The 123963-nt window shown below is 30.1% G+C and overlaps 3 protein-coding genes and 1 long non-coding RNA gene across 6 annotated transcripts in view; 3 read left to right on the top strand and 1 right to left on the bottom strand.

Annotated features, from left to right (window-relative positions):
• LOC142328376 (uncharacterized) overlaps positions 1–7692 on the bottom strand; it is a 24734-nt gene extending 17042 nt beyond the window's left edge. The window contains exons 1-2 of the mRNA XM_075372083.1: positions 7687–7692; positions 5695–5823 (exon numbers count right to left, since the gene is read on the bottom strand). Coding sequence (XP_075228198.1) covers positions 5695–5823; positions 7687–7692 — 135 coding nt within the window. The remainder of the gene's footprint in view (positions 1–5694; positions 5824–7686) is intronic.
• A 33626-nt stretch (positions 7693–41318) lies between these two features.
• LOC142327497 (uncharacterized) lies at positions 41319–57236 on the top strand. 3 transcript variants are annotated; one of them, XM_075370619.1, is made up of 7 exons: positions 41319–41487; positions 49817–50020; positions 51160–51264; positions 51442–51667; positions 53324–53538; positions 56280–56435; positions 57098–57236. In XM_075370619.1, exons 2-6 carry the CDS (start codon positions 49907–49909, stop codon positions 56349–56351), a joined length of 732 nt encoding a protein of 243 aa, XP_075226734.1. In that variant the 5' UTR covers positions 41319–41487; positions 49817–49906; the 3' UTR covers positions 56352–56435; positions 57098–57236. The 3 variants fall into 3 exon arrangements, with proteins under 3 accessions (XP_075226734.1, XP_075226735.1, XP_075226733.1); XM_075370620.1 differs by lacking the exon at positions 41319–41487 and adding an exon at positions 46987–47177; XM_075370618.1 differs by lacking the exon at positions 41319–41487 and adding an exon at positions 46987–47167.
• A 5168-nt stretch (positions 57237–62404) lies between these two features.
• Positions 62405–97713, top strand: LOC142327498 (uncharacterized). Its single transcript, XR_012757001.1, has 7 exons — positions 62405–62603; positions 65637–65815; positions 69983–70234; positions 83167–83323; positions 84517–84669; positions 92088–92249; positions 97462–97713. It is a non-coding gene; the product is annotated as an uncharacterized LOC142327498 (long non-coding RNA).
• Positions 97714–104744: 7031 nt separating this feature from the next.
• LOC142328377 (uncharacterized) lies at positions 104745–109109 on the top strand. Its single transcript, XM_075372085.1, has 4 exons — positions 104745–104899; positions 106451–106589; positions 107742–107921; positions 108876–109109. Exons 2-4 carry the CDS (start codon positions 106533–106535, stop codon positions 109107–109109), a joined length of 471 nt encoding a protein of 156 aa, XP_075228200.1. The 5' UTR covers positions 104745–104899; positions 106451–106532.
• Positions 109110–123963: the final 14854 nt, after the last annotated feature.

Here is a 123963-nt window from a genome sequence, read left to right on the forward strand (position 1 = left end):
AAAAGTATATGTTGTAAATTGGAATTCCTAGATTTAACTAATACTTGATACATTTTAGCTATATCAGAAGATGAATTCTGAATCTGAGCAAAATGGAAATTAATCCTGTTGAACTACATGTCCGATTAATAGAGCATCATTGAGGGATAAACCGTTAATGGTTTTTGCTGAATCGTCAAAGACAACTCGAATTTTAGTAGTTAAACTTGATGATTTAAATACTGGATGGTGAGGTGAATAATAGACATTCTATTTGTTAATTAACAAATCATTGGAATTAAGAAATGGCATGTGACCTACTTCTATATATTCTTGAATGAAAGAGGAGTAGTCCTTGTTAAGGTTGGCATTGTTAATTAGTTTTCTTTCTAATGATACAAATATTTTTTTGGCATTAACGAAATAATCACCCAATTGAATGTTACTATTTTTGTGCGGTAACAACACCACAAATTTGCCCTGATTGTTTCTTGTAGTACTGGTTTGAAAATGTTTTTCACATGTCAAGGTTTCATTACTTGAAGCATCAGTATTAATTTCTTCAAGTTTCCAAATATTCTTGAGTAAAGTAGACTGATGTTTATGAGATACGTATAAGAAAGGATGCAACATTATTGTTGCCTTCAATGATATTAGGATGGTGACCACTATATATACTACTTTAGTTTCATGTGTAATGGCATATCATAAATTACGAATAAATTTCCCAGGAAGGATAAGACTCAAATAGAACTGAGCTCAAATCAGTACAGCAATATTATTTGCTGTATTGAATTTGAGATCTGCTAAAAATATATTACGAGGAAGATTACGATTATACACGTCAAATGTGGTTGATGTAAGGCATTCACGTATATCAGGAAAAACAGCACTTGAATGAAAACTTTTTATAACTTTTCAGTGTAATAAAAGTGTTAACACTGTATTTGGATTGGAATAATGAATTATTTATGTCTGAAATGGATAGATTATTTTTATTAAGTTTAAGACCTAATTTGCGGGCAAAATTAAATGCACAAAAATTAGCTTGTTAACCAGAATCTACATGAATATGTATTACCATGTATATCAGTAATATTACATAAAGCTGTTGACAAAATTATATTTTTATTTGAATGATTTTTAAACTAACAATAGGTTAATTTACCTTCAGGCTTATTGCCATCTACCTTAAAATAATTCGTTTATTTAATAAGAATGACTGTATTGTTTCTTACCACATATCTTAAAATAACTCTTTAATAAATTAAGAAAACAATTATTTGCCAAAAAGGTTTAACAATCAATGGACAAATTAAAAAATTACTTACATTGAAATAAGCAATGATTTGAATTACAAAATTAACATCGATAAAAATTAGATTTTGTATAATAACTAACATAATGTCCTTTAAATTATCAGGATTTAAATTAAACCTTTTGGTTATGGATCTGGTTGTATTTTTATGATATTGTTTCCTTGGTTTTTTTCTGTATTCATTTAAGTGTTTGAATTGATATTTTCTAAAAGTTGTCTGAAATTAAAGAGATTCAATTAAGTCTGTAGAGGTGGGAAAACTTTCATTTGACAAACTTTCTTTCTACAATCTCGAGGTGTTATAACCCAATCTCGATGTTAGAAATTTGACTACTATAAATAAGTTCATATACATCAATAGGAAGTTTCATTGCTTTAAGCAAGTTCACACTAGAGGAAATTTCATTAATAAATTTGGACAAAGTATCTACAGATTCTCTCTTTAAAGAATCTTTTCTTAAAATGCATTCAGTATTGTGAAAAAAAATTATATATTAATTATCAAATTGTACCTTTAATAATTCTAGAACAAGATAATTTTCAATTGTTACTGGGAGATCTTTAATAGATAGCTAAAGCTTCATTATTCAAAGAAGAAATAACATTAAAAAATTACACTATCTTAGTTAAATAAATCATCTCTAATATGTATTAAATTAATAAATATATTAAAATAATGCTGTCATTCTAACACATTACCTTTAAATATGGTTGTATTTATAGGTCTTAATTGAGTTTGTTTAAATATTGTATTTGGATTAATTTCTTTATTAGATGATTTCATTTTATTACTATTAGTATCATTTATTAAATGTTGTAATATGCATTCTGTAACGCACAAGTCTTGTTCGATCTATTCACAATCTAAAAATAAATCATCAAATTCCATTTCGATTTTTGATTGAATGATGTTAAATCTGTCTTGTAAATCAAGATTTCTTAACATAATTTGCAAGTCAATTCTATCATCTGTATTGTGTGAGGGATCAAATTTATTGTAAAGTTGCGAATTCTCATTATAGAGGCCTTTACCGAACTTCTTTGTCTTGTTAATTGTTCCAATTCCATAATGCTATTAAATAACTTAATTTGGTTTCTGGAAGACCAAACACTGATTCTTCAAATTTTTCTGAAAAAATCCGCGGCCAGAGGACGAATAAAAAATGTATGTTGAAGTTTGGTGATTCTTTAAAATAAATTAAGCCATTATGTAGTTGCATCTATTAATTGTTTTTTATTATAAACTGTAATTGTCATTCATATATATATAACTTTATTAAACTTGAAATACTTAAAGTATAATAACGATGTTACATCAATTATCTGTAATTAGTCCATGTTGAGTCCTCGGAGGTGGTCTGACGACAGAGCATGACCTACTTATATGGTAGTACAACGCCATGAATCTGTCAGGAGCTGTGTGAACTGCATGGAGCCGCTGAATCGTCAGGAGTTGAGTGCATCTGAACGATGTGGTATATTTGACCAGAGCTGTGCAAGTCCAGTTGTAGCAAAGTACAGCCAAACAAAGCTATCTGAGAGATCTTTAAATTTTATAAGTCCTGTTTTAAATGAAAATGAATGTTTTTATCAATAGTGAATTTTAAATTACACGAATAAAACCCAATACAATGACAGAACAATAAACAGGAAAGTGTTGAGAACCATTCATGTTGAAATATAACTGCCGAATCCTTTCATTATTTTATATCCACTGATGGACTGTGATGATGAACCAACATTCTTGAATTTTTTCTGCAAGTTTGCTTACATCCTGACTTTAAAATTAAATTAAATTATAAAGTATTCATTGATGATGCTTTATAATTAAACAATAAAACAGAACATTATGGTATGTTTTGTACTTCATTCTGTTTGCCCGAACTGGTTTTGCATATAGCATATTAACCTCACATATACCTTTATATAAAATTCTCATTGTTTGGAAATTTCATCCCCCAATCAGGATGGACCATGTTGAAAAAGGTATCACACGCCTTCTTTGAGACACTGAAAGTGCGCCTTGAACCTGAAATTTTCATCAAGGTGCACTTCTAAATACTTTTACAATGAAACATACCGAATAGGATAGCTTGCCATAAAAGCATGAACTCGCTGAGTTACAGCCAAATGGCCTTTAATCAGCATCATCTCAGGGCTAAATACCATTTTGCGCTAAACACTCTACACCTTTAGTATATACACGCTTGCATTGCCCAGAATTTAACCTCATTCCACAAATCTCCTTTGACCAGCAGAAGCCTATCATCTACATAAGTGATTACACACCATCCGCTGGGCAACCTCAACTGGCATAAGAGGATCAAAGTCCACAACCCAAAGCAGAGGGCCCAGCACACTGCCTTAGGGGCACCCCTTGGACAGCATCTTGTTCACCTCAGTGCCAGTATCATATGAAGCACTACATATCGATTACTAAAGTAACTTTGTAGCCCCCCTATCTCTTCAAGAGTACACACCCAATGATGCAACTGATACAAGGCTGAGGGCCACAAAGTTGTTAAATGCCCTAGTTGAAGTTGGAGCTGGTACCAATATCCATGACTTTCAAGTCTGCCTCAGTTCCCTTTCCTGGACAGAAATTGTGTTGGTCCTCCATCAGAAGTTTGTGTGAGGTCAATATTTCATTAATCCATAAATACAGCACCTTCACTAACACCTTTCCAAGCACTGACAGAAACATTAGAGGCGTGTATGATGAAGTCACAGTGGGATCCTTGCCATCCCCTTTAAATAAGAGGTTAATCAGACCCATCTTCCAGCAAAGCAGGAAATAACTCGTAAAGAATAACCTATTAAAAACTTAAACTCTTGTGAGAACACCATTGCTGACACCTAACGAACAAACAAGCAGTTCCATGGTGATCCCATCATATCCAGGAGTCTTTATGTCTTGCAAATAACCTGCTGCACCTCAGCCTTGGTAATCTCTAAAATGTAATGTCACCGCTGTCCAATATACAGATATTTTTGGAGGCATTTTCAAAGAATTTATGCGGAGCCAATCTGAAAGTATTAAAATGCTGGCCAATACGTGTATACATACATCTTCCACGAATCAATAGGGTTTTTTCTGTATTTTTTGGACTAAGTTTTATATATGGGAGTGGTCTTATTCAAACCGCTCATTCTGTTCTCTCAAATATAATAAAGCTTCACAATTAGCCAACACAATTGGAAACATTGTTCGACAAACTGATTGTTGTTTCATAGACATATACTTTGTTACAAGCACTACATTATTATTTGTGCACTTCTGATTAACATGTACTTTCACTAATGATGTCAAATTTATAATGATCTTATGATAAATATATCACTACAATATATATTATAATGTTATTTTTCAGGAAAATGTTGGGTTAGATAAGTTATTTTATAATAAATTACACCTTGCAAAAAAACTATAAATTATAATTATTTTTTTTAATTTTATACGAATTTATTATCTATGAAATATTACAAAAGCCATTAAAAATATAAACGTTTTATTTTTTTGAATGTGTATGTTTCAATTTTTCTGACAAGTGAACAATAAAGCAACTCTACCATGGCCCAATAAGATGAGGATGATCTGTAATCTTTTACACTCAGACCTACCATTCCCGTGACGTATGGTTAATTGAACCCCTACCACCAAAGCAAATTATTAGTATGCACGGTTTAGTTTTTAAATCCATATAGAAGCAACTAACTTTTACTAGGTTTTAACCTGAGACTACTAGACTTCGAAAATCAGCTGTTAGACAACTGATTTACGAGTTACCCACTAGACCAGCTTGGTGGGATAAATATATACATATACACACTCGAGTAAAGAAATAAACTATATGTAATCCAAAATTTATTATGTAATAATAATGAAAAGTTAACAGTAGGGCACCAATTTTCCAGATGTCCAACTACAATGCTTAAATTCAGACTAGGTAATTTAAAAAAAAATTAAAACATTACTTGAAAAATTTTAAGACAATTCAAATAAATATTTTCCTTAAAAGGACTTTTTTTATCAATCTTTATTTCACTGGATTTTTTAACTGACTTTTTGTAATTCATTTATGCAAAAGCAACATGTATATTTAGGCCTTTGTTAAACAAATTATAAAAGAAAATTTCTACACACTGCTTTTTTAGTACCACTTTAGTTTTTTCTTACACTGAACATAATTCAAAATTTTATTTTAATATTACTGAAATACATTTATTTTTCTTTATACTTTTTCCGTAGCGTGTTACCTATAAAATATTAGAATGATATGTACAGTACGTATAATAACCGTTTTTTAAATTACCCTTTCCAATTATCCAGCTTTGGCCTTGCTAAGGTCCATCTGGGTAATTGGTGTTCCATTGAATACAAAATCTAATATACTTACCCTTTCATTTTCAACTTTTAAATTTTCTGATTTAACCAAATTGGTCTCTTCAATTGCTAAAGGATCTTTTTCAATATCACCATTAATAACATTTAGCGGTTCCTCTTTCAGTTGTACTAAATCTACTTCCTGTAATAAAAAACAAAATATGAATGCTATAAAGTAAATATGTTCATGATTATTTGTATAATTTATAAAATAAAAGTATCTCTAATTCGCTCATCATACACATTAAAAGTGCAGCCACAGTTACATTATTATTAGGCAAGTGTAATGTGCAAGGTTTTGTGTGGGAAAACAAGTAAAACATTACCTAATATATTTACCACACACGTCATTCCATGTTAAATCAACAAGGCACACGACTTGAGCTACTGGTTCTTTCATAAAACTTTGTATGAATTAACTGTTGATAGAGTTTTGAGAAAATGCTGAATTTCAGATCTCTCATAAACTGTTTTGTTTTTACAGATCTTCACAGTTCCTGGAAAATGGCAAATTTTGACTTGTGGTAGTAATGAATTTCAGAAAAACCAGTCTTTAATTTATTACTATATATATACATGCTATTTGACATTATATTATAAAGCAGTTGAGAAAATTTGAAATGGGGACTGCTTTGGGAGCAGGAGATAAAAACAAAATATGTCAATGTTTTAGCAAAATTTACTTTTTTAAAAATTAGTAATTAGTTTTTATAACAAGACTGCAATAAATGTTAATTAAGACAAAATGATGTTGAAAATCATTTCACTTTATACTTAATAGTGAAATTAAGTTAATAACTGTATGTAAAACAATAAATCTCAAACATCTTTAAGTGATCATAAAAACACAAGTATAAAACATAATTATGTATAAAATATAATTCTCAAGACTTATCTCTTCTAATAGAAGAGATACAATAATATAAATAATAACTGTATGACTAATAATTAAAATATAATAAAGCACATCTTTAAATAATTACAGTTATGGCATTTGTGATTTGTACATTTTGACAGTCTTAAAATCTTGAACAATATACAAAAAGTAAGGCAAATCAATAAGAATTTCAAATTAAGGTTTTATAAATTCTTAAATTAACAGTTTCATTCCAGTAGCTATTATTTATTTTAAATAAATATTTTAATTTATATTAATTTTAATAATAGTCTCATAAAATATATCAACAGCACTTATGTATTTATTAATGCTAATGTACTGTTTTTTTCTGATTAGTCTCTGGAATGTAAAGTATTACTTCAGAGGATGATATGTATGAATGTAAATGAGGTTTAGTCTTGTACAATCTCAGGTCAACCGTTCCTAAGATGTGTGGTTATAATTGAAACTCAACCGCAAAAGGAAAACACCATTATTAATGATCTAGTATTCAAATCTGTATAAAAGAAAGTTCTAAGGTTCAAATCCTAGTAAAGGCAGTACAGATGTACAGAGATGTACTTTTATACAGATTTGAATACTACTAGATCATGGATATTGGTGTTGGGTTACAATTAACTGCCTATCTCAGGAATGGTCGACCTGAGACTCTACAAGACTACACTCCATTTATACTCATATATTTCATCCTCTGAAGAAATATCTTGCAGCGATTCCAGAGGCTAATCAGAAAAAGAGAGAATGGTAACGTACTAATTAATCTTTCAAAGTAATGCTTCTAATTAATTAAATTTTTTGTGATTTAATAAATGTAATCTGATATTTTCATTGGCTTTTAATTATTGCTACTTAAAAATTATACCAAGAACATTAGTATCAAGTTAAATTTTAAAAGTGTGTTTATTTGGTTATTTGAAATACCTTATTATTTCTCTGTCAGTTTTTAATTTGCCCGAGTAATTACCTTTTCAGATAATGTTTATCTATGTCTAGAACAGTTTTCGGATTAACTTCTGTTAGTACTTCCTGTCGAGGTAATATTAGAATATCACTGTGTGCTGGAAAAACATAAGAAGGAGATGGACCTTGAAAGTGAGGAAAACTTACTTCCATTTCTTCTGTCGATTCTTTTCTAGATATTACACAAGCTAACCACCAAGCACCATTATAATGCACGAGACAAAACCTTTTATATCACAAATTTAAGGAAAACAAACTTCTCTTTCGTGCAAAACTTTAAGTTGTTCATATTCTTCATTTCTGGAAATAATTTTTGTTTTAAAATATCCTTAACTGACTGGTAAAAAAGCATGCAACTTCTGAATATCTGAGATTGCCATTGTTTTGCTAAATACCTTTCTTCTTCCAGATACTTTTCATTTAAAACAAATATGAAATTCATATTTTTAATATTTGACCAAGCCTAATCATAAAGCTGAGTGACTGTTGTTACCTGATCTTGCTATGGGCGTTATAAACTTGCTTTTGATTAGACTATCACCAAAACCAACAAATGCACTTTTTTATGTGATGTGGCAAAGGAGTCCACTCCGCCTCTGCACCAAAGTCATCCTCATCGTACATTAAATTCACAAAATTTTTACGATTTTTATATCGTGCTGCTGAGCCATCTGAGAAGTAAATTAGTTTATTCACAATATAATACTTTTCTTTTAAAAACTGAATTAGTTTTTTTCTGAATAAGGTGACCTGATATTCAACATACTTAAGGCAGTCAAGACATAACAACAAAATTATATTTTAAAGTGTCTGCAAATTCTTGGCTTTTAAAATAAATAGCGAAAGGACGAATTGTAGGCTGTTGATTGTTCCAGTGATACCCTTGGGCTTCATCTTGTAGTACAAATGAATGATTTTCAGTAAAGTCACATAGTGCGAAAAGATTCCAGGTTCAATTACAGTTTTTACACTTTTTAAGAAGTTTGACTGCTGAGAAGGAACGAATGAATGGCAAAAGAGAATCGATAATTTTTCAATTAACATCTGAATAAAATTTTCTGTGTTCTTCTCTACTGTTTCTACATACACACATACATACACAACCCAATTTTAATACCTGTATGAGTTTCATTACTGTTGATATATCTCTTTCAGATTAGCCAGTACTAGTTTTTGTTGAACATGAATGTTTCTATAAGGTGATTTGATTGTAACTCAGTCTTTTTTGCCTGGCTTTACACAACTTACATCCGATTTGAAATATATTTTGATCCATATACTTTCCAGGTTTAGAGTTCGATAATGACAAAATCCCTTGTTCATTAATTAGTTGTTTTGCCTGTTGTATCATGAAATTTGTTGTTGCTGGGAATTCATCTTGCACTTTTTTGAAGCTCCAACTTCGTGTAAGAATTGTGATTTTAAGACTTCTATCTGTTATACAATTAAATTTTTCTTTTAACTCTTCAAAGATTTCGATATCAGGTTCAACTTGAGATGAAGTTTCAGAGTTTTTTGTAGCTGCATTAAATATTTTTTCCAAAATTGACGACTCAATTTTTGCAAACTTTTTGGGAGGATTTGTTTTCTCTTGCAATTTTTTAGATTTTACAGGGGTTTCCCCAATACTCACTACTCTCAATGCGCCTGTCTAATGCATACATCATAAAGGACTTCTTCACTATCATCTGCTGCTGCTTCTTCTTCTTCTGAAGCTTTAATACTGAGGCAAGTTTTTTCTGACACTTATCACCAATCTACCAATTTCTAAAGCTTTCTAAACTTGGATTTTTTTCTGTCATCCATGTTAAAACTTTTCTTAAATTTTTAGTAACATTATAATGACTTGTTTCTTGAAATGGATTAATTTAATATTGTAATAAGTTGCCACGCTTCAAAAGATACCTAACTTTAAAAAAAAAAGACCTTAATTAACCACACAACACTTAGCGATCAATAAATGAACACTGAATATTTTGACTTCACGGCAGGTACATCTATACAGTGTTCATGCTTTCTTACATGATGTTATTCCACAAATAAATTATAAAAATAAATAAAATATTTTAGGTCATATTTAATATTGTTTACGTAAAAAAAATGGAGAAAGATTATGACTTAACTGATGATGTACATTTTCTTAACAGTACATTTTCTTTTATAATTTGTATTGATTGCACTGACTCATTGCATTATATCATTACCATTTTTTTGAGTTGAGGTATACTATTTCTTATTACTAGAAAAAAACAAATGAGCAACATATTACCTCATTATTTTCAGTTTCTTTTTGCAAGACGTTTTATTTGATTTTGCAAGTTCAGACAACAAAAATTTAAATATTTAACACCTAAAAACCCCAAAAAAGATTTTTTTTTTTGCTAAAACATTGATACGCATTTTTTTCTCCTAATCCCAATGGTTAATCCTGGTTTCAAATCTGCACAGCTATTTTATAATATAATAATGAATAAAATCAAAGATATGAACCACCCACCCTTATGCTGAGAGGAAAAAAAGGAAATATGGCCCACACCAATAAAGAAAATGCTGAAATTTTGGCAGAAACCTTCAATAGACTCCTCAACTGTGACGACCCCCCAGAGCTTTTTGAGATTGACACTGAAACTCCAGTTAAAACTTCACCAGTAAATATCAACCCGCCAACAATTCAAGAAGTTCTCACAGCCTTAAATGAAATAAAAAACTACAAAAAAAGCGGAGAAGACCAGCTTTTCGCAGAACTCTAGAAACACTCATCAGTTTATTCAGTCAAAACTTCCCTACATCTATGCCTCGTGAAAATATGGAACGAAGAACAACTTCCAGAACACTGGACCACAGCCCTCATCCATCCATTACATTACGAGGTTGCCCGGAGCAAATAATATCCCTAAAACTTATGAAGGACTTATATAAAAGACGGAAAAAACAACTAATAATCACCTTCGTCGACTTTAAAAGGGCCTATGATTGTATACACCGACCATCCATGCTGAATATTCTGAGATACCTGGGCCTTCACCCTAAACTCGTAAACATGATAAAATTAACTTTAACCGATACCCAGTCCAGAGTGAAATTCAGAGGTGAACTCTCTCAACCCTTCTACATAAAAACTGGATTGAGGCAAGGAGACGGCCTCTCACCACTCCTTTTTAACTGCGCCCTCGAATTTGTCATGAGAAAATGGTATGAAATAAATCCCAAAAATATAAAAATGGGTACTAAGAAAAACTCCATCGCACTAAATTGCCTAGGATTTGCAGATGACCTCGCTCTTTTAGCAAATAATATTCAAGAAGCCAAAACACAAATCATGAGCCTTCAAAACCTAGCACAAAAGATAGGGCTTCATATTTCTTTAGAAAAAACTGAACTAATGGCCATAGATCCTCTGGTAATAGAGCACATTACGGTAAACAATCAGAAAATTAAAATAGTAAAACAATTTAAATATCTAGGGGAAATAATAACTTATAATTTAAATGAAAAAGTGACATGGCAAAACAGGACAAATAAAATGATTAAATCCCAAAAATTAACTTGGTCAACATATAACAAAAAATGCCTTTCGAATAAAACAAAACTTAAACATTATAAAACTGTAGTACAGCCAGAAGTCACGTACGGAAGCGAGACCCTTTTCAAAATCACTCAGAAAAACCGAATTGAAAAAATTCTGAAAATAGAGAGGAGAATTGTCAGAACGTGTATCAATAAAAAACACCAAAAAGAAGGCCGATGGTGGATTGTGCCAAATGAGGTGGTGTATCGAGAAATAGAGCCTGTTACTGATACTATGCGGAAAAAAAGAATCTCTTTCTTCGGTCATCTCATAAGGACACCGCAAACAAGACTGTCAAGAAATATCATTGAATAGCTCTGGTTCCAAAAGCTAGAAGTAGGATGGATCAAAGAAATTAGAGAAGATATGAAAGAATTGGGATTTCCCTGACCGACCTACAGAATAAAACTGGAAAAATTACAAAGCTAAAAGCATTAGATTTAAACAAAAGACAAAATACAACGAAGAGGGTGTTTACGGATGAAGAAAAGAAAGCAAGATCTGAACGGATGAAGAAATACTGGGCAGCTCGAAAGAGTAAAATAACACGCTTTTCTCAGAAAAGATCCAACTAAATTTGACTTAAGTGGTCCCATGTTGGCCGTAAAAGCATAATAATATAATATCAATATATAACATTTATGATCGTAATATAAATCACATTAATAAGTTACAATAATAAAGTATAATATCAATCAAAATTATTATTTTAATAATATTCTCAATTAGTAACATGTGAAGTATTTTTTTTTTATCTTAAATAAATATTAAATTATCAGGCACTGGCAGCAAACACAACTTACGCACAGGTTTTTGAAGCTGACTATTAATAGTCTTTAAATGGACGACTCGAACTAATTGGTCAGGACCTGGATAAACTTTAATGATAATTCTGAATTTCCATTGCATCAGTGAACAGTTCTCCTTTGAGATTAATACTAAGTCTCCGATAGACAGAATAGACGAAGGGAAATGCAATTTATTTCTCTGTTGTAGATAATGAACACAATCCATAGACCATCATTTTCAGGTAGATTGGAAGAATTTCCGGAGTAAATGCCAACGATGTAGGCGGTTAATTTTAATTTCTTTATGATTGGGTTCAGGTAAAGACATAAGTGGACAACCGATAAGAAATGTCCAGGCGATATTGGTTATGGGTTCCTATGCTCTGTAGAAATGCTAAAAATGGGACGAGAATTAAGACAAAATTCAACCAGAGTTAAAACCGTACACAATTCTTCAATGCTCAAGATCGTTTGTTCTACTGCACGACGTAGATTATATTTTACACTTTCAATTGTGCTCTCCCATAAGCCACCAAAATTGTGGGGAATAAGGTGGAATAAATGACCGTGATGAATGTTTGGCTTAAAAGGCTTGAATGTTTGATTTTAGATTTTCTGAATTTAAAAATTTAAATAAACCATACAAAATATTCTCGGCCGAATGGAAGTTGGAACCATCATCTGAAAATATTTGGGTAGGAATACCTTTGTGAAATAAATCTCTTGAGCGTTGCTATGAATGACTGTGTAGTCAAATCCGAGACTAATTCTAAACTAACTGCCTTAGTACTGAGACATATAAAAACTGCGATATAAGAGTTTCTTAAGGCTTTGAACAGCTGCCAGCCATGACGAATCATAAGTGGACCTCCTTAGTGTATAGACAGAGAATCGACGAGAACGTACTATTCTAAAGGGGGTAAACTGATGTAGTTGCATTTGAGTTTTCATGTGAAAACGAAAACAATTCAAACATTTATTAACGACTGATGAAATGCTTGTTTTAGCATTTAAGACCCAATATTTCTGGCATAATGAATGATGCGTCAATCGTGTACCAAATTGTAAAAGAGATAAATGCTCAGCAGTAATAAATAATTTAGTTATATTTGCTTTTGAGTGTACGATAATAGGATGTTTCAACAGAATCAGTTTAATAAATTTTCCAAACCTTTTCAAGTATAGTTCAATGATCTAAGGTATTATTGCTTGTATAAAGGAATGTAACAGTATTCTTATGTTTAATGTTAGATCTAGAATAGTAACTAACATTATGTAGTTTATGAATCTTGCTAACGTTTGAAGTAGGATGTTTGCGATAAGATTTAAATGCATTGTTGTACTTTAACATTCGCATTTCCAATACTGAATTCCATAATTTGGCAGTATTATAATCTAGTCTTGTTGTTAGAAACTGAATTACAATGAATTCAAATATGTAAACTGGAAGTTGCATTCCTTCAAGCGAGTTGACAAATGAAGAAATGTCATTAATGAATTTAGATGGAAGATCTGATTCTCTTTTCAAAAAAAATTATTTTTTAAAATGCAATCCGCATTAAAATATTCGATGATAGATTTAGTATCAAACTGTATTATCAATAAATCTAATGCGATTTTATAATTTTCATCAATTATTGGAAGATTTTTAATAATGGCTATGGTTTTGTCTCTTACTGATGAATGTAAATAATGTAATTTTTGAATATTTATTAAATCTTGCTGAATGTGGATTTAATCATTAAATATATTAAAAAAGTGAGGCCATTCAAGAATATCACCTTTAAACAATGGAAAATTGATAAGATGCTATTGTAATTGTTTAACAACTGTGTCTACAGAATGTTCTTGATTATTTAATCTATGCTGACTATTTATCTGCGAATAATCCAATTCCTGTAATAGAGTCCTTAATTGATTTTCTTTGACATAGTTTTGTTCTTTATCCATAATGATTACCATAACTAATATGGCCAAAAACCAAGTAAAACTAAATTACACAAATATTTTATAGGTTATGGTGTTATGTAAATTACGAACTCAGTTTCAATGTAGTGAAGAAAACTCCAAAATAATATTTTCGTTCATTCATAATTTAATTATTATTGAAGATCACCATTGGAAATTGAATTTTCCAATCATAAGAAAGAATGCAACAAATTAATGAGTTCTATCTTCAGGAAACTGTGTATTACACACAGTATCCAGTCTGTGTGGAATATACAGTAATTAAGACTATATCAGACAGTTACTCTACCAGTTTTACAAAATTAAAAACAAAAGTTATCGTAATCTTTTTTTCCTAAAATGATCAACAATTTTGTAGAAAAAATCAAATTGGCGAGTTACAAATTAAACATTTTTAAGTATATAAAATGGATTACTTGTAAAATGCATACTATTTTTATTGGTAATTCCAACATAAATATTCCTTTATAGTTTGATAATGATTTTGTTCTTTATTAAATATTTTATAAATTAAAAAATTAGAGTTTTTATGAATAAAAAAAAAACATCAACGAAAAAGAGGTTGTTAGACTAACAAAAATGTATCGCTGCCTCTCTTCTTTAGAAGTATTGTCAGGTCAAATTAAGGTGATGAATTTTTTAGTAGTGTCTTTGTAAATAAAAAAATGGAAATAAATAATTTTTGTATTATATTCTACAATTTAATTAAAAAGTTATGGATGAACTTGACATATTTTAATAAATTATTTTTCTAGGTTAGAAGGGCAATATCATTTTATGAACTACAAATATGGCTCGGTAATTGAAAAAAGCAAAACTAGAAATTAATTTAATATATCACCGCATCGATGGCACAGGCGTACTTGTCTGTTATATCGAAGTCCGAGGTTTGATTCTGGACTTCCTGACTGATGACTTGCGACTAGATTTTAAATCATCTAAAATAATTGTTTTTACACATTAACCGTACCGTATTTTGCTTACCCCACGAGTACAGTACGTTTAGATTGTGCGATAACTTTATTTCCTTGGTTAATTATGGATTGGCCGATTAACCTAAATTTGATAACCATGTAATTTGTTTCATTTCTGTTTGTTTATTTTTGGGATACTACTTCGCTGGTATTATAAATAGAAAACAATATTAGAAATGCTTGGATATGATATTAAAAAATGATATGATATTAAAAAAAATATGATATTAAAAAATGATATGATATAAATGGATATAATATTTTGTAAAAATAGGACAGTGCAAATTGTATTCTAAAATCCATTACATAAGTATGGATACACCAGGAAAACAAAAAGAACACTTATTTTAAATTATATTAAAATAATATAAAAAACATCTTACCTCAACCAAAAATGAAAGTCACCTATCTAAAACAATGTGTAAGAAATAATAATTGTTGGTAATAAATCAAGAGTGACCGCAGACGCAAGGATCAAAATTGAATAGCGTACAGCAGCGCCATCTTTTTCTAACAATCCCGGACTGACCGTTACATTTCACAATCCTCATTCTGTCACACGTAATTTTTCTGTCGCCCCCCCACCCCTGCAGATGACGTAGCGTCTAGACAAAACAACAAACTCTTCAACTGTCACAGAAAATAAATTATGAAAAAGTATTTCCTACACTGCACGCTTCTCACTTCTCATAACAACCGACCGACACCGAAAGTTGAATATTAATTTTTTTTCCGATTAATTTTTTTTCAGGCTCATATTCATTTTTTTTTAATAATTATACAAAATAATAATTGAAACCAAATTTTCGCTTAAACCTTCGTACACGTTAACAAAGGAACGTAACCAACGAAACCCAAACGGTAATGATAAGCTTTTCAGTTATTTCGTTTTACCTAATATTCAATTTACGGATATAATTTACATTCGCAATATTTATAACTGCACTTGGACATAAAAAAAAAAAAAAATAGTGAAAGTCCGTTTATAATTTTTTCTTTTTTACTAAATACTCCTATTATTTGTAATATAAAAACAACAGTTTAAAATACATAATAGTGTAATTAAAAATAAAAATCATATGTCGACAGATTAGTGTCATAGAAAGTAGCGTGCTTGCTTGCTACACCAAAGGTGTCGGGTTCGATTCTCTGTCAGGGGATCTGAACACAATTTTACAACTTAGATCATATCGTATTTAGTAACTAATCAGCAAAGAAAAGAGAGAAAAAAAAACAGGAACATCTGTTTAATGTAGGTAATAAAAAGCAGACTACTGTATTTCACAACACAGCCCGGCCCGTCTACAATACAAATACGCGGGCGAACACAAACACGCTAACATACATTTAGTATGAATTTAATTCAAAAATTATATTTAGAGGACACAAAGTAATTTATAGTTATAATTTTTCGCGTCTCATTTCATTTTTATAATCGATTTTGTCACCTCGGTAACGCGGTAGAGACTGACTTTCTTTTCTTTTTCCTGTTTAGCCTCCGGTAACTACCGTTTAGATAATACTTCAGAGGATGAATGAGGATGATATGTATGAGTGTGAATGAAGTGTAGTCTTGTACATTCTCAGTTCGACCATTCCTGAGATGTGTGGTTAATTGAAACCCAACCACCAAAGAACACCGGTATCCACGATCTAGTATTCAAGTCCGTGTAAAAATATCTGGCTTTACTAGGACTCGAACGGTAGAGACTGACTGATATACTGAAAGTCACGGATTTGATTCTCGATTTGGACACCGGATCACAGTTTGTTTAGCCAGGTTTCACATTTAAAAAATAAGAGTAAACTGAGAGTCTCGGGTTCAGTTCTCGGTTTAGAATTAGTATTTTCTCAATAATTACATACGTATAATGCTTATGAGAAAACGTAAAGTTGCATTTTTTAAAAATATTTTTAAATTGTTTAATTATTTTTTTAATTTACTAAAAATCACATCCTATAAAATTTCACACTTTTCACTTTCTATCGCGTGTGTTTTTTTATTTCGATTCTTTTAAATTTATAAGTTAATGTTATTACTACTTTAGCTCGCATCAACTAATCACCTTGCCGGTCGCCGAGGTAGAGTAGTAATGTTTACTCTCTTATCCGAAAGGTCCGGGTTCGTATCCCGGTCAGTCCTGAAATTTTAATTTACTTCAAAATTTCAGTTCCATACTTCCATACGCAACCTCCAACCTAATATTGTGAATATTTAACAATAATAAATTATCGAATTTAAATAGCATTATCGTTTCTGCGAGCAGAACAAGAACTCGTCGAGCTGAAGACGAAATTAATTAAAAATTTCGTTAATTAATTTCCGGTTCTTATATCGTTACAAATTTTTAACCGTTCTTTGTTCAAAAATAAATTTTGGAATTATTTTTAAAGAAGTTTAAATTTTTTGTATTAAATTTATATTTAATTTTTACGGTTTGATTACAGTTAGTGCATTAGTCCATATGTGTAATACTTGTCTGAGTTTTGTGCATTAAAAAAATAATCATTAATTAAAGATTCGATTATAAAAATGTTATTAATTGCACGCATAATCCTTATAAAAAAATTAATTATTAAATTTAGACGTTACATCAAAAATATTGATCTAATGAAAGTCGGGGGGGGGGGGGGGTCGATTCTCGATTTTAAAAATACTTATTTAGGTATCACCTATTAAAAAAAGAATGACAAGTTGAAAGTCGCGATTTCGATTCTCGGTTTCAGCACAAAATTACGTACTTAATGTTAATAAATATTAAAAAACGTTAACAATATACTTGAACACTCAGAACACAGTTTTATATTATTTAACAGTATCGTTCAAAAGTACTGTGCATAAAATTAAAAAAAAAAAAAAGAAGTAAAATAAAAAGGCCGGAGGGTGTGAGAAAGTAATGAACTGAACGGCTTTATTTTATTCAGTATTCAGTCGTTAGTTATGAATTTTGTTAAAATGCGCTTTACGCACATGGGCGTGTACGGGACGGCAGCTGCAGTTTAACCTTGGACACAGCTGTTGTTTGATAGAGAAGGTTAATAACCTCTCATAGCAACAGGATTGTAGACAGCACGTAGCCGAGTTATCTCGCACTAAATTAAACTAATATTTTTAACCGGTTCTTTTTTTTATTAATTTATTTTACTCGAATATACAAAGTATCTACATTTTTTCTTTTCGTCAGGGCCAACCGTTACGTATTACTTCACAGGATGAGATGAAATGATAATTTTGTCGCGTGTGAAAATGCCATGCCTGACCGGGATTCGTACCCGGGACCTCAGGATAAAAGGCCAAGACATTACCATTCACGCCACGGATGCCGCAAACGTTACTTACTACTCACATTTTTTTTACATTATTTTTTTTTCACGTTTGAATTTTGATAAAAATGTAAGATAATGCCAAGCGTAAACGGAAATCGAACCCAGAATTATTTACTGTACAAAAGGAAGGAATTCAGATGAAATGTCACCCTCAATGTTTTAACAATATATATGAGTAAGAGTTATATAAAAATAATGTGTGTGTGTGCGCGCGCGCGCGCGCCCTCCATTATTCTTTAATTACGCAACAGCCTCAAAATTTAACAAAATATTTTTTGTACAACGCGGTTCCATTCTTTTGATTTCATCGACCCAAAAGTGTAAGGAAGATTATTTTTTTACAGAAATTTTACTGCATTAGAAACTGTCAGGTCAATTGAGGCGGTTAACAGTCAACAGATAATACGTTTTACAATGGCAACAGGACGCAATTTTCTGTTTATTTTTTTAGTACTACCATTCCGGTTGACAAAAAATGTACATTTCACTTTACTTTATCAGATTAAATGTATCACGTAACCGACTTATATCCAAAAGGTTCTGGATACGAATCCCGTTAATTTTTTACGTACGAAAATATTTATCTACCACACTGTCATATTAAAAAAAAACAAAAAAAAAACAAGAATTTTAAGTTTGGTCATTGAGCCTGTAGTGGTTAAACGAAGAAATAAGCATCGACTTATATAATATAAAAATAGAAATGTGTTAAACAGCGCCATGTACGGAATCCAGTCAGTTTTCCCTTTCTTATTGGACGTGAATACATTCGCATAAGAAACTATATCGAGTTGCATTCTTTCTTTACTGTCTATCCGAACTCGAGATACTAATTTTTATATAAAAATAACAAAATGGCCGACAGGGGGAGAAAGAAGGAAAAATCGTAATTTTTTCAAAGGATATTTTTTGTTTACGAAAATGTATAGCCAGCCCACCATCTTAGAAACACTATCTATATATATATATATATATATATATATATATATATATATATATAAAATAAAAAACTTTTGAGCTGACGATGGTTTCAGGGTCTGGAGAATGTGAAATGCGAAAATATGTCGAAATTTTCCGGAATTCTAATCATATATCCATTACAATAAGTAGCTTCCTTATAAAATCTACTTAAAACATTAGATTGTCCAAAAATATAATGATAAAATTATTTTGTAATTTGGGGGGTTTTACCCATTTACAACCCCTTAAAATTGGATAATTCATTCGGTTAAAAATCATTTCGAATGGACTTACATGCAAGTGGAGATTCATTTTCATTTTCAAGTTGAATAACACTGTGTGGCCAAATATGAAGCACAAGTGATCCCATACGTTACCGTACGTAATGCGTAGTGTTTTACCTCCTGATCTGGGGTGAAACTGTGACTGGGTATATCATTGATACACATGGTCTGGTGAAAAAAAAATTGTTAATCTATTGTGGGCTACTGCAATAACACTGCCATATATGCCTGGCGCTGAAAGTGTTAAATATAATTTCATCCTGATTTTATAAAATTAGGCCAAATATTTAAAAGCTTGGGGCGGTTCAATTCATTTGTATTTAAAGGAAATACCGTGTCTTTTTTGTTTCATGTAATTATTATTGCTTCATCAATCTCTTCGAATACACACTCTACCTCATCATCATCATGGGCGCTTGTAGGCATATAGACGTTAACAATCGTTGTCGGTTTAGGTTTTGATTTTATCCTTATTACAATGATTCTATCGCTATGAGTTTTGAAATACTCCACTCTCCTCTCTATCTTCTTGTTCATCACGAAACCTACTCCTGCCTGCCCATTATTTGACGCTGAGTTAATTACTCTAAAATCACCTGACCAAAAGTCGCCTTCCTCTTCCCACCGAACCTCACTAATTCCTACTATATCCACATTTGTCCTACCCATTTCCCTTTTTAAATTTTCTAGCCTACCAACCTTTTTCAAGCTTCTAACATTCCACGCTCCGACTCGTAGAATGTTATTTTTTAATTTTTGGTGACCCCTTCCTTAGTAGTCCCCACCCGGAGATCCGAACGGGGGACTATTTTACCTCCGGAATATTTTACCAAGGAAGGCGTCTCCATTATTGCTATGTGAAAATGCAGAGAGCCACATTTTCTTGGAAAAAAAGAAGCAGCTGTAGTTTTCCATTGCTTTCAGCTGCGCAATACTCAGAGGACTGAGTGATGTTGATACGGGCGTTTAAGTCGTCCTGACTCACGCCCCTAACAACTACTGAAAGAGCTGCTGCCCTCTTTCAGGAATCATTCCTTAGTCTGGTTCTCAACAGATACCTCTCCGATATGGTTGCACCTTCGGTCCAGCTACTCTGTATCCCTGAGCACTCAAGCCCCCTCACCGACGGCAAGGTCTCATGATTCATAGAGGAGGAAGAAGAGATTGATGAAGCAATTAAACACGTAAAAGGAGATGAAAATTTAATAATAGTTGGAGATTGAAATGCAAGCATTGGAAAAGGCAAGGAAGGAAATATAGTGGGTGAATACGGGCTGGGCAAAAGGAATGAAAGAGGGGACCGACTTATAGAATTTTGCACGAAGTATAATTTAGTAATTGCCAACACCCAATTTAAAAATCATAATAGAAGAATATACACTTGGAAAAAGCCAGGCGATACTGCAAGGTATCAGATAGATTATATCATGGTTAAGCAAAGATTTAGAAATCAACTCGTTGACTGCAAAACTTACCCTGGAGCAGACATTGATAGCGACCATAATTTGGTGATAATGAAATGCAGATTGGGGTTTAAAAACCTGAAGAAAAGGTGTCAGATGAATCGGTGGAATTTAGAGAAGCTTGAGGAAGAGGAGGTAGGTTTTTGAGGAGGACATCGCAAGAGGTCTGAGTAAAAAAGATAAGGTAGAAAATGTAGAAGAAGAATGGGAGAATGTTAAAAAGGAAATTCTTAAATCAGCAGAAGCAAACTTAGGCGGAATAAAGAGAACTGGTAGAAAACCTTGGGTTTCAGACGATATTTTGCAGCTGATGGATGAACGTAGAAAATATAAGAATGCTAGCGATGAAGAAAGTAAAAGGAACTATCGGCAATTAAGAAATGCTATAAACAGGAAGTGCAAACTGGCGAAAGAAGAGTGGATTAAAGAAAAGTGTTCAGAAGGAGTATATCTCTCCTGTCTGCCCTTACGGCGGGCAGACATCTAACCCTTAATAGAGTTATATCGCGCTCAGACTAGTAAATCCCAATCTATTTTCTACTGACTGAGATAGCTCTGGGACGCAACGCCCTAGAGCAATCCATCCAACCACATTTCCTTAATTCAAACCAGGTTAAATTGAGGTGAATTAAGTAAATGACAAAGTGTAAGCCCAAAAATCGCCTCCAACGTACTCTCCTAAACAGAGGACGCCCACCTAAATAAAGGATTTCAGCCTACTCTAGGCTGAAATGGAGTGCGTCATGGAAGATAAGCTGATTAGCACATCGTTCCATCGGGCCCCTACCGACTGGATCGGAACGCAATCCAAACGAATAAATGCCAACCATTATTAATAACCGCCAGTCCATTAGAATCACCCAGCAGCAAAGGACGTAAGTCCGTATACTGCGAAAAGTAGGAGGGTATTGCACCCTCCGACATCCTTGCGTTCCGTTCCAGCTGTTGCCGCCCTGGACGTGGAACGTAGGTGTTGTGTTCCGGACGTGGGGATTATTTACCTTAGGGCATCATTGTTATAAATGCGTAATTAATGACAAATTAGTAAGGGTATTTGGTAGTTTATTTTGTTCTTTCTAATTTCATATCGATTTATAATACCTAAAGAGGAAGTAAAAAAAATATTTTTTTAAAAAAACATTCTTACTTTGACTTTTACTTTCGCATTTATACGGAAGGGAAAGTATGGTGATCGGTTAAAATTGTGCATATCCGGTTTTCACCGAATCCTAACGAATTGACCCCTAAGGACCTCAGAAATCCGAAAAATGGCATCGAAATTTCCACGACAAAATGTGCGTACGTATGTATGTATGTATGTTTGTTGGCGTGTAAATCGCCTTAAATCTGCAGAAATACTTGACCAATTTTCACAAAATTAGAGCTATAATACTTTTATGGTAGAGGCACTGACGCTATTAAATTTTCAATTCAAAAGTCAGGGGGTGGGGGATACATAGGGAAAAATGAAATCGTTTCTAGATTTACGTAATTAAGGTTACATTTTTTTTTAATAATTTTGTGAATGTTAATAAACTTTTATATAAAAAAAAAGATGTTTTACTAAATTTATATGGCCAAACCTAAAAATGGTTTTAATTTTGAAGAGTTACAGAAGGCACGGATGATTTTTGTTGCAGTTTGTTTTTTTAATAATTTTTTGAATAGTAATAAAGTAAACACATTTATAAAACAATTCTTTTCAAAATTTCACCCCCACTCCTAAAAATAGAAATAATTTTGAAACGTTGTAGAAGGCAGTACAGTGGGTCTTTATCGTTGCGGTTTTTTCTATTAGCATCTCGTTGGGTCCACAAATTTGTTCCCCTACCAAAGCGGGGTCTTAACCTAGTCCCTCCTTACACACCGCACATCCCACTCAGCGGCCGTACTACAGCTTTAGTCATCTGCTGAGGGGTAGAATTAAGTAAATGATCAATGAAAATGAATAAATGGTAGAATTAATTAATTAAATAAATGAATCCGTCCATAAACTTTTGCTTCTTTACAAAGTGTTATACAAGATCTAAGGGTGAATTGCTTTCTTAGAAAAGCTAAGCCTCCTATTTCTGTTCCTAATCAGTCGATCGATCAGACGGTTGCAATTTTTAAGAAAGCAGTATTCTAATGAGGACTAAATTACTTGTACTAAATAAAAATATAAATATATAATTTATTAGACCAAACCTGAGAAATAATATCAGCAGAAGCGACTGCATCGGCAAAGCCGATTAACAATTTGCTCTTTGAGATCTCTTAACATCAAATTAATGCCATGAGGTACACTGTTCATCAATTCAACATTAACTCAAGTCCTAAAATAATAATAACACTAATCAAAATTTCTACGGTATAAATTTGATAATTTCAAAATTACAAAACCCAGGATACAAATAAAACAAAATAATTTTGATTGCACCGGATTCACTTACAAATAAAATACTATTAATGACAATAAATTAAATTTTTTACGATAATAAATCGGAGCGGAATAGTTAAGAGCTCTTGTAAAAGGTATAAAGACAAATTATTTTCTCTTAATGGAAAACTTGCACAAATAAGCGGACATTCATCCCAGGACAAAAAATATTATTTAAGTCTTTCATACATATCAATAAATATATAGATAGTAATATCCATCGATAGTAAAATTCCAATATATTTCATATTTAATCATTTCAAAATCGCTCAAAAATGTTAATTTTCTTTATACATACTACAACCGATGGAGATAATAGAACACCATGAGAGTACCGTAATATACTAGCTAGAAAATCTGAAATTTTGAAGTTAGCTGTAGAAAGAATGTTTGTGTGAAATCTTCGGTGTTAAAGGAAGGCGCCGGGATCGCGATTCCGCGAATCGGTTAATTTTTTAGTTGAAGGTTGTAAGTTACGGTAGGCGGTCGTGGTTGGAAGAGGCCAGAAGACCAAAATTGATGAACCAACTGCCGCCTTAATGAAGTACTTTGGTTAGGTTTAATTATTCTAAATCTTTTGTTTTACCGGTTCAATTAAATAAATAATAGTCTTTATTATTTTATATTGCAAATTTATTTTCTTATAATATCTGAACTTTTAGTAACATTATATATACCGATATTGTATTAAGAAACGTTGAATCACTGACGATTGGCAGAAGACTGACTATTCTAGCGGGGAGACCCAGCGTAAAGTAAAGCTTCGCTTTCAGCGTCGAGGGAGCCGAGTGCAGCCGTCCGAAGGACTTTTAAAATTTAAAAGGCCTTCTTTAATTAAAATCTAAAGTTCCTCATTAATAATAAAATTTAAAGAACGTGAAATGAAACCTGGGTAGCAGGTTGTATAAATACACTAATGGAAATGTCTGTCGATGCGTTTACATCGGTGGCATCCTGACAGAGACCAAACCGATGACTGTGTCTTGTTATGACTGGGTCTAAAAGACATCTAGGACTCTAGAATAGCCTATCAGAGCTAGGAACGGAGAGAGTGGTGTGGCGACCTGAATCGTCAAAAGATCTTCCCCTACGGGATTCAGGATGTCTGTAACTTTATTTATCGATTTAAAGTTTAATTATAAATGAACTAAGCCTACATTCAACGAATTATCTGCATCTGAGTTAACCGTTCATCGCTTTTTGATATTATTTAAACTCCCTTTAACAGAATTCTTCTGGATCGCCTTGAAGTAGAAAGATTATTTTCTCCATATTATTTGTACATTTACAAACTCACTGTATGCCAGAACTATATAACCGTAAAAGAAAATAGAAATACAAAACACCAATCGACACGTGGATAATACTCAACAATTTATTACAATATACGTTTATTTACCGAAAATATTTGAAAACTTGAATATTTGAAAAAATATTTGAATATTTGAAAAAAGTAATGTTATGATATATTTCTAAACTACAGGTAAACATTTTTTTTCTTAAAATATTTTAATATATTTTCTCATATTTTATTTTTTTTTTCTTTTTCTGTTCAGCCTCCTTAACCACCGTAAGGTATTACTTCAGAGGATGAATGAGGATGAAATGTGTGAATGTAAATGAAGTTTAGTCTTGTACATTCTCCGGTCGACTGTTTCTGAGAAGTGCGGTTAATTGAAATCCTACCATCAAAGAACACCGGTATCCACTATCTAGTATTCAAATCCGTATAAAAGTAACTGCCTTTACTAGAATTTGAACCTTAGAACTCACGACTTTGAAATCAGCTGATTTGCGATGACGACTTCACCCCTAGACCAACCCGGTGGATTACCGTTAATATATTGGAAGCAGAAAAAATAAAGTTATAAAGAAATGCATTTTTCATCGACGTAACAGGATAGGTAAATAAATATTTATCCACATCTGTTTATGGAATATTCTATCACCTTGAAATTACAATCGCAACTCTTCAGTTCATAGAAGCTTCTGTGCGTCCGCGCGCGCGTATGTGAAAAATTTATATATGATAAATTCATTTATCTAACGGTCGAAAGTAACCTGACGCGACACGAGTTAAAAAAGTCGCTCTGAATAAAACGCAGCCAACTTAAGAAAAATAATTTCTACAAGAAAACATAACAGGTTTACAAGGAAAAGTAAAGACTGGAATAAATGGCTTCCCTTTCACTTATTTACGGAACTGAATATACGATTGTATATCAACATACGAAGCCCACCAAAATGTAGATAATATTCAGCACTGTAAGAGCTTCATATAGTGAATATTATTACTCTCAGAGAAAGCAATTCTGACCGTTAGTATCCGAGGTATTTCAGATAACAGTAAATTTATGTGGCCGTTGTAAAACAAGATATCCCGTATTAATGCACTCTCTCTCTCGCCACTACATCATTCTCTCTCGCAGTGATTTTATTAATCCGACTCTCAATTACACAGTTCCGCGTTTTATTTATTGTAAAATACGCGTAGTTTTATTGTAAAATTCAATTGTTATCTGAATGAATTATTAATAATAGCTAAAAAAAAGTCCTTCATTGGAAATCGGAACAAGTAAATCTATTCAAAATAAATATATTTTGTGATTAACATCTATCAAACTCTCGATTATTCGTATCTGCATTTTCAAAAACTTAGCTAGTAATTCAAAATGTATAATTATAGGTAGTATATTATCCGCTAAATCCGATGGTAGATAAAGAGTTTTGAAACTAGCACCGCGCCTAATCATCTTTCTCAGACTCCATTACTGAAGCAAATACACTTCTTGCGATTGAATTGTTGCGAGTATCATTGAGAAGGTATAAAATTTATTTACGGATTCGACAATACATGTTCTACTGTTCTACCACTGAGCTACCTCCATCACTTCTCTCTATGTGCATATATATATATATATATATTTAAAATAAAATATATATTTTAATTCAAAACTTTTCGAATTGAAGAGAAAAGCGCTACTACTATCCCGCCATGAAATGTGTGTGTGTGTATTAAGACAAAAATAAAAGAATTTGTTAATTAATTTAGATGGGTCAATTGAGTATTTGTTTTAGTAGCGAAAGACAATAACAATTTTTTTGATGCACAGTCTGGCAACGTCTTGTTGCTAACTACGGTTGCTATCCAAGTCAACTTTCCCTTCCTCTCTTCACTACATACAAGCGTTCAAGGTTAGACAGTTTACCACTATTGCATCCCTTAAAGCAGTGTTATGTATATTACTATATTTTATAAAATAATTAAACCGAACCAAAAATATAAAATTAATTTGCAAACACTACAAACGCTTTCATAACTTGTTATTGGAATAATCTTGTTATTTTAAATCGCATTAAAACACTTAATTATTATAGGGATTTTAATTATACAATTCTTTACTATTAACAGAGCACTTGGGCTCCTTCCGAACACGCTTGCAATTAGCACAAGTCAGACCGTCTGACTTTTGCTGACCCTTGCCACCACAATGAGCACAGACAGCAGGATAACTACAGAACTTAGCCCTGTGACCTCACTTGCAGCACTTGAAGCACCACTGGACATCTAAAAACTTTGGAACGGTCTGGTTGAACCAGAATTCAAACCTAGAACCATTTTAATAAAAACTATCGATGATACCGCTAAGCCACAGACGTTTGCATTGTGCAGCGCTGTACTACAGATTTATTTTAAAACAGAAACAGTGAAATGATTTTTAAAAGGTGATATTGCGATCAAATTAGATGAACTTTTTATATTTCTAAAAATTTGTTTGATTAAAGTAATTTTTCGTATCGCCTATGTATTAGGGCACCTTTAAGTAAACAAAGGTTTAAATGGCCAGACCCGTTCAAGTTACACGGGTTTTGAATATTTTTATGAACATTACTATTCAATTTTTTAGTTTTTTCTATTATTTATTAAATTGTATCTACTATTATTACATTTTTTTGTTTATTTTATTATTATATAATGAATGACAAAAATTTACACAGTTTCATCTCTTGGTTTTCTTACAGTTTAGTTTCCTATTTAATAAAATTTTCAGATTTACTGGCGTTGGGTCTTTCTAAACTACTAATGAAGAATGATTTTTCCATAGAGACTGAAATGTATAGAATTCACAAAATACATGGAATCCTTTATTTCAGAAAGCCAAGCCAAGTCAAATTTTATTTTTGTGAAATCTCACTATCCCCCAACAATCTGTAGACTTGATACTGTAGCTTGACAGCTGCTCTTACTCGGTCTTGGGCTGATAGTTTTTTTAACAATTTCATTGTTACAACACCAACGGCTAACTCTTTTGATATTCAGAACCGATTAAAAGTTGTTGTTGAACCTGAGTCCTGCAACACCATAGATCAAGTTAAAGGTTATTATTAAACTAGTCGGTTAGATAAGGTAGTCGGTTTGATGACCATATAGTTAGATTTAGATGTAAACAGGAACCGAATTAGCCCCGTGCCTCTCACTTTGAAAAGAATGAAACAATGTAAACAAACATCTCCCTTTCAGATATTAATATATGTACAATAGGCGGGATTCAAAAATTTTAAATTGCTCAATTATAACAAGAACAGATGCAAAGTTCTTCTATCTGCACCGATCGAATCTTATAGTCTGAAAAGTCATTCTCAAAAAATTGGCACCGATTAAACTTTACTGCATAGAATCAAATAAAAAGAATAAGTTTTGTTGATCTCACCGTTTCAAAAAGTAACCTGAAAAAGACACTTTCAAAATAAGAGAAATGATGGTAGGTACTCTTATTAACAACTATTCAAACCCAACAAGCAAACAACCAAAACATAAACTATCAGCTTTTAGAAGTTTGATCCGCAAACTAAATAATACAATAATGTTACCTGAAGACATCACAGTATAACAAAACATGAACAGATATCATAGCATACTCATATCATCACACTCCTACACAAAATAAATAAAAACAAAAAATATATTACATTAACATTATGTAAAAAAACTCAGAGAAAGTAACTCACAAAAAAATATTACCTTCAAATGAACAAAAACAAAATAAATCATTACATACCGAACATATTATACTCCAAGAACAGTTAAACTTAATTGTTCTGAACACGTATGTTCTAAATCAATCAAATAGAAAACAGTTTGAAAGAAATTCGATGAACACAAAAGTTCTCCTAATAAGATAAGTTAATATTTCTCAACCGTCTTATAGAAACATATATATGCAGATTAATAACAAGTTTAATATTTTAAACGTACATGAAAAAGGACCATATCTTAACAACTGGAACATTATGATACATATAAACACAGAAAAACTATGTAAAATTTACAGACATAGTTCAAATGCAACATACTTTTCAACTGCATTCTAAATTTGTCTACCTAATTAAAAAAACAAACTGTTTACAATAACGCTAGCTGACACCAGAGATGAAAACAGCATCACCAGTTGCAAAGGCAATTGAAAATGTTTTGAAGTAATTCATACCTGGAACAGAAATATAAGACTTGGCACACATGCTCTGGACAAAGCCTTAATTAAGCAAACCAAATCTGGCTAACCTATCTCAAAAAGCACCACTCTCAACTACCTGAATACTTCTAACATCAGGAAAATTTACATGCGTGTAAAGGCCTTTGAGCGATTCAGTCGACCTGATCTGCCGTAAATGGAAACCCTGGTCATCTATTTCTTTCATGTGCCTAGAGATAACTGCCTGCAAGGATACCGATGGGCTTAATTCTAGAAATAATAAGGACCACCTCTGGAGAGACATTCCTACAGGCATTCATCACAGATAACAATAGGAGACGCTGGGTTCTTAACAGAACATTTGCATCTCATTCGATGAGCTCAGACAGGTGCAGCATACATCATTATAGCTTCTAATACAACAACATTATATAGAACGCACATGGTTCTGAATTTAAGCACCTGATCAGGGTAACTACTCTCCAAACACCGAAGAAGGCAGAATAAGCCTTTTTGGCAGCATATTCAAGGCGCTCCTTGAATCGAAGATTCTCATCAAGGATAATAAGTAGATACTTCTGCAGCAGGACATACCTAATTCGTTGACCTGTCATTTACACATGAAGTCGTCATGAAGCAGCTAGTCTGCTCTTGAGCAACATTATCGTTGTTTTCTCTGAGGTAAACACCATCTTATGTTGCAAACACCATAAATGGAGTATCTTGCAAGCCTGGGCGGTTCTGAATTCGATCTCATTCCTCTTTAACCGGCAAACTCCCACCATCGGTATACGCGATGATACGGCATCCACCGGGTAACCTTAACCGCATCAAAGAATCGAATTCAACAACCCAGATCAGGGCTCCTAAAACACTACCCTGCGGACAACCTTCATTTTTTTGCCTGCTTCTGAGATGCCGTCTCGAAGATGCCTATATAACACTCATTCTCCGTACAATCACATTTCTGGAGCGGGATTGTAAAACGCTTAACACTTTTTTGTAATAACATAACATTTAAGTAAATCAACGGTTGCAAAGATATTAACAATTAAAAGGTTTACGTGGTCGTCATCTTGGAATGGAAAGAGAGGTCAGGTTCAATGTCTTGTAGAAGAAAATTTCTAGGTTAGTCAAGTAGTACACAAAATTTCAGCTCAATACCATTAATGCATTCCTAAAAATAGATTTTAAAGGAATTTTTATCATACAAATAATTAAGCATAATTAAAGATTAATAACCAAATATCAATTAAAAGAGATTTTCTTGAAATAGCGCTACAACCGTTTATTTTTAAACAAACAGTCTTTAAATAGTAATTTTATCAAACATGGCCCATCGGTATGACTATACAATAAATAATTAAAACATAAAAACCGCTTACCAACAATCTTTTAATGTGTCGCAGCACTTTTGGAAACAAATTCCATCTTCGGGAAATATAAATATTTTTATTAATAAAACTTTGTTGTCACGAGTAGAATTTTTATGCAGTGTGTAAAATATAGAAAGGTAGTAGTCATGTGTTAAAATTGCGTCGACTTAATTTCTTGTCATAATGAGTGTCTCCACCGTTATGGTAAAACGGGAGAGAAACGATACGGTCAACTCACTCTATAGTTATTGTTTGTATAATATATCATTTTCAAATCTTGTTTGTTCATTTATTAATTTATCATTATTAAGATATATATGCACGGGTCCTCTCCTTAGCATAAGAGTCAGGGTGAGGACCTCCACATCCGGGTGTGGGTCGACAGTAGTGCTGCTGAACGGATAACCAAGGATACTTCTGCAAAGGTCAAGGACACCACTACGGCTCTGACAGGGAGGGGCGGTAGGAGGGTACACATCCTCATTAAGGATGTGGATGCACTCACCACTCAGGATGAATTCATTACGGAGGAGTCAGTGTCGATCAAAGTTATGTCCATGCGACCGGCCTATGGTGCCAAAGCAGTTGGTCACTGTGGCTGTGCCACCCATCCTTGCTGATAAATACACATATCCGTATCTGACGGGTGGCTTGTAGGGTTATGAGACGTTCATCTGATAACCTTTGTTTTTACTGCTGGAAGCCAGGCCACAGGGCCGATTCGTTGTACCGGGCCGGATCATATTGGCCACTGTTTCACCTGAGGCCGGTCATCTACAGAAGGACTGCCGATGATTGTATCCTTCCTGTCAGTTGCACGGTCATACACCTGCGAGTAGGGGATGCAAGGTTATTTCTAAGGCGAAACAATTCGTCTGTTCAAGTAAGCTAACACGATTCTGTTTAAAGACAAACATTTAAAGGGGTCATGTTTATATCACATGTCATGTTTGATTACTTGTCATAAGTAAAATTGTGTAAAAGCGACTGAAATATCAAGATTTAAAAATATAAATACGCCGTACATGAAGAATTATCACTGAAATTTTGCCGATTGTGTTCAGGACATTAAGTAAATAAAGAAATCTTTTATTTCTCATTAATACATAAAACGTTGTATAGATCGCATCAAGAATGAATAAATATGATACTTAACGCGCGATAAAAGGAACTGATGATGATGATTGAAAGTAAAATCTTGATCAAAGCAATCATAAAATACATAATTATTAAATCAAAAACAGATTTGATTAAAATTCATCTTAATTATTAAATATATTAACACATGAAATAATATTTAAGATAAAATACTACTAAATATTCTTGTTTTATTGTATTCTATCGAGTTCTGTGAAAACAGTTCTATTGTCTAGTTTGATACAGGGAGATACTGTTCTAAGAAACTACTGAAAAATCAAAGAAAATGAATAGCTTAACAAAGTTACTAGCGGATTATAAAAATAATAGAAAATCAAGACGGTAGAATTTAACGGAAACTGCCAGTCTGAAAAATGGATAAAAGAGAGAGAAGAGTGGGTGAGTAAATAAATAAAAAATTATGACCAAAGTAAACCCACCGGGTTGGTCTAGTGGTTAACGCTTCTTCCCAAATCAGCTGATTTGGAAGTCGAGAGTTACAGCGTTCAAGTTCTAGTAAAGCCAGTTATTTTTACACGGATTTGAATACTAGATCGTGGATACCGGTGTTCTTTGGTGGTTGGGTTTCAATTAACCACACATCTCAGGAACGGTCGAACTGAGAATGTACAAGACTACACTTCATTTACACTCATACATATCATCCTCATTCATCCTCTGAAGAATTATCTAAACGGTAGTTACCGGAGGCTAAACAGGAAAAAAAAGAAAGTATGACCAAAGTAATGTTCTGGACATGGCTACTATAAAATGTTTACAGCATGAAGTGAATTACATCCAACATTTTAACTTTATCATTAAAAATTTAATTACTTAAAATCATAGAAATGAAATGTTCCCCGAAACATTCCACGTGTTATGTAATCATCAGGTTGTGTGGGATAAGCTTCAGATAATTATCAATATTCTGTAATTGCACGGGCGTTTAGAATTAACATAGATTAACTGTCCTTTGATGATGCAGAAAATATACAAAAGAATATGATATTAATATAAATTAAATTCTTATAAAAAATAGTAGTGCCAGATAAGGACAAGGGCCAAGATGAACTGCCCCCCTTAATTAAAAAGTTACAAATGATTAACTTAATACCATCAATAAACAAATAAAAATTAATGTACCCTTATAAAAATAACTTAAATATAATTAAAAATATTATATTTTTATAAAAAATTTAAACAAATAAATTTAAAAAAAACATTTTTTTAAAGTATCTATATTTGATTTTATATCTTTTTAAACTAAAATAAAAACATAATTTTTATTAATATATTAATACAATGCAATGTTTACTTTTAAATAATAACTATTCATTTTGTTCTAATAAAATGCTTAACATTTTGTGAAAAACACGAAATATGATAAAAATTGACATGGTCGTCATTAACATTAATACAATGAAATACTAAAATAAATGATATAATCCGCCATTAATACGATGAAATATTTTATTTTTATACAATGTTGTTAAAAAGTTTTATAAAAAATATTATTGTTGACTTCACAATCCGATTTTCGTATATAAATTTGTCATTAATAAATACAAAACGTCGAAGAGAAGGAAAAGCAAAGAGGAGATCGAAATTTTTCCACAGCACACTTTTTCTTCACTTTTACACGTAGAATCCGTAACGTATACCAGCCTACCATTTTACATACAATATATATATGTTGTGCGCCAGTTTACGATCGAAAATCCTCTAGAGTGTCTTAACATCACTTCCAAGTACAAAATAAAATTCATTTCGCGACAGATATTCTACGAATAATTTTAAACAAAAATAAATTTAATTAATTAAACATTTTTTATATTTTTTTTATTCGAATTTTTCCTATGTCGCGGGGAGTCCCGACGGGTTAAATCCTACAGGACAATTTATAGAGGGGTAGTCAACTGCCACGGCATCCCGGATGTGCTGCTTAACAGCGGTTCCGGTTGTCCCGGGGGTGTTTAAATAGAATAAGGAAGAAAAAAGGAAATTTTGATATTGTGAAGCCGTTCTTTTTCATTTATATTTATGTTTTATTTAATTTTTAAATTTTAATATCGAGGCCCTTTACACCCTATAAGTATTTTCAATGTTTGTGTTTAAATGTTCTGTCTTATTTATTTTGGTGTTTTCAAATAAAATGTAAGGGCCCTTTACATCCTTACATAGGATGAACCTGGTGGTAATTTAATCCCTATTTTAAAGAGTGTGTCGATGTCCATATAACAAAAACAAAAAAATAATAATAATATCCTTGACAAAAGGTTATATTAATATTATTTTACAATTTAATAATAAACATAAAACGGGTATAATTTTATAATTAAAATAATAAGGTTCAAACTTCACGATACATTTAAAAAGGAATAACGAATATAAGGGCAAATTTAAAAATAATTAAAGATGTCAATTAAGCGAGTAACAGAATCTATAACGAATAAAATATTAGAAAAAATAATTTTGTCGTATAAACACTACTAATTAAAATCGTTCTGTCTAGCTTAAAATACAATTTAATATTACAATACAATCATAATATTTAATTAAACAAAATCTGTGAAAATTTTAACTTTTTTTTTACAGATATTACATGTTAATCACTTCAAAACTGACATTATTATGAATTAAAATTACATAAAATTATAGAGTAAGAAATAACTTATAACTGCGACATCAATATGTAGAAGTATTTCATTATAAATAAAAATAAGCTACATTAATTTATAATTTATACCTACAAGACGGCTGTCGACAACTATAGAAGTATTTCATTGTTGCCGGTGACTTATAAAATCCCGCTCTTAAGATCGATAAATTTATAGAAATTTAACGGTTTAGGCTTAAAATATCCAGGCGAGTACAACTGTGCGATTTCACTACGACATGAAAATTACGCAGCCTACCCTGCATTAAGTTATAAAAATTGAGATAGGCAAAGAAAATAGTAATGATTTATTTGTTTTGACCTATTATCAAAACAGTGTGCTATACATAAATCCACAGGAGAATAAAAACAAACATCATTACGTCATAATTCAAGCTTGAAAAATTATAGTTTTCAGCCGTTAATTCTGTAATTCGTTTAAGATAGGCATACATTTACGAATGTTTTGTGCGCTGTAAGAATTGCCAAAGTCTCCAAAAAAAAAACCGATAAAAAGTTAAGATCAATAAAAACACATTTCCTGATGAAAGAAAGTCCTATTTGAAACGTTTTAAATCGTCTATTTAAATTAACTGGTGTGGATGTCAGCGTCTGAATAGTTGAACATCCGGAAACATTCGACATCCCAATGTAGCTAACATTTAATAGATTTCTAGTACTTCTAGTAACGAAAAAATACAACACACATATCCATTTGTTACAAACATGATCTAACAAACAATCTCTCTGTTCAGTTGATTAAATATTTAAAATATTACCTTAATATTTATTAGTGTAGATAAGTATACAAAATCGGTTTCGGGGCACATTAACTACTTCATAATTTCAATTAAAACAGAAAGCCGGTATAGCAGTAGCTTTGTTTATAACCGATATCGTATTTTACCAACGTTACAGTTAATTATTAAAATAATAAAAACAAAATGACACGTACAACGTAATTTTACACGCGTATTTACGTAACATTCCCCACATATCGACACAAGTAACAATTTAATATCTATAACTACCGTTTAAAAACAAAACCACACACAAAATTTATAAACATGTATCTTCCAGCAATAGAAGCAGCGTGTTTTTTTAAATTTCTAACCAAAACAACGCACGCTGCTCTTACTAACAATGTATAATGGAGGGAACGGTTTAGCATACAGGCTGCACGATGCACAAATACACTTGCGCACGCGCATCAAGTTGACTGTCATTGTCACTTCTTGATCGGTTGTTTAACCTGTAAACAAATCTATTAATGTCGATCGAGAAAAATCTTTTATACAAAACATCGATTTACATTATTACTTTAAAACGAACGTTTTTTTATAAACATGATATCTTTTCTACGACCGATTAACTCAGGGAATAATTAAATAATTTTACGAATTATTCTACGTATTTCTGTTTAAGTAAATACGATTAAAAGAGATATAAGGAGTTAATTTCACTCTTATAAATATTATACACCGTTTCTTTTTTTCTTCAGAATTATTACTGATTTAATAATTCTGCTAATTTATTGTAATTCAAATTTTTCATTACTACGAAATTAGTAAAATAGTTAACATCAGTGTTTGTTAATTAATTCTTATAGGACGTTGGTATATTTTTTCCTAATCTATAATTGAATATTTTTTATTAAAATAGGAATGCAAGATACATTTTTATTGCTAAATCTAACCTTTATTTAAAATAAAGTTAATTAACTTTTTTTCTTTAAATTATTTTCTATTAGCATAATAAGTCACTTAGTTTTGAAAATAATGCATTACATACTGGGCTCGTTCTTACTGAACTGTGAATTTAAGAGACAAAATAAATAAAAATTGCAGTTAAACGTTAAATTTACTCGATATATAAACATAAACGATTTTTAAAATCGTTATATTCATCTTAACTGTGTAAAATCCATTTTGACCAAAACACCAAAATATTTAAAAAATTTAATTGTAAAAAAAAACTATAAAAATATTCAAAGTCGATAAATTAAAAACTTTAGTTAAAAAATTTAGCGACGTAATTCAGATTCTTTTGTTACTTTATTTTAAATATATAAACTGATTTCAACGATTAAACTCTTTAGCAAATAAAACAAAAACAAATATTAATTTTAAAATAAATTATTTATCTTTAACGATGAACAGTTCTTTACATTCTCTCTCTTACAGACACGAACAGTGGCATGTACAACAAGCCTTTCTGTTACATAGTTTTTTATATACTTGTCCTTGAATTGGTTACATACAATAGCGTTTGCGTCTTTGTTTTAACTACTGTAAGTTTTAACTGAATTTTTTTTTTTTAGCACAAACGACAGTGTAATTATAAAAAGAGTTTATATATATCTTACAGTTCTATACTTGTTCATCAATAATTTTATGTATATACAAAACTCTTGACTGAACAAATACAAAAAAAATTTCAATAAAAAATCCTTTTTTCACGCTTACTAAAGAATATAGACAAGACAAACGGTTAACATGCAAAATAATAATAATAAACCGATTTAAAAAGGAAATTTTTAAAATTTTGAAAAGATGAGGCATTTTGTAAATATTTTACCGTATAAAAAATCTGATGTTGACACCAGATAACTTCCTTGTACGCCTATTTAATTACATATACACATTTTTTTTTTAAATGAAAAGTACATAAAATTATATTTCATTAACAAATTATATTTTTTTATTGTTATTATGGAATTATTATTTAATGTAATTTTTTTAGAATCAGAGGTTAATAATTATTAATAAATCAATAAATTTAAATAAAAAAAAAAAATATTTGGCTATAACTTTGGAACCGATGAAAACAAGTGTACCCTACTTATAATATATCGTTGAAAAGGAGGGGTGCAAAACTAGATATTACAAAAATCCTAAATCTTAAATTTCAACATCCTACAGGGGAATTGTTTTCGAGTTATCCTTTTCGACTAGGATTAAAGAACACATCAACTGTATAAAGGACACAAAGAACGATCTAATTTTCCCACACATATTTTGGAACCGAATCCTAATTATAACCCAAATAATTTTATTAATATTTTCGAGTACTCTAATAATCTTTATAAAACCAATATTTTAGAAAATTTTCATTTGTGCTGTAAGTCGTCACACCTATTAAAAAATACCGAAAACGGTTTTTTCGATATATATCTGAAGGAATATTTGGAAGCCCCAATCTAGTGAATACGTATCTCGTTTAACATTGTCGGAAATGGGGAAAATTTGCAAGGAATGATCAAATATATATTTTTTTAATTTTCTTAGTACTTTCAATGCTGATTTTCAACAAAAAAATGTAGAAACTTGTTTTTAAATATTTAAATGAAAATTACATTCATCAAAAGCAAAGTTGATATCTTCATTTGTTACCGACAAATTAAATATATATATATATATATATATATATATATATATATATATATATATATATATATATATATATTAAGTTTCATTGTTACTCCGTTTTAACTCTTTATATTCGGAATGTTTAAAAAATTCATTTTATTGAAATGGAACACCGCAAGAAGAACATATACTCATTTTTGCTGGACGTTGACGAATCAGTCGATCATTCAGGACATGTTCTTTTATACAAACCGGGTGATATTTAAGTTCGGGAACAGTTTTTTGCTGCGTATCTGAGAAGTATCTGGAAACTGAAAGAAATAATAGCCGATTTACTTTATAAATCTGTAACAAATTTTTAAATTTCAAAACCGTTTAAATATTTTCAAATTTTGTTGTATTAAGTAATTTAGAACTGAAAACATTTAACAAAATTTTAAAATTAAGTATTGCGATAATTAAAGTAAATAATACCTCGGTTGTCCTAACCGTTTAATTTGTAGTAGTATTGCAAATTAGGTTATTTTTTATTATAACTATTGAGAAGGCTGTTTTTACTAGGGTTTGGGCCATAATTCCAACTGTTTAAAGTTTGTCATCAAATGTAATTCTGAACGGTATACGTAACAAAAAAGTTACTACGGGGGTTTTAACTAGTTTTACTTCTATCGCGAATTCAACTTTCATTGCTCATAAATAAAAAAACGAAGGCATTGATGAGAAATCGTTTTCGCCATTGTTTTTTCCGTAAAACATTGCATTGCAATCGTGTATCATTTCCTAATTAAAAAAAAATATTTACTAATATTGTTATATATTCGGAACTTCACCGGTATATGTCGATAAACACCGATAAGCTGTGGCGGGGTTCGAAACGATAACTAGAAATTAAAATTAAAAAAAAAACCGATACCAATCTCTAAGGTTAATAGATTACGAGAAATCCTGGTAAAAAAATTAAGTACTAAAAAAAAGGAATAATCTACACTCACTTCGCTCGCTAACCTGGTTTAATTAACGTTAAAAATAATTATTGCGATTACAAACGGTTGATTTGTATGTATATAATGCACTTATGAAATCTAGTCTTGAATTTGGAACCGAACATCGGGCAGACGCTTATAAATCTCACTTAAATGTGGAAATAGCACAAAAAAGAATAATTAGAATTATTGATTTCAAAAGCAGTTTCAACCCATCTCTTGAGGTTTCCGATAAACTGAATATTTTACCCGTAAAGAATCTATACATAGAAAAATTATCAAGAGTATTTTTCAATAGTTGTAAAAATCATAAAATAGACAATGTGTACAATACAAAAAGGATGGATGCAGAAAACTCACAAATCCCGGCTGTTTTTAAAAACCGTTTCGAAAATCATTTGTCTATATTTAGGACCTAAAATTTATAACATGTTAGACAAGAGTATAAAGCCTGTAACTATTGAAAATATCTTCATTAAAGAGTTGAAGAAATGGGTTGTCATTATTCAGGACACTACTTTTATGTTTTCTAAATTACAATGAATAAAATTAATGTACAGTGAATAAAATTAAACACGTTAAAATTTTCAAGGTTTTGTACAACTGTTGAAAAATCGAACCACACTCCGCCTTTCATGAATTGATTAATAATATGAACTAGACTCGATGCGACAAATTTTAGATTAATTGTACTTAGATTAGGCTATATTTGTTTCGCATCAAAGCGATGCGATACTGTGCCTATTAATAAAGAATAAAAATGAAAAATCAGAACAAAACTTTTGGCTAAATTTTTGTCGAAAAAGTTAATAAGTCTGACCATCTAACATAAAACCGACCGCTTTGATCTGCAGAACATAATGAAGGTTTCAAGAAAAGTGAGAAAATATTTGTAAAGTATTTCATACTAAACAACAAAGGCAATTTATCTTTCTAAAATAGATAGCTAATTTATTAATCACCAAATGTAGACACAGGCAAAAGGTTTTGTTATTAACAGAAATCTAAACTAAAAAACAGAACTTCAATAGAATATTGAAACCCGAAATAATTAAGCAGAGCACATTTAAAAATAAATAATACGTAAATAAAACGTTTAGTCTACAAAAGATTCAGCAAAACCCCTGCTTTAGTGTATCGAAACTTACTTGAAAGCAAATTATTTTAGTTACATATTTTTATAAAGTAATCTGTACTTAATTTTAATTAAAATAACAAGAATAAAAATATATTTGACTAACCTAAAAATAATGATTTTTGCCAAAACAAAATGTTTAGTTTATTAAATTCCCATAAGTTAACCAATAATCACATTATTTGTGTACCATTTTTCTTATTACAAAATATTATTATTTGAAGGAACTTACCTAGTTTACACGTAGAATTATTTTCTAAACGGTTGTCTAGATTCACGTAAAATACAAATAATCAAAATTTGATACGATTTTTAAAACATTACAGAAAATTTTTAAAACACTTACAGAAGAGAAATAAAACATTATTTACTGTATGACAACGTTATTCGTTAACAACACTTTTAATAGATTAATAAATTACCAGAAATAAAATGTAAGCTAATATTATTATTATGTAAGATTTGTTTATTTTTTCTACATCGCTGAATATAATGGAAACAGCTAATAATATAAACAAATATAGTTTTTCATCACCGTAACACACATTTTGACACACGCAGTTTGATGAATTTCGACACGAACCAATAGAACGAGAGTCAAACGAGGGGAGAGAGTCTCTGCACTCTCCCCCTCTCATAATATACGGAGAATCTTAATAGGAAGCTTATATAAGAAATAATTCTAACATTAGGTATTGACAGGGGCAATGTTGCCAATTAACCTGATTTTTACTTCCGCCTTGTACCCTTGCCAGCCAACTTTGGCATCATATTATTCACTGCGTTGCGTTTTTCACTTATAACACATTTACATACAATAAACCTACCTAGCTATAACCGGTAAGATGAAAAAAAAAATTTTTAATTTTTACTGTAAAATTTTTTAATTTATTTTTTTAATTTTATTAACGAATTTTATTAGTGTTAAAACTAAAAAAATCATACTTAATAACTTTTTTATTTTAATTTTTACGTTTAATACAGTTAGTAAAATAATCACTGATTTTAAACATCCGACCTCTCGGTTAACCGAGAGGTCGGATGTTTACAGATTACATACAGATTACTGTTTATTAAAACGTCGATTATTCGGACCTCCATATCTCAAACATTATGTGACTTAAAAGCGGTGACAAATCTGAGAGAAAAATAATTATTAAAATGCTGAAAAAAATCGCGTTGAACGAAGACTCAGATTTGAACTTATTAAAAAAATTTACATTAGAAAAATTGAACTTTGTAGCGACCAAATTTACTTATTAGAGTCTAAATTTACTTATTTTTTTATAAGGATTATGCGTGCAATTAGTAACATCTCTATTGTTATTGACCTTATTTGTATTATAGATGTGCTGGGCTGTACTGTGAAATACGGTGGTCGACTTGATGAGGTAAATTTGGAAATAACTGTTTTATATCATAATCCCCTTATGTACTATTCATTAATATTTTTTTTATCATCTGTATTAAAACAAATGATCCTATTGTGTTTTTCTGATTAGTTACTAAAGTTACGGTCTAAGTGCAATTATAAAGTATGCGTGAGTAAATTATATTAGGTAAATTGAATATTAGTTAAAAAAAATAATTGAAAACCTTACTACCGTTTGGTTCCTTGGTTACGTTCCTTTGTTAACGTTTATATATGCACTAAAACGTATATATACGTTTTAAAATTTGGTTTCAATTATTTGCTATAATTATAAGTTATCAAATGTTTAAAAAAAATTAATATTAAATTAATATAACTGTAGATGTCGGTCGATCGCTTGTTATGCGAGATGAAACAGTGCAGCGTAGGTTTAGTGCACATTTTAGACGGTGTGCTATTTTCATAATTTTGCTATGACGGTTGAAGAATTTTTTTTTATCGCGAAGCTACGGTTGTTGCAGTGAAGGGGGAGACAGAGAAGTTACGTATGTGACGGTATGGAATCCAGCGGTCATCTCGGGTTGATTGCCAGTTCAGTTTGGATCCTCATGTCTGTGTTCACTCATCTTTAACTACTATTATTATTATATTTATACATTGCTTATTTTAAACATATGACCCTCGTTGTTGATCGAGGTAAGAATTTCTTATATATATTATTTTAATGTAGTTTAAAATAAATGTCATTATTTTTGTTTACCTGTTGTATCCAAACTTATCACGTAATGAATTTTAAAATACAATTTGCACTCTCTTATTTTTACAAAATAAATTAACTATTTCGTATAGCCAAACATTTCTAACATTGTTTTATAATACCGGCGAAATAATATCCCAAAAATAAACAAACAGAAACAAATTACGCGACTGGTTATAAATTTTAGGTTTTATAATTTTAGATAATTTTAACACCTTCCATACACAGACAAGTACGCCTTTGCCATCGATGAGGTGATATAAAATAATGCTTTTCTAACCTAGAAAAGTAATTTATTAAAAAAATGTCAAGTTCATGCTACTACAACGTTTTAATTAATCTGATCAGTAGACTACAATTTTTTTTAGATATTTTAATTTATTTTTTTATTTACAGAGATACTACTAAAAATAGCACAAATCAACCTTAATCAGACCAGACTGTTTATGTAACCTGACACAATACTTTAAAGGTAGAGAGGCAGCTAGTAAATAAATTTGTATATTTTATTAGTAATCCATGGCTAAATTCATTTTAGGCTAAATTTAGAGCTTGTACTGGATTAATTACACCTAACTGAGATATTACACCAAAATAGGTTAGTTATTCAAACATATTTTAGTCTTCTGACCCCAGATATTGAAGGTTGTACAATTCAATACTTAATTCATAATTAATACCAGGGAAAGGATATTGGAAATACTGCAGCAATTACAATTATTCAATTTATTAAATTGTTTCAATTTATTTTAATTCAATTATTAAATTTATTCATATTTAATTAATATCTTTATTATTATCAAAAACAATTGCTATACAAAGAGGGTACTTTCATTAACTTATTAATTGTGGAATAATTGAAGATTGATACTGTATAATTTAACATTTCTTCAGCTATCTAAAATTGTTTAAACCAGGTAGTGAACACAATCATGTTTTTGGTCTTTTAAGGTGGTTGAAACAACTTTTATCAAATTCTTTGGTTTCAACATATGTCTTCTACTCATTAACAATAAACAACAGAAATTAAATTTACAAATACCTTTTTATGATGAAATATTATTTTTGAGTTATAATATATTTACAATATAACAAATATTAATGTAAGGTTTTTATTGAATTTACCATTTTGTTTCATTGAATCATTTTCAACCGGTTATGAAGAATGATCGAAACATCAAAGAAAATAATATCATCAATATTGGTCTGCTTATTTATTTAGATAACAATAAAGAAAAAAACATTCTTTGGAAATAAAATATGGGCAAAGAACAGTTAATAATGAATTAAGTTTATAAGGTCAACGATTAAGTATAACCCTGTTCTACTATTCATTTATACACCAGTATGCCAAATAATTTATTAAAAGTTGAACATCATTTATTTTATGGGTTACAGAGCGATGACCTAACAACAAATATTTTAATGCATATAAGAGTTTGGTACTTAAATGTATTAACACCCCCGCAGCTACAGCTGCTGTTTAGGTTATGTTAACTTCATGTACTGACAAATCGTACATATATCAAAATAACCTAACAAAATATAACCTACGCTCGCTAACCTCTTATAATTAACATTAAATATGCATAATATATACTTTTTTTTTGTCTTCAGTCATTTGACTGATTTGATGCAGCTCTCCAAGATTCCCTACCTAGTGCTAGTCGTTTCATTTCAGTATACCCTCTATATCCTACATCCCTAACAATTTCTTTTACATATTCCAAACGTGGCCTGCCTACACAATTTTTCCCTTCTACCTGTCCTTCCAATATTAAAGCGACTATTCCAGGATGCCTTAGTATGTGGCCTATAAGTCTGTCTCTTCGTTTAACTTTATTTTTCCAAATGCTTCTTTCTTCATCTATTTGCCGCAATACATCTTCATTTGTCACTTTATCCACCCATATGATTTTTAACATTCTCCTATAGCACCGCTATATATTCCAGTCTACGTTATCGAATGCCTTTTCTAGGTCTATAAATGCCAAGTATGTTGGTTTGTTTTTCTTTAATCTTCCTTCTACTATTAATCTGAGGCCTAAAATTGCTTCCCTTGTCCCTATACTTTTCCTGAAACCAAATTGGTCTTCTAATACTTCCTCCACTCTCCTCTCAATTCTTCTGTATAGAATTCTAGTTAAGATTTTTGATGCATGACTAGTTAAACTAATTGTTCTGTATTCTTCACATTTATCTGCCCCTGCTTTCTTTGGTATCATTAGTATAACACTTTTTTTGAAGTCTGATGGAAATTCCCCTTTTTCATAAATATTACACACCAGTTTGTATAATCTATCAATCGCTTCCTCACCTGCACTGCACAGTAATTCTACAGGTATTCCGTCTATTCCAGGAGCCTTTCTGCCATTTAAATCTTTTAATGCTCTCTTAAATTCAGATCTCAGTATTGTTTCTCCCATTTCACCTTCCTCAACTTCCTCTTCTTCCTCTATAACACCATTTTCTAATTCATTTCCTTCGTATAACTCTTCAATATATTCCACCCATCTATCGACTTTACCTTTCGTATTATATATTGGTGTACCATCTTTGTTTAACACATTATTAGATTTTAATTTATGTACCCCAAAATTTTCCTTAACTTTCCTGTATGCTCCGTCTATTTTACCAATGTTCATTTCTCTTTCCACTTCTGAACACTTTTCTTTAATCCACTCTTCTTTCGCCAGTTTGCACTTCCTGTTTATAGCATTTCTTAATTGCCGATAGTTCCTTTTACTTTCTTCATCATTAGCATTCTTATATTTTCTACGTTCATCCATCAGCTGCAAAATATCGTCTGAAACCCAAGGTTTTCTACCAGTTCTCTTTATTCCGCCTAAGTTTGCTTCTGCTGATTTAAGAATTTCCTTTTTAACATTCTCCCATTCTTCTTCTACATTTTCTACCTTATCTTTTTTACTAAGACCTCTTGCGATGTCCTCCTCAAAAACCTACCTCCTCTTCCTCAAGCTTCTCTAAATTCCACCGATTCATCTGACACCTTTTCTTCAGGTTTTTAAACCCCAATCTACATTTCATTATCACCAAATTATGGTCGCTATCAATGTCTGCTCCAGGGTAAGTTTTGCAATCAACGAGTTGATTTCTAAATCTTTGCTTAACCATGATATAATCTATCTGATACCTTGCAGTATCGCCTGGATTTTTCCAATTGTATATTCTTCTATTATGATTTTTAAATTGGGTGTTGGCAATTACTAAATTATACTTCGTGCAAAACTCTATAAGTCGGTCCCCTTTTTCATTCCTTTTGCCCAGCCCGTATTCACCCACTATATTTCCTTCCTTGCCTTTTCCAATGCTTGCATTCCAATCTCCAACTCTCTCATTCCTTTTCAATTACTTCAGAAATTCATGCAATCTATTTGCATGTAATATTTCTGTTGGAAATTTAGTGTTGATCATCAACATGAATACTTAACCTTGCGTTGGAATCAACACATAGATCCACATTGTGCAAGTTATCCACAACGTAGCAGTGTTGATGATTTAAATTCTATTAATGGTCAGCTCTGAAGATCTATGCCTAAATTGTTTGTTGCCAGTTTCTGACAATTAATTGAATATTAAAAGTACTTCATGTGTAACAAAATATTAAAATAATTTTGTCAATTGATAATATACTTTATCATTGTGACTTAATTATTGTATTGTATGAATATTGTTTAAATTGTGATAAATGTTACATATTCATTATTAATGTAATATTTTGTATATTTATTACTCATATGCTCTTCTGGCATTCTACTCTAGACTAATTATTATATTAGGCTTACATGTACATTATAGTACTACACGCACATATGCTGACACATATAGCATGCACATGTATAAACACATACACACACACACACACATATATACATACACAGATATTGTGTGTATGTTAAATGTGTTAAGTCGCTAAAGGTGCAATAAGTCATCATTTTTACCTTCTATCCAATGGCACCATGGTTATTCAGACCATTGGACAAGTCTTCTGCATCATGAACACATTCAAAGAAATCCTAGTTGTATAGACAAGTACAAGTGCGCAAGTACATTTATATTTCCATATTATTATAACATTTAATTTTAATGTTGTAAAAAATGTAGCATGATTTTTTCGTCGGGCAGTATGTTCAGACTCAAGTATCAATTCTTAATTATAAAAATGTCTGCCTTCTTACTAAATTTGTATATTCAGCTAGCCTATTTTATTAGCTGATATTTTATATATTAATGCATCATTATCAAAATTTAGAGCTCTTACTCCCAACATACACACTCATTAACATATCTTTTTCAACAATGTAATATAAAATTTAAATGTTAATGTGTGATAATCGTAACTTGTTTTATTTACTACGAAATATGAACTGGCAAAGTTCTTTTTTTGTAGATTAATTACACCTGAGGTATTACACTGAAGCGGTTAGTTATTCGAACCGTATTTTGAAGTAAATAAGACTGTCTGATGTAGGCTTAATTTATTGTACATTCCGCACAGACTGGAGACTGTAACAGATCGTTTCCTGAAGAAGAGCTCGTTAATTTATTGCGTTCTTTTTTATGATTGAGATTTATGTAAACCGTCTGCGACATAGATGGAACTAATAATTTAATTGCAATGTAAGCGTAGTAAATTACTGATTATAAAAATAAACAGTAAAAAAATTAATATACTTGAAAAATATTGTATTTATAAATTTAAACAAAAGTGTGATATGATTAATCAACATAATCGTTTTTGAAGATGTAATTAAAGATATAGTGGGTTGAAGCAGTTTGCAAGTGTGGTAAGATATTGGGCAATGGGGCATTGTTATGAAGTTTGTGGTCAAGTAGTGTTTGTTTTTTTAAGCTTTTATTTCGTTTGTTATTGTTATTGGTTGATTTAAATCTAGAATTATGTGTACCTCTTGATGGTACGAGATCCCGCGTCGAATAATTCTATTAGTTTTTCTTTTAACGAGTTTCTGAAGTTCTTTGATATAAATAAGATAGTGTTCAAGGCAATTATAACAATATTATTTTATGAACGATTTTCTAGACGTCCAGTCATACGGATGTTGGCATTTTTCAAACAATATAAATCTCCTCTATATAATGTTATTATCATTATTCCTAAATATTTTATATGATTATTTGGGTTGTATTATCTGTTTTTTTTTTTGTTTTTTTATATATATATAATTCGGCAGCCTTTTTATTAAGCCCATCCAATATTTAAAAAAAAAAGTATTATATTAACTTTTAAAAACTAATAAATAGATTGACATAATAAACCATGTAAAAAATTTTTTATCCAATTAACACTTTAACAGAGCTACTGATCTGTAAGACCAGAGGTCTTATTTTTGCAGTAGTGGCAATCCTGTTTTGCTAAGATTGCCGCTTGGCGCAGTAGTTTCACAACCATCATAACCTTACCTAAGAATTTTTAGTTGTGATTAGTCGTTTATCAGTTACACATCGATTGTTAAAACTATACCAGCCTCCCATACCCGCTAGCTTCATTGAAGATTCAAAATCTCCATACAAAGAGAAATGAGAGCGATTCCAGACAACATGGTGGAAGCAACGATGCAAAATCTGAAAGATAAGAAAGTATGTAGAGGTCAGTAGAGAATATTTGTCTGATATGTTATTTAAAGATTGAAGTATTACCAATAAGCAGCATCATATTTGATCTAATTATCAGGTTCCTGTGTATTAGCTGTTTACAGTAAATGTAACTTTTGCTTAGTATTACAAAGCGTATGTTATTGGTGTAGGTAAATATTTGTATAGGATATTGAACTAAATATACTACGCCGATATGTTTTTTAAATGCAAAGTTTTTATTGTAGCTGATAATTGCTGTGAGCTTTTGGTGTTTGACATTAGGCTGTAGTTTATACAGTTGCAGAGTATACGTGATTCACTCCCCTACTTGAAAGTGAACAATTATCAAAATGCAAATGAAAATTTATGTTTTCTAGTTTTTTAATTAATATGATTTTGATTTTATAGAAAATTACATTTCTCAGTTCTTGTTAAATTTTCAGTTACTAGAGATTGAGGAGATAACTAATTTATTTTTTCATAAACCTGCTATGACAAAAATAATTCTGAAATTTATTTGATTGTCTGTACAAAATTTTAAATGATATAGGACATATTTGAACATAGAGGAATTTTATACAGTGTTCCAATTGTCAAATTGAGGTTTGTCTTAATTCTTGGCCAATTTTTGCTATTTCCACTGACCATAGAGACCACTAGCTCTCCAGGACACCAGGTTCATTGGGACATTTTCTTACTGGATGTAAAGTAAATTAGTTCTTAAAAAGATGTTAAAAGTAAATTTAAATTCTGTTGAATTTCAATTCACAGTAACATAAAACTGTGAATCTACATATCACTATGTACATAATAATAATTATTAACCTAAACAATATGAAAGTTTACTAATACTACAAATATCTTAACAAATAAAATTAACTAAATCTATTGTTAATTATACATAAAAAAATATACAAGTTGTTTTTTAAATCGCAATACTTCTTACCTTTTGTAATTGCAAACAAAACCAATTTTTATAATAATATTATAAAATGTTTTTAATAATGTACTTCAAAATATTTGTAGGCATTTTTATGGTTATTTTCAGTGACTGGTAATTTTGTTTTTTCCGTAGCAGTAGCATCAGTTGATATTGCTGTAAGAAGTGTGAGTTTTTTTTTTTAAATTAAGCAGATTTGATGAACACCTAAGTTCTCCTAACAAAAGAGTTAGCATTTGCCAACCATCTTGTATATACAAGTCACAAATTCACTATCTTTGACACCAGCTTTGATATTCTACACATATACAAATAAAACATTTTGCACAGTTCTGTACAAAAAGACTGAGTTTTTGTTTCCAGTGTTATTTTAGCAGTCAGAAATATACTGATTTTCGATTCAGAATGCATTACATATGTTCGATTAACGAGTAAACCCTATACAGAAGCATCAAGATTCAACTCACACTGTCTTACTGCATAAGCACGTATGAAAATACAGCACATAACAGTAATATACTTAAATAAAGAGACACAATTTAAATTCAACGCACTTGCATATGTGTCTGTCTACCTTGTTAATAAAAATTATCACCAGTCACAACAGTTGATACTGCAGTGAGAGTAGCATCACTGATCACTAGAGAAAGTCACAAAAACATAAATAAGTTTTAAAAAAATATGTTTGTTTGTCAATGCAAAAACACAGTTTTTTTGTTCTATTAAAATTTTGGTGATGTTGATGTGAAGTAGTTGAAAATTATGATTCTGTTTTTATTGTTTTATAAAATTGAAATTTTATTGTTTATTTTAATTTTATTTATATTAATATTAATTTTGTAATTAATATTATTAAGTTAATATTAATTTTTTCACAATATTTTTGAGTAGATGATTAGTTTCTTAGATTGCTTTTAGCTTTTAATCAAATTGTACTAATAGTTATGCCATGAAAAATCAACTCTGCTACAGTTTTCTTTTTAGTAAAAGAATTATTACAGCAAATTTAATATCTTCAAGTTCTTGGATAAAGTGAACATTATTCTTCTTTAATTGAAATTGAATTAAGTAATTTAAGATGTTGAACTACTCATTTCAGAATAATTAGACATCTTTCAAGTTTTATTACAAAAAATTTGCCTTCTTAGAGTGTAATCCCCATTAGTGTAATATAGCTTGTACTTTAGTGCTATGAATCTAAATCCTAATGCAAATGAAATGTTAGATATGTAATTGTATTGTGGGAACCAAATTAATACAGTTAGTTTCAAATAATGTAAAAATTGTGAAAATGAAAATTTGTTTATTTTTCCAGTAAAAATTTATAAATAATTTTCTCATAACATTACAGTTATGTAACAAAGTACAATAATTATGTGTGCAGTATTTGAATTTGAGAAAAATAATTTCAGTGCTTCAGTACTGATATAAAATAGATTGAGACTGGGATAGATTGATGAAGTTGGGTTGAACAGTATAAAAAATTGTCATTGAATAAAAGCTTTCTTTTTTGTACTGATACTAAAGTGAATTAAGATTTTATTGTGGTGTTGCTTTGAGTGTAATTTATGTCTGTTTTTATCTGATATTTCATGTTAGGCTTTCATATTTTTGTCATTTTATTGTCAAAATGACAAATATGATGAAGGTTTTCTTGATGTTTTTTTTATGAATTGAATAATTTACTTTGTATTTTAAATATTACTTTTTAGTTGGAGGATGATAGTGAACAAGATGTTACTTCACGGCCTGTCAGTATCGCAACAAACGTTTCAATTGAATTAGGTGGATATCAAGTTGCAATGGAAGAAGTATTAACGTGGTTATTAGAAGCTGAAGACAAACTTAGTTCAGAACATTCCTTACCACAAAATTTTTCTCTTGAAGATGTTAAAGATCAATTTCATTCCCATGAGGTTAGTTGATTTAGTAGTTAATTTTTATAATAGTATTAAAAAAGTGCTCTGTTGTCTTAAATGTCTAGCTACTTTGTTTTATTTTCTTGAAAATTAATTTTGACTTACTTTTTTTACTGGAAACTTTTTCCCTTGAAAATGAGTTTATTGATATCTACTTGTTAAAATTTTTTAATGTTTATGAATGATTCAAAAGAAAACATATATTAAAACGCCTTGATAGTACGCACGGTTCACTGTTTCACTTTGAGAGAAGAATTCAGAATGTACAATTCCATTAAAATCTAAATACAGAGACCATCAGTTTGACATTAGATCGATACTGACATGCTTTCTAGGGTGTGGTGATCCTTTGTCAATCCATTATGATTGAACTTTTGTCTCGATGTCGTAGCCATAAACACACCTTTCGTCTCCCATTATGTTCCTTTGCATGATTGTTCCATCATCATTGGCTTCTTCAAGAAGCAGCCAACAAACATCCACTCAATGTTCTTTCTGCCGTTTGGTCGGCAATTTGCACGCACCAGATTGTTGATTTTTTGAAACGAGCTTCTCTATAAGCTGTTTCAAAAGTTGAAACATTTCTGAGAAATTTTTTCCCAGTTTCTTGCAAAATTTTATGTTGTATCATTGCTCCTCAAAATCACACATTACAAAAATTGCTATTAACGCTTAAACATGTTGCGCTCAAATAACAATAACATGAAAACTAAACTAGATATCAACAATCCAAGAATATGCGATTACAGAGAAGGTTATGTGGTACATAATGCTGCTAACCACATCCCACTAAATATCTCCATTGATGCGCTATTAAAAATTTTTTCTGAATAGATCTTGTACATTCAGTGGTATGAATTGTGGATTTTGATTCAAACCTGAGATCTTGAACAACTGGAGAACTTTTTGATTGAGAATTATTAGCTACTCACTATCTTGAACAACTGGAGAACTTTTTGATTGAGAATTATTAGCTACTCACTATTTTTAACTACTAATAACAATGTTGGCAGTTTGTTATTTGAGTACTTTATCATTTGTACACAAGCAGTAAGTTTGTTGAGGTTGATAAAAAAGTTTTAGAAAAAAATTTCCATTGAACAGTATGTAGTGTAATTGTTTTATTATTTTTTCAGATAAAAAATTCTGGCTTTGAAATAAGTTTAACACCTTGTATTGGAGATAGTTCTAACAATGTTACTGGTGTTCCTGCTTGGGAAATTAATTCAGCAAGTCAAGAGGTAATCATAAATAAATATTTATCCAGATTAGTACATGATTATAAAAATGATATAAATCAGATGTTATGGAAATAGTAATCGATATTATTTAAAAATGTGTTTCCACTTTACTTATATTTGTATTTTTTGCATTTAAATCTATGTTATTTATGAATATTACATATTCTTTTATTTTAGGGTCATGGTAAAAGAAGATGTGTTGAAAAACAGGTTGAATTGGATGCAGGTTTAAGTGATTTAGAATCATGGTTAGAACATAATGAAAAGCTTATTCAGGAAACAAATGATCCACAAGATGTTGTCGTTTTACTGGAAGAAGCAAGAACTGACTGGAATGAACATAAACCCCATTTAGAATCAGTTTTAACATTGGGTAAACATTGTATTCAAGAGATAATTACTGGTCAGTATCTGATTAGTAAAATTTATAGTTTTATTTAAATTATTATTATTTACTTAATACTTGTAAGACAGATATCCCTCTGTAGTTAATAACATCTCGCTTATAATCTTTCTTGTAGAGTGAATGTATTAGAGCCACTTTCCAGTCTTCTGGGATCTTTTCTGTTTTCTCTTTATACTTGAAAAATTTGATAGAAATCTTTAGAGTTGTTTAGCATTTCCACAAGATGAGATTTTTCGAAAGCTTTTATACCTTGCTGTTTCTTTTCTTTGTTATTTGTACTGTTTATGATATTATTTTTTCCAGAAGATTTCCATTTTTTGAATGTTTCTCTAATGTAGCTTCATATTTTTCATTCTACCAATCTTTCTTTTTGATCTTTGCTAAACTAAAAGTTTTTAAGCAGTAATATTTATTTCTGTAGAATTTTTATTTCTTCTTGTAACTTTTCTATTGCATGGTTAGTCACAGTAATCCTATCTACATTATATCTTGCTAAGTTTTTGTAATTTTAGAAGGTAAATATATAATTTTAATTTTAGAAAAGCAATGATCAGAATTGAACTCTATTTATTATTTTAACATTCATAATCTCTTTAATATTTCTGTTGGAAATAGCTGCATGATCCAGCTGAAGTTCTTCTAAGTTAGGATTTGAAGTTCAATTTTAGCTTTCCATGGATGTGTTCTAAAGAATTTTGATATTATATTAAGCTGAAAAGATTTATAGAGATTAATAAACCTTGTAGCACTTTTGTTGGTTTTATTATGTCCTGGATATTCACCAAACTATATTTCTAAAATTTCTTTCTTTGCCTATTTGTGCAATGAAATCACTCGAGTGTTTTAATATTTAACTTCAGAAATTGAAACATTTCTTCTAAAAATCCAGAATTCTTCTACTTTTGATGGATTTTTTCTGTTTTCTTCATTTATGGGAGTGTGATGATTGATGAGGGTGTAATTTTTGTTTTTACATTTAATTGTAAGAAGAGAGCCTTTTAGAATTGAATTTGAATTCTAGTAAATTATCTAGTATTCTTGTTTATACAAAATGTGATGCCTAATAGTGGCATACTTTTCATAATTTTGATTGCAAATTTACCCTTAAAAGTTCTATAATTTTTCATAATCTAAAAACCTGGTTTCTGCTAAAATTTGGATCTCATTTCTGTCTAAAAATATTTCCACTTCTTTTTTATTTTCCAACTTTTAATAAGGAATTGGCATTTCCTGTACCAAAGAAGTATTTCTTTTTAAGCTTTAACCTTGGATGATTCTAAGGATGCTCTGACTCATCCTAATTGCAGATGTTGGAACACCCTACGTTCCAATGCATTACATGAAACAATGGTGGATTCCTTGAGTTACCACCTGGGGTAGTGGTTTTTTTTAATGCGCTTTCTATTTTGCAACTGAAATTGAAAGTTGTGAGAGGTAGGATTACAAGTTAAGATCAGATAGTTCAAAATTCTCCATGTTCGGTTTGGTTAGAAACTAGGTATAACCTATCCAGCAGCACCATGTGGAGGCAATCTGTCATCATTTGCCCTTATCAGAATCTATGAATAGGGCCTGCGCTAAATAATTTTCCCAGAATTGGAGATATCACTTAATTTTAATATATATATATATATATATATTCTTTTTTTACAGACGGCGGCTCTCCTGTTTTAGAAGAAAAAAAATTAAGTACTATAGAGAAAAGGTTTATTGAAATAGGTGAACAATTAGATAAAGAGTTATATTATGCTAAAAGGGCAATTGAAGTAAAACATCTCAATAAGGAACTAACCAGTTTAGATTTGTTATATTCTGGATTTAATAAATGGTTTACCAGCAGCCAGAATCATTCTCATGAACAATGTCGTGTAAGATATTTTATTTATTTTTTTGAATGTTAATATTAATTAGAAAGAAAAATTTTGAATTAGCTTTTTAATAAAAGATGTATTTGTATATGGTTTCGATATAACAGCATATGTTTTGATTTCATGTCAGTTAATAGTGTTAGTAAGGCTTAATGCAGATATGTAACTGCTGTAAATGACAAATGTGTAAGTATAAAGTTTGTAGCTTATTATAGTAAGTTTATTATATGACAGTTTTTTCATCAATTTTGTTATAAATTGGATTATGAGAAAGAGTTTATCAAATGCTATAATTGAACTTCTTGGGTAAGAATCAAAGGACTTCTGATCATGCAAAAAGATTAATGCCCTTATTATTTGATTAGTTGAAATTGATAGCAATTTCAACTTTCTTGAAATTGCTATCTGAATGACTTGACAATCTTTACAAACTGTTATTAAGAGTCAATAATTTACAATGAGCAAAAAGTAAATGAATGTCAAATACATCATGAGCACTGTATAAAAAAACACCCTTCTTATTTTCTGAATGTATGATATTTAGTTATACATGATACATTCTGTCCTTTTTGAGGCTCAGGTCATTTTTGAGATGACATTTTATAATCTGCAATTACATACACTATATATATATATATATATATATATATGCTTATATGCTATAGAGGAAGAGGGTTTTTGTTTGCTCAGGATAAATAAAAAAATTACTCCATGGAATTTTTACCCACATTTCTTGGCATAACTGAGAAGATTTTTAGTTATATTTCATCTCGAAAAAAGAAAATATATATATTGTTGTAATGGAGATTTGCTAGTTGAAGTACAAAATTTAATGACTTGAATTAATTAACTGTGAACTATGAGTCTCTATCACTGTGTGAGCTGGGTTTGAACGGAATGATTCAAATGAATAATATTATTCATAAATAATAATATATTATATAATAATAATATTATTCAAAAATAATAGAATTAAATTTACATTAAATAAAATATTAAGTAAATTAAAAAAGATTTCTGTTTAACAATAAACAGAACAGGGGGCTTCCCTTGGGGACTGCGTGTGAGGCTAGAGAGGTGAGGTATGCAAGCACCTCGTGTGAGGCTAGGCTAATCATCACTATCAACTGGTAACAAACTGGGTGCCCCTGGAGCACTGTTTTGGGAAGTGTAATGGGTTGTTCTTATAATATCTCTGCAAACAATTGCCTGATTTTCAAAATTCAGCAAGTATCATGTACACTGTTGATCTAACAGACCTTGAATTTTTTGTTGTTCAAAGATGTGCATACTTTAGTTACCATAGTTACTGTTATTCAATCTTTTTTAATTGTTTCATTTTCAAGTTTCTATAAAGCCTGAATACTATAATCATTATATATCAGTAATAATTCTCACAACCATGAGGATAACGTACAATGCAGGGATCCAGGGGGCGGAGCCCTCTGGGTAGATGGGAATGGCGAAAGTAAGCTGTGTGGGTGTCCAGGGTGCTGGTCCCCATGGCAAAGAAAATAAAGGAAAAATACTTTAATCATTTTTTCAGTCATTACAAAGTGTTACATCATCTGACTTCTCTTAAAAATGTATTACAGTAAGTATGTTTCTAAATTTGTCAAATTATTCCTTGGTTTTAAGGTAAATTTTCTATAAATATCTCATTTTTTAAAGATTTTATTTCTTTGATCTACAACTTGCTATAAAATGCTGATTTATTTAAATATACTGTCCACATTTAAATGCTTAGTTTTGGAAAATGCAAGAAAATGCAAAAATTATTTAATGAAAATTATTTTAAACTTTATTTAAAAATTCCCTCTTTCATATTGCATTGTTTTATTTTGCTTTTGACTAACAAAAATATTATTATTATATTTATTAAAACTGAAGTAACAAGTAAACGTTTGTTTACATTTTTCTAAGGTCTTGGTGAATATCAGGTTTTAAGTATAGCTGGGTTAATTTGTTACAAAAATGTGAAAAATTGAGTTAATCTTAATAGTTTCTGAAATTGGTTAGAAGAATGTTTAACGCAGAACTCATACAAAATGGTATTTAACGTTACATGCATTACTGGTAAAACTGCACAAAGCAAACTTTAAAGATAGCTTTTTATACACATACACATGTGGGCACTTCTTGAGAAAGTAAAATATATTTTTTTCTATGTAGATGGAATACATACATAAATTTACTCCACACCTTTAAAACATTTTTCATTATTACTTAATCCTTTTTATCTTTACGAATGTAGTCAGGAGTGAATGTATTATAGTATTTTTGTTAAATTTTGAGTGTAACTATGGTTATGAATTTCAGTTTTAAATTGTTTTATGAATTTAGTCATTAGGTTTTATTACCATGATAATATCTATCAAAGGTAGCTTAGATGTACTGAAAAGTAAGTCTTTTTATAGATTTTTCAAATTCTGTATTCTTTTTCTCAGTTTATTTGCTTCAATTTGTATTTCATGATAACTAAATTTTGATAATTTTCAATGTTAATATAAATTATTTTATGATTCATAATTTGGTTTTACAAACTGTTTAATCATTTGTCTTATGGTTTATTTACTTCAGTGTATGAATTTAAACCATATGTATAATTTTTTAATAAAGATTATAATGAAATTTTTTATAAAATTTTAAGATAAATGTGTTTGTTTATTTATGTAAATTTGTTTAACAAATTTGACTAGATTAATTTTGACTATCCATTTATCTCTTTCATTTTTTTTTAGGTGAAAGTTAAGTCAATGAAATCACACGAAGAAAGTTCTAAAATTAAGTCAGCATGCAAAACAGTTTTCTGAACTTCCTGATGCTACCCAAGATGAAAAAATTATGGAATCTGATATAAATGCATTCTTGGCTAAATGGACTGGATTAATGGATAAGTTAGTATTTTGCTCTTATCTAGTTGACTTTATTTTTGTTTTTATTGATATGAAGTTGCAGCATAAATTTGTTAAATATTCATTTTGTCATTTTCAATGTTGCAATGAAAAATAGTTTTCTGAATGTAAAGAATAATTGCTATTACTTAAAAGTTGACTAAGTTTTTCATAATGAAGATCTTTAATAACCATTGTTTCGAATTAAAAACCTTGAAATTTGAGGAAAAAATTATGACGTTAGAAACTTTGAATTGTGAAAAATATTTTTGTTAATTTTTCCATTAAATCATATGTGATGAGAGAAGACCAAATGTAAGACTTTTCTTTATTCATAATTCTCATTTTACTAATCTTGTGTAAACTTTCACAGTTATACTTCATTCCTTTGCATAGCAATCTGCCTTTGCATATCTGTTGATCAATTTTATTATTTTGTGTTTTTTTTTATAAAGAAAAAAAATTAAGACTGGAAGTCCCTGTTGACTTAAAAATTTTATTGATTCAATACAAATGAAATCAGTTTCACAGAGGACTTAAAAAATTAGTTAATAGATGTAAGAAAACAACTTCATAGTGCAGCTTAGTTATGTTCATCAACTATAAATACACAGTTTGGTCTTGGTGAGTATGAGTTATACTGATTTTCTATTTGTATGTTTCAGAATACTCTCTTTGCAGGCAGAATTAAGTAGTGAAAAATGCCTTTTGAGTAAATATTTAGAGAAGAAAAATGAATTAATGAAGTGGATTCACGGTGTAGAAGGTGAACTTTTATCAGAACATGTAGTGCTTGCTCCATTGAATTTAATGCAGCAACAGCTAACTAAGTTCAAAGTAAGTGAATTTCTATATAATAAAGTGTGAAAAGGGGGTTGTAATGTGATAGATGTAAAGAAGCTGCTTGAGGCTAATTATTGGTGTTGGGCTGACTTAATTGTTTGCTGTTATTGTTGCACTATATCCAATGCTGTTAATATTACTGCTGGGAAATGTTTCAGTGTGTCAATATTGGTTCTGTCACCAAATGGCAATTCAGTTTTAGCTGAAAATATTAATTGTTAGTAAATGGCAATATTTCTTTGTGCCCATTTTAGTAATTAACATTTAGTTATCAATGTTTGCCCATGAGTATTTATATAGAATTATACATTTCCCTGATTTTTTTTTTATCAGCTTGTAGTTAAATTCATCAGGTATATTCTCATTTATATTATAGCTATTCATAATCATTATCTGTTGTACTGCCTGTCAGCAGGTCTCTTTTGCCACTGCTGTCTCCATCCCATTTCTGTTCCAAGCCTTCTCCTTTGTCCCCTTGTAGTTTCTAAGCTTCACTTCATCTGTTAGTTTCATCCTTCTTCTTCCTTGCTTCATTTCTCTTTCTACTGATCCTTCCAATGCAGTTGCTCTTCTTCATTACTTCCTCATTCCTCATTTTATCCATCCATCTTACCTTCTCCATATCCATTTCTGAAAAATCTCAATCCAGAATTTTTCCTCACCATCCGTGCTTCATTTCATGCAACAGACCACTCCATACATAACAATTGACTAACCTTTTCCTCATACATAACAATTGACTAACCTCTTCCTCGTACATAACAATTGACTAACCTCTTCCTTAATTTTATGCCCAGACTTTAAATATATAGTAATTCCTCTTCTTACTGCTATTCTTCCTTTCATTCTTATTGCGCTCTTCCAATCCTCTGTCACTGTAGGCTCCAAATATTTGTAATTGTTTACTTTTTCTATTCTTTCTTCAGTTCCTTAACACTAAATTTTTAATATTTTTTAATATTCATTTTTATCCTTCTTCCAGTGCTGTTAATAATCTTTGTTTGTGCCATCAGCTAGAATTATCATAGCATCAGCAAACTGTGTTTAATTTATTTTTCTTTATCTTCTTCTAATGTATTCCTTATCATATCTTCAGTGTCAGGGAGAGTCATCTAGATCCATCCAGTAAGTTTTATTCTTACTTAAGTTCATAAAGCAGTTTATGTTAGTTATTTTTTATACAGCAGTTACTTTTATACAGATTTGAATATTGGATAGTGAATACTGGTGTTCTTTTGTGGTTGGGTTTCAATTTACCACATACCTCAGGAATGGTCTACCTCAGACCGTACAAGACTACTCTTCATTCATATTCATACATATCATCCTCATTCATCCTCTGAAGTAATACCTTACGGTGGTTCTGGAGGCTAAACAGAAAAAGAAAGAAAATCTTTATCTCTTTCCTCTTCAAAATATTTTCAAATATTTTGTATTTTGTTTTTATTTGCACGTGAGATATTGATATTATTGTTAACCTTGTATGTTATTTTAGATATATTCTCAATAAATATGATTTAAATGATATGCAATCATGCATTTTTTTAATTCAGGAATTAGAAAAATCTATTGAAGAAATGAAACCAAACTTCAATCATGTCAATACTGCTGGGCAACAGTTATTAGAGTCATCTCCAAATGAACACCTGCGGGAAGAGTTACAAGATCTCAATACCCGCTGGAGTGATATTCCAGTTATTTTAGAAGAACGATGAACAAAACTTCAGTCAGGTATTTTAAATTTATATAGTATAGATTGTACAATTTGTATACGTATTTCTGTTATTTTCTGTTCTAGATTAAATTTTTAACATTATTATAATCCAAATCTTTCGATTTAATTACACAATTTTTATGTAAAAACAGTTTCTGTATTAGAGGAGCTGCTAATATATGTGTAAAATAAGGTGTTCACTTCAAAACGTAGAATGCAAAGTGCCTAAGGAAACCAAGTTGTTCTCAGTCCCTAACTTTTTTATTGTTTATTAATGACCTGCCTGAAAATCTTGAGCGATTCCATTTTAACCATAACCATTTTCAGAAATGACACAGTTGTATTTATCTGAAGATAATTTTTTTTAAAATAATTAAAATTGTATGATAGCAGGTCAAAAAATTATTCACTGGATTAGTTGCAACCATCTAATTTTAAATATAGATAAATCCGTTGCATTGGCTTCTCAAATAGATGTAACATTTCTGATCATGTGGATACAATTTCCATTTATGATAACAGTTGTATTTCTGTTGCCCCATACAAAGTGAAAGCAACTGGTTTGCAGATGGCAAAATATTCTTTTGTCCTATCCATCAATCATCAGTAAAGATCACTGATTTCTTCAAAATGTTCTAGAAATTAAAGAAAAAGCTGAAGTAAATAAAAAGAATTGTGTAGTGGTTCTTATAAATAGTGCTGTTCTTGTTTGTAAATAAAAAAGAGGTTTTAAATCTATTAAAAAGGATAAAATACGACTGCAAAAAAAACAGGATGTCCTGCCAGTGCAGATCATTATACAACAGTTTAATGTAGAATTGTGGAGTCCCTAAAATTTTGGACCATTCCCATTAGATCCGTGAAGGCTTTATATCAGTATGACTGAGGCCAATTACTACACATCACAGGGTGAATGTTTTGAATAACATTATTAGGTTCAACTCCATTTTGAAGTAAGCAGCCACAGATAAAAACATTTTTCTGAGCTTTATCTGACTTTACAGTTGAGAGGGAATAAAACAGATTTTTACATTCAGTATAATTTATTTTTTCAAATTTTTTATATTTGTTTACTTATATATATATATATAGCTCATGACATTCCTAATAACGTAAGGATTCCAACACAGGGTCATACATCTAAATCGTTCTCTCATTTTGGTTAACATACATCCTAACATTCCATACATCCTGTATGAAAAACATTCATACATACATCCTAAATGTATTACATTCCTTTTTGGGCATTCATCTAAAAAAGGATGACAAAAACTGTTTGCAGAGTAATATTTATATAATTCTCTTCTTTTTTTTAAATTTATATAAAATATACTTTGACACAAGATAGTACTTACTGCACAATTACGGTTATCAATGAAGGTGAAAACAGTTTCAGGTACTATTGAATAAAATATTATTAACCAAAAAACACTATTAAATGCAAATTTGAGCATTGTTATTCAGAAAACTAATGGTTTTGTTTATTTATTCTATTATTTTTTAAATGAGATATAATTAAATATTACACTATGTTTTAATACAGTTATGTAAATATTTCCTTGGTAAAAATCTGATTATTGTGTTCAATTGTTTATTTCTTAATTTAAATAAATAAATTTTAATATAAATTCATTTTTGCTTTATCACTTCTGTTTAAATTCATGGTATCAATAATCAATATTTTTTTTTTTAGTTCATATATAATTTTTAGCATTTCTTTCCACTCATATATATACAAGGCACAGTTCAAAAGTAAGAGTTGATCAGTAACAAAATCAGAACAGTTGATAAAAAGAAAGTTTATTAATAGTTTTAAATAACTTATATATTTACTTTATTTACTACATAATCATAATTTCGTTTCAAACATTTTTGATGTCGTGTGAAACAAGCTTCTTCAAATCCACTGCAGAAAATTCTGCCACTTGGGATTGTAAACCACTTTTTCATTGAGATTTTCAACTCTTCACTTTCCTCGAATCATTGAGACTCAAGCTAGTTTTTGAGATGTAGGAAGAGATGGTAGTCAGTGGGTATGAGATCAAAAATCTCCCATCCGAATTTTGGAATTGTTTCTGTTTTGCATGTGGACGTATGTTAGTGTGAAAAACAGTTCTTGATCCCAGCATTGCTTGTTGTCGGTTTTGAATGGCACAGTTTAGGTAAACCCTGTTGTGCACATAGTTTACAATAGAGTGTCATTCTATTTACAATAGAGTGTCATTCACTATTCTCAACAATGTTGTCTTTGAAACTTTTGGAAATTCTAGAGAAAGATTGCTTAATTGCAAAGCAATGATTTTCTCTCACTTTTTCATTCACATGTTCAAAGAGATTTTCAGTATGAACGCTAGGCTTACGGTCTTCAATACAGCTTCAATTATCACTTCTCTGTTCATCGTGAACATTTGAACAGTCTTCCTTAAACAAAATAGTTATTTTATAATTCATTGCCTCCTACTTCTGAACTGTGCCTCGTATCTTAAAATCCTGTATAAAATCTTAACATTTAACTTAAAATATTTTTTTTTAGATATAGAAAAGTTAAATAATCTAATACATGAAAGACAGGATTTGGAAACATGGCTAAAAAATACTGAAGAATATTTACTTGTGGATAAGTCTTCAGTTGGAGATTTAAACTCATTACGAAATGAAATTACACAACTGGATGTAAGTATATTGTTCATCGAAAATGTATTTTGTTTTATATTGAAATTATTAGTTTATTGGTGTAAATATTTAAACATTTGTTGCAGTTATCTTTATTATGGGTGCTGCAACTAGGCTGAGGCAGTGAGCACAGTGCTTGCATGTTATTTAAAAATAACTCTAAAAAGAATGGAAAGAAGTATTGCAGAGATTTGCCTACCCTGGAACTTTTAAACTTAATCATTTGTGTGTTTACATTTAGTTAAAATTACTTACAAATAATGCAGAATATGTGTTAGATTATTCTTTTACTTTTACTAGAATTTTATGAAATTTAAAGAAAGCAAGTATGAAATAAAGAAGCAGATGTCCTATGGTTACTCAGATGATATCTGGGTAGTTCATGATTCTACATTCTCCCGTGACACCATAGATGACTCATGCAGTGGCTCACACATTTCCCATAGTACCTATTCAGGGAAGAAAAATTTAAAGATATTAAAAGAAGGATGATGTAGGAATAAGGCAATCAACCACAGAAGAGATGAGGAGTTGTATAATTTTGACTAGATCATCTCGTTATTAAATTTTTAAGTTCTTTATAATCGTATAATTTTTGGGTAAATAATACTGCAGGTGATCAATAAGTAATTAATATTATATATTTTTAATTTTTGATAAATTAATTATATAATTTAGTAAACATTATATAATAAAATAATATTCAATTAATAATATTGCAGGCTTTGTTAGCATAGGGAAATTCATTAGAACCTAGAGTTAAAAATATAGAAAATTTAACTCAGGAATTACTTCATTCTAGTCAGCAGATTGACAGTAACTTTTCTAAACAACTCCAAGATAAAGTAGCTAATATACAGCTAACTTGGAAGAATATTGTACAAAATGGTATACCTGAACGCAAAACAAAATTATTGCAATTAATCGATAAGACTCAAAAGGTAAATTCGTATTTTTATCAATCACACTTTATTAATGTCACCTAATAATTTTTTTAAACTTTTTTTAAATTTAAGTTTTCTGTTATATGTAGGTTACATATGCTAATTGATTGAAATACCACATTTTTTGTTTGAATTTGTTTTATTCTCTAATCTGTTGACCAAACAGTTATTGGCATTGGTTTGGTCATTTTGATCACTCTTCTATTATTATTTCTTTTAATTTCAAAGATGATCTGGCATAATGTCCAAAAAAAAAAATAAAAATGGATACTCAACCCAAAATGTTATTGCCAGTTTAAATCTGCCAGTCAATGTTTTATAATACTTAATAAAAATTGTAAGATAAAGGTATTGCTATTAGAACACTGTTACTTCAAACATCATTTAGCTATTGTGAATTACCATTACTTGCTACAATCATTTCATTATTAAACTACTATTATGTTACTGATGATGGGTACAAAAGTAATTCAAAACATTACATTATGAATAAATGTTATTATCATTATTATTAAATTGATAATTTTGTGTAATTTTCAGCTGGTTCAAATGAGCCCTACTTGTTACAAATATAAGAAGTAGAATTTGTTGAGTTTTTGTAAGTCTTATATATCTGCTGAGATTATAGTAACTAATCTTAATTTGAATGATGCAATTTTGGTTATAATAATTTATGCTAAGAAAAAACAGGTAGCTATTTTGGCTGTTATATATTAATTTAAAAAAAAATATTTTTAATTCTGTATTTTTAATTAATTTGTTATATAGTAACATTAACAACTAAAAAAAAAAAAAACAATGATGAATTAAGTTTAATATTATATATACCTCATTTTATTTAACACAATAATGATTTTGAGAGTACCTCACTGTCAGCTGTTTTTAACTTAATAATAATAGTCTTTTGCCCAAAGGCAGGTTTTCACATGGCCGTCCTACATTCTGCTCGATTCTATATCATCTGTTTCATTTTATAGTAACTTTTCCCTTTTATATTGTCTACCAGCTTCATTCGTTTCTGACCTTTTGCTTTCCTCCCCGTTACAAATCCCTCCAATGCCATCACCAACAGGCAGTCACGCCTCAGCCAATGTCCCAACCAACTGCATTTTCTCTTTTTATTATTTCAATAATCGCCCTCTCTTCTCCCACTCTATGAAGCACCTCCTCATTCCGAACTCTCTCCATCCAGCTGATCTTTTCCATTCTCCTCCAAACCCACATTTGAAAGGCCTCCAAATTCATGCCTTAATAATCATATTTCTGGTCTTTTATCTGCTTCATAAATCCTTCCACATATCGTTTCCATGTACCTAGAACCTTGTTCTTCCCATCAACCATCTCCCCGTCTTATGTTGCTATTTCTATTCTAGTTTTACTTTTTCCCTTTTTAAATATCAGTTCCATAATTGCTCTATACATCTCTTCAAACTTCCCTACCCTCTCCAATTTCTCAATATTTTCACACCTTTCCATCAACCATGCTTGCCGCACTCTTTCCATCTCTTTTTATTCATTATTTAGTTTCTTGTACATCTTCTTACCATCTTCTGTTCTGATATTCTTCCACTTTTCTCTCTCATCCATTTTATCCAGCATCACCTCAGTAACCCATTCTTTCTTTATCCTCCTAGTCTGCTTTTTACCCACAGCATCTTTGGTGGCGTTAGTTAGATCCTCCTTCATATATATCCATCTTGTGTTTGTGTATCCATCTTGGGTCTGTATCCTCTTCTCTTCTCTCTCTATTTACCAAATAATTCTCCTTTAGGCTTTCCTTCTTGTCTCCATCTTTCAGTACCTCCCTATTTAACCTTTGTTAAGTACCTTTCTTTTTCCCTTGTTCACTTTCTTCATCCTCATCTGTAACTCTCCCATCACAAGATTATGATTCGAATCTATATCTACACCTGGATATGCATATGAATTTTTTAATTAATTCCTATACCGGTTTTCTATCACAAAGTAATCTATCTGGTACTTCTCTCCATTTATTCTTGATGTCCATGTGTATCAGCATTTCTTATAGCATATTACCAGTTACTAAAGAGTTTTCCTTAGAGAAATCCACCAGTCTTGTCCCTCTTGCATTTCTTATATCCAACCAAAAGTCTCCCACAACATTTCCCTCTGATCTTTCCCCTACCACCGCATTCCAATCTCCCATCACTATAATGCAAGCTCCTCTCCTTTCCCCATCTTATCAGTTCCTGAATCTTATTATAGCTTGTATTATTTGCCCTTTAGTCTCAACACCAATATTCATCGACATATCTTACTCATCTACACAGCCTCTCATCTGTGGGCTCAGCAATTCCCACTCCATATTTACCACTGCTTTCTCTGTCTGAATAAAAAATGTTGTACCCTCCACTCTGTAACTCCTCCCCCCTTCCTTCCCATCTCACCTCACTTACAGCCAGCACATCCAACCTATTCTTTTCCATTTCTCTTTTTGCATTCTCTAGCTTTCCTGCTTTAAGTAACGTCAAAACATTTCACATTCCAATTCTAATTTTATTTGCATGTGACCTTGTTGTTTCGCCCTCCCTGGAGAACCGATTGAGGGGAAGCTTTAACTCCGGATTCTTTAACATTGAGGACCATCATGTGTGTTCCTGGGGAATAGTATAAGGTGGTAGTTACCCGTTGCTGTTCACCTAGGAGTATGGTTGCCCAACCATATTAGTAGGCAACCCCTAACATGAGGAACACGCCTTTTGCAGCCGCCCCTAACCTGGAGAACACACTGCCAGAGCAAATAGTAATCACTGGAAACCCTCACTATGTTTAGTCCATGGACCAACATGGTTTACCAGGGTGGCTGGCTACACCCATTTAGCCTTTTTGGAGCCAAAAGTGAGAATTGTGTGTATGTATATATATATATTTTTTTTTTAAAGCATAAGCAGCTGATGTTTAAATGACATAAGAAATATAAACTCACTCATTTATTCTGTTTTAGTGTTTAATATTAGTTATTTTATGTCTTCTTTCTTTGACAGTTAAATTAATTTAATGTTTTTTTAGGTTTTAGAAGATTTACCACAGTTTGAAGAATGGCTGTTAAATCTTGAGAAAAATAATTCACCAATTGAAATAAATACTCCATCTTCAGCTGAATTATAATCAGTTAAAAACAAAATTTCAAATGCTTAAAGAATCAGTTGATCAGATGAGTGATAAATTACGTAGTCTTAATCGAATAGGTATGTGTAATGGTTTTTGTGAAAAATTTAATATACTGAATATGTTTGATGCCATCTTATATAAAAATTGCTTTCTCTATCAAAGTATTGATGAGTACAAGGTAGGAACAAAAAATTTCTTAAACCATTTTGGGATATTGTTCTTAACTGGTTTGTCACTTGTCATCATATTATCGGCGTTCTTTTATCTTTTCCTTTTCAGAGAATTTTCTAAACAAGGAAACAAGTAAAGATCAACTGGTCTCAAATCAGGAGAGTGTGGTGAATGCTTGAGTTGTTACATGGTGTCTTGCAGTAGATATTCTTTGACAAGCATAAGTTGATATACGGATAAATGCATTTTCTTTCCAAATTATCCAATTTTTCATTTCCCATTTTTCAGATGCTACCTTCTTTCTGGAACCCATAAATGACGATGTAACTTTTCCCCTTTGCTCCTGTTCAAATGAAATTCTTTTTCCACTCTTTAATAATTGATTATTTATATACTTTATTTATAATATTTATTTATATACTATTTACAAAATGGATGATTGTTAAACGGACCTGTTAGCTTGTTAAAGGGTTCATATTTTAGCCCCTTTCTGGATTTTCCCATTATTATATTTTCTACAATTTCTTCTTAATTACCAAGAATCTGTTACTCAGATCCGTTATACCGGTCTTGTTACAATACTTTATAATGTGCAAAGATGACTGTAGTAAATTAACATGCAACAGATATTTTTAAGATATTTTTAACATGCAACTGATAATAAAGCAATTTTTTTTTTGAAATATTACATTATTGTAATCAGTGGCTTTTAACTAGATACAGTTTATTGCCTTGCCCTAAACCTGGAACACTTGTATAGGTAATAATGATAATTAATATCCAATGTTTTTTTTCTAGTAAGCCTGATTGCATGTTGTACATCAATTATTCAGGCTTATTTATTTATGTTTTACCACTTGTAGCTCAAGAAATGGACTGGCTTGATAAACTGGAAAAACGTCTTAGCTTATTTGGAGCTAAGCTGTCTCTTATGTCTGTTAATCCATTGTTCCTTCTTTTTGAGAACTAAAAAAAAAACCTGGAAAGACCACTCTGTTTAATACAGAGCCACAGATCTAAAACAGTTTATAAAGATTACACTGTTTTGCTTAAACTAACAGTAGTATCATATTTAATCCAAAAGTTAATGGGAACAGATTAAAAGTTGCAGCCCAGAATGAGACATTAAACTATGCAAATTAACCATAGTAAAGGTTAAGTGTGATGGTTCTGTAAAACCTGATACTAAAAAAACATCATTCGGGAAATATTGGAAATAAAATAAGGAAAAAAATGTCTGTGCTCAACTGTTTACTGCAAACCATAAACTGTTTACTGCAAATCAGGAAAGTTAAACAGTTTTCAGTACAGTTCTTATTACATTGTGTTGACATTTATTATTAAAGTAATTGGCACTTGAAAAATAAATTAATTGAAAATGAACAAAAAATCTAATATGATGTATTGTATAGATTATGTTTTTTATTGGTGTGAACATTCTACTCATTCTGGGAATTCACATATATGTAAAATTTTATTTATGCTATTTTACGGTATATGTTTTGTGAATTCCTTTTTATTTGTAATGTTTTGAATTACATAAAATTAATAAATAGGTATTTCTTCATTTATTTAAGTCTCATTAATACAATTTATATGTAATCATAAATTGGTTAAGTATGGTTAGGATAATGAATTATAAAATATCTAATTTATATATTAGGAAAAACTAATGCTGTTGGTTTAAAATGGAAGAATTAGTAAATCTTATTTTCTCCATCCCCCAAAAAATTTAACATTTTTTGTTAAGAATTATATAGCATGCATTTTTAAATATATTTCCGTGTTAAATTTAGTTTTTATATAAATTAAACAGTTTAAAGTTATCATATATCTTTTTTCAATTAAAAAAAATTTTTTCATTTATTTTTTGTAAACTTTTGTGCATGTATTTTGGATATTTGACTGCATAATCTTTAATCATGACTTGATAAAATATATCACTTGATTTTTTTTTGTTCTTAATATTTTTATGTTTCAAATTCAATTGTAAAACAATTTTAAGTTTGTGGCCTGCTGTTTCTAGTAATTTTTTATAATCAGCCAGTTTTTTGTTTTATTTTTTAAAAATATTTGCATATTTTCTATATTTAAACAATTTCATATCCAGTGATGTATTGTTTTAATGATTTTCACTAGGCTAATACTGATAACCTGATGATTTCTTATAAAACCTGCTGTAAATCATCAAAGTTGAAAACCATGGATGCAGTTTACTTGCATGTTATTGTAATTTATTTGCTGCTGGTAGTCATAGCAGTCAATATTACTTGAAAAATAGTTTCCTTGCAATATGATTAAGGGTCTAATTTGTTCTGATGATTATTGTAAATCTTGGTGTGTTGCTCAAATTTCTGTTGAAGAGCTTCTGGAAGCTTGAAAAGAAGAAACATCAAATAAGTCAAGTCTAAATTATTATTTTGTTATTTATTTGTATCACTTACTTTAGTTCTGTGACAGCAACAATAGCTCAACCCACTATTTATACTAATCACCTGTATTGCACAGCTATATAGAATAATAATGTACTTTTAAGTATGGCAGTGTGGCACCCATGTAAGAAGTTGATAGTTCAAGGTCTGACTGAACCAGTTACATTTTAATGTTTGTGACTTTTCAGTACTGTCCCTAGCCACCCATCTTGGCCTCTAGATCCATAGTAATATATGATTTTGGTTTTACAGTTACATCTTAATATTTAAAAAGATCAATTTTGTAAAACATAAGAAATATGTTTCTTTATTAAGTTGTAGATTATATTAAAAAGAAATCAAATAATAACAAAGTGAAATCTACATGGGCTGTGTGGACTACACATATTGTCTTATTCAAAATTTAGAACAATTTATTGGGAATTGGTCATCTGATAGGTGTAATAAAATGGATTCAACATTACATTAGCAATTTATTTTTTACCTATCATTTCTTCTAGGACAAAGCATACTAATAAAATATATGCAAAATGAATATATGATAAAACTGACTGAATATTTAACATATACATATGCTCTTAATCTAACTGCATTGAAATTATCACAAGATAATCCCCAACACTGTAAATCTCTAATAGAGAAATTAATCAGTTTTTAGTAAAAAAAAAGAAATTTCTTAACTTATTAATAAAAATGTTAATATATATAATAATTTCTATTTTAATAAACTAACCTGTAAAAAATTAAAATATTTTAAATTAAAATTGCCGTGTATAATTTAACTGTTTTATAATGATAAATACAGAATCTAAAATTTGATACACCAACATGTATAGAATTTATGCACGGATTGTTTTTAAGTTAAAACTTATTTGACTTCTTTAAAAAAATCAATACTTTTTTGGAAAAATCTGAATGAAGGAAAAACATTTAGGCAATAAGAAATTAATGGCATAATGTTAAAAAAAAATGTTATATTAAAATGGTAAATTTTATTTTCATATCCTTAAATTTTGTGTATGAATTTATTATAATTTCATTATCGTTTGGTTTTACAGCACTCATTTTCCACTTTATGCAAAGGCTGGCCAGCTAATAACTAATTCACCAGTTTCATTGTTTTTCATGCACTGTGTTTGTTTCTCAGGCCATTTACTTTAATATCTGTCTTTTTGCATAAAATTCAGTAGCCACTGATTTACGTGGAGAGAGCATTGTATTATTACTAGGAACACATCAATATATGGACATGGGAAAATACATAATTATGGTCTACTTACTGCTTGATTTCTTTTTTCACTTATATTCAGTTACTAAAGATCCTTTAATTAGATATATATATATATATATACATATTTTATTCTTACTTTAGGTTAATTCGCACTGAGAAATGAACCAAGGGGAAGTACTTGTATTTAAAGAAACCATGTTCCAAACATGACTATTCTAATTAGATAGTAGTGGTTAAAGTAACAAAATGTGGCCTATATAATGCTTCTAAAAATAAAAAAATTCTGAATTTTTTTAAAAAACTTATGTGTTTTTTCTAATCATTTATTAAAAAAATGTTACTTGTATAATCTATGTGTACAATAATATTTTTTGTTGTATTAAAATCTTTTTAATATTTAATTTACTCAGGATGATGATGTTCATGTGGGAAGTGATGATAAAAGAAAAAGGAAAGAAATTAAATTAGGTAAAGAGAATGTTAGAGAAGAATTAATCGATATAGAAGAAGAAAAGGAAGATAGTGATTCATTACATTTACCGCTGGATAAGGAAATAGAAGAATACAATGAAGCTGCTGAGGAAATGTTACAAAGAATGGATGTTATGTTAGAATCTGTACGAGCTGTAAATAATAAAAGTGATACTGGCAAAAGACTTGAGGTACATTTCCTCTTTTACCTTTTTCTGTAGACTATGATCTTAGATTTAAATGTTCATTGTTTAGTCAAAGAAGGCTATATAAATCAAACCACAATGCAAAGGAATTTATTAAGTTGCTGCTTTACATTATCTTTTCCAGCACTTCTTAATGCTGTTATGAACCTATTACGGTTATGGCATTTAATACTCATAAGAATGAAAGAAAAATTTTTCATTATAAGTAATAAATACAATTGGCAAATATGTAATCATAATTTATCCTAATTTTTACGTGTAAAAATGGAATTTTAAATATAACTTTTTAGAGGTGTATTATTTCTTTTACAGAAATCAAAACACAGGTTCATTACATTACAAAATTGTATTATGTTGAAAAAATTTTCTATAACATGTTAGGTCTTTAAAAATAGTAGTTTTTGTATAAATGTAGGTCCTCAAGTCTCGAATCAGCAAATATGAATGATGTAGCTGTATCTATTAAATGTGCTTTTATATATAAAAAAAAATCCATTCAATTTACTTAAAGTATAATGTACTTTATTTTTTGTACCTGACTGGATTTGATTAGTCTAATAATAATGAAATATCACGTTAGATTTATTATTTGCTCATACAGAATTTGTTATAAATAATAAAATATAACGAAAATGATATAAAATACTCTTAATTTACGAGGAAATTTCTTTTCTTAATGTTGGTTCACCCATGTTGTTCATGGCCACACTAGTAATGTACACAGTGCATTGTTTAAATATTGAGCAGTTATTTTTTTCTATATTTGATTATACGTTTTAAAAAATTATATTTAATGCAATCTTTATTTATAAATCATAATGTAAGAATTGTTGGGCCAATCCAAATCTTTTTTTTTGAATCAATGATCTTATTGAACTATTGGATGGTTTTCAGTGTAGATTTATCTGGATAACTTTTCATTTTTCAAACAGTAAAGCTGTTTTTCAAAGACCATATCATATTTTACTCCAAAACTTTTCATCTAATGATATTTTAGTTATTAAATTGGGTTCTGGAAGATATATTATTTCTGCATAAGTGATAGAGAAAATACCAAACTTTATTCTGATATTTCATTTATCAAAATTGGTTAAGCTGTACTCATGATAACAAATAGAAAATTTTACAATATGATTTTTCATAGCCTATTGATTGATCTTTTTTCATTATAATTGCTAATTGCTAAGAATATTCAGTTCATTATTTTAAAAATATTCTAAATATTTTGTATATTGTTATAAAAATTTTAAATTAAAAATAATTTATTTATTAATTAATAATAATTTAATTATTTATTTTAATTTAATTTTTAATTTCAGTACTGAAGAAGCAGTAAGAAACTGGAAATATTGTGGTAAATCATAATTTTATTTAAGCGGCTACATAAATTGCTAACTGTTGTAGAGGAGTCGCTTAATTAATGCTAGTCACATCTACTAGATCTCAACAGTAAACCCCATTTTTAAATACTCTAAGTTGAATTTCTATATGGTGGAGTAAATTAATGCCCTCTTCTATTACTTCTTTTTGTCATTTTGTTTATTTGTGGTCATACAAATATCCTATTTCTTATAAAATGTGTTGACTAGAAAATTTTTTGAAGAAATATTTGTCATTGGAAACATTTGTCAATTTTTTTTTATAATTATTTTGTTTTTTGCAACTTTTTTAGTTCAAAAATATTTCTTTGTAGAGTCGGGAAATTTCACTTTTATTGAGAGAAATTTTCCTTTGTTTATTTCAAGTGTAAACTCTGTAAAGGGGTTTGTAAAGGTTTTTAAAGACAGAGTTTACACTTGAAATAACTTTTACCTTTAAATCTAAAAATACGGTTAGTTTGCGTACATGTAATATAGCAACTTACATTACATGTAATGTACTTTTTTAGTTTTCTCAAAACTATATTTTTACACAATTGACCGATTTTCTCAATAACAAATAAAGATTCTTACCTGGTGTTTTTGGCTGTAAATTATGCAGAAAGACACAAGGGGTTGTTGAAAAAAAAAGTTATAATTTTTTTTTTCAATGAGTGAAAAACGTGATTTAAAAATTTTGTTTAAGAGTTCACTTAAGTTCAATACAAAATGATCAAGGTCTACTATTCACGTAACATTAGAATACAACACTATTCAAAAATAGTCTAATATTGTTTGAACGGGACAAGTAGTTGGAAAAAATCTTATTATCTGAATCTTATTTTTAGGTAGATTTCATAAGTAAGCTACCTATTGTAATGGGTAAAAGTTCAAAAAGTGTATATATATATATATATATATATATATATATATATATATATATATTAGCAAAACCAATTCTTTTGTTATTGTATTTGTCCTCTTGTATTAATTACACCAAAGACAATAATATAAAAAATATTTACCACTGACAGTACAGAATTCAATAATGCCTCTTACCTTATGCGTACTGTTTTTTCATAATAGCGCTTTCAAGGGTTCCCCTCATCATCAGTTAAATGTTTTCTTTTAAACAATCGCACATTAAATTCAGAATAAAATTGTAAACGTGTAAAAATATGTAATCATGTTAAATATTATAAAATTAAAAAAAAAATTGAGTACAGTACTGTATGTGTGGCTAGCTGCATAACAATTTTTTTTTAATTTTATAACTGATGATGAGGGAAAATCCTTGAAAGCACTATTACAAAAAAACAATAAGCATAAGGTAAGAAGCATTATTGAATTCTGTACTGTTGGTGGTAAACTGTTTATACTTTTGTCTTTAGCATATCTATATATCTATGTATTTCACTTTCTTGTGAACATGGGCAAAATCAGACCATGGAGGTGGAAATTGGCAGGGCTTTTTAAAAAAAAAAACCAATATTGCATAACTTTCTTATTAAGTAAAATATCAAATTCATTTCCTCCTACTGCTCTTTGGATAAGGGCCTAAAACTTATCTAAGTAGTTTTTTATAATGTGTTTACTGGTTTAAGATATATAAATTTTTATCCTTCATTTCCTGGTTTTCCACGGCAGTTATAAAAATATGTTCACATAAAATAATATAGGGTTAAATTAAATTTTATTTTAAAAACTTTATTAATTTATTTAAAATATTATTGGCTTTTGGCCAGTACAAATTTTTTTAAAATTTAATATAATAAAGATTCTTTCAAATTCTGTTTTACGATGAAAATTTACATTAAAATTCTTAATTTTTTAAGTTTGAATCGGTATCTGTAGACAGAACGTAAGTATACCTTGTATTTATTACAGTGGATGTAATTATTTATTTATAATAGAGACTGAAAGATGTATTCTTTTTTTAAATTCACTTCTTGGCAAGCGATCCAAATTATTGAAAATTTTTAAATTGTAATTTTCTAAGGCGTTATTTAAGATTAAAGAATTCTATGGCTTTAAGATGTTTAAAGAATATCGATTTGCACTACGCCTAGAACGAAAATCTGTTTAAGGTTTAAAGTTATTTTTTTAGTAATTTTGTTACCATTTTAGTCTGTATTCTTATTTCAATAAGAATATATTTAACAGCAGAAATTTTTTACTAAAACATATCTGTAGTTCAAATTTGATATCGATGATGAGGGACATTATATTTAAAACTGTACACTAATTTTTTTGTGGTGGATATGTACAGTTGTACATCTTATTTAAAGTATTTTTACAACGTAAATGCATTGACATTTATATATCTTAAATTTAATTTTACTTTTTGTTTTGTAAATTATTTATTATCAGTTGTTATCTTACATTATCAGTATGAAAGAAAGTATCAGTATCTTACATTATCAGTTTCATTTTCAGTTGTTTTACATTTTACATTATTTTTTTAGTAATTATTTTTGTTTATAAAGTAAATTTATACTGTTTTGTATTGTCAATATTAGTGTATTCAATATGAACTTATACTTTGTTATCGATATGAATTTATTATGACTTATTTCATTAATAATAAGAATGTGTGACTGTTACATTAACTAAATATAAGTATATACAGGGTGACTCAGGAGGATAGGGCAACACTTTGACAACTCATTCTAGAGGCTAAAAATAAGAAAAAAGTTCATATAAACATAGGTCTGAAAACCTTCGTTAGCGAGTTATACAGGGTGAAAGATTTCGCTGAGTTTCAGTTCCTCCGGGTAAATTAAGGTTTTCTGAAATTCTGGGAAGGTCAATCTAGGGGCAAAATCAATTGTTTCTTATGGTTTTTGAGCTGGGAAATCAAAAAACATAGGTCTCAGAACTGTATTTCTTTTAGTTTCTAAGGTATCCGCCTAGGTAAAACGCATAAAATAGGGTCAAAAACACATTTTTACGTTTGACGTACAATAACGTTGTTAAATTGGCAATAAATCATACATTTTTTAAACATAAATTGTAGAGAATTTAATTATAAGAAGATTGATGTAAATAATGTCAACCTTGCTGTGTGCCATATCCATGGCGTAAACGATTTATTTAAGCGAAATCATTTATAATAATTTTAAATATGAAAAATTTTGTATGGATTTTTTAGTTACCTTTTTTTTTTAATCCCGTACAGAAAGTTACATTTATGGAAAACATTTTAACGAATCTATGCAGATAGATTTGCATGGAACAGAAAAATCTGGAGATTGACCAAATTGCCAACTGTTTTTTAAGTACTAAAAGTAATAATATTAACATGGAGTGGATTAAGGCTATTTCATTAATAATTTTTCCATATAAAAACTTAATTTGTGACTGCAGGCTCTTCCTCAAAGAGTCAAATACTGTATCATTTTTATTTTTGCAAGTCGCTTAATAAAATATTAATGAACAAGAAGTTTGTTAAATAAAGAATGTTTGCTCAGGAAATGGAAACTGAGAGTTTTGAACTTCAAGATCCACAATGGTATGACAGAAAGACATACACCAACAATGTATAAAGAACCTCAAATACCTTTATCAGGCATGATGGGTAAAGTTGTATGTACTAAATATAAATGTAATATAATATAATATAAATGTTGTTATAATGATACTGCAAACTATTAATCACTGTCTGCACAATTCAATGGTTATAAAAGAGGTAACGAAACTCTGTATGTATGTAGTTGTAAATTCTATTAAATAAAATAAATTATTACACAAACTTTATGCAAATCTATCATTTATTCCATTGGGTGAATTATTCTATTATTATTATTATTATTATTATTTACTATGAACTAAATTCATTTGATAAATTTAACTGACTTTTGTCCTGTCAATAAAGTATATTTTACGATTCTTCTCAATAGTAGTGGACTGTATAAAGTAATTTGTAAATCTATGCCTGTTGTGTGTATGACCTTACACTAATAGTAGTAGTTAAATGAAAGAAAAAATTTATTGGCTGTTATCTTAAAAATCCAAACTGAAAAAGGTACTATACTACAAAAATAAAAATCAACTTTAGGTAATGAATTAAATTTCATATTGTGCGTATTTAAAATAAAATAAACGTGCTAATAATGACAATTTAATGGAAAAGAGTTTTAAACAATAGTGAAACTCTATACACAACAAACTCATAATTTAAGTACCTACAAAAGGCTTTGTAAATCCTACAATGTTGGCAGTCAATGTATGAAGCGATTAAGCTATTTACTGTGACAGTAAACAACAAAAAAAAAATACAGGCTTTCTCTTTCTGATAAGGTAGTTACTGAAGTAATCTGTGAGGGCGTTGAATGTTGGTGTAATCTGAGATACAAAAGAGTGAGTGTTTCTTGACACTGGTTAAATTTTTATCGGCTTTTGCTGTCGTATATGATATTTATAAAAGTAATCTGTGAGGGCGTTAGATGTTTGGTGTAATCTTAGATACGGAAGAGTGAACGTTTCATGTCATTGATTAAATTTTTATCGGCTTTACCCCTATGATAAGAGTTATAGAAAAAATCTGTGTGGGCGTTGAATGTTTGGTGTAATCTGAGGTACGGATGAGTGAATTTTTCTTGTCATTGGTTAAATTCTTATTGGATTTCTCTTTCTTATAATGTAGTTATTGAAGTAATCTGTGGGGGCGTTGAATGTTAGATTTAATCTGAGATACGGAAGAGTGAACGTTTCTCTTCATTGGTTAAATATTTATCGGCTTTCTCTTTGTGATAAGATAGTTATAACCTGTTACGGACTTATATTTCAAATCATAATTGTTTTATTACATTATCAAATATATTCTGTTAACAGTATAAAAAGTGTTTTGAACATATAAGAACTGCAAACCTAATCAATACAGGTTGGAGATTTGATGCCAAGTCACTTGCTGTGTTCTGAAATTCTATCTGCATCTCTACTATTTTAAGTTATATCTTTGCAAATATCAATTGATGCTTGAAAATAGAAATATTTTTGAAAATATATACTGTCAGAAAGTGTAAAAAAAATGTAATGTAAAATTACTCTACAAGGTGAAAACCTTCCTAAAAAAATTAAGAAGTTAAAAAAAATTCTTTGTTACATTTGTTTTAGACATTTTTTATTGTATATTTTAAGAGATTTATATTTAAGAATTTTATTTTTTTTTGATTGATGAATTAATTAATTTAATTCTATTACGACAATTTTAGAGATTTTGCTTTATTTTTAATACTCGTGAAAAATTTGTTTTTTCGTTGGAATTAATCTATTCCTGGATTGTCCTTTTTGTAACCTAAATGTTTTGTTTCTACCACATTAAGTTTCAATGTTTTCCTCCATTCTTTTACGACTACCTAGAACACAATTAAAATCGATCAGAGTCAACGTCTTGTTATATTATGCCCTTTTTTGATTTTAATTGTACCGACAATTCCAAATAATTTTAACTGTAGAAAAGGCATTGGAAATTTTTTTCCCCAGCAGAATAATATACCTTTTTAAAATGTAAAAATTTAATTGTATAATTGTTATATGTCACCATTCTAACTAAGATTACTATTTTTGTACAAGCTACTTGTTCTGCCAAGGTCTTCCCTTTCTATACAACTCAAATATATTCTCCAAATTGTTTATTGATGTCTTCTTCTCTTCTATTCTATTTTCTACCACTTTTATAAGATTATAAAGGTTACTGAAAGAAGAGAACTTCCTCTGCGATTATATTAACTTCTATTTTGTCTTCCTTTTTTATGTAAAGTATGAATAACCACAGGATTGGCAAGTAGACTGCCATTCCTGTGGGATTCTTTCGAAAAAAATGAAAGAAAAAGGTTCTAACAGTATAGCTTTTCTTCGGGTGTTTGCAATTTTAATAGTTCTCAAAAAATAATTTGCTAAAATTTTACGATCGCAAGTTTATATAATTGTTATATAAAAATATTTTTTCTTAATTTTTTAGAAAATAATTTTCTTGGTGAAATAGAGTATGTTATTGTAATAATAAAAAGTGCAATCGATTCAGTTTTAGAAATATGTTTATAGTATTATAAATTGTTTTTTATGTGTTGTTAATAAATCATATTTTGTTCCCGATGTAAAAAATTTCAGAATAATTGTAATTTAATTTTATAATGTGTTTGTTAAGATTCATTTATTATATACTGAACCAGCTGATATTAAATATTGTTAGACTTTATTTATTGTAACGCATTATAATTCAGTGTAGTGATTAAATTATTGTAAATTAAAGGTGAATAAAAGAAGTGTTCAATAAATATTTGTGTATTGGCAATTACTTAATGTATACAGTTTACATAACCAAAGTATTACACAGAGGCTGGAATTGTACAGTGTCTGTAAAGTCTGAACTTTAATATCCACTTAAATATTAATATTGTCAATTAATTTTAAGGTATGCATTGTAAATTATTTATTTTGTAATCTAATAAACAATGTTCCACGGAAAACAGGTTGATTTTTATTTAAAACATACATTATTCTTTTCGTAAAAACTAATGTGATCAGATGCAAGTAACCTACATTGTGACGAGTGGTAGATGTGTGTATACATTCAGGTTTTAGGTTTGAATCGTTGGTTTCAATCTTTTAACACGTAACATAAATAAAAGGTAAAATGTGATTTATCTCTTGTGTTTTAAAAACGATGTGTAATCTTACCCTTTCAGTTTAACATTTTTAGTGTCCCAACCACAGGGGTTTGAGGTGTGGTGGCATGATATCAAAAATGTCATATTTCTAAGTTTAATGGTCAAATACTTATTACTGTGTGTGTTTACACACTGCCTATTCTACTTATTATTTTATGTCATTATTGTAATCTTACTTTATTTTTTTGTGTATGGACAATGTTAAAGATAATTTCTTTCAGCATTTTTTTATGCTTTGACTAATTTTCTTTGTCTTTTCTTCAGTCCATTTATTTCCACAACCATCTTGTTTTTCTATTTCTCAAGTCATAATTGAAAATTAATTTTCTAAATACAACATGACGTCAATGAATCTTTTCCTAAGGAAAAGTCAGGAATTTTTAGAAGAAATCAACAAGACTTGCAAGAAATTCAAAGAAACATTTTTGTTACCAAATAAAGATGTTTAATTTTCAAATGCACATTGTAAATTATTTATTTTGTAATCTAATATACAATGCTCCACAGAAAACAGGAAGATAAAACAGGAAGATAAAGTAGTGGTGACCCATTGCTCAGCAAATTGCAACTACATGCTTTAAGGAGCCTTTAACATGTCCTTTTCTTATTTACATTTTCCAATTACTTTTACGTATTAAAGGAGGAGTGTTATTGGAATTTATCCCAAAACACCACAATTTTTTTTTTGTTTAATTTTACGTAATTAATTGCTTTTAAATAGCATCTAAAAAGACTGTTTACTGGTGAGTGGTTAGATTAATCCCAGAATTCAGTCAATTGAGAACAGGTAGAGATGTTTTCTGTGACTTACACAGTGTACTGTTTTCCCTAATTAAGGCTGACAGCAATACTTCAACTTAATAGACGAATACTTTGATCGGCAGTTGTGAGAACAGTGGTTGTGATAAATATGTGTGTTATTTGCCCAGATATTTTGGTCAGAGTTATAGCATTTCAGCAACAAGTGATACATTTGATTCCTTGATTTTATTTATGGAAAATGTCAACACAGTTACTTCTTGTTATTGCAAGATGATGTTTCTAAGGCGGAGATTGTGGGTTGTCAATGTTGTAAAAAATTCAGTTGGAGATTTAAACTCATTACGGTCGAAAATGTATTTTGTTTTATATTGAAATTATTAGTCTTTATTATGGGTGCTGCAACTAGGCTGAGGCAGTGAGCACAGTGCTTGCATGTTATTTAAAAATAACTCTAAAAAGAATGGAAAGAAGTATTGCAGAGATTTGCCTACCCTGGAACTTTTAAACTTAATCATTTGTGTGTTTACATTTAGTTAAAATTACTTACAAATAATGCAGAATATGTGTTAGATTATTCTTTTACTTTTACTAGAATTTTATGAAATTTAAAGAAAGCAAGTATGAAATAAAGAAGCAGATGTCCTATGGTTACTCAGATGATATCTGGGTAGTTCATGATTCTACATTCTCCCGTGACACCATAGATGACTCATGCAGTGGCTCACACATTTCCCATAGTACCTATTCAGGGAAGAAAAATTTAAAGATATTAAAAGAAGGATGATGTAGGAATAAGGCAATCAACCACAGAAGAGATGAGGAGTTGTATAATTTTGACTAGATCATCTCGTTATTAAATTTTAAGTTCTTTATAATCGTATAATTTTTGGGTAAATAATACTGCAGGTGATCAATAAGTAATTAATATTATATATTTTTAATTTTTGATAAATTAATTATATAATTTACTAAACATTATATAATAAAATAATATTCAATTAATAATATTGCAGGCTTTGTTAGCATAGGGAAATTCATTAGAACCTAGAGTTAAAAATATAGAAAATTTAACTCAGGAATTACTTCATTCTAGTCAGCAGATTGACAGTAACTTTTCTAAACAACTCCAAGATAAAGTAGCTAATATACAGCTAACTTGGAAGAATATTGTACAAAATGGTATACCTGAACGCAAAACAAAATTATTGCAATTAATCGATAAGACTCAAAAGGTAAATTCGTATTTTTATCAATCACACTTTATTAATGTCACCTAATAATTTTTTTAAACTTTTTTTAAATTTAAGTTTTCTGTTATATGTAGGTTACATATGCTAATTGATTGAAATACCACATTTTTTGTTTGAATTTGTTTTATTCTCTAATCTATTGACCAAACAGTTATTGGCATTGGTTTGGTCATTTTGATCACTCTTCTATTATTTCTTTTAATTTCAAAGATGATCTGGCATAATGTCCAAAAAAAAAAAATGAATACTCAACCCAAAATGTTATTGCCAGTTTAAATCTGCCAGTCAATGTTTTATAATACTTAATAAAAATTGTAAGATAAAGGTATTGCTATTAGAACACTGTTACTTCAAACATCATTTAGCTATTGTGAATTACCATTTCTTGCTACAATCATGCTCAATGCCTTTAAAAGTAATTTATGCACAATGTTTTTTTTTGTGACGGTTAAGAAAATAATTAAAATTATTTCATTATTAAATTACTATTATGTTACTGATGATGGGTACAAAAGTAATTCAAAACATTACATTATGAATAAATGTTATTATCATTATTATTACATTGATAATTTTGTGTAATTTTCAGCTGGTTCAAATGAGCCCTACTTGTTACAAATATAAGAAGTAGAATTTGTTGAGTTTTTGTAAGTCTTATATATCTGCTGAGATTATAGTAACTAATCTTAATGTGAATGATGCAATTTTGGTTATAATAATTTATGCTAAGAAAAAACAGGTAGCTATTTTGGCTGTTATATATTAATTTAAAAAAAAATATTTTTAATTCTGTATTTTTAATTAATTTGTTATATAGTAACATTAACAACTAAAAAAAAAAAAAACAATGATGAATTAAGTTTAATATTATATATACCTCATTTTATTTAACACAATAATGATTTTGAGAGTACCTCACTGTCAGCTGTTTTTAACTTAATAATAATAGTCTTTTGCCCAAAGGCAGGTTTTCACATGGCCGTCCTACATTCTGCTCGATTCTATATCATCTGTTTCATTTTATAGTAACTTTTCCCTTTTATATTGTCTACCAGCTTCATTCGTTTCTGACCTTTTGCTTTCCTCCCCGTTACAAATCCCTCCAATGCCATCACCAACAGGCAGTCACGCCTCAGCCAATGTCCCAACCAACTGCATTTTCTCTTTTTATTATTTCAATAATCGCCCTCTCTTCTCCCACTCTATGAAGCACCTCCTCATTCCGAACTCTCTCCATCCAGCTGATCTTTTCCATTCTCCTCCAAACCCACATTTGAAAGGCCTCCAAATTCATGCCTTAATAATCATATTTCTGGTCTTTTATCTGCTTCATAAATCCTTCCACATATCGTTTCCATGTACCTAGAACCTTGTTCTTCCCATCAACCATCTCCCCGTCTTATGTTGCTATTTCTATTCTAGTTTTACTTTTTCCCTTTTTAAATATCAGTTCCATAATTGCTCTATACATCTCTTCAAACTTCCCTACCCTCTCCAATTTCTCAATATTTTCACACCTTTCCATCAACCATGCTTGCCGCACTCTTTCCATCTCTTTTTATTCATTATTTAGTTTCTTGTACATCTTCTTACCATCTTCTGTTCTGATATTCTTCCACTTTTCTCTCTCATCCATTTTATCCAGCATCACCTCAGTAACCCATTCTTTCTTTATCCTCCTAGTCTGCTTTTTACCCACAGCATCTTTGGTGGCGTTAGTTAGATCCTCCTTCATATATATCCATCTTGTGTTTGTGTATCCATCTTGGGTCTGTATCCTCTTCTCTTCTCTCTCTATTTACCAAATAATTCTCCTTTAGGCTTTCCTTCTTGTCTCCATCTTTCAGTACCTCCCTATTTAACCTTTGTTAAGTACCTTTCTTTTTCCTTTGTTCACTTTCTTCATCCTCATCTGTAACTCTCCCATCACAAGATTATGATTCGAATCTATATCTACACCTGGATATGCATATGAATTTTTTAATTAATTCCTATACCGGTTTTCTATCACAAAGTAATCTATCTGGTACTTCTCTCCATTTATTCTTGATGTCCATGTGTATCAGCATCTCTTATAGCATATTACCAATTACTAAAGAGTTTTCCTTAGAGAAATCCACCAGTCTTGTCCCTCTTGCATTTCTTATATCCAACCAAAAGTCTGCATTTTCTTTCCAAATTATCCAATTTTTCATTTCCCATTTTTCAGATGCTACCTTCTTTCTGGAACCCATAAATGACGATGTAACTTTTCCCCTTTGCTCCTGTTCAAATGAAATTCTTTTTCCACTCTTTAATAATTGATTATTTATATACTTTATTTATAATATTTATTTATATACTATTTACAAAATGGATGATTGTTAAACGGACCTGTTAGCTTGTTAAAGGGTTCATATTTTAGCCCCTTTCTGGATTTTCCCATTATTATATTTTCTACAATTTCTTCTTAATTACCAAGAATCTGTTACTCAGATCCGTTATACCGGTCTTGTTACAATACTTTATAATGTGCAAAGATGACTGTAGTAAATTAACATGCAACAGATATTTTTAAGATATTTTTAACATGCAACTGATAATAAAGCATTTTTTTTTTTTGAAATATAATTAGATTTAGTTTTTGAAATATAATAGGATTAAAAAAATGAATGATAAAAATACATGTGTTTTTCATTTACAGAGTATTTTATGTCATTTAAGCTTTCTGTATGTCAAGCATAGGAAAGTGATATTGAATGTATCAATGTTTTATGTTAATTATGTAGAGTATTGACATTTATGTGACTGTCATATAATTTTTGTAATTTATTAGACTAACCAATCTAAAAATGGATTTATTTTTCAAAACATTTTATTTTCTTTTGCTGTTGTAGGTAATGAGTTACTCACTAGTGGTGGTGCAGATAATGTATTAAAACTTGGTGAGAGATTGTCTGTTCTTAATAAAAAATGTCATGAATTGACAGAGTCTGTTTTTCTCAAATATAAATTGCTACATGATGCATCACAATCAGTATGGAGAATTTAAAGGTAAATTTAAGTCAGTTTATAATACATAATTTTTCTTTGAAAAGATTTTTCTGACAGGTTAAATTTAAAACATTTATTATTTATCTTTCACTAATTGCATACCATATATGTTATAGTATTAAATTAAAGAAGAAAATTCATATTAATAAAAAAGCTAAATAATTAAGTTTGGTATATTCCCCTAACAAAAGTATTTGCTTTAAGAATTTTAAAAGCCAAAATTAGTTATGCTATTGAGATTGCTTTCTGTCTCAACATGAATTTTATTTGCTCTAATTCTTTATTCTGAAGATAAACTATAAACTTTACAAAATATCCCACAAATGTTTATAATGCATGGCCAATTGTAGCTAGGCATTTTTCTGAGATTGCAAACAAATGACATTAGTTTTTGATGATTTTTAATCAAAGATAGTTTTCATACTTAGACCATCAAATTAGATCTGATAATAAAGGAAATAGTTAAATAAATGTAAAAATATCCATTATAAGTATTGAATGGAGAGTAGTTAACTGGATATTGTAGCACCACAGAAAAACTGTTTTAGTGACTTACATTACACTCCCATTAGCACTTTTTAGTGATATATTCTTAGTATTTAATGAAAAAAATTAACTAATGATTCTATGAGGCTAGATTATTTTTTGAGATCGTAGTAATTAGTTAATAATTATCAGTATTCAGCAATTATCTAAAATAAAATGTTCCGTATCACTCTTCCCTTTGACTTTCTGCCTCCCACGAAAGTGTATCTTTACATACTGATAGATCTTCTCTTTACAATGATATAATTGCAACTAATTCATAAATACCTATTAACTCATCCAAAGGCCTAGTGCATCCAGCAATGATTGTTAATGCATGAAAACCAGATTATTAAATATAATTTTGATTCTATAGTATATTTTAAATCTATAGTATAGTAGTTATTTTATATCCTTATAAGTATACATTATTCTTTTTTAATAGTATTTGTTTGATAAATAATAAAATTCACTTTACTAATTGCTGTGAAATTTTATGTTCACATTTCAACCAGATTTTTTTGGTTGAAATGTGAATAATACAAATATTACAACCATTTCAACCAGATATTTTTGGTTGAAATGGTTGTAATATTTGTATTATTTCTTTACTTTAATATATTTTTATTGTTACAAAATAATTAATATAATATGTATTTCTTTTCAAGGATCTTGAAAATTATATTCGCAATCATCCAGATACTCGTTTAACAAGAATACAAAATTTAGGTAAATCATTAGTTGACGAGAAGGTTATACCACCTACTGTTGCTGAAGAAGTATCAGCAATTACATCATGATGGAGTAATCTGAATGATCAGGTAAAAGAAATTATATATCTTACATATGTATATGTTGCTGTTAATAGCAATCATAGTTTCATTACATCTATTTATTTCTTTTTGTTACGTGTATATATATGAAGGATTGGTTATTTACATCTGTTGCAATTATTCTGTGCAGATTTTCTCTGTTGTAGTTCTATTAAATTTTAGATGGACTAGGAAGCCTGGCTTTAGGTGACAGGTATCTAAACCATTAAACCATAAAAACTGGTTTTTATGCAACTTTAGGCAGAAAACAGAATCTTTGGACAGTCCACATGGGGAGTAACCAGTTTATACACAGTAAAGAAGTGGCTTTATTAGAAAGTGCCAGTATGATGCCGTAGATGGAACCAGATGGCAAGTGATGCAGTTTTGCAGGGTTTTTTTATATACATTTCACAGTAATTCTACTTGTAACAGTTAAATACAGTAGTGTGTGGAATTTGCATACTAGATAAAAATTTTACATGTCTGCTTAAGCCAATTGTTGGTAGATTTCATAAAATATTAGTTAATATATTTTTCATATTTAAATGTTTTTTGTCTTTAAGTTTATCTGGTGCACTTTAATTTTCTTTCTTTTCTTTGAAGCGCCATATGTATTTAATGACATATAGTGTTTGTGTAAGAGATTTTACATAGTATTTTTGTGCTCCAGTCTGTCCAGTTTTTTGGTTTGTTGGGTAGTGAGATAAGAAAATTATGAAATAAGATTTGCTGTTTTTACATTTGAGTTCAGATTTGAATTTCTAATGTTACCTATGTTGTAAAGATTTTAGTATGTCAGTTTATAGATTGCTTTAGAATTTACATATCTCTACTTACTGTAGGATACTATTGTTTTAATGGTAGACTGAACCAGATTTTTTGTATTAAAAATTAATAGTTTTATGTAATTTTGCCACTAGTCATCGCAGAATATCATCTCAGATTTTTACTTATGTAGCAGTGAAATTCAATCATGTTTTATTAAACATGATTATTATAATTATAATATTGTACAATATTTTTTCAATATTTACCATTAAAATTTTATTTAAACAGTACCTGATTTTACATTACCAAATGACCTGAATATAAGCCACACTTACAAGTAAGTCAACCATCCATCCTTAGATTTTAATGAAATGGGAAATATTATACATAATTGGAGAAAGTGAAGTGCAGATCAATACTGTAGTCCTGTGACCAAATCTTTCTATAATGCATTCAACTTAAAATTTATAAAACTCAATGCAAATGTCATAAATTTCCCACAATTCATTTTGATATTTCTGTAGTAAATCTGTATAACATTCATTAAAGCCTAATCACTTTTACTGCAGTAACTGATATTAACTTCATATATGTAGCATAAACCTCTGTAATCAGTCTTCATATGTGCTTTAGATTTTATTTAATTACTGAACGTAAGCTCCAGTTATAATTAACTTTGAACAGGTATGGAAACTTATGCTGTAGTTAGCTATAAAAGTTTGATGGTGTGAACAAAGTTATATCAGATGTAATTAAAATGATCACAATGTAGAAACATTACATCATAATATCACATATATTCTAAAGGTACATGGCAATGCGCTGGTATTTCCATACTGGTAACAGGATACATCGTTTCAAGTTTCCAAACTCTAGTAGCATTATCGATTTGATAGCTATCAAAGAAACACTGAAAGTGTTGGAAGGTTTCTTGGAAATGCCCAGTAGTTAGATTAGTCATTAAAATCTTTATAAAACTATTTTCACAATTTGCATGTAAAGCTACCATTCCATTTTTGAAATCAATGTTTTACAAAAAGTATGGCTTATATTTGAGCCATATGGAAAGTCATACAAAACTTAAATAAAAAAAAATCATTTCTGCTTTCACATCATATTTAATAAATAGGTAAGTATTGAAAAACATATTCATTGCTTGTCTTTACTGTACCCCACTCACAATTATTGTTTTAAAGCCAAGCACCCCTTAATAATAATAACACATTGCTTAGAAATAACTAAATAATTTTTCTGGTTAATATAATCTATGTATAATTTTTAACGTAAGTAACATGATTTGCAATATTAAAATGTTATATTTATTGTTAAATCCATCTAAATGTAAAACACCACTAATATATTACAATTACACAAAAAATGATGTACGATTGTGGTATTTATGAAAAAGAAGCTGTTTCTGCATGTTTTGTGATTTTGTTTTATTTTTGTTTTAATTGTGTAATAGCATGAACAAAATTAAAATATTTGATAAATTAACTGCAAGGAGATTTCATCAGGTTGTGGTTTAAGGTGGTGCGGTTAATAAAAAGAATGGTGTGTAACCATGTTTTCATAGCGAAGAGTTTTCAACATTAGGTCACAACATTAAAAATTGCAATTAATAATAATGTTTACAATACTTAAGTGCTAATATGAACAAAAACTGTCGTACTATATGCCAATTATAAATGTAGATTTTCAGTAATAATATACATAAAGTTTTTATTGAACTGTGTAAGATTATAAAAAGTTTATCAAAAAATGTTTTCATTACTATAGCTTATGCTCTAATTTCTATCTCTTGGGTGAGCAGTTAACAACTAACATCTGCGTTAATAACTTTTAATTTGAATTAGAATTAGCTAATAATTTTATCTCCACCTATCTCTGACTATAGTATTTAATAGTTATTTTTACCTCTGTAATAGGTTTTTGTATAGTATTCTATCAAATTAACCTAAAGTAATTGTTTGTAAATTGTAGAATTGTAAAATATTTAGAACATTTAATTTAATTGTTGACAACTAACAAAATGTAGAATTTTTTGTTGTTAAATTGGCATCTAACTGTGGTTATTATGTCTTTGGTCTGAACCACCACCTACAAACTAATTTTATATAGTAATGTGGTATATAATATCTTAATTCTTTTTTTGCAGCTTTATTGTATATAGATTATGTAGATTTATATTTTGGAAACAAAATTCAAGCCAGCTGAGATAATTCTATCAGGACCATTTATTTCTTCAGTTTCTAGAATATAGCTTGTAAACTATTTAATTTTTAACTAAAGAATTTTATAATGGAAAATCTCTTTATAACCTTATTTGAAATTTTCTTCTTTTGGTTATAATATTTTTTTTTATTTCTGTTGTTTTTGTGGAAGTTCTCTACTTTCCGTTAACCAAACAAGTAATTTAATTTCAGTTAATGGAACTAACTGCAGTAGTTCCATGAAAAAAAAGTGTAGTATATTAAAGGTATTTCAAATATCTGTATAAAAGGCATGAAAAAACAAACTGATTAAGGCATCAGTCTGAAAAATTTCTTTGCATTTTAAATAAATTATGAGTCTAATGTTATCCAGTTTTTTCTTTTCAGCATATAGCTGTAATGATCTTAATAGTTGTTGCCCAATAATAAAATAGAAATAACAAAAACTTGGCTTATATTAAAAATAACATTTAAGATTCACTTATGTATTTTATAATATATTATCCATTAAAAGGTCTTTGTGATCTTGATTTTGATTTCCCTTATTCTGTGAATGGATAAAATTGTGGAATTTATGAAAATTTGTTCTCTTCTATATAATGGAAACTGAAAACAATGCAGAATAGTATTCCATCAGCAAATTTCACTGTAACATAAAATTCATTGTTGTATGTTAAACCAATAAAGCAATTAAATTTCTAGTTGTTCATATAGCAATAAATATTTATTCAAAATTCATAAAGTACAAAATAAAGACAGGCTTTTATAAAATTAATGTAGCTATCCCACCTAACATTGTGTGCTCAATAAAATAACCTGTTTACTAGGGTCAAATAAAAAAGAAAAAAAATTAAAAAAGATAAAATATTTTAGCACACACATAAACAGTTATAAATGAGTAATTTATACTCATAAACTGCTCTCCTAGAGATATAATACTTACAAAAAAATTTATTAATAACATGAACTAAAAACTAATATATACAATAACATACTTAGTCTAAACTTAGAATAAATTGTATTGTCAAAAATGCAAAAAGAAAACAACAAAAACAAATTAAAAAATGTAAAAACTAAATAAATTAAAAAAAAACAAATACACTTATTACCAATAATATGATAAAACAACTGTTCAGCTGTTAAGGACTCATTTATAACAGGTGAAATAATTTATACATCAACCAGACAGGATGTACTTATGTCAGGTCATGATTTGGTGGTACTTTCACAGTATCAAGGAGCTTTTGGAGCTGTTAATATTATAGAATATAACTTGTTTGGTTTAGCTGGGCCTCAAATTATTAACAACTTAAAAACTAGTACCTACAATTTGCACACTCCTGTGGAACAATTGTTAAATGAAAATTAATTGTAATTTAAAAAACCTACACTTGAATAACAATATCGAATTTACAAACAAAATATAGTATGGCACAAGGAAACAGGAAATATTGAAGTAACTCTCTCAAAAGTAAAAAAAATTAATTTAAAAGTTTTACTGTTAAAAACAAAAAAAAATTACGTGCCATTAAGTGTCCCAACACAAAAAATTTCAGTTTCTAAAAACAATGTCCATAAGATGATGGCCATTCAAACATATGCATTCCTGGAAGCAAATGCTGTGATTTTGCATGGTACTTTGAAACACTTCCATGTGAATTCATGGGACCATGTAGTGATGGTTTCAGTTCCTGTACAACTTCAATTTTGTAAGAGGAAAATTCAAATCACTTTGATGTATTTGGCGGAAGTTTGTTTGGCTTAGATTCAATAATGTTATGTATTTACTTGTTGGTCATCATGGGCTCCTTCCAATTGAGTCTCGAACTGTTTCACTGTTTTTTCTAGGGTTCATTGAGTTCCTCCTGGTGGTTTTACCTTTTGAGCTTATACCCATTTCCTCAAAATTCTCAACCTATATCTTGATGGCGTGGCAAAATGGAATGCAACCATGACATTCTAAATTTTAATGTCAGAATTCCCATTGAGCAGCAATCACACTGTCACCATTTTTGTAAAATGCCCTCATGGCAAATGCACATTGTGTACCGATCCACTGGTCCATGATTATTAAATGGCAGGTAGTTGTGCGCAGAAGGATGCCATTCTTACCTCTCTACCAGCTCCTCAGGGCTCCCACTACTACTCTCAAAATTTCCTGTTTCCCTGTGCCTATTTATTATGTGAATAAATATGTAAATATATTGTTCAACCTGTAAATAATATATTTTACAGTGCACAAATGACATTTGGTAATATTGATCTCCAGCCTCCCATAAAATAATCTGTTATTAAATAATTATCTGTTAGACTGTATGGTCTTATTTATATTAATGTTGTTTCTCTCAGGCTGATGTAGTTGAATTGATAAGTGCACTTCTCTTAAATCAAAATTCTCAAACCTTTCTAAGTGTAAAACTAGAAATAGCAGTTGTAAAAAAAAAAAGAAGAAAGCTCTTGTACAACCAGATTGATATTCAACCTGTACCGAGTATAATTGTATCTTATATGCTTATAAGGCAAACAAACATTGAAAGCTTTATGAAGGTACAGGAGAATAAAATTATTATAATAAATAAAAAAAGGAATATCAATAACATATAACTTAGCCTAATAACATGCTTTATAAACAAATGCAATAAAAATTTAAAATATGCTCTGACAAAACTGTATAATGTATCATATTTCTTATTGTATTATAAGGAAAAAGGAAATCAGAGTTTATTAGATCAACTTGGCATTTTATACAACCTCTTTTATAGACATAAACTTCCATAGGGTAGGTTGAGCCACCCTTATTAAATTGCATTAGTAATAACATCCATCTGTTTCTCACACCTTTAGCATGAATTCACTTGATTTATTATAACAAAAAAAACACAAAAAACCTCTTCAGCCAAGAAGAGGCCAAGGTGAAGGTGTAAGTAGTTAGGTAGAGGATATCTATCTAGAGGAAGAGAACAAAACTGAAATAACAAACCCACCCAAAGGTGCCCTTTTAGGTGGGTATGCTTACCTTGTTAAATTTTCTCAGGGAATATAGGTATCTTAATTTAGGCTGGAAACAACACACAGTATACTGATCAATAATCTTGTGTTGACCACCTCAGAAATTCTTATAAAGATATAGTCCATAATATACTATAACAAATGTTGTAAGTCCTCTGGATACTAAAGAGTTACCAGGCTTCCTTAAGGAAAATTTCTTATTCCTAGAATTATATCTTTTTAAATAGATAAGTGCTGTAGTGCTTGTAGAAATATAAATCTCCTCCACATCAACATACGATGTCTGTTCAAAAAATACGTATACTGTCATAAAACAAAATGTACTTTATTTAGAAGTTACTTGTCTGGGTCCCCTTCAAAGTACTCTCCTCCCCAACATGCACACTTATCCCAACAGTGTTTCCACTTTTGGAAACAGTCCTGGAACGCTTCTTTTGTGTTGTTCTTCAGTTCCTTCATCGCATTTGCCTCAGTCTCAGGAATCGTCTCAAATCTTCTTCCTTTCAAAGACCATTGAAGTTTGAAAGACCTTTCAAGTTTGGGGAACAAGAAGTCACAAGGAGCAAGGTCAGATGAGTAGGGTAGCTGGGGAAGAACAGTGATTGAGTGTTTAGCCAAAAACTCACGAGTTCTGAAGGCTGAATGGGCTAGAGCGTTGTCATGATGAAGAAACCAATCACCACTCTTCCACATTTCTAGCCTTTTCCACTAGATAGTGTCCCACAGATGTTTAAGAACTTCAATGAACTTCTCTGATGGTCAGATGTCGATTTGCCTGAACCAGGGTGTTGATTTTGTCTACGTGTGAGTCGTCAGTTGACATGGAAGGATGTCCCGAATGCTCATCGTCTTCAATCGATTGACAACCATCTTTAAAACGTCTGTGCCACTTAAAATATGTCACACGCTTCATAGCAACGTCGCTGTAAGCCGTCTTGAGCATATCAAAAGTTTCACTCACAGATTTTCCGAGTTTAACATAAAATTTCACAGCAACTCTTTGCTTGTTTCAAGTCATTCATTCTAAAATCCGCCAAACAAAAAAAACACACTTCACAATTAACCGCATAGCTAAGCAACCAATAATGATATTTGTAATCAAAAAACTCTTTGTAATCAGCTGATCTGTATAAACATGGCAATGCCAAGCGGATTTGACTGGAACCAACTGGACCCGCGCAATTCAAACAGTCTACGTATTTTTTGAACAGACCTCATATAGTAAGAGCTAAAGAAGAAGGGACTTTTTACACCAAACTGATCTCTGAAACTCTTACCTTCTGATCTGATATTATGCTTACCATAGTTTGAGTGTCACTGTTTGAACTCTAAACAGCATATTAAAGTTTTTTCTTTTTTATTTTATTTTGGTAAATCAGTTTCATTCCTTCTTTATCTTTGCATTGCAATTGTTGTGTATGCGTGCTCTTGTAGGCTAGGGATCGTACTGAGTTACTTGAGGTGTCAGTGGCTGAAGCGCAAGAATCAGAGGGTCATATCATTGAATTCCAAGAATGGTTGAATGATGTTGATGCACAATTAACAGCACGTATTGAAAATGATTTCACAGCTGATGATTTACCAGATGATGTTCAGGTTTGTTTTTACTTTTTTTTAAATTATTATTTAACAGCAATATTTGATTGTGCAAAAAACTAACATTTATGATCTTTTTTTTATAGCATGCCATTCAGTATTTAACTTCCTACTATAATTAATAAATTATAACATTTTAATTGATTTTTATTTCATATTAATATGGTTCACTGCATTTTATTATCAAAATACTTACATATATTGAATAATCAATCCCTGACAATTTCTGGAATGAGATATTTGGTTCATATGTTACTAGCTTTTGGATCAGGCTTCACCAAGGTGTGTACTTTTTGATTTGTTCAAATATAACATAATATGCATCATGTCTGGTCAGTATGTAACATATTTGATATGTTTATAAATTATTTTTTACTTTTACCCTAATTTACAAACCTTAGACTTCACTTAATATATAATTGACTGCTAAACTGAAAATCTCATCTGGATTTCCAGCCAAGGTTTAGTGTAAAACCACTTATCATTGTTTTTTTCCTAGGTTGTTAAATGCTCCCACTGTATTTTTATTATGGATTTTATTTAATCTAGGTAGTAATTTTTTTCTATAAATGTACTATTTGAATGCCTGATGAAATGAATTAATGATGTAAATAATTTATGATATGATATTAAATAACTTCTATACGATTGAGTTATGCCACCACTGAGATATGTTATAATGATGTAAATAATTTATGATATGATATTAAATAATTTCTATACCATTGAGTTAAGTCAGTTATTTATATTTAACGTGTATCTGAGAATCATATGATGAAATTGAGTTAATCTTTTTATAATGATGAAAAACATGATTGTAATAAGTGGAAATATACTTTCATAATATTTTTTGAAGAGTGTAATCTAATCTCTTTCACAGCCACAGTCAACATTGCATATACTCTTAATTGTTTTATTTTAAAAACTTTAAAAAAATCTGTTTAGGATGTGATCTGATAGTATAACTTGACAAAAGAACACACTAAACAAACACCTCACAGATCAGTACTGTCTGACCATATATTAAATAGGTCTCCTAACCACTTAGCATTATTTCTAACAATCTGCAGTTTATTGTAAAGAAGAGATAGGATTGTAGTTTTGAATAGATGTATGCTTGTGAAAGCATATTTTCATTTGTTTAAAATTAGTTTTATTTGATGATTATTATTATTATTACTTAAAGCTCTATTCCCTGATTTAGTTATCTTAATTTTCTTATATTAATTTAGTACATCATTTCATTCTGCAACTCCCTATTGAAAATTGTTTATAACTTTTTTAATACTGAACTCATTTTCATGAAACAAAAAACATTTTATTCCTTAACAATGGTAGAATTGTTATGCATTGCTAAAATTCCACATAAGCACCATATTATCACCAGTTTCCATACACAGAAGGGGATGTTTGTGACAGACTTCTGCAGATAATCCAGCGGTGTTTCCAAGAACTTGGCGAATTTGCTTCTCCAATTCATTAAGAGTTTTTGGTTTTGTGCTTCCTCTTTCGCCTACCCCAGAGGAAGAAGTCACAGGATGTTAGGTCAGGACTCCTTGCTTGTCATTCAAGGGTACCACGACGTCCCAGCCAGCATCCTGGAAAATGGGTGATGAGCCACGGATGGAAGGACTTGTGAAGAGAGGTGGGGTCCCATCTTGCATAAAGATTAGGTTGTTGTAATTGTCCCATGTGGATACAATACTGTGAACATAATCTTCAAGCATATTAAGTTACTGTTCTGCATTCATTGTGTCCCAAATGAGATGTGTACCCACAACTGTTGTTGATGTCATGCTGCACCACACTGTGACCTTTGGGCAATGTTGGCATTTTTCAACAACCACCCTTGGATCCTCTGTTGCCCAGTAATTTAATAACAATTGTTCTGGTTAACAAAGCCTCAACATGAAACATGGCTTCATCTGACCACAGGATATTACCAAAAATATCAGACCAGTCTTCATATCAAGCAAGCATCATCTCCCCATATTCCAACCGATGATCACCGTCTTCCAGCGATAATTCCTGGCAGTAGTGTGATTTCCATGGATGAAAATTCAACTCTTTCTTCAAAACAGTTCAAATTGTATGTTGGGTTAAATCACTTTTGCAAGATGCCTGTCTTTGTGATTTCTGAAGACTTCAAATGAACACATCTTGAACCACTTGCACATGTTCCTCCATCCTGAATGTTAAGGGGCGACCATGTCTCCTGATACAGAACCTGTGTCCATTAGCTTCAAGTGGCAATTCCTTATGGTCTTTGCATTTACTGAGGCATAAGGTCCTTTCACACTTAGCCACCATCTTTGTATTTGTACCACAGACTTCTATACTTCATACCAGGATGCCAGCTGAGCCCACTCACACAAGGTTAGACATGCCATGGTCTGCCACTGATACCTGCAATGAAAAATGAGATGTCATGTAATAAATTCTATCACTGTAAGGAGCAAATTGCTTTTATTGTTTCATGACAATTGGTTAAGTATTAAAAAAATTATAAACAATTTTCAATAGGGAGTTAATTTCCGCCTACCCGCTATATATTTGTATGAAGTGAATTCACCAAGATTGTTGTAAATGTTTCTATTTCTTATTAATGAAAGTTTTATAGAATTGTATCTTGCAACTTTAAATTCAGTTTATTAAAAGAGAAATTAATATTTTTTTATATTTATTTTATTCTTAGTTGATGTTTGCTATAAAAGCTTTAGGATATTTTTCATCATTAGAGAAAATAAAAATGAAATTAAAACACATAATTCATTTAAATATTACCATTATTATACTATTTAATAGGATAAACCATATTAAAATTGTTGAGTACAAATCTACTCAAACATTGGTCCTTCCTTATGGTTTGATCTAAAAGTGGTCCCAGACCTCTCTCATTTAGGTTTTAAGAAAAAAGACATAAAACAAAAAAAAATTTTGTTGGAAAATACTTTTTTAGGTTCAGAATAAAATAACTTTGTTACCTTACCATTAAACAAATAAAAATTTCTAGTTAACTTCATAGAGAATTTAATTCTGAGAAAATTGATGTAAATAAGTGTATTAAAATTTAACACAAATTTGAGAAGTTCAACATTAATTAGATGCAAAACACACAAGTTGGATTGGAAAAGTAGATTTTAAACAGAACACTGTTTTTTAAAAAAAATTGTTAAATATCAAAATGGTTACTTGATAAAGCTGTAAAAAAATTTGTTTAGATAACTTTCTTGGTATTCATGCACAGCAGCTAATCCATTTTTATTTACTTTACCATAAATTAACATGTTTGTGGCATCACTCATTGTGAGTGACTGAACAATAAAAGCACTAACACCACTCAAATGGATATTCAAATGCTAAACACTAAACTTAATTGTTGTTCAGCTGTTATTGCCAACCTACGAAAAAATAAAATTTTTTAATATATCTTAAAAGGATGTCTTTCAAATTTATTTTTATAATTTCTGGCACTTGTATGTAAATTGTTCTATTTAAAATCCTGTTACTTTTCCGATCCAGTTTGTGTGTGTTTGTTTCTAATCAAAGTTGAATTTTACAAATTTGTGTTTGACTTTAAGATATTACTTGCATCAATCTTCTCAGAATTAAATTCTCTACAAAGGTAAGTAAAAATTATTGTTTTACTAGTAAATTAAGAAAGTTTTAGCCCAGACTGAAAAAAGTGTATTTTCCGACAAAACTTTTTCATGTTTTACCCTTTTTTTCACAGAGGTCTAGGACCACCTTTATTAAATTTCTTAAATAAAAAACCATAAGGAAGCACCAATTTGTACCTCAAGAATTTTAGTTCAGTTAATTTCACAGAGGGGGCCGAAAGCAGGACTAAATGTTTCACAATGCAAAACTTGCTAAGCCGTTTTCTGACCTATGTTTGTATGAACTTTTTTTCTTATTTTTGGCTGTAGGATCATCTCTTGAGAGATTGCTGTGCAATTTAGAATCATTCTGTATATATAAAAAATTATTTTTATCAGGGTTTTATTTTCTTTGTTAGATTTATATAGGTTTATTGTATTACCTTGTCAAATTTCAAATGCCACAAACTTTTGAAATATATTTTGCGTAATGAGAATTTAAGTTTCCATATCTGTATATTCTTAGATGTTATTCAAAATGTTTATGGTTAACTACATTCATGCTGGTATCAAAATTTGTAATAGTTTTTTGTACTACAAGCAGTTTTTAAAAATTACTTTTGAGTGAGTTTTCTTTATTTATAATATTTGTGCGAATATAACATGTGGTAGGTGTACTAGACAAAAACCAGTTTAGTTTCAGAAAGCATAGGTACAACAGTATTCTTATCCTCAGATTATTTTTACAAGGCAGTTTTAAAATAGTAAAGCCAACTACATGATATTTGTAAATGTGAAGAAAGAATTTGATAGTCTTGAATGGAATGAATGTTTCAATTTTTTCATCACTCCGTGCGACTTTTTTCTATTTCCAAGAGTCAAAATGGCGGTCAAGGGACACCATTTTCAAACAACACAAGATGTCCAAAAAGCTGTGACGAGGGACACAAACACATGTTCACTTATTACAGCACAACTCACGACTGAGCAGTTGCATCAATGTGCCACTTGGACTAGAAGTAGCTTATAGACCAAGGTCAAAGATGGTGTGCCTACGCAAGTTGCAGGGTTGCCACATCTTGCAAAGAAAAATCAGTCTCATTACTTTATTGTCGCACCTCGTAGATGTTTAGAAAAACTAAAAAAAAATAAAATTGTGACTTATGAAGCAATTTAATTTCTTATTTGAAAAACTATTATATTATCATTCAGTTAATTTTTTTTAAATTTGTGGTTCACATCCGGAAAAAACCATTTGTTTTTTCTGTAGCTGTTTTATTGGTTTTTGATGGCTATTTTAATTAAACTAACCAGTATATGTCAGAAAGAATGAGTAGGCATGCATTCCAAAGCTGCATTGATATTTTTTATATTTATCAGCATATAATTGGAAACGTTTGCGGTAGCTTGTATTTCATATTAAATAATCTATTGGTAGATATTGTTTTGATAACAGTAGACCTAGTAGCATGTGAAAATTGTGGTAGAAATTACTGAATGAAAATACCTTTTAGAGAGAAAAGTAAATAAGAAACTATTTTTTTTTTTTTTCATTATAATTAACTTTTTTCTGAACTTTGTTATTGTATTTTTATTCTTTTCTGATTTAACAGAGACTTATTGAAGAATTCCAAAATCAGAGCACAACATTACAAGAAATGGAACATCAAATACGTCATTATAAACATGCTGGTAAAATGGAAGCTGCCGCCAGGTTAAATGAGCAAATGGTATTATTACAGGAAAAATAATAAATGTTTTAATTATTTTAATTGAATTTATTTTATCAAAAATATATTTTGGATAGTTAAAATACTTTCTTTTTGTTATATAAATATAAAAATCTGTATTTTTAATAAATTTTAACTGGCATTGAATACTACAGAGTGATTTTTTACTCCTGTCCCAATTTTAAATGTAATTTAAGAAAGGAAAATTTAGGTGGAATAAAAACATTTATTTGTTACTTACAAAAGAGATTTAATAAAAAGCTATTACATAATTGTTAAAGACGCTATTATCCCTAAGGTATCTAAATCTTTTAAGTCTGTAATATTGACTTTAAGTTCATCATTCATCAATAGTGTGAGGATTGTTTTTGAAGGCCCACAAAATGATTGTTTGATTGTTTTTGACTTAATATAGCCCCACAAAAAGTAGTCGGAAGATGTGAGGTCTGCGGATCTTGGAGGCCATAAGTCCTTGCTTATTATTCGATCATCAAAGAACTCTTACAGAAAATCCATGATTTTCGAGAATTCGAGACGTGTGGCATACAGCCCCGTCTTGCTGAAACCAGCAATAGCGTTCTTGAGATTCCAGGAGGGATACAAATTGGTACACAATATTCCTGTATACTTCACCATTTACTGTCTATTCGAAGAACATGGGTTCGACTATACGATGACAAGATATCGCATACCACACACCAATTTTTTCAGGATGCAAAGATTTGTCTTGTAAAGCGTTTTCAACTGCCCAAATTCAACAGTTTTGACTGTTCACATAACCATCGAGATGGATCCAAGCTTTGTCACTAAAGAACACTGTGTTTAAAAATTCGATTCCGTTATCATTTACGAGAGACCTAAACCAACGGCAATATTGCAATCGCTTGTTTAAATCTGGAGGCTGAAGCTCTTGGACTAATCGTACACGATACGGATACAATTTCAATTTTTTAGCAGCTTTCTGAACACGCGAATAGGATAAACCAACTTGCGTGGAAAGGTTTTGTAAATGTTTCCGCGGAGAATTGAGCAATCTTGTTTTCACATTCTCTAAAAGATTATCTGTCAAGCGAGTCGGTCGACCACTACGTTTTCTGTCGCAAACACTACCTGTCTCTCAAAATTGGTTTGCTAGCCTAGAAATTGGCATTTCTTCTGGTGGAGAAACACCAACAAAATTAATTTGAAATGATTCTTTTACACTCGTGTACAATTTTGTAGCGAAATATTGTTCAAGAATGAAAACACGTTCGAATGAAAAGACATTTTGTTCGTAACACGACCGGAAACGGCACAAAATTTTTACACAGCTCAAGGAGAATCAACTCACACTGCCGTATGTATACCGGTTGAGTAGCGGTACCCACTTCGTGTCACAAAACAAAATTTCCCTTTCTTAGAAAAAAATTACCGGACATTAACAATTGGGTAACAGGACAAAAAAAAACCTGTACTAGTCCACTTAAGTTATTATTTAACGCCCTTGCAGGGTACTACGGTAAAAATATAATTAAATAGAAAAGCCGATAAAAATTAGACCAATGAACAAGATATTCCCTCTTCCATATCACAGATTAAGTTATCATTTAACGACCTCTCCGGTTACTATGAAAACAGTATATCTGTTTTGTATATCAATAGGAAAGCTGATAAAAATTAGCCAATGTACAATACTTGTCTTCATCTGTATGTCAGATTCCAGTTAATGTTTAACGGTAAGTTTACTACGGTAACCATATAACCAGAATAATAAAACCACTAAAAACTAAACCAATGCACAAGACATTCTTGTTCCTTCTTCCATATCTCTGATTAATTTATCATTTAATGCCCTTGGAGGGTACTATGGTAACAATATAATCTGAACAGAAAAGCCACTAAAAATTAGACCAATGAAGAAGACTTGTCCTCTTCCGTATCTCAGTTTCCAGTTATCATTTAACGCCCCTGCAAATTACTACAGTAACAATATAACCTGAATAGGAAAGCTGATAAAAATTAAACCAATGAACAAGATTTGTTCTCTTCCGTATCTCAGATTACAGTTATCATTTAATGCCATCGCAGGGTACTATGGTAACAGTATAATGTGAATAGAGAAGCCGATAAGAATTAGACCAATGAACAAGACTTTTCCTCTTCCGTATGTCAAATTCCGATTATCATTTAACGACCTTGCCGGTTACTACGGTAACAATATTATCAGAATACAAAAACCAATAAAATTTAAACCAATGAACTAGACATTCCGTCTTCCGTATCTCAGATTAAGTTATCATTTAACACCCTCGTAGGGTATTATGTTTACAATATAATCTGAATAGAAAAGCTGATAAAAATTAAACCAATGAACAAGACGTTTTCTTCCGTATCTCAGATTAAACAATCATTTAACGCCCTCACAGGTAACAATACGGCAACAATATAACTTGAATAGGAAAGCCGATAGAAATTAGACTAATGAACAAGACTCGTCCCCTTCTGTTTCTCAGATTACAGTTGTCATTTAACGACCTTGCTGGTTATTACGGTAACAATATAATTAGAAAAACCAGTAAAAATTAAACCAATAAACAAGACATTCTCTCTTCCGTATCTCAGATTACAGATATCATTTAACGCCCACGCATGTTACTATGGTAACAATATTATCAGAAAAGAAAAACTAATAGAATATAAACCAATGAACAAGACATTCGCTCTTCCGTAACTGAAATTAAGTTATCATTTAACGCCCTTGCAGGGTACTATGGTAACAATATATAATCTGAATAGAGAAGCTGATAAAATTTAGAACAATGGACAAGACTTTTCCACTTGCGTATCAGATTATAGTTTTCATTTAATGACCTCGCCGGTTACTATGGTAACAATATTATCAGAATACAAAAACAATATAACCTGAATAGGAAAGCCGATAAAAATTAAACCAATGTACAAGACATTCCTTCTTCCATGTCTCTGATTACAGAAATCATTTAATGCCCTCACCGGTTACTATAGTATCAATATAACCTGAATAGAAAAACCAATAAAATTTAAACCAATGAACAAGACATTCCCCTCATCCATATCTCAGATTATAGCTGTCATTTAATGCTCTCACAGGTTACTACGGTAACAATATAATCAGAATAGATAAGTCTAAAAATTAAACCAATGACATTCCCCTCTTCTGTATCTCAGATTACAGTTATCATTTAACACCCTTGCCTGTTACTATGGTAACAATATTATATATATAGCAAACCAATAAAACTTAAACCAATGAACAAGACATTCCCTGTTCCATATCTGAAGTTCAGTTATCATTTAACGCCCTCGCATGGTACTACGGTAACTGTATAATCTGAATAAAGAAGCCAATAAAAATAAAAAAAGCCAATAAAATCTAACAAAAAAAATTGAGTATATTCCGGTATTTGAATGTTAAAAATATATGAAAAAAATTACGTAAATATGAAAATATGCAGAATGTAAAGGATTTTATTCGTTCATTTAAATTACAATATTAATTACTGTAGGTACTAGTTTAGTTCAGAATTAGTAGGCCAGTAAAACAAAAAGAAAGTATCATGTTGAAAAGGATCATTTCAATACACTTTTTAATAAATCCCATAACTATTTAAAAATAGTTATAGGATTTAAAATGGTAGTTTCCACGTCACTCTGCCAATGGTGATCGTCTTCACTACCATCAAGTTGATTAGATATAACGCATTTTTAAAAATTTTTCCTTACTAATTCCATGGAAATACCTTCCCAAGCATCTTTTATCCAAACACAAATCTGGTTAAAATGTGGGAGTTTGATTCTTCCTTTAGGCATGAGAAAGAAATTTCATTGGCCATCCATTTACTGTACAGTTTTTAATGCAGATTTGAACGGTTTATTAATGCAGACATGGCAATAGAGATGTCAATCCGCCTGGAATTATTACTTGGTCTGTCTTTTTAAGATTTCTTTCACTTTATCAGTCGTATGCCCCCGATAACTATCCATTACCATCATACCGGTATTTTAAAACTGGTATCAGCACACCTGATTTAAACTTAAGGTTTCGTCCATCCAACCTGATACCTGTGCTCTGTTATTAACTCCATTTACCTGTACGGTAGGAAGTGTTTTTCTTTTAAAAACAACGTAAGGGGGTAATTTTGATCCATCAGAAGTAATGCAAAGCACACCTGTAATGCACTACACCTTTGTTATTCATTAGCACCAGTGTGAATCGTAACACTTTTTTCACCTTTTTTGTTTACGGTGTTGTCAAATGGCATTTCAAAATATATGGGGGTTTGATCAGCGTTTCCTATTTGAGAAGGCAAATAGCCTTTATCTTTTCTAAGATTTATTTAATGTAATAATTTTTATTCATAAGCGTCTGGAAGTCGTTGAGAAATGGTTATTTTTCGTCTTATTGACAAATCATTTCGTGCAAAAAATCATGTTATCCATCCACGGCTTGCTTTAAAATCAACTTTATTCAATGATTTAGCGATTTCACGAGCATATGATTGACACATTTCTGTCGTGACAGCATAACTGCATTTCCTTTTTTTCATAACAGTCATACAATTTTATGTGCATTTTATCTGTTTAGTTTATCTTGTAAAGTTTAATACAGTGATTTATTTTAATTACGGCATTAAAATGAGTACAAAAGTAAGTAAATGAAAAACTGAGCGTTATAGAATACGCAGGAAAGGCACTGGTAATAAAAGGCCTTTTCGTGGCTCAGTTTTTCATTTACTGTAAAAGATCGTAGACGCTGTCCTTTTGTACTCATTTTAATGCCGTAATTAAAATAAATCACTGTATTAAACTTTACAAGATAAACTAAACAGATAAAATGCACATAACCCTCCAGATATATAAACTGTACAATGACTATGGCGAATAGATAAGACGATGTTGGGTAACTGATACTGTAACTGTAGTGTCATTAGAACCGGATGCAGCTTATACAGAAAGAATCAGTTTTATAAAAATACAGTAACTTTGTTCCTATCGATAATACTGTATAAGTGACATCCGATATTGATAAACGAAAGCCTAATGTAACTATATTTATGTGATTGAATTTAGGTACTTCTAAGAAAACATTTACTTTACATAAATTATCCTGGCTAAAAAGGCTGTGTTTCAAGTAAGCCCCGCACCCTTATTTTTCCTCTCCAATTCCAAGAAAAAAAGTGCGGGGGGTACTTGAATAAAAACGGTATGTTTTATTAGATAGAATATAAAACCTTTTGTTATGAATAAAATTATACATCATTTGTTGAAATCGGTTGATAAAAAGCTAAGATATAAGTGAAATATAAATATATGAAAATATGATAAAACATTCACAAACTGAACATTACAGAACTTCATAAAATTTAAGTTTCCCTTTTACTCTTTCTCCCTGTTCCCCTTTCCTTTCCCCATCATTTTTACCACATTCTCTTTTCCCAGTTCCCTCTTTCCTCCCCCACTTCTCTTTTTGTTATTCACTTTCACCCTTTCCCCTTTCTAATTTTTTCCTACTTCCCTCTTCCAATTTTTCCTTTTCCACGCAAGTAAATCAGTCCAGTAGTTTTTTAGCCTATAGCGGACACACGCATCGGAAACACTGAAATTGAATCGTAAAATATTTTGTATAGCGTGTGTTGCTTTTACATCGAACACAGCACTGTTCAAAAAAAGCATGTTTTTACCTGTCATAGGTGTGACACCCACGTGTATTTGAATGCAGTGTTGTGTCAAAATTTCAAAGCAATTGGTGAAGAACTTCCAGAGATTTAAGATTTTGAACAAAGGAACATTTACATTTTTATCTATATAAATTATAGAACAGATGCAAAATTGCCAATCTGCATATCATTAATTTAAAAAATTGAATCTTCTTTAAGAAAAAAAATCTGGACACTACATGACTTCTTTGCATGCCTATTAAATTACATTTACACATTTTTTAAAAATAGAAGTACGTAAAATTTTATTTCATTAATAACTTCTGAAATTTTTATTATTGAATTATTTGTAAATTTTTTTTACAATCAGAGGTTAATAATTATTAATAATTAAATCAATATATTTATATTAAAAAAAAGTGAAAAAATAAAAGGAGATAAAGTCTGATTAGAACTGATGTGCCTTCCCCTTCTAAGATTCAAATATTTCATTAATTAAAATTTAATTTGTCTATAACTCTGGAACCAATGTAAATAAGTACCACTTATGATGCATTGTTGAAAAACTCTCAATTAGGGCGTATTACTGCAGTTAAGAAAAAGTTTAAAATCCAAAAAAATTGGGTGGTGGGGTTTTTTGGACACTTTTGGTTCACACTGCTTCCTTTACTTTGTACGAGGAAGTAAAAATCAACCAGCAATCTTGTTATTCAGAATTTTTTTAAATTTGTTATCCTAATACATTTTCAAAATGTTTTCCCCAATCAGATAATTAATTTCTCACTACAAAGTAATATTAATTTTTTGGGGATTTTTGGTAGCTCATACCCCCATATCAGTAGATTAATTGAAAAATTAATATAGCAAGATTTAAAATATGTCATGTCAAGACCTTTAATCAGATGTGCCTTAAGATGCCCTATTATTTAGTTGTTTCTGTTAGCATGATGGGCATCACATGATAGTCAGACAACAGTCTAAATTTATTGGGAAGCTCACTATTGGCAGTTCATGTTTTTTTGGGGTCAGAAGAAATAATCAAAATGATTAGAGACCATTATTGTTTTTTTAGTATTTTTATTATGAGTTGTTAAAAAAACTCACAAAATTTTATCAGTTTCATTAATTTATATAATGGAACTGGTGTTAGGCTTTTAAAATGATGAATTATGGGTTTTAGGGTGTAATAATCATTTCGCTAATCTTGGGGATAAAATCTTGTTTAGAATAGTTTTACCAAACTTCCTTTTATGAATTTGCACCAAATTTTGCAGGTAAAAAAACCTTAATAAGTTGTCTGAGCTGATTTTTGAAAAGAATGTGTTTTTTAATTTTAACCAAAATTTTTTGTAGCTTGTACAGAAAACAACTTACAACTCTTTCACAAAAAGTTTTTAAAGAAATACTTAACAATGCTTTTTTGCTCTTTAAGTATTTCCCCTATTGTTCATTCATGTTTGGTTTTATTGCAGAAAAAATTTACTGATGTTGCTGAAAAATTTGAACAGTTTCGTTCTCCTACTGATCTTGAACGACGACTATCTAGAGCTCTAAGGGAATTAAGAGGTGTTGAAGAAGCTACTTGTTTATTAGAGTTAGATTCTGATGATTCAGAAGGAATTCAGGGACAATTAAAACACTGCATGGTTTGTATATTTGTAATTTATGATTTACATTTACGTGGCATAATCATAAAGTAAGGGTCATCAGCTTATATTTAAATATTAGAAGGTCTGGACAAAGTTTCACGCATGCAGGACCATTTATCGGCTATTTATGAAGCCGCTGCAGTTTGAGTTGTTTGCCTACCAGTAAATGCAGATCGCAATGTCTGCGATAATCGTTTCTCTTGTCAGTCATGAAGTGTGTGATTCAATTTTTGTGTGTTGAAATTGAAAAAAATCTTCAGCTACTGAAATTCATCGGGAGTTGTGCCTAGTGTATGTACCTACTGTAATGAGTAAAGGAAAGGTTAGACAATGGTGTCAAAATTTCAAAAATGGTCGCACAAATGTGCATAACGAAGAGTGCACTGGCAAGCCCAGTATTCAAATCGACAAAATTGTTGATAAAGTAAACTGAAAACTGCGATGTGATCAGTAATTGACGATTAGTGCTCTGGCTGATGAATTTCCGAATGTTGGATACACCTCTATTTACATGATTGTCACAAAAAAGCTTGGATATCACAAATTGTGTGCAGAGTGGATATCGAAAATGCTCACTGACCAACACAAAGAGCAAAGAATGTGCAATGGACGAGCATTTTTGGACCGCTCTTGACAAGATGAAGAATGATTTATTTTCCCACAGTGTTACAAGCGACGAGACATGCATATCCTACACCAATGCAGAATCGAAACAACAGTCAATGCAGCGGCACCATTCAAGTTTCCCCAAACCGAAAAAGTTTAAGCAAGCTCCATTCTCGAGTTGAAAAATGTTGGCTACCATTTTTGAGACAAAAAGGGTATCATTTTGGTTGATTTCATGGAACATGGATAAACAATTACAGCTGACATGTACTGTGAAATGCTCACCAAACTGTGATGTGTGATCCAAAATTGTCAATATAGGAAACTGTTGTTCAGTGTAATCCTTCACAACGCACATCCTCACACTGCTGCCTTAACCAAGAAGATGATTAAAGATTTTTGTTGGGAACTTTTTGACCACCTATATATAGCCCCAACCTTGCACCTAGCAACTTCTTCCTCTTCTTGCATTTGAAAAAGTGGCTTGGTGGACAATGGTTTGAAAACTATGAGGAACTCAAGATTGCCATTGTCAGCTGGTTCAATTCCCAGGCGGTGAACTTCTACACAGAGGGGTTAATGAAACTGGTGCAGCATTACAAAAAGTGCTATTATGTGGAAAAGTAAAATAGATATGTAATAAACTAAAACTGTAAGTAAAATCCTTTTCTCTAACTTAATTTTTTTTAATGATTTAATAGCCCTTACTTCATGAATATGCATCGTATATTATTTTTTAAATTAATATTTTTTTTTCTTATTTAATGTATTTTGTTGACTTTGAATTTATATTTATTTATCTTAAATTAATATTTATCTAATTGTTTGTGACTATTTAATAACTTAATACTTATTGTATTATGTTTTTCCTTTAAATTATTTATTTATTTTTTTTTTTTCTAATTATTATTTCAATTTATTTTTATTACTGTAATGTTACAGAGATTCTATCAGACCTTGAGTGATATCAAATCTGAAGTTGAGAGTGTCATCAAAACTGGAAGAAAGATGGTTGAGGAAGGTAATGTCTCTGATCCAGTACAATATACGCCTTGATTCCTTAAAACAACTTTATAATAAGGTAAGGTGTTTCTAATTTTTAGATTAACATTTTTGTTTTTAAAATGTCATATTCGTATATACTAGCACATATATTTTTCTGCACTTTGAATTAGTTTTTTTTTTTTTTGAGATAATTAATTTATAATTTTTGATCATTGATCAAAGTTCTTTAAAAAAAAGACCAGACTTTTTTAAGATGCATTTATTTGCATATATGTCTATGAATTAATCAGGTCTTCAGAGTTCACCCTTTACTTTTATACTCTGCATTTTTTCAACTGTCAACTTGATTATTTCATCAAATAATACATCCTATTGTCAAAGTTTATCAAATGAAAATTTTCACATTTCATTGTTAACCTCATCCTCAAAAGTATATAAAGAAGTCTACAAAAGTTAAATAAGGTGAATAGAGAGTCAAAAAGATTCTGTGGAAGAAATTATGAATGCATGACAAGTACATATTGTGATCTTGCATCTGTGATTCCACTAGCCCCTCCAGCATGTCAATATTATTTGATAAAAAAGTCTTTATTGTGGGAGGAATCCTACACGAACAATGCCTTTCTAATCAAAAAATATCAACATATCAAGAAATGCATTTCTGCAACTTCAACAACTTTTTTATATATATTTAAATATATCCTTCCTTATCATAGCAAATTTTTTTTGTGTATTTACCTAAATGTCTTCTCCTCCTGTCCTCCTGTTTGAAATAAAATTTCAACAAATATGCTACTCCTCAAAAATATATATTTTTTTCACTCAAAAGTTTCATGAACACCAAATGTTATTTTACTTAAACAGATGTTTGTACTAAGAAGCTGTCACAAAACAAGTCACAAAACAAATGAAAACCAAAGAAAAAAATGACATAGCAAACAACATATTATTTAAAGAAAGATAGATTAATGCTAAAGAAGGTTGATAAACAGCACTATTATTGCAGTATCAAGTCACATTAATTCACTGTTAAAATATCTGAAATTTATAATAATACAGAATTTGAAGCAACTAAAATGTTTAGCTTCTTGGAGTTGTAAATTACAATCATAATTTTTTTTAATTTATGTATTATATTCCGATATATATGCAATGTCAAAGTTCAGTATCTATTCTTGTTTAATTCTTCAAATTTAACTCATTTTCCTGATTTACTTTTTTCTTGTAGTTGGGATTTCAGATTACCGAATCAAAAGGTAATTTGGAAAGAGCTTTAGACTTGTCACGTAAACTACAAGAAGATATACCAGCTTTGATAATTTGGGCAGAATCTGAAGGGGAACTTGAACAGATTGAAGCTACACCTTCTTCTGATAGAGATCTTCAGGCAGAAATACATTTTGTGGAAGTAAGATTTAAGCATTATTATATTATTAAAATTATTTTAATTTTTAAGTAATGTAGTTATTACCAAATTTTACAATTTTTTTTATATAAATTAAATTCAAGATGATTTTTTAGTTTGCGTGCTGTGAAATTTCTGACATGTGCATTTATCAGTTATTTTGGTAATCGATTTATCAGTTATTCGATGGTAATCGAATAAAGCAAACAAATTTTGAAATTTTCTAAAAAATTGATATAATTTAATTTCTAGCCAGTATAAAGTACTTTGTTTTAAAAGGTTTAACCGTAAAAAATACACAAAAAGAGTGAGATTCCACTTTAAAAGATTCTTCATCTTTGTTTTTGATGGTAAAAAAAGTGGGCTGCTGAATTTGAATATGGTTACATCCTATGTCATATGTAATGATCACCAGCTGAAGGTATGATAGCTTACTGACAGTGCAAACATCTCTATAGACTGTGCCAACTACATTTTACACAATATTTTAATTATGAAAAAGCTTTTCACTCATGGATGCTGTGTTTATTAAGGTTGAGCAAAAACACATTCAGTTGAACTATTTGAGGACATTTAAACTTTTTTAAAATGATTCTGCTGAGTTTCTAAAAATGTCTAAAAATAAATAAGGAATTCTGAAAAACTTTTGAATTCTCGTGACAAAAATGTGTTTTCTTTTGTCAGGCTGAGAACCTTCTGAACAGCCTTCATATGTATGCAATTTTTTTCAAAAATTACGTTTGTGGAGCTTGATTTCCTGTGATTGCAATAATTTTTTCCATTCAATAGTTTTATATATATTCATGAAAAGTTTTTATTCACAGTTTCAGGGAATAAGGAGATATAACTGTTTAACATTGTTTGACATTCTCCCGTATAAATTTCTGTGGATTATTGTGAATGATTACCATTTTACATATACTTTTGTAATCTATGTAAAATACTAATTTTTTTTAGGAAACCTTAGAAGAATGCTGTAGTAAATGGGAAGAAGTAAAAGATAGGGTTAAAACCAATTATAGAGAATTTGCAGGACTTTTTGATCCATTCTACTTAGAAGTATTGAAAGATAGAGTAAATGGTTGCTTAAGGAGGTGGGAAAGAATTCATGATCGATTAAAGACAACTCAAGCAACTCAAGACAACTCTGGTGTTAAAGTTTTGTTGAACGTTTATGCAGGATTACTATGATGCTCAAGAACAAGCTTTAAAAATAAGCCTATTATTACTCATAAGTTTAGAAAGCGTAAACACTTAGTGTTCATTAGTTCTATGTTTAGTCTCTGAAGGATTGTTAACACTAGTACAGTGGAAGAAATAGTGTTCCATGACAGGACATCATAGTTATTTGAGTTTTCTAAACTTTAACGAGTAATAAAATTTAAATAATCTATACATCTTCCTTTAGTTTATTTGGGAATAAGTTCTTTGTGATTGAAAACATTGCGATAAATAATTGTTTAGTTGTTTTGTAACCTTGAATCTGGCTGGAATGCTTAAGATGGGTGTTGTAAAAAATAGTTTAAAGTTTTGTATTAAAATTTTTTTTTTGTTAGTTTGGTATTTATTGATGCTTACTATTCTTTTTATATGGTACGATTTAACACAATAAAAATTCTGTCAATTTAACTTTGACTTAAAACTAATGAATCTCAAATAAAATGAAAGAGTAACTCTTTTTTTAAGAGTAATTTTTCCCTTCAGATGTTCAATGTGAGCATCTTTCATCACATGGCATACATTCAACTGATAGAAAGTTCGTCCCATACTTAAACCAGCATATTTGGAGTAATGGATTACATTATTTATATTAACTTTACATTAAGATGAGATGCTGATCATCGCAACACTATATGATCAAGACAGTCATTTTCATGCTGCATTATTTTGATTTTGAAGTCAGCACACACAGCGTAATCAGTAGGCTCTTAAAACCTGCAACAGCTGTTGCAACTGACCTTAACAGATTTTTTTTAAGGCTATGATGTATAGATTCCCTGACTTGTGCAACATTTTCTTCAGAACCTCAATCATCCCTCACTCTTTACACAAACATTCGATCATTTCAAACTAATTTTGCCATTGATAAAGGTTATTGTCTCTTGGAGGATCACAGTTAAACTTTCTATAGAATACATGTTGAATTAAAACATTTTTACACAATTATTTAAAACAATTAAACATGTTGAATTAAATCGGAATGTATAACTACAGATTCCAATTTAACAAAACTGCAAAACACAGAAGGCTTTCTATTTAGAAGTTGCCGTCTTTGTTAGTTGTTCTGTTCTGTCAAGCAGAAAGGAACACAAGGATAACTAGAGTTTATTATCTACCTACTAACTGCAGAGCCTTGACAAATGTCCCTTGCTGCTGTGTCTTTAGTTTATCGGGCAGGTCATTATTTATTTAGTGGTGTTTATAGGTTTTTGTATTTTATTTATGGACAGAGCAAGCAGAAAGTTAGGGAATCACATCCATGCGTACTTGTAAAACAGCCAAAAGATTATGAATTTGAAATTCCGATATATTTTTTATACATTCAGTATATTGGAAACCCATAGGGGACTATATTTTTTAAATTCTTTATAATTGAAGTGCGATTTTGTTTTATGATAACATTTTAGCAATTATGTAGATCCATTATTAGTCAGAGAGCTTTTGGTCTTGTTTGGATTGGTTGATGTATTTTTTTTTAAGTATATGTTGTTTATTTTTTATTTACATGTAATAAATTCTTAAACCTAATTAATTATAATACACGTTTTCTGTCATAACTTCTTTTTTTTTAAATTATCTTTGTAAATATTTTTTGTATTGTTTTAAATGGTTGAGGCTGATAATGTTTGTGGTTTGTTTAAAATTTGTATTTTTAATTTTTCATTCTAATTCATAAATAAAATATATATATAATAACTGTGAATATTGCATTGTCAAATGTTTGCTTTAATTGGTTTTGAAAACTGATTGATGGTGGACTGGTTCATTGCTTAAATGGGTATTTTTTTTATATGCATTGGTTAAGGATTTTTTTATATTTAAATAATTTTCTATTGTTTTTATTTTACTTATAATAATATTAATATGATAATGTACAACGTATGTTTGCTTCTATAAAATATCATATCTTTTATTCTCAGTTTTTCTGTAGCGTTTGAATGATGTACCTTATAACAAATTTCAACTTAATCCTTAAAAATGATACAGCTTACGTGCTACATATATAAGCCTTTGGCTTAATTATTCTGATTATAAAATATGCATGTATAAATGTTGCAAGACTGTATTTTTAAAGTTCTAGTTCTTCTGTTAATATTTAATAAATATTTTGATAAGAAATGTGACTGTTCATGTAATTGTTAAAATAAAACAATGTAAATTTTATCAAAGTTTCAACTCAACGTTACTATACTACATATTCATATTGATTACAAAAGTAATGAAACTACTGACTGTACACATAAAATTCACATTTTTATGATAGCAAATAGAAATGCCCAAGAAGTGTTTACAAAAAAATGAAAATTTATAACTTTGAAACTACTAAATTGATTATTACTTTAATAATCCTCATAAGATTTAAATAAATTTAAATATTCAGAACAAATGAGAAAAGTAGTTTATTGCAGGGATTTTCATGCCTACTTCATGAGGCACAGCTTGGGTAGATTTAGAGAGATAATAAAAAGTAAAATTAAATCTGGCCCTTTCTTGGTGAAGCAAGGTATTGGTCACATTGTTGTGACTCAATACATACTCAGAAAAATACATACATGGATAAAGAAATGCCATGGACAGTACCACTAGTTAATATCTCTCTTAATTGCTGGCATTCAGAAGTTTCTATTTCTTTACTTATTTATTTTCTTATTTGTCATATATTTTTTGGTTTTAAGTTTACTTGGTATATTTCTTAAATACAGGAAGAATTGTTCGTGCCTGTTAATGATTTTTTATTCTAGACATTTATTTTTTTCTTTTAATATTTTATTCATGATACTTCTGATTATTTTAATGTCTACTGAGGATAACTGTCTGATGGTCATAATGCACATCTAGTTATAGATATTAATATATTTTCAAGTTGATCTTGAGCATTCCTATTCTGTTCTCATAACCATTAACTTATGTCTTTTTCTTCTTATCAAATTTTTAATTTTTTAACTATTACTTTAATTATGGATTTTTTAAAAATAAATGTTTTATTTCTGAAAAACATTTTCTTTTAATTAATACCTTCTAATGTTGTAAAATGAAAAGTTGAAATTTGTTTTTTCTTTACTTTTTTTTTATTAACTATTTTTTATTAATCAACACATGTTAAATAACATTGTTATGGTAGGTTAAATATGTAAAATCTTTTTAACATAAGTAAATTTAATTTCTGAATGTTTACTAATGATGTATTTTTTTATAATATGAGTTGGTGCATGTACATACATCTTATTATTGAAATGAAAATAAATATTGTAGCAAAAATGCTGTTTCTGACTTATACTGATAATAATAAGTTAATAATGATTATATTTTAATTGGTTTCAACACAATTTTTATTATATTGGATACTAATTAAAACATGAATTTTTATCCATTTAATTTGGTTAATTTAGTCCATGTCCTGAATTTACCATTTCAGAATTTATCTATTGCCTTTTAGAAACAAATATTTTTCAAAAATTAAAATATTGGACTTAATGAAATAATAAAAAGGAATTAATATTCACTCAACCAAGAGCAGGGGGGGTAGATACTATCACAGCAGACAGCATCATCTGTACACTGACTATAATGGTAATCATCTCCTCCTTTGAGCATCTCTTCTCTTGTAATTTTAAGAGATATAGGTTGGGTATAAATAGGCCCCTTGACCTTTAATATGTCTGAAATTCATTATGAGACAGAAATAAGGGAATGGATCTAGTTGGGATGTAAAACAGGATTCACAATTAATACTTGCAATCATAAAATTGAAGCAAGAAGTCATAACTTTTTCAACAGAAATAAATAATTATGTAGAAATAAGTATTTAGCATCTGAACTAGTTTGTTTGGAAATAAAATATAAACAGGAGATTTGCCATTTGGTGTAGAAAACTAATTAATTATGTAAAAACTATTTTCTGTTGGCCCTATTATAAAAGTCTTGAGATTTAAAATTTTAATTAAAATTTCTGTAGATTTTTTGAAACAATTTATTTAAATTTCAACATTTCTACTTCTAAACACGCTTTAAGCCCAGTTTTATCTCATTTAAATACATTTTTAACATATCTGAAATCATGAAACTGAAGTAAAAATAAAAACATAGTTAGCCAGTTGGTTCTGTCTAATTTAAGAGTAATGTAAATGGAATCTTAATTGTAAAATTATACAGGCAACAGTTATTAAAATGGATTTTGAAGATTTTAACTGTTTTTGAATGATTGCAGATTTTTTATAGAGTAGAATAGACAAAATTATTTTGAAATGTTAAGTTGCAGGGATAATTTGGATAATTCCAATGTCACACTATTCCAAGCATGGGCAAGATTGTTTTGGTTTTTTTTTTTAGGAACTCCTACTTGTTCTCTACATTTCCTCCACAGCCACCTATTTTTGTTGCAGCAGTTATTTAAATAGATCATTGTTGTTTTTCAGATGCGTTAATCTCTTCCAGATAAAAATTTTCTGATCTGAGAGATTGTGGGATGGGATGAGCATTATTTCCTAGAAGGGCCTTGAACTTTACTCTGAGGGGGGATTATTGGTCTTGCACTGCAGTTCCTCCAGGGTGGATTACCTTTCTTATAACCAACCTCTTTTCTTATCCTAGATACATTCTTCCCTATTTTCAATATTTGAGTGTTGGTCTAACTGCTAGATCGTGTGATTGTCAAACCCATAGATGCAGTTCATCCTTGATGTGATTTGGCAGTGCACTTCTGTGGACTGATCCAGGAAATCTTGTTTGCACAATAAGCCTTATGACTGAAGTGCTTACAAAGAAAAACTGGGAGACCTAATCCCTATGAATTATTATTTATAATTCAGCAAATAAAAACAATAATTTCAACCTATCTGAACTAGACTGTAACTTGTAACTTTTAATAATGGTAAAAATTATATTATTTTTATGAAAAAATGTTATACTTAAAAAAAATGGACCCAAAAGCACCTAAATAGACTATCAGACTTTACAATTATACTGACAGAATTTCCTCGCGATTTAAACAGATTAAGACTAAGAAAATTGAACTTAGCTTTGTTTTAAATTTAAAATAGTCATACCCATTTCCTTTATAATAACAGAAAATTGGAAGATAATATGTAAAGACATAAGTAGAAACAGAAATATAAAATTCCAAATTAAAAATATAAATTGAAATGGATACTTAAATTAATTTAAAAATAATTAATCAGTTGGACCATATGGTAAAAGTCTCGCAGATAACAAAATTATACTGATATCAAAAAAGGTGAGAGGTACATTTCTATAATTAAAATCTGTTATTATTTTAGAATTTTGTTTAAAAAAATAGATGTTAAATATATAGACCATAGATATACAATAATAGATAATAAAAAATGTTTAAGCAATCCATGTAATAAGCAAAATATAGAAAAATTGTTACAAAACTCCTACCAGCCCGATTTCATTTATTAAACAAACTCATATAATTAGCAGGGGTAGTATAAAGTCATTATAACAATTTTGATTAAATTTGACAATTATAAATTTGTGACAGTAAATTTATCATCTATAGGTGTTTATATATTGCATGTTGAATTAATGATTCAACATCTTTTCTTGAATTACATATTTGTTTTGAAAGTAATTTTCACCTTATATTTCACTACGACTTGTCTTTATTTTAAGTATTTAATATTATTTCAAGTTTTTAACTTTTCAACGTGATGAAAATTTGGTTTTTTCATTGAATGTATGCTTTAACGCAATATCTTTACTAAAGGATGTAAACAGAAAAAAAATCATGTAAATGCGTTTTGTGTTACTTTCTTTCATATTCTGATCTTTTTTTTAGTAGGAGATGTGTTGATTATTTATTAACCTGTATTTTTTATTTATAAAAATATATTTTAGCGTAGTTTTTTTGACGTTCTGATTATTCGTTGTTTAATAAATGAAATTGTGCCGATAAGAGTTTTGTAACAAATTATTGCATATCTATTTTCTATATATTTAACATGTATTTTTTTAAACAAAATTCTAAATTAATAAGAGATTTTGATAATAGAAATGTAGTCTCACTTTTTTTGATATCAGTATCATTTTATCCGTGAGAGTCTTACCATATGGTTTACAATTTCATTGTAATTGTTTTGGATATCACTGCATTTTGTTAGATTATTCTTTTATTTTTTTTTATGAATTACTGATTGTTATCTTATGTATTTATTATTAAAATTTATTGCCTTTGTAGAACAAACAAATATACATTTTTTGAATTTTTCAGCCAATTTTTTTTTGTTGATGTCATGTCATTCACTTCATACCATATTTTTCCTTTTTTTTATAAAATTAGTATAATCTTCACGAATAAAAATTCCATGGTGTAATATTGCACTTATTACTTGTAAATGTAACTCTTAATTTTTGAAGAGAACACCAACTTTGTTCAAACTCGCTGTTGTACATACAGTACAGTAGCACCAGATGAAATATTAATGACTGTGTTGTTTTATTTAAAACCTTTCTTTTTGTCTTCAGTCATTTGACTGGTTTGGTGCAGCTCTCCAAGATTCCCTATCTAGTGCCAGTCGTTTCATTTCAGTATACCTTCTACATCCTACATCCCTAACAACTTGTTTTACATATTCCAAACGTGGCCTGCCTACACAATTTTTCCCTTCTACCTGTCCTTCCAATATTAAAGCGATTATTCCAGGATGCCTTAGTATGTGGCCTATAAGTCTGTCTCTTCTTTTAACCATATTTTTCCAAACGCTTCTTTCTTCATCTATTTGCCGCAATACCTCTTCATTTGTCACTTTATCCACCCATCTGATTTTTAACATTCTCCTATAGCACTGCATTTCAAAAGCTTCTAATCTTTTCTTCTCAGATACTCCGATCGTCCAAGTTTCACTTCCATATAAAGCGACACTCCAAACATACACTTTCAAAAATCTTTTCCTGACATTTAAATTAATTTTTGATGTAAACAAATTATATTTCTTACTGAAGGCTCGTTTAGCTTGTGCTATAAGGCATTTTATATCGCTCCTGCTTCGTCCATCTTTAGTAATTCTACTTCCCAAATAACAAAATTCTTCTACCTCCATAATCTTTTCTGCTCCTATTTTCACATTCAGTGGTCCATCTTTGTTATTTCTACGACATTTCATTACTTTTGTTTTGTTCTTGTTTATTTTCACGTGATAGTTCTTGCGTAGGACTTCACTATGCCGTTCATTGTTTCTTCTAAATCCTTTTTACTCTCGGCTAGAATTACTATATCATCAGCAAATCGTAGCATCTTTATCTTTTCATCTTGTACTGTTACTCCGAATCTAAATTGTTCTTTAACATAATTAACTGCTAGTTCCATGTAAAGATTAAAAAGTAACTGAGATAGGGAACATCCTTGTCGGACTCCCTTTCTTATTACGGCTTCTTTCTTATGTTCTTCAATTCTTACTGTTGCTGTTTGGTTCCTGTATATGTTAGCAATTGTTCTTCTATCTCTGTATTTGAACCTAATTTTTTTAAAATGCTGAACATTTTATTCCAGCCTACATTATCGAATGCCTTTTCTAGGTCTATAAACGTCAAGTATGTTGGTTTGTTTTTCTTTAATCTTCCTTCTACTATTAATCTGAGGCCTAAAATTGCTTTCCTTGTCCCTATACTTTTCCTGAAACCAAATTGGTCTTCTCCTAACACTTCTTCCACTCTCCTCTCAATTCTTCTGTATAGAGTTCTAGTTAAGATTTTTGATGCATGACTAGTTAAACTAATTGTTCTATATTCTTCACATTTATCTGCCCCTGCTTTCTTTGGTATCATGACTATAACACTTTTTTTGAAGTCTGATGGAAATTCCCCTTTTTCATAAATATTACACACCAGTTTGTATAATCTATCAATTGCTTCCTCACCTGCACTGCGTAGTAATTCTACAGGTATTTAGTCTATTCCAGGAGCCTTTCTGCCATTTAAATCTTTTAATGCTCTCTTAAATTCAGATCTCAGTATTGTTTCTCCCATTTCATCTTCCTAACTTCCTCTTCTTCCTCTATAACACCATTTTCTAATTCATTTCCTCCGTATAACTCTTCAATATATTCCACCCATCTATCGACTTTACCTTTCGTATTATATATTGGTGTACCATCTTTGTTTAACACATTATTAGATTTTAATTTATGTACCCCAAAATTTTCCTTAACTTTCCTGTATGCTCAGTCTATTTTACCAATGTTCATTTCTCTTTCCACTTCTGAACACTTTTCTTTAATCCACTCTTCTTTCACCAGTTTGCACTTCCTGTTTATAGCATTTCTTAATTTCCGATAGTTCCTTTTACTTTCTTCATCACTAGCATTCTTATATTTTCTACGTTCATCCATCAGCTGCAATATATCGTCTGAAATCCAAGGTTTTCTACCAGTTCTCTTTGTTCCGCCTAAGTTTGCTTCTGCTGATTTAAGAATTTCCTTTTTTAACATTCTCCCATTCTTCTTCTACATTTTCTACCTTATCTTTTTACTCAGACCTCTTGCGATATCCTCCTCAAAAATCTTCTTTACCTCCTCTTACTCAAGCTTCTCTAAATTCCACCGATCATCTGACACCTTTTCTTCAGGTTTTTAAACCCCAATCTACATTTCATTATCACCAAATTATGGTCGCTATCAATGTCTGCTCCAGGGTAAGTTTTGCAGTCAACGAGTTGATTTCTAAATCTTTGCTTAACCATGATATAATCTATCTGATACCTTGCAGTATCGCCTGGCTTTTTCCAAGTGTATATTATTCTATTATGATTTTTAAATTGGGTGTTGGCAATTACTAAATTATACTTCGTGCAAAACTCTATAAGTCGGTCCCCTCTTTCATTCCTTTTGCCCAGCCCGTATTCACCCACTATATTTCCTTCCTTGCCTTTTCCAATGCTTGCATTCCAATCTCCAACTATTATTAAATTTTCATCTCCTTTTACGTGTTTAATTGCTTCATCAATCTCTTCGTATACACACTCTACCTCATCATCATCATGGGCGCTTGTAGGCATATAGACGTTAACAATCGTTGTCGGTTTAGGTTTTGATTTTATCCTTATTACAATGATTCTATCGCTATGCGTCTTGAAATACTCCACTCTCCTCCCTATCTTCTTGATCATCACGAAACCTACTCCTGCCTGCCCATTATTTGACGCTGAGTTAATTACTCTAAAATTACCCGACCAAAAGTCGCCTTCCTCTTCCCACCGAACCTCACTAATTCCTACCATATTTTATTAACTTCATTTATTGTAATTGAAATACTAGTTGCAATATACTTACACGGAATATTTTTGCTTTAAAAAAAAATTAGTTTTGAAAATTATTACACAGTTTTCACAAGCGATTGGTACTTTATGTGCGGTTGTAAAAAATTAGAAAATCGAAAAATCCAGTTTTTTTTTAGATAAAAAAGTAAACCACTTGTTATTCAGTGTGGGTTAATTTTAAAAGCCTATTGAAGACAGTTCTTTAGTAAATATAAAAATTGAAAACCCAAGTTAAATTTAAAATATCAGCTGGTTTGATAGATTTTGCCTTTAAAAGATCCACATATTTCCACCATAGATGGTTTGAAAATAAATAAAATAAAAATCTCAAACTTTTTTTTGTTTGCAAAAAAAATAATTATAAGATTGTTCCATTCCACGTTGAGCCGTCCGGTGCTGTGATGTAATGGGTGTTAACACTCTCCGGCAAGTTAAGCCGTAAGATCATTCTACATCAGAATCCCGCACAGTCCAAAGGGACTCATAGTTTCTTGATAATGTTCAAGTTCAGTTATGACTAAAGCGTCATACGTTCTTAACTTTCATGTAAATATTGTAATTCAATCGAAATGACAAGAGCGACAGGAAATTAAATATAATGATTCAAGAACACAGCGTTGCTTCATTCATCATCTACTATCTCATCAAAACTACAGTACACACTAACTCTAAATTCTACCAAAATATTAATCTTACAAAAAAATTTTAGATTCGGAATTAATATTATTTTTCTGAAATTCATAAAGCATACGATTCAATAGAGAATCTCTGGTTAAAATATCGAGAGAATTTATGTCAATAACACTAAAACATTATAAAATAGACATACTCAAAATTGTTAATTTTTGGGTAGAATTTCCAAACCCTTTCAAATAAAAACTGCAGCGAGACAAAGTGATGATCTCTCACAAAATTGTTCAATAGCTCTCTGGAAAAAATTAATTGGAGAATAGAATAGGAGAATACAAATACTTAATAAAAATGAAAATATAAAAATGGGGACACAACATCTAAATATTTAAATGTAAACATTTTACTTTTAGCTGATGATCTGGTAATTTTGGAAGACTTTAGATAAAGAGGAATGAAAATTCAAGAATTTAAAAAATGTGCAAAAATTATTTTAAGAAAACTCAAAGATAATACTTATAAATTAAGCAAATCTGATGAAATTTGAAAAGCTATACAATTAGAAAAACTCAAATTTTATATGGTCACTTCAATGGAATGGTTGAATCTAAATAAATAAAACAAATATTTAACTTTGTTTAAAAAAAAAGAAAACCAATAAGCTAGTTCAAAAGAATTGATTTCTAATTATTAAATATCTCCAAAGAAATAATTTTTGATGAAATCTTTCAGAAAACTAGTGGATGAATCTACATTTCCAGAGGAACAGAAGAGGAAACACAGTGAATGGATCAAAGAAAGAAAAGAAAAGCTTAGGGAAAAATGAAGTAATTTGGAAAAGAAAGAACTTAAGAAATCTTAAACTCAATTATTAATAACTTTAGTTTTATGTTATTTTTGTGATGCCCTTCGATGAATAAATGCACTATGCATTTTACAAAAGCATTATTACAAATTTGAGCTTATAAATAAAGTTTTTGAGGGTGGTTACATTTATATAATTTGTGTGAGGAAGTAAATGTTCAAGCATTTCTTAAAGTACAAAATATTAAACCCTTTAAACAAACCATTAAAATAGATAGTTGGGATGGGTAAATAATTTCAGCAACAATAACCTTAATATTAAAGCCTTAATATTAAAAATAATTATTAACACGGAAAGTAGAGCTAACAACAGGCGTGAATAATAAAACGAAAATTTGTCCACGGGCACAAAAAATAATATTAAAGTTTCAAATAAAAGATACATCTTAATTGACTATAAACATGACGTCTTGTTACTTACAGTTTTATATTATTTAGATAACACAATTAGTATTTAGTACAACTGAAAATAATTAATGTAAAACGGGTTTCTAAACTCACATTCATATTGTGTACAATTAAGAAAATTAACTATATGTCGTTCATTACATACTTTTAGTAGAAAACCTCCGAGCAAAATAGTATTTCATTATTCGCAGAAACAGTAAGCATTCAAATAAGATTATTACAAGTAACAAATCAATCCACATCGTTAAATTAAATATTAACCGTTAAGAGTACGTTAGAAAGGACACTAACCGTGCAGATCCATGTTAGGTAATGAATTTTCACCCCCCAAAAAAAATTTTGTCACGTCAAATCCTTCCGATTCTAGGCGTTTCATGCCATTTCTGACCTATTCGACCCCTGACCTAAAATACCCTACCCAAAAAAAAAGTAAAACGCCTAGAAACGGAAATATTTGGCCAGGCGAAAATTTTTTGGGTGAGGGGGTAATTTTTTGGGTTTTTTGATTTGGGGTCAGGAGATAGCGGAGGCCCGGATCGATGGAGATCCGGGGTGGTTTTGGTCTGGGACGTACACGAAATAAGAAAAAGTGATCCCCCTTATAATTGTTCCTTTGAGGACAGAATATATTTCGTTTTGTAAACATCGATACGTCGACTGTCCGCCTCGCAGCCAAACGGTCTTTGAGGTGCAAAACATCATCATCTCCAAACATCATGGTCTTCTCCGAGCGAAACGACGTCTTATATTGATGACCCTTAAGCTCGTGTATCCCGCATGGAATTCAACCACCTTCCATAAGCCTCCCTCGTCCTGCAGGAGACCATCGTAAGCATAAGTAACGATGCGAACCCGCTGAACAACCTCAGCCTCAGAAGTGAATCAAACTCCACTACTCACAATAACAGACCGATACACTGCCCTGCGGACAACCCTTTTACAGTATCTTCCCAACTCATGGCTGCCCATGAATTCATTCATCCAAAAAAAAAATCCGACGCATGTTACCATACCTGCTTAGGTGGCAACTCACCAGGTATATTATATACCTGCAAATTATGTCGTGTGAAAAAGCACACAATTAATTCGGTGGACCCGCTATGCTACAAAAGTGACTTAGCGTTTACATCCGCACAAACTAAGAATCGACTGGCACCGGAAAATCGTAGGATTTTTTGCCACATCTCAAAATGATGATCAGCGGGATCTCTATATTGAAAATATGAACTTGCAACATATAGATGCAAATTCTGATCATCCGCACGGCCAACAACGTGATGATCGTTTGCGAACTGTCTAATGATGTTCCTTTCTGCACAGTGCAGCAGACATGCTAACAGAACCAAAATAAAATCTTTTCCAACGAGAAATAACTGGGAGTTCACCAGATGCAACATAGGATGCTGTAACCAAGACATCATCGAACCACTTACGCATGGCGATCTCGCCAAGTTCAATCTGTGCAACGTAAGCCCCCTAAACGTGACCTAGCGTTCACATCCGCACAAACAAAGAATAATTTACTGGCACCGGAGAGTGCTTGCCCCATCGGATTGCGAGGAGGCAATGTTTCTTCATAAATAGTGTTTACCCCATCTTTATTCGAGTCGATTAATTGTTTAGATTTTTTATTTTGAATCCAATTTCTAAATCGTTTCCCATATAGGCGATTCCTCGTATATGAGGAATCGCTTTATTATTGTTAAAAATGTTAATTTTAAATATTATATAAAATTGCAGAAATGTCTAATATTTTCAATAGATTGAAAAGTTTAAATCCAACCATAAAAATGGATTTGTACCCTTGAATACACTTTATATAGGATATTTTGTTGGCCCGACTAATTTTGTGAATAATAATAGATTCTTTATTTTAAATCCAATTTATAAATCGTTTCCCACCATGTATACATAATTTAGGTGCATTAAAAAAATATCAGCAAATCTAACGGATTTGTACCCTATGGATATGGGATATTTTGTCAGCTCGAATTCGAGCCAACTAATTTTTGAGAATAATAATTCTTGTATTGGTAATAATTTAAGTTAGTTCAACTTAATCATATCCTTTAACATTATAAAAAGCCGATGCTCACATACGAGCCTCGACTTCAATTAATTTTTTAATTAATCGCCTATATGGGAAACGATTTAGAAATTGGTTTCAAAATAAAGAATTAATCGGCTCAAATTTAGATGGGGCAAACACTATTCATGCAGAAACTTTGGCTCCTTGGAATTCCAATGGACCAAACACTATATATGTAGTTAATAAATAAATTAGATTTAGTAATTTCTGGTTTGTAGATGAATAATTTAAACTTTTCAATTAGTTGGGCCAAATTTGGCTCGACAAAATATCCTATATAAAATGATCATATAATTGTGGAATTAAACTAGTTGTAATTGTTTTCTGACAAGGAAGTGAATACCCAGGGTTTAACATGTGAACAAACTTCTTGAATTCTTCATCCTCGAGGGAAATAAGTTGATATTCTTTAGTTATTGACCTAATTAATTGAATATCTAATGGTCGGCTTTTACTTTGAGGAACAGGTTTAGTAACAAAGGAAGTAAGGGACAACTGTTGTTTTTTTTGAGGACAAAAATGTTATTGGATGCACAGAAGAATTAGGCGATTCAACTCAAATTCATGTTAATTTAACGGCCAATTGCTGCGATTCATTTGGTTCAGTCGCAATAAACGTAGCAGGATTTAAGTTATAATGCATTTCTGAAGCATAATCAAATCAGAAGACAAGGATTTTTTTGTCTTGTAATATCAACTCCTGGTTAACTTTAATATGACAAGATAGATTACTAGTCGTCCTACCAGCATAGGATACTGAACTACAGCAAAGATTACACAAAGCTTTTCCAGGGCTTGCTTCGGAAAAGCAAGTCCAGATGTGACTTCTTTTTCTGCAGCTCATGTTTATAAACTTAAAAACAAAATATTCTTTTTTAAAAGTGCTTATAAAATATCTACTTATGTAAACACTAATGATATAAAAAAATAATACCGATAAACATTTAGAAAAAAAATCATCTTCTGATTATGTAAAGTAAAAAAATCTTACAAAATGTGTAGACCCAAATAAAAAAATAAACAAACTAAAAACACAACTCTAAATAGAACACGCAAAAATTATGCACCATGAAAACAGAATCTACTGTCATCTTTTATCAGACTACTAAGAATAATTGTAAAGTATGTCTTGAGCATGACAGTATGCACAAAAGTACGATAGTAATTAATATTGTACAACATAGTTTCCCGCCCGAATGAAATTAAGAAAAAAGAATAATGATGTCATACAGAATGTGTGCATAACTGTTTAAATTTTCCCTTCTCTGTTTAGCGATGAGGTTTGTTGATATAATCTTGTTTTCGTAAAGGAATTGAATAAGAGATGAAATAAGGAGAATCATTGGGTAGATGAAGGGAATAGAGTAATATATTTTTTTCTAAATGTTTATCGGTATTAGAAGTGATAGGCTCCTAAAAATCGTATTCAACTGAAAAAGAATCAGATGTTTACTTAAGCCGAATAAAATTAAAAATAGAAGAATCAAAGACATTTAGAAAGTATACATCAATTGAGTCGAACAAGAGTATGAAGAGAGATGAACCGCTAAACATGGGTG

Source organism: Lycorma delicatula, chromosome 7, assembly GCF_047948215.1.
Source record: "Lycorma delicatula isolate Av1 chromosome 7, ASM4794821v1, whole genome shotgun sequence".
In the NCBI taxonomy this organism is placed as follows: Eukaryota; Metazoa; Arthropoda; class Insecta; order Hemiptera; family Fulgoridae; genus Lycorma; species Lycorma delicatula.

What these genes read in the sequence shown, in the direction of transcription:
- LOC142327497 (XM_075370618.1), top strand. Translation starts at nt 47,108, where the DNA reads ATGAGAGCGATTCCAGACAACATGGTGGAAGCAACGATGCAAAATCTG. An exon ending in ATCAATTTCATTCCCATGAG is followed by an intron (nt 50,021 to 51,159) that starts GTTAGTTGATTT and finishes TTATTTTTTCAG; the next exon opens with ATAAAAAATTCTGGCTTTGA. An exon ending in TATTCAAGAGATAATTACTG is followed by an intron (nt 51,668 to 53,323) that starts GTCAGTATCTGA and finishes CTTTTTTTACAG; the next exon opens with ACGGCGGCTCTCCTGTTTTA.
- LOC142328377 (XM_075372085.1), top strand. Translation starts at nt 106,533, where the DNA reads ATGTCTCTGATCCAGTACAATATACGCCTTGATTCCTTAAAACAACTT. An exon ending in TAAAACAACTTTATAATAAG is followed by an intron (nt 106,590 to 107,741) that starts GTAAGGTGTTTC and finishes TTTTTCTTGTAG; the next exon opens with TTGGGATTTCAGATTACCGA. An exon ending in CAGAAATACATTTTGTGGAA is followed by an intron (nt 107,922 to 108,875) that starts GTAAGATTTAAG and finishes AATTTTTTTTAG; the next exon opens with GAAACCTTAGAAGAATGCTG.